Source organism: Tursiops truncatus, chromosome 3 (assembly GCF_011762595.2).
Source record: "Tursiops truncatus isolate mTurTru1 chromosome 3, mTurTru1.mat.Y, whole genome shotgun sequence".
NCBI lineage: Eukaryota > Metazoa > Chordata > Mammalia > Artiodactyla > Delphinidae > Tursiops > Tursiops truncatus.
In genome coordinates this window covers 147,588,357-147,710,252 of record NC_047036.1, presented here as the reverse complement: position 1 = coordinate 147,710,252, position 121,896 = coordinate 147,588,357, and the positions used below count along the sequence as shown (strand labels likewise).

At 51.2% G+C, this 121,896-nt stretch overlaps 2 protein-coding genes, 2 long non-coding RNA genes and 1 pseudogene across 4 annotated transcripts; 2 read left to right on the top strand and 3 right to left on the bottom strand.

Annotated features, from left to right (window-relative positions):
* Positions 1-297: 297 nt before the first annotated feature.
* Positions 298-8,727, bottom strand: RPL26L1 (ribosomal protein L26 like 1). Its single transcript, XM_004314977.4, has 4 exons — positions 8,585-8,727; positions 8,079-8,255; positions 1,370-1,510; positions 298-611 (listed from the first exon to the last, which is right to left on the bottom strand). The coding sequence occupies exons 1-4, from the start codon at positions 8,711-8,713 to the stop codon at positions 483-485; spliced, it is 576 nt and encodes a 191-aa protein (XP_004315025.3). The 5' UTR covers positions 8,714-8,727; the 3' UTR covers positions 298-482.
* Positions 8,728-16,061: 7,334 nt separating this feature from the next.
* Positions 16,062-121,163, bottom strand: ERGIC1 (endoplasmic reticulum-golgi intermediate compartment 1). The gene is made up of 10 exons (XM_033853574.2): positions 120,999-121,163; positions 70,662-70,723; positions 63,291-63,363; positions 53,572-53,666; positions 49,595-49,719; positions 40,033-40,137; positions 35,383-35,443; positions 31,085-31,185; positions 28,447-28,569; positions 16,062-17,605 (listed from the first exon to the last, which is right to left on the bottom strand). The coding sequence occupies exons 1-10, from the start codon at positions 121,016-121,018 to the stop codon at positions 17,498-17,500; spliced, it is 873 nt and encodes a 290-aa protein (XP_033709465.1). The 5' UTR covers positions 121,019-121,163; the 3' UTR covers positions 16,062-17,497.
* Positions 34,693-37,689, top strand: LOC109551860 (uncharacterized). The gene is made up of 3 exons (XR_002178554.3): positions 34,693-34,815; positions 36,690-36,758; positions 37,528-37,689. It is a non-coding gene; the product is annotated as an uncharacterized lncRNA (long non-coding RNA).
* LOC101326704 (serine-threonine kinase receptor-associated protein pseudogene) lies at positions 103,109-109,785 on the top strand (annotated as a pseudogene).
* LOC141278363 (uncharacterized) lies at positions 118,417-120,578 on the bottom strand. The gene is made up of 2 exons (XR_012330969.1): positions 119,881-120,578; positions 118,417-118,574 (listed from the first exon to the last, which is right to left on the bottom strand). It is a non-coding gene; the product is annotated as an uncharacterized lncRNA (long non-coding RNA).
* Positions 121,164-121,896: the final 733 nt, after the last annotated feature.

Below are 121,896 nucleotides of genomic sequence, written 5' to 3'. Positions count from 1 at the left end.
AGCTGGCCAGAGAGCAGACTGGCAGGCTTGAGGGTGAGTGCTGAGCAGCACTGCCCTCTGTGTGTGCCAGTTCACAGCCGGACCTACACTGAGTGGGACAACCTCTGCGTCAGGGACCAGAGCCCTGTCCTGTCTGCCCCGTCGGCGTGAGGGTCCAGGCAGGAGCAGGGCTGTCTTAACCTCACTGCTGCTATATTGTGCTGCCCTGTAGATTAAGCATGTGAAAGACTGGCAGTGGGGAACTGAAAGTAAGATGGATTTTATCTAAAAGGCAATAAATATGTTTTGGAACAAGAAAACGTGTCCAATTTTTATTCATAAAATTATTAATCGAAACAGCAAAAGTAGATATACAGAGCCACATATCAATAACGAAACAGGAAGAAAATGAAATGTTCCAGAGACACCTGGAAAAGTTTCAAAGAAATACACACCAGGCAAAAGAATCTACAGATAAACCGTGGTTGCACAAAAGGTTATATTCATTCCTGCATTTTCTCAATAAGTTCTTCCTTATATTTGCCTTTCTCTTTTCCAACTTGTCGAGATTTGGCTTTGCGTTCAAGAATTTTTTTCCGATCTTTGTCCAGTTTTAGCCTGGTGATAACCACCTGTTAGCATGAGAGAACAAACAGATATTGAATATATATATATATTTTTTTTTTAAGGAGAAAGGACTTATAACCAGCAGATCTTCCCTCGACAACAGTAGCTTGGGTTCCTTCTTCTGCTACCCAATGCCCAGCTCCTAACTCTTGAGGATCTAGAAGACCATTTAGATAATTTAGTGGTACGAAGTGTCATTTAGCTTGTGAAACATTATACTACCCACATGGATGGTTTGTCTATCCACGTCGGCAGTATAATTTGCCCTTGGCTGGCAAAATGCGTTGTTTTAAAAATACCTGCATTCCCACCAGCTGCTGGGCAATACAGAGATCATAAAGATGAGTGAGACCCAACCATTCTGCCCTTAAGGATCTGAAACTCTGGAGGAGAGACCCTACAATATAACGTATAAAATGGGAGGTTAAAGGAGGAACAGCATATTCCACCAGGTGGGTGTGAGGACTGAAGGAAGAGGTGTTCTCTCTTCTCCCTCTGGACACTCTCTAGTGGGAAAGTGATGCCTGGAATGCCTGGAACACTCTTGCTACCAGCTTGCAGACGGGGCCTTCACCAAGGATGACAAAACAGACAGGGAAAGGAACTGGATCCCTCGTGATATCACTAAGCCAGTGAACCAACCAAGCTTCCTCCCAAGGAAGTCCTTACCATGGCCGCCTGTGCAGAAAGTACCAACAGCCAACAACTCTAGTAGGAATGCTATGCTATACGCCCACTACCACTGCGCAGTCCCAGGCCATACCTTGCTTGGGTGAATGCCCACGTGGACAGTTGTGCCATTAGCCTTCTCACGCTGCACCCGCTCGATGTAGATGACATACTTCTTTCTGTACACCTGGACTACCTTGCCAATTTGCTGACCTTTGTAGTGTCCTCGAACCACCTGAGAGAAAATACAAAAGAGAATTCTCCCCATTTCTAATGCTTGAACATCATAGTGAGGAAACTAATTATCAGGAACACACAGGCTAAAAATAGAACTTTTTGTATTCAGTCAAATTTTGAATTTTGATTCAATCAAAATCAGCTGGGTTTTTTTTTTTTTTGGTATAAATCTGCTTTGTATTATTCTAAATCAGGTGGAAATTCTTTGCCTGTATTTTTTTCTTCTCTTACCTGAACAAAACATTCCTTGAACCAAGATGGTCATCACATGACTAGTCCTGAGAGTAAAAAAATATAATCGCTGTACATCTAAAACTAATACATGTTAGGGACTTCCCTGGTGGTCCAGTGGTTAAGAATCCACCTGCCAATGCAGGGGACATGGGTTCGATCCCTGGTCTAGGAAGATCCCACATGCCGTGGAGAACTAACCCTGTGCACCATAACTACTAAGCCCACATGCCACAACTACTGAACTCCCTGCGCTCTAGGGCCCGTGTGCCACAACTACTGAAGCCCATGCGTCTAGAGCCCATGCTCCACAACAAGAGAAGCCACCACAACGAGAAGCCCGTGCACTGCAACGAAGAGTAGCCCCCGCTCGCCGCAACTAGAGAAAGCCCGCACACAGCTATGAAGATCCAGCGCAGCCAAAAATAAATATTAAAAATAAATAAATAAATAAAACTAGTACGTGTTATACATCAATTATAGCTCAATTTTTTACAAAAAGTAAAATAAAAAAATATATAATCACTCTCAAGATCTAAACAGAGAATGGTTAAAGAAATTATACTTAGTAACTGAATCACTTTGCTGTACACCAGAAACTAACACAACGCTGTAAATCAACTATACTTCAATTAAAAAAAAAATTATATTGAGATTCTCAGGCAACCATCTAAAACCCCATGTTTTCAAAAAACAATTTATGACCAAGGAAAATGCTCAAGATATGACCTTTAGAGAAAAAAGAAGAATACAAGGCTATATATATAGTCTGAATCTTATGTGTATATGCTTCATATATGTATATGGCATGTAACATGAGATGAAGATATATCCAAATGTCAATAATGGTTGCCATTAGGAAGGAAGGAGAATTACTGATGACTATTTTTTAATTTATGTTCTTCTAAATTTCAAGATTTCTACAATTAATACAAATATTTTATAGTCAGAAAAAAAACGTTAAATTAAAATCTTGTGGGCTACTTCTGCAACTAAAAATCAGCTCATGCTCCAATTCTATTCAAAAACTAACTAGATTATGGTTTCCCTAAAAATGTAGCCATATAAGCACAGAGGAAATACCACATGTAAAGAATTGGCGAATCTCAATACTCCTAAAATGTCTATCTACATTGTTCAGCTTACTCACCACGGTGATTTTCAGGTTGAAAAGACAACAGCCATGCATGCCTCACTGAAGATCCACCACAGTCTACGTGACCAGAGACCCTCACATGGGAAAAGTAGGTGAAAAAGCCCCTATTAAGTATCATCCTGATTGAAGAAAGGTGTTAATAAAAGGAGTCAAAGGGACACCCGTGATAAAGAGCAGTGGACAAACGCTAGACCCAGCGAGGAGGGAGACAGGATAAGACTCAATCAACTGTGGAAAGTGAGGGAGAAGAGGCGAGGATGACATCCAGAGTCTGGCTGGGCAACTGGATGGATGGATGTGCCTTTCCCGGAGGCATGGAACATGAAAATTCCATACAGAGCGGGAAGGCCAACTGGGCTGGTGACAAAGACCTGCGAGTCATCCGAAGAGATGGCAACTCAAAGCTTGATTTTACTTAGGGAGCTGGTGGTACGGGAATGTAGAAATCTAAGAAAAGCCAACATTTTGGAAGAGCTTACGAAAGAGACTGAAGTGGCCAGGAAGAATGGCAAACCAGGAAGTGTGGTGTTAGAGTAGCCAAGACAAGGTCAAATGCCCTAGGATGGTCAACTGCTAGAAGGATAAAGTAACAGATGACAACAAGCTGGTCACTGGTGGTCATGGCTACAGTGCTTTCGGTGGAGCAGTGGGATGGAAGCCGTTACGATAAGGCAATGAGTTCACCGGAGGTGAGAAGACGAAGGTGAAAAAAGACTGACCCAAGGAGCTTGGATCTGAAGAGGATGAGAGAGAGGACACATGTTCAACGTGGATGTGAAGTTAAGGGATAATTTTCTATTTTTAAAGAGGGGGAAACATGAATATGTTTAAATGCTGATGAGAAGGAACAAGTATGGAGGAAGAAGTAAAGGAAACTGTAGAGAAAGGGGATAATGGATAGAAGGATCTCAAGAGGGCAGAAGAGAGTGGTGGATGTCACATGCAGTGGCAGCAGGATAGCTTACACAGAAGCAGAGATTTCTCTTTCACTGTAACAGGAGAGAATGAAGATGGGAGGGGTGCAACTGCAGGTAAGCCAGAGGGTGTGGAGCCGGGAGTTGTGCAAGATCCTGGACGATAGTTCGAATTTCCTCTGTAAAGCAGGAGGCATAGTCAGCTGCTCAGAGAGAGAGGTAGGTGAGACTTAGAAGATCCCAAGAGAGAAAAGGCAGTTTTAACAAACCTAATTGGGACGATTTTATTCTCCTGCTCAGAGAAGTGCTTACCCAGTATGGCCTTTGGAGTTAAGAGACCTGGATTCCTGGCTCAGACACTCATTTTCTATATTATTCTTTATTACTTTACCTGAGTTTCATTTTCTTCATATCTAAAAAGGAAACCATTCATAAACCCACAGGCATTAAAAAAACGGCAGCTCCTTCTCCCCTGCCCTCCTTCTCCTTTTTTTTTTTTTTACACATTTAAAAAAAATTTATTTATTTAATTTATTTATTTTTGGCTGTGTTGGGTCTTCATTGCTGCGCACCATCTTTCTCTAGTTGCGGCGAGCAGGAGCTACTCTTCGTTGCGGTGCACAGGCTTCCCATTGCAGTGGCCTCTCTTGTTTCAGAGCACGGGCTCTAGGCGCATGGGCTTCAGTAGTTGTGACACGTGGGCTCAGTAGTTGTGGCTCACAGGCTCTAGAGCGCACGCTCAGTAGTTGTGGTACATGGGCTTAGTTGCTCCACGGCATGTGGGATCTTCCCGGACCAGGGCTCGAACCCGTGTCCCCTGTGTTGGCAGGTGGATTCTTAACCACTGTACCACCTGGGAAGCCCCTGCCCTCCTTTTCTTTATCTCATCTTCCAATTCCAACCCGTCAACAGTTTTCATCCATTCAATAAATATTGATTGTGCCCCTGTTGTGTGCCAGGCTCTGCACTGAGGTCAGGTAACAAAAAAGAAGAGTTCTCTGGCCTCACGGAGCTTAGTCTGATGGGTAGTAGGCAGCTGAGAGGTAAACATGCAAATATATAATCCTAACTGGAACAGGGCACATGGGAAGATACTGAGATGATAAAAAATGGTCTACGTCATATTAGGGTGACGCTACATGGTTTTACATCTGCCAAAACTCACCTGTGCATTTCACTGTATGTAAATTATGCCTCAGTTTTTTTAAAAAATGATCTCAAATTGTGTTCACTGCTATGAAAAAAGAATAAAGGATGCTATACTAAAATACTGAGTAAAGTATCTGGGAAGGCTTTTCTGAGGAACTGACATTAATATAAGACCTGCAAAAGGAGGAGTTAGCCAGGTAAAGGGGAGAAGAGCACTCCAGGCAGAGGGAGCATTCTGGACAAAGACGCAGAGAGAGAAAAGATTTAGGTGCATTTAAGGACCTGAAAAGACCAATGTGTTTGAAGTACAGAGCATGTGGGGGATAATAAGATGAGATGAGGTCAGAGAACTAGACCTGGACTGGCTCACGCAGGGCCTTGTCAGAGATTTCGATTTTACCGTCAGCACATCAAGCACCACTGATAGGTTTTAAGCAGGATCTGATTTGCAAACAATGCCACTCTGTGGAGAATGGACTACAGTAACAGTGGAAGCTACAGATGCTTTGAACTAAAATGGAAATACAAAGAAGTGGTCAGATTCAAGAGGTATTTTGGAGGTAAAATCAACAAGACTTAGTGATCGATTAGAAGAGAGGGGTTAGGGAAAGTTAATAATAATTTAAAGGTTTATGATATACCTAAGTGGGGAGATAGAAGTGTCACTTACTGAGGTGTGAAAGATGGGACGAGAATCAGATTTTAGAGGCAGTGGGAATATCAGGATCTCATGCATAAGAAGCTTGAGATGTCTGTGAGATATCCAAATACAGATGTTCAGCAGGCAGTTAGATCGACAGCTCTGTGGTCAGAAAAGTAGTTTGGACTGGGATGTAAAAGAGGAAGGTGTTAGCACAGAACAGACATTTAAAACTTTAGGAATAAATATTACCATCTAGGTAGACCATGTAGGCCAGCCAGTGGAAGACCAGGTGCAGGCCCTGTGACAAACTCCAGCATTTAGGGAGCAGGCAGAGGAGAAATAGCCAGCAAAGGAGTCTGGGAAGTTGCAAGTAAATTGTGAGCCTGAAGTGTCACAGAAGCTAAAAAGAGAAGCTGTTTCAAGAAGTAAGGTGGTGCAACCTATGCCAAATGCTGCTGAAAAAGTCAAGGACAGGGCTTCCCTGGTGGCGCAGTGGTTAAGAATCCGCCTGCCAATGCAGGGGACATGGGTTCGAGCCCTGGTCCGGGAAGATCCCACACGCCGCAGAGCAACTAAGCCCGTGCGCCACAACTGCTGAGCCTGCACTCTAGGGCCCGTGAGCCACAACTACTGAGCTCGCGTGCTACAACTACTGAAGCCCACGCACCGAGAGCCCGTGCTCCACAAGAGAAGCCACAGCAATGAGAAGCCCGTGCACCACAATGAAGAGTAGCCCCCGCTCGCTGCAACTAGAGAAAGCCCACACGCAGCAACAAAGACTCAACGCAGCCAGAAAAAAAACAAAAACAAAAGTCAAGGACAGTGAGACCAAGATGTGACCACTGAATTTAGTCACAAAGAGGTCAGTGGGGACTTCCCTGGTGGCACAGTGGTTAAGAGTCTGCCGCCAATTCAGGGGACACGGGTTCAAGCCCTGGTCCGGGACGATCCCACATGCTGTGGAACAACTAAGCCCATGCGCCACAACTACTGAGCCTGCACTCTACACCCCGCGAGCCGCAACTGGTGAGCCCACGTGCCACAAGTACTGAAGCCCACGCGCCTAGAGCCCATGCCCCACAACAAGAGAAGCCCGTGCACCGCAAGAAAGAGAAAGCCCCACGCAGCAACAAAGACCCAATGCAGCAATAAGTAAATACATACATACATACATAAATAAATAAGAGGTTATTGGTGATCTCAGCCAAGAGCAGTTTCTATAAAGTAAAGAATCCAGATTTTCCAGGTCTCTTGCAAAACTGAAGAATCTGACAACAACTGAACGTAACTGAAGAGTCTTCATTTCCCTAGCGCAGCAATGGGCTGAGGGTATATGACTATCTCCCGTAAAAGAGCCCACTTCCTTTAATTTGCCTAACTAGACCCTAGAGGCATTTGCAATCCCCCCCATTCTAGAACATGCCTGATGGGAAGGATCCAGGAGAGAAGAGGTTGAACCCTACTTCTGAATTATTTTTTTCTACGCTATTCCTTTACAATCTCAGCCTAACTTATCCCCTGCTTCCAGTCTTTTCCTCCTCAAAGCTTCAGAGTCCCAGTGCCTTAGGTGATCCACCAAATCCCTTACTTCATTCTCTAAAACAATGGTTCTCAACTGGGGGAGGGTGGCAGGGATGGATTTTGCTCCCCAGAGACACTGGGCAACACCTGGAAATATTTCTGCTTGTCATAACTGTGAGGAGGTGCTACTGGCATCTAGTGGGGAGAGACCAGGGATGCTGCTAAACATCCTACAGTGCACAGGAGAGCTCAGCACAACAAAGAATTATCCAGCCCAAGAAGTCAATAGTGCTGAGGTTTTAAGAGGGGCCTGTAGGTCCTGTGCACTGTTAGTGTTCTAGGGAACACTGCCTGGTAAGTGCTCAATAAATATTCCCTCAAGGAATGAACATAGCCCCTGTCTATTTTACTCACCCTCACTTCCCCTCTCTACTACACATCCTAATCCTAAGCTCCAGTCACAAAGAACAGAGGGCTTATACTTTCTCACATGGGCCGTACTCTCACAATTTCAGGCCTCTGACTTGCTGCTGCTTCTCCATTCTCCCTGCCAAGTCCAGCACCATCAAATGCCCAGCTTCCACTAAACTCAATGATAACAAGACCCTACTCTTATTGCAAAACATTCCCCTGCAAAGTCTGGTTCAAATAGCCACCCTGGGTAATGCCTGGCAAACTAGCAGCCTCCGCAGACAAAATAAGAAAACAAGAGTTTTGCTTGGTTGGTACAGTATATTTCTCAAATTATTATTATTAAAGAATTGAGTTGGAATGCTCTAAATTAGGCTGGACAGGCGCTCTCTGGTGACTCTGGGCCCCATCTCCGGTCTAACACATCTGCAGGGTCACATTACCTGCCAGTCCTCCACGTCCAAGCACACTCGACGTTCTCAGGCAAAGGCGGCGCCCGAGCGCCACGCAGCTGGGTAACTAGAGCCCGGAGGACACATACCTGGACCTCGTCGTCCTTGCGGATGGGCATGGAGCGAACGTTGTATTTCTGCCGCAGCTCCTTGGAGAGTGGAGACGACATGATCTTCCTGCGCACGTGGGAGGGGGCATTGAAGTGACGTTTGCGGTTTTTGCTGCGGTCCGAGGTCACGAAGGGGTTGAATTTCATGGTGACGGTCTGAAAAGAAAGGCAAGGGAGAGAGAGAAGGGACGCTCAATGGGGTACTGGGGCATTCTCTGCATCCGGGACACTTCTCCCATCCCTGCGCAAGGGCTCTAGGGAGGTGGCCTCGGAAGAAGGCGACTGAAGGAAAACGAAGGATGTGAGGGGTCTGGGTGTTACACAGAGGAAAGCGTGCGTGGGGAGCACACGCTTGACTAAACGGATCTGTGCCGAAGGTGGCACTGGGACCTTGAGGCTAACTGAGGGAGGAGGGCTCGGACTGCACGGTTGGGGGTCACGCAGAGGCACCTCCAGGTAGGCAGGCAGCCCCTGCACTCACCTACCTGGCGACCGCAGGTTTCAGGCCCTGGGCGCGCAAGGCCGGAAGTGAGGCTTCCTTGCCGCGCAAGCGCAGAAAGAAAGCAATGCTCCATTCCTATCGGAACGAAACTGAATAGCGCCTCCTCCGGCATGGGGTGGGATCGCAGTGCCTCGTTTTCGGGGGCCACGGGAGCGCTAGGCGGCTCCGGGAGTCATGCCTGGAACCCGGTGACTTCGTGCCGCTGGGGAGAAGGGGCACTTTTGTAGGGCCTGCAATAAAGGCTTGTTGATGTTCTTTTAATAGGTACATTATCAGTAGTCTCTCTCCTACCCCAAACTTTTTGCCCCTGTTACCCTCCGCAGAGGTCGTCTAGGCGTATGGTAGGGGTGATTTAACATCATGATTTAACATTGCTGTAAATGCAATCGGCTAACTTGCTTCTTCAAAATCACCGAGGAGCCTGTTCAAAATGCAGATTTTTGTGTTCCACCACAGCCCTGCAAAATCAGACAGCGTTAGGTCGGGGTCTGGGGCTCTGAATTTAGAGCAAGCACTTCCCCTCACCAAAGATTTTGAGGCGCACGCATGTTTGAGCGTCATTACAAACCAACCACTTGGCTTTGCAAAACTTCACCCCAGAGCTTCCCTGGTGGCGCAGTGGTTGAGAGTCCGCCTGCCGATGTAGGCTACACGGGTTCGTGCCCCGGTCCAGGAAGATCCTACATGGCGCGGAGTGGCTGGGCCCGTGAGCCATGGCCGCTGAGCCTGCGCGTCCGGAGCCTGTGCTCCGCAACGGGAGAGGCCACAACAGTGAGAGGCCTGCGTACCAAACAAACAAATTTCACCCCAGTCTTCTAGCCCTTTTTAGAAGAGCTGGAGTTGTAGTGAGACCTGAACCCAAGTGCCTCTTCACGTTGCTGGACCTTAGCTCCTTATCTGTGAAATGGGGATGATCTTAAGTAGATGACTCACAGAGTTGTTACGAGGACTAAATGAGTTAATTCGTTTCTTGTGTTTAGAACAGTGTCTGGCGCATAGCGCTCAATTACAGCCACCTATTATTCCTAAAGAGAGCGGAGGCATTGCTCCAGGACAGCCCTAAGGACAGGCCTCACCAGAGTCAGACTTTTGCCATTAACTCCCAATGACGCAAACTGTAAGCTTTCCGTGTTTGATGTAAACACGTGCAATGCGCCATGCTAACTGAAGCTGTGCTCTTTTTCCCCTTTTAACTCCGTTGAGAGTCTTCTTTAAAAGCCGGCTAGGGCAGCCGGGATTCTGCGGACTAGCGCGCCTGCGGGTTTTTAGCTATTGCCCCGCCCCACTCATTCCGGCCCCGCCCACCCCGCCCTGCCCACCTTGTCCCCGCCTCGCCCTGCCTGGTGGTGCCCGAACTCCGCCTCCCGCCTGGGGTAGGCAACCCAGTGTCGCCGGCACCACCCCTCTCGTCAGACTGAGGGTCCCTCGGCGCGGCCTCTGGGAATGAGAGGCTTCCAATCCCGGCTCCGCTGTGCGGGAGACTCTCAGTGATTGGTTGAATGGATTCATTGAATGGATTGACTCATTCAATTCATATGTGTTGAGCGCCTACTTTGTACCAGACGCCAGATAGAAAGATAGAAGAGATGGGACTTCTCTGGCGGTCCAGTGGTTAAGACACCGTGCTTCCACTGCAGGGGACACGAGTTCGATGATCCCTGGTGGGGGAACTAAGTTCCCGCATGCCCGCGGTGGAGCCAAAAAAAAAAAAAAAAAAGAAAGACTTGCCCGACTCAGGCAGGTCCCCTGTTCTCTCCCAGTTTACGGGTGTTCCCTAACATATGGTGATGAAATTATGAAATACCAGCATTTACTCATACTCATGATCAACAATGGCATCTGGCTTGATCTCTAGACTTGCTGGGTGCTGTTTAAGGTTTAATTCCAGATCCCCTGAGGTCAGTGTTGGAGCCCTCTGGCCTTCAGACTCAGGGAGGATGGCTACACCTGGGCTGTCTGCAGAAGCCAGGGTAGCAGCAGTAAGCGGGGTGAAATTTGTTGAGGCAATAGCAACTGAAAGACCACCCATTATAGGCTCCAAGAGTAAGGACGTGGGGGGGAACAGTCATAAGAAAGGAAGATCTTAAATGTCCTCACCACACACACACACACACACACACACACACACACACACAAAAGAAATGGTAATTATGTGAGGTGCTGGAAGTGATAACTAATGCTGTGGTAATCATGAGGCAGTATGTAAGTGTATCAAATCAACACGTTGCACACCTTAAACTTACAGAATATTATAGGTCAGTTATATCTCAATAAATCTGGGGGGGAGAAAGGAAGACACTTCTCATGGGCATGGCAGGGGCAGACGCCATTATGACCGAGTGCACATAGATGGTCATAGAGGGCTTCTCAGAGCAGCCCTCACAGTGTTCATCACACCAAAGCCCCCTGATGAATTCATTCATTCATGCACTCATTCATTCACTTGCTCACTGGCTCCTTCTCTGCTCATTCATTACTTCCCTATCACATTCATTAAGCCATTTACCCACACATTCATCCATTTGCTCATTAATTTATTCACCATTTATTTGATACCTACGTGGAGCCACAGGTACAGGGCTAGATCAAAGAGATCTGGGGAGGAGTGAAGTCCCGTCCCTGCTCCCAAGGAGCACAGGGCCTCACTGGTGAGGGGCAGCCATGTGAGGGTAGATCATTACAACCCAAGATTATCAAGATTGTTCACGCTCAACCAGGGCAGTAAGGCTTTTCTTTACCCCTACCCTCTGCCCCCTGTGGCTCAAAAGAATTAAGACAGCTACAGGGACGTCGCCAGATAAGCTGGTGAGAGAACCTCAGCCAGGGTGTCTGTCGTTCTAATAAGGATTTATTAGAATTGGCTACTATCCTGCTTCATGCCTACCTTGGAAACATGCACAGGGACTGGCGTAGAAGCCCCAGGGCCTAGCACAGTGCCGGGCTCAGAGGATAGGCCAGGAAAATATTTTTATGTCTCCAAGGCAGAGGGTGATGTGGTGGGAAAGTGTGAGAGCCCTGGATTCCGGCTGCCTGGGTTTGGATATCCACCACTTCCCGGCTCTGGAGCTTTTGGATAAGATATTTAGCCTCTTGGTCACTCACTTTCCTCATCTGTGAAATGGGAATGATGAGAGTACCCACCTCATCAGTTTGGTGTCAGGATTCAATGAACCCTCAGCACAACGTCTGGCACAAAGTAAGCACTTAATACATGGTAGAAAGTATTTCTTTAAAAAAGAAAAAGTTTATTTATTTAAGCCACGCTGCGCGGCTTGTGGGATCTCAGTTCCCTGACTAGGGATTGAACCCCGGGCCCTCGGCAAGGAAAGCACGGAGTCTTAACCGCTGGATCACCAGGGAATTCCCAGAAATTATTATTTCTTAAATGAGTGAATAATAATGGCTAGTTGTATTAGGCTGAGCATTTTACTCACACATTGTGCTAACAGCTTTATGAACATTACCTTATTTATTCTGCTAAACAACCCTTTAAATTGTCCCTGTTACAGGTGAGAAAAGAGATTCTGAATGAGATGGGAGCAGAGGCTGAATGTGATCCACCATGAGATATTCAATATGATTATTGTTACCTGGTAGCCAATGAGATAATGAGGAGATCCACTGTTAGTAACATTGGAAGGTGTCCATTATGTGAGGAAAAAAGTAAACTACAAAATAATGTTAACGGCATGATCCGATTTTGTTTACGGAAGAATATCACTAAAACATTAACAATGATGATCCCTGATTAGTGGGATTATGGGTAACTTTAACTTTCCTTTTTAATTTTTCCCTTTTTGCTCTTTTCTGCCTTTCCTTCAGTGGAGCTATGAGCATGTATTATTTGTGTAATTAAAATCATGTTGTAAGGGTTTTAAATTTTTGCTTAAGAAGATCCCCAATGTTCAACTTGGCTTTCTTTTGTAGGCTGTTTTGAATTTATTTTTTATTTTTAAATTTTATTTATTTATTTTTTTGCTGCGTTGGATCTTCATTGCTGTGCGTGGGCTATGTCTAGTTGCGGCGAGCGGGGGCTACTCTTCATTGCGGTGCACGGGCTTCTCATTGCAGTGGCTTCTCTTGTTGCGGAGCACGGGTTCTAGGCACGTGGGCCTCAGTAGTTGCGGCACATGAGCTCAGCAGTTGTGGCTCGCAGGCTCAGTAGTTGTGGCGCATGGGCTTAGTTGCTCCGAGGCATGTGGGATCTTCCCGGACCAGGGATCGAACCCCTGTCCCCTGCATTGACAGGCAGATTCTTAACCAATCCGCCACCAGGGAAGTCCTGCAGGCTGTTTAAAAGGAAGAAAACAGAAAACGACAGTACCCTCACTACTTTCAATTCCCACCCACCCCCCTTTTTTTGGGGGGGTAGGGGGGTCGGTTTAGCCTTTTGACAGAGATGACTGTGGCGAGTAAGCCAGAACCATACAATTCTCCATAACCCTGGAGTCAGGTGGACGTGGGTTTGAATTCCAGCTTCACCGCGTGCTAGCTCTGTGACTAAGTTACTTAAATCTCTGTTTTCTTCTTCCTAAAAACGAGGTAACAGCCACCTTGTAGGATTGCTGTGAGGATTAAAAAAGACAAGACCTGAACAAGCACTCCTTGCCTGGCACGTGGAGAATGCCTAACTCTTGGTAGCTATTACTACCAGAGTTGAGATAAAAATAAGTTATTTTGGTCAGAATAAAGTGCATGACCTCATCACCACAAAACTGACAGAAGACAACTGCTGGGGGGCAGGGCAGGGGAGGGTCTTTGGTGAATGTTCTCCACACAGGCCCCCTCACATTTCTGGACCGCGACATCTACCTGCTGGAGCAGCTAAGGAACCAGCTTCTTAAAAAGGGATCAGGACCGCCAGTGCCCTGGCACATTGAGAAAATGTGTACCTTTGTTTCGGGCAAGAACAAAAAACAAATTTGTGACTTTTAGTTATAAAAACTATACAGCTGCCACTCATGAGCCGCACTGCCACACCCCACTTCTTCCCAAGGTTCACAGCCCCACCTCGAGCCCAAGCAGTGTGAGCTCAGCATGTGAGGGTCGCTCCTCACCGAAGCACCTCTCCGACTTCACCTCTTCTGCAGCTGCAACACCTCCCCAGGAGAAGCCTTTTCTGCCTGAACCACCACAGCCCCCAAACCGTCACCTACACCTCTCTGGGTTTGCACCATGAGCCCTGATTGAGAAATCCTCTTGCACGAAAACACGATAGTCTGTACTTGGTTAGGTAACTGAAAGAACTGGTTCAAGGGAGAAGTCATAAAAATGACACACATATACCTTAAAGGTTTTACATCAACTTAAAACACATTGGTCCGGGACTTCCCTGGTGGTCCAGCGGTCAAGACTGCGCTCCCAGTGTAACAGGGAAGAGCCAATTTTGACACCATGTTGGATGTGTTTCTTTGACTTTAGGCTTTGCTTTTCGTTGCTTTTATTATAATCATACATAATGGCCTGCCTCAGGGAACCCTACCCACCTGTGAATGGCTGCAAGAAAGACGAAACAAACACATCCCCTCCCAGAGGCCGGCCACTCCAGGAGATGTTTTGCAAGACTGATGGCCCTTTTACTTTACTTCCTCCTCACCTCTCCCTCTCTATGTACCTTTTTACTTTACTTCCCTCTCTGATTCTATAAAAGAAACTGGCATCCAGACCCCAGTAAGATGGTTTTTGGGGGGACTCTAGTCCACCATCTTTTCCGTCTGCTGGCTTTCTGAATAAAGTTGCATTCCTTGCCTCAACACGTTGTCTCCCTATTTATTGGCCCGTCGTGCGGCGAGCAGAGCGAGCTTGGACTCGGTAACACCAATGCAGGCGGCCCAGGTTCTATCCCTGGTCAGGGAACTAGATCCCGCATGCAGCAACAAAGATCCCTCGTGCCACAATGAAGACCGGTGCAGACAAATAAATAAATAAATATTAAAAAAAGAAAAAGAAAAAAAAACCCCCAAAAATCCCACATTAGCCCATCTTTGGACCCTGAGCAAGGCTTTTCATTGAGAAACCTCTGCTGGAGTTCTTCATCTTCCTTACATAAACTATGTCCTTACATAAACCAACCGCAGGGCTCCAGGTTTCTCGTTTTCTTTAACATGGAGTGAGAACTTACTTTCAGTGTGAATGCAGAATCCTCAAGGACTCCCCCACCCCAACTCTTTTCAGTTGCCTTATTCACATTGAATTCGTGGGCTTTTTTTTTGGGGGGGGGGTAGGGGCTGAGTATCCCCTGCAGTGGAAGCGCAGAGTCCTAACCACTGGACTGCCAGGGAATTCCCTGAATTCGGTAGCATTTTGAGGAGGGCGTGGCAACTCACCTTTATCAGGTCTCTCCAAAGTATTCAACTTAGTTTTACTAGACTCTTTGACTACCGGTGGGCATATGCTCTCCATCACTAGCTTTGAGTGTCACAGTAATTCAAGTATCGCACAGAACGTTAAAGAGAGAATGGGGAGGGTCAGTGAAGAGTTTCTCGCAGACTGGTTCGCTCTCACATTCATCTCTGACGTGTTTATTATCCACGTCCGTGGTGTTCCAGTGAAGGCCTTGAAGGACTGGGCAAATGTCCATGGAAGTCCCTTTCTCACAGCTGATGGTGGATCTCCCTTATTCTATTTGGGAAAACCTATACGGAACAACTACCATTTTTGAAAATTTACTAGGTACCACTTTCCTGCATACATGAGCTTGTTCTGATCCAGTATAACTTATTTGCACCCATTATAGATTTAATTTCTGCAACAGCACCATGAGGTTAAGGACCTGGCCTGAGGCTACACAACTGGAAAGCGAGCAGATCAAGTTAACACAAGGTTGTAAATCAACTATACTTCAATAAAATAAATTAAAAAGAAAAAAGCAAGTAGCAGATCAGGGGACATTCTGTAGGGATTCAATAAAGGAAGGACTGAATCCAAGGGGTCCTGACTTTCTGATCATGCTAACAGATCTTCTCCGCATTTCCCAGTTTCTCTCCTCTAGAATGAAATTCTCCTCTAGAATGTTCTGACTGTGATCCCAGCCTCCGGGCTACCCAGCCACAATCAAGTCGAAAGCAACACACAGCAATATTTCTGAAAATCAGCCTTTTAATCTATTTGAACCCAATGAGTGGAGAAAGAACTAACATTTTTTTCCCTTGAGATTTTGTTTATATGAATAATGGGTCAGAGGTGTCTCTTCCATAGGAAACTGACATCCCCTATGTCCTCAAGAGTTGTTTTCTTTTTAAAAATGCATAACCATGGGATTTCAATTCACTTGCATGCCATTTCCCCACCCTGCCCTGCCCACCCTCTACAGCCACACGCATTCACACACCCAAGGGGCTCCTTTCTGTAACTGGGGAAGAGAATGCAAAAAAAAAAAAAAAAAAAAAAAAAAAAAAAATCCATGAGTGGCCACAGATACCAGAAATACCCAAATGCAGTTTACACTCACATTCATCAACTCATATGCAAAAGGGGAAGCTTTTCTAATTGGAATCTAGAGTCAAAAATTACAAACGGCAGAGACTTGAACCATCCAGAGATAATTTAAAAAGGCCTTCCACTCCCCTTAATTACACGCCCCTTAATTACAAAAGTATGCAAACAATCTTGATATAAATGGAAAACAGGTGGACGACTCTCTCCCTGGGAAGTGGGGGGCATACCTAAAATTCCCTGGGTGTAATTCATGCCTGGACCATTGCCTCTCCCTTTCAGGACTAAAGGGGAAGGATAGCGGGGGAGCAGTGGGGTAGGGACCCACCCAAGAGCAAGGGAGGAAACAGTGGAGCTGCCCCAGGAACCAGGACCGAGTTAGTGTGTGGCCAGCCAGTGGGGAGCTTGGTGGGGCAAGTGGGCCACATCTGGGTTGCAGAGAGGTCCAAGAGCTATACAGCCTTGGGAGCCCCGAGGGTGGACATGCTAAGATGGGAGAAGGGCTGGTCTGCTTTGCTTCCCCCACCTAAGGCCTTGGGACCGACGGCAAGCCGCCTGGGAGAGGCTGAGACATGATTATCTTAGGGTCGTGGAAAAGGATGCTTCGCATCTGGACATAAGTGCACAAACCATGTCTGGCTCTCCAAGGATGACTTCCCAGTCACAGCCAGCCCCTCCACCAAGCCATGCTGTGGCCACACAGCACGGGGGCTGAGGCACATTGGCAGGGGGTTCAGAGGAACAAGATGAAGAGAGAGAGGAAGGGGAACTCGCCAGGCACCCAGGGACCCGTGGGCAGACTTGAGTCTACACAGCTGCTGCCCAACAACTGGGCATCTGCTTCTGGGGAAGAAAAGAAAGGGGTGGGGGTGAGGGCCTTGAGGCCTGGGCTCTAGGTCGGGCAGGAAGGGATGGAGCAGAAGCAAGGGCTCCATCTACAGGGCCACGTATCAGGGGCTTGCCTGGGAAGTAGCATTCTTTGTTGAAGGCGCCAGGTGGGAGGTACCTTTGGGCAGCCTGGTCCAAAGCCCAGAGCCCAGGTCTGCAGGCTGGCTGCCCAGGGGAGAAAGCAAGTGATTAGTGGGACCAAACAGTGGGGAGATTGTCAAAGCCTGGCTGAGAGCTGGTCAACATAGATTCTGAGCTGCTCGCCCAACGGGGAAAGGACTGCAGTTTTCCCAGGAGTGGTCTCCAGCATTCCCGAACCTTCCCTGCCTGACTCTGGTGTTGGGGCTCCTCAGGGAAAGAAAGGGGCACCCAGACTTCAGGCAGTGTAATTCATCTACAGTTAAACATGGGGAAAAGAGGTAGCTGCGAACCCGTGAGCCACCCCCTCCCTCCCCTCACCCCCACTTCGGGACGCAGACAGATCCTGGGCCAGATAGAGGGCAGGAGGAGACGGGGCGCTGGAGACAGGGCTGGCGGTCTCCCTGGGTCCTCGGCCGTCGGGCCAGGCGGGTCGTCAATGCATCTTGCCCAGCTGGATCTTCTTCCAGGCCTCCGAGGCCGTGAAGATACACGAGTCCAGAATGCCGGCAACAGTGAAGGTCCCGCCGATGATGGCACAGATCTGAAAGGGGTGAGGGGAGGTCAGAGGTCAGCACTGGAGGGAGCACCAGGCCAGACCCCTCCCAAACCACGAGATGATGAGCTCAGCAAGTGCAGACGCTCTGCCCCATGAGGCCCACCACGTGGTAACCAACAGGGGCTGGAACATACTCTGGGCTCAAAAACTCCACTTGTTGGATGATGAATGAAATAATAATAAAAGTAACCATTATCAGCTCCTTTCGTTCCCATATTAACCTTCTGAAAGGAGGGGGACTATTAGACCCATTTCAGAGGTGAGGAAACTGAGGCTTAAACAGGTAACTACGTTCGCATAATAAGTAGCAGAACTGTGACTCGAACTTGGGCATGTCTTTGATTCTGGAGCCCGTGGTCTTAACTTCTACTCTAAATGTATCAGATATTTACAATCCCATTTGCAGATGAAGGAACGGAAGTTTAGAAAGGCAGTGCCACTGGCCCAAGGTCATACAGCTAAGAAGTGGCAAAACCGGGACTTGAACCTGGGTCTGACAGGTCCAGGACAAGTGCTGCCAGTGACTGAGTAACATCTGGGGTGGGCTGAATAGGCAGCGCTGGCCTGGATGGGCTGGAGTGAGAAACAAATCTCCTCTCACCCTCAGAAGCTTGTACTGTATCAGCGGGATGGGTAGTAATCAATCTTACCGATAAATGCAAAATTACAACAAAGGCAAGTGCTACAGAGGAGAGAGGGGCCTATGTTGCTACCGGAAATCTTGTATCGGGGCACAGTTTCTTACGGCCCTATTTACTTTGGGGACCAGATAATTCTTTGTTGTCAGAACTGTCCTGTACTCTGAAGAACCGTGAGCGGTATCCTGGGCCTCCACCCATGAGACGCCAGTACTACCTTCTCTTCCCTGCTGTGACAACTGAAAGGACACATTGTCTCCAAACATTGTCAGATGTCCCCTGGAGGTCAAAACTGCCCGATTAAGAACTGCTGTTGTACGGGGATGGTCATGAATGTCACCTGTATGCCTGTACTTCCTCACTTCCTGCCACATGATAATATAAGAACTACAACAAGAGACAGCACTTACACAGCACCTTTCTGTGCCAGGCACGCTTTGAAATGCTCACGCCTCTCACCTCGCTGAATCCCCAGGCCAACCCTAGGAGGGAGGTACTATTCTTATAACTATATTACAGCCAGGGGACCTGAGGCACAGGGACACTCAGTCACTCGTCCAACGCCATGGTAATTAGTGGCTGAACTGGAGTTCAAAACTCTCAACATGGCCCTTTGCTGCTTCCCAGGCATGAAACAGCCTACCTAACGAATTATTCACTTTGCCTTGAAGTTGTCAGGACTCCACTTGTGATGTGTCAACATAATGCTATGTCTTCCTCAAAATTTTCTGGCCTACCTATGAGCTGCTTTCTGGCACCATCAAAGAACCAAAGTGCATAAAAGGTTTGCAAGGAAACTTTAAATGTACTTTTCCCCTAAAGACACACTTTATGTCGTTTATAAAAACCAATACCACCCACCAGAGGAAGGCACCTCTTCTCTCGTGTACCCATGGGCCCAGAGAGGGAAGTAGTCTGTCCAAGGTCACACAGCAAGTGTGGGGCAGAGCCAAGTCTGTCTGCCCCCAGAGCTCTCACTCTTTCTCCCTTGCCACATTTAAGGGGCACTTAAATGACCACAGGTCTCAGAAGAAGCCAATCTGGGCAGCCCTGGAGGGCCCCTGAGGCCGCCCTGGAGGTCCCATGGGAGGACTCTGGGAGACAGCAGTGCCACACTGGGTCCTCTGGTGCCAAGCGAACAGGCCAGGAGACACAGCAGAGGCAAGAGGGAAGTGTGAATCGAACCGGCGTTTATTTTTAAAATTATATTTCCAAGAGATGAGCTAAGCGGAGGCCTGTGAGGCCCCAGACAGACAGAGCAGGTCTGTACGGATAGGCTGTAAGTAGAGCAGCTGGCATTCCAGTAATAACAGCCCAAGAAACCAGAGCAACCCCCCAGGGAGAGAGGAGGATGGGGGGCGCTGGGGGGATTATTATGAAGTGTTTTCAGTGGGCAAGGCCTCTCCCCGCCGGCCTCAGAGCATGACGCAGGGCTACTTTTCAAGGAGGATGACGGCAGGGGAGCCGGGTTATTTTGGTAGAGTGGATCAGATGATGGGCGATTTTATACCGCAAAACTCTTTTAGAGCTTGGATCAGAGGATAGGAAAATGTGACTTAAGTGCAATGGAGCAAATAATAAAAAAATAAAAAACAACCACACACACACATCCATATTCATCTACGCGCTTTGGAACCTGCGTGTGCCTATGATTCACACACACCTGGCACCCAAACTGAAGCCTCCGTTCACCGGGCAGGCCTGGAACAGAAGGAGACACGACACATTCATTGAGCTACATGAGAAAACACAGAGCTGTGGGGAAACTGAGGCCCTGGGAGCATTCAAGCCGCCAGGCAGCTGACCCTGTCTGAGTTACTTACAGGGTGCCTAAGGCTAAGGGGCTCTTCAGGAAGCTACCGTGTCTACTGACATCACCCAATGCAGCTGTATGTCCTCCATTATTGTACGTCTATTCAAGGTGCTGGTCAATGGAGGAGGGGGAATTCTGGCATATTCAGTGGGGCAGTGGAGGACTCCTCAAAAGCTGAGAGAAATCTAGCAGCCCGCCTGATGCTGCCATGGCCCCATTTTCATTATTTTGCCTTTGGCCTGCCTGACCTGCTCCCATCTGCAGGTGGTGACTGGTGTGAGGTGAAGCAGGGGTCGTGAGGAGAGGGTCCTGGGGTGCTCCTGGATTTTGACAGATGGTAGCCACAGAAACCCCCAGCACCAGGAGGCTGCCACATCTGGACTCATCCCAGAAGGTGGTCAGTTGTGGCCATCCCTTATCCCGAGAAGGTCACGGTTTCTACATTCTGAAACGCAAGGAAATAAATGTAGCCACAAGGTTGCACCAGAGGGTATGCCTGTCTTTGGACTCAGGCTCTACCTTGGTGGTGGCGAGATCACAGGCTTCACCACATTTGGCTGACGGTTGGGGGTGGGGGGCGGGGAATGACCAACCACAGATGTTAGGAGGCTGACAGGGATCTTGAGAAGAGATAAAGAAAGGCCTGGTGCAAGGGAGGATGGTGACTTGGCATCTCCCTGGCCTGGGAGGATAGGGCCCAAGATGAATATAAATGAATAAAAAGGAAAACGAAGCAAATCATGCCCATGACACTTAGCTCCCTTGCATGTTGCTGTGCACGCAGAAGAGCTAGGAGAACCGGGCCTCCACGGTGTGCAGAGGCCAGGAGGCGTGAACCTCCTCAGGGTGCACGGCCAAGGAGGGGTGTGAAGACTGGGGAGCCCACAGTGTCCTTCCTGGCTGTGGCAGCAGAAAGAGCTTGGAAATCAGAAGCCGAGTCGTGGCTGTCGCTTTCTAACTCCGGACTTGGGAGAGCCTTCCCGGGCCTCAGTTATTTGATCTGCAAAATGGGAAAACTGTCCCTACTTTGCCAACTGTCATACTGCAGGCAATGCCTCTGGAGTGCCTAGCACTTAGTACGTGTTTAGTAAATGGTACCTAATCTCATCTTTCAGGTGACTGGAAGGCTCCAACCTTCTTGCTAAGACCTGAGATTTTCTAAACCTCTCTGAGACCCACTCTAAGAAGAACAATGGGTAAAAATATCACTTATTCCCCAGAGCAGGCCTTTGGGTCTCAATTTCCATTCTCTACCTGGCTCCTTAAGCAGAGGACAAGCCATTCATGGAAGGACAGGATGGCAAGGGTGTCCCAGGCACCACAGGCAGATTCTTTTCAGCTGCTCGGGTCCCAAGCCCTCCGAGGGCCCATTCTACAGAGGGAGTAGCTGAGGCCCAGACACGTGGGTTTGTCATAAGAATATCCCTGGGGGCAAAGCACCTCAGGCCAGAGGTTGTTTCCAGTCTTCGGCCAGGCAGGGAGCGACCCCTCACCCCCAGTCCCCTACCCCAACCCTACTGCTTAAAGCTCGCTTTCCCGACTGCCCCGGGGAGAGAGAAGCAGAAGAGACCGACCCACAGCAGGCTCAGGACATGTTCACTGAGTAAAGGAGTGTGTGTGTGCACGAGTGAGAACCGATAAAAGAGTCGGTGAGGGAGTGAGGGAGTGAATGAATGAACGAACGTCCTAGAAAAGGAGTAGAAGAATTCCACGCCCCAGGCAGGGGGCAAAGGTGGCTCACACAAGGGGTGTCAGCCCAGGAGCTGGGGGTGTGGAGGTGACTCAGGATGCTGGGCCCACTTCCATGGCTCCCTGAGCCTCAGTTCCCTAACTTTTACAAACGGGAAGGCTAATCCTCACCCCTCAGGACTGCCCTGGGATTGCCCATGTTACACATACACCCTTAAACGCCTGTTCCCTTGGTCCCTTGCTGCTGCTACGCTCTTGCATCTCCCAGCTTTGAGGCAGGGGGACAACTTCCGGGGGAGAGGGTGGAGGATGGGAGAGCGGGGCTGCTGAGCCAGGAGGGGCCATCACAGCCGGGACCTGCAACCCTACTCTGGTCAGCAGCCCCCGCTCCAGAAATGAAGACAAGGACCATTTGCTATGCGGGCCCCAGTGAGTCGGGGCGAAGCACATTACTTTGCTCTCATCAGAAGTCATCAATAATGCCCCTCTGTTCTTACGGCGAGGCTTCCTCCCTGCGGCTCCCCCAGCTTCCCGACCTTCCACTGTGGGGAGAATGAAGTCAGCTCGTCTACCTTGAAAGGAAGGTGTGTGTGTGCTCCCCTGACATTTTAATCACGGCTCTTGATTCCTTATAATATGGAGAGGACAAGTTCCAACCACACCAGCTGGAGGACTGAATCCCTCTGTTTTCCACCAGGCTCTGGAGTAAACATTCCTGGGGGCGGATACCAGCTCTGCGACCCTGGCCGGGAAAACCAGTTGACCTCTCAGAGCCTCAGTTTCTCTCATCTGTGAAATGGGGTCCACGATGAGGCCCTGTCTAGCTGCCGGATGTACCACCGCTAAGTGCCCGGGCACTGCTCGCTCACTCTACTCGTCCAGGCGGCCTTGCTTGAAAAGTTTGTGCAAAAGGCACAGTGTGAGGAAATAAATAATGAATCGGAGTCCCATCAGATGCCGGTGGCGGCAGACAGGCTGGAGCCTCGGATGAGAACACCGGGGCTGCGGCTGGGCAGAGGTGGAGGCTGTCGCGGAAGGGAAGCTGATGACTGGGCCTGGGAGAGGTGGGGAGGTGGGGAGGTGGAGAGGAGAGGGTGTGGGGGTCTCCAGTCAGTGGTGTCACGCCTGCCAGACTGCCCACTTGCACCCTTTAGTCCAGGAGCCTGGGGGCGGGGGCGGGGGAGAGCGGAGGTCCTTCCCTGCCATTTTTACAGTGGCTGCAGCCGCAAAATACCCACCGCCCCCTCTGAAAAAACCACCTCGGGGCAGCACCTACTATGTGCCAGGCCTGAGATAGCACTTCCTTCCGCCTCCTCATTCATTCTTCGTGAGTAGTAGGGCAAATGGGGTGCGCTCCATTTCACAGGTGAGGAAACAGGCTCAGAGAGGGACCCACTTGTCGAAGGTCACACAGCTACCAAGGAGGCAAGGGTGACGAGCATCCAGGTCTGGGAGGCTGCCAAGGGCCTGCTTTTTCCTGTTCCTCCACCTGCTTCTCTCCCACCTGAAGGCTCCCCTCACTTCCCATCTTTATGCCTGGATGGCTTCTTTATATTTTGTTTTCTCGGCTCTCTTAAGTCTTACGCATCAAATGTCCTAAAGGTAACGGGTCTCCCTCAGGGAAGTTTATGAAGTAAGACGCTGTGTGGCTGTAAAAATAAGTGTCGTTTATAAAATGGAGCCCATGCCTTTCTAATGTTCCTTATTCTTCTCAGAACCTGCCCTAGAAAAGAGTACCAGCAGTTCCTGTTCCAACTGTGATATCGGTGTTCAGACTCAGTTGGAGTGATCAGTCCCTGGTACACAACCTTCTGGAAGAGCTAGCTTTGCTCAAACGTCCGGAAGGACCAGAATGGAAGTGTTTTTTTTACATACACGTTTCCAGGCCTGAATAACAGGGCAGCTAATTTGGGTTCTGTTCTGCTCCTCAGATAATAGAAACTGTCTTGTGGGGAGTGGACCAAGGTGTACACCCTCCATGTGTCTGCTCACTGTTTCACACCCACTTATCTCCTGCCCGGGCTACGCCAGGTCTGGGGAACAGAGGTGACTGAGAGCCAGCCCTCCTTCCTGGAGCTCACAGCCCTGGGAAGAGAGACACACCGAGGAAAGCCCAAGTAGGAGAGAATGGAGGGTCTGAAGCGGCTGATGTATCAGTCCAGCTACCAAGCTGGTCTTTTCCCAACTCACACAGCCTCAGACGTAAAACCTTCTCAGTTTTAAGTTTGTCTTCTTTCAGTTTTTTTTTTTTTTTTTAACCATCCTATGTGCCCCCCACTCCACACACCTGCTGCCTTTTGTCAATGGAAAATCTTCGCAGGTGCCCAAACAGATGAGTGAAAGGTAACCAGATAAGGGCAGGAAAACCTGTGCACCACCAGCCAACCAGTCTTAGACGGACAGTTTGCTTTTTTTATGGTTTGCATGGGCGTGACTGTGATTTTATCACACATGCTCATAATATTGCCTTGTTTCCTGCTATAATATTTCTTCTTGATTCCCAGGACAAGTCACTGTATCAAATGATCCTGGTGTTCTATCAAGGGCTCCATGGCTTCTGGGGGCTCTGTTGTTGGAACATCCTTGAGAGCCTTTGTTTTGGAAAATGAAGGCTCCCAAGCTGGTGATAGGAGGATGCGGCAGAGGCAAGTCTGGGGCTCAAGTCTCAGCCCTGACTTTCTTGGCTGTGAGATCTTGGAAGAGTTTCTTTACCTCTCTGGGCCTCAATTAATTCATATCTAAAACAGGAATGATATCATCTACCTTGGAGGGTTCCTGGGAGGGTTAAAGGAGAGGACTGTAAAATTACCTGGCACCTAGTAGATGCTTAATAAGTGCAGCTATATGATCACTCCTTTAAGCAGCTATCCCTTGTATATTTCTAAGCACCTACATCCAGGCCAAGTCCTGTGCCGGACGCTAGGGACACAGAGGTGAGTCAGGCCTGGAGCTCATCATAATCAGGCCTGGCAACTATGAAATGCAATCTAAACTTTGGGGGATTATGTCACTGGCAAGGAGCACCTCGAGGGCAGGGGTGATGTTTAACTCAGCTATCCCTGTTATCCAAAGGGGCCATGTCATCATCACCAGCTGCTACTTTTTTGCAGACAAAAAATGCCATGGCCATACTGACCCAATTTGGTACTTGGTGACTTCTGGTTGCTCCCCCCAAATAGAATAAAACACACACAAGGAAAGTGATGTGACACCTCCAAAGCCACCCGATCTGTCACCACCACCCACTTGAAGGCCATCTCCAAAAAGGGGCTTCAGCAAGTGGCAGGGGTAGGGGACAAATGTGCATGTGTGGGAGTGGGCACTTTGAAAGGGATCCCTTTCATGTTGTTAAACACCATCTGTTTTATTCTCTCAGTGGTGGAATTTTCTGGAACAGCACAAAGTGGAGGTCTGAGCAAGGTGCCCTGGGTGTCCAGAGAGGAGCCCGGGCAGCCTGCTGGAGGCTTCCAGGAGGAGGGCGTCCCCTCTGTTCAGGCAGGGCATGAAAAAAAGGTCCTTTCCAGACCATAAGAGCCTGGAAGGGGCAACCCCGACTAAGCCAGGTACTTGTTACTTAGAATGCCTCTGCCCTCCACACCCACTCCCCCGCCCCTGGCTGCACCCACCCCTCATTCCAGCCCACCCACAGCTGCCGCCGCAGCCCTGTGGCCGCCACATGACAACATCCTGGCCTAAGCCCCCTCTTCAGCAGCCCCTCTGAGGAGCTATTTGCAGAGGCCCCCAATGCACACAAGTGTTTGATTTCATAAAGAGAGAAAGAGAAGTCACAGCAGGTGCCTCCACTTCCATGCCACCTCCACCCTGCCTGGCGAGGGCTCCCGGGGGTCTTTGTGCTTGTGTGTCTGTGTGCGAGCGTCATCCCCACATCTGCCGCCCTGTGACAGAGGTCTCTGAAGCTCCACAATGACGCCATCTGCCAGGGACAGCCGGCTGGCTCACTCTGGGCTGACCCCATGGTTGTCGTGGCAACCAAAATGGCAGCATGGGGCCTTCAGAAAAACCACCAGGCTAATGATGTCAGGAGGTTCCCAGCAGCACGGCCCCCACTCAGGTAGAGGTGGGCAGGGCTGGGGTGCAGGAGGGGCTGGTGGCCAAAGGGAGGAGGAGAAGGCCTCTGGGTGATGCAGGACGAGCTCCTCCCCTGGGGTTTTTGGGACCTCCAGCTCTCAGAATTCCTTCCCCATTGAAAGAAGCCACATGGCCTTCACAAGACACGCTATGTTGGGCACCCTGGCATGTACTATTCCCTTTGCTAAGACCCTCTCTCCCTCACTCACCAGTCTAAAAAACGTCTCCTCACCCTTCAAGACCCATCTTGGGGTTTCCTTCTCTGAACCTTCCAAACAGAAGGGAGTCTGCCAGTGGGGTACCTGGTGCACAGCTCCATCGGAGCCCCGCTGGATGGGACTGCAGTTCTGTGTGCTCGCCCATCTCCCCCACCAGCCGGGGAGCAGCTTAAGAGCAGGGATTGCATCTAACTTGCTATCCCTGCTGCAAAGCGCAGGGCCTGGCGCATGGTAAAGTTTAGCAAACATTTAGCAAATAAATGAAGTCGCTTCATTTCTCAGCCACTTACCAAGGGATCTCAACACTCAGAGCCTCAGCTGTCTGGAATGCAGGGGAAACAGGAAGGGGGCCATGAAGATCCTTCCTGACCCTACAGTGAGGTGTGGGCACAGGGGTTTCTCTGCCACCATCAAGGCTGCAGACCCCAGGGCCTCTGAGATGCAGACCACGCCCACACAGAGGTACCTCCTTGTGTCTTCGCTTCTGTCCAATTCTGGGTATGCAGTAAGAGTACTGGCTGAGAATCGGCCCCAAGACCCACTTAGTGTGCTACCCTGTGGGGCTTTGGGTAGAATCACTTGCTCACAGATGCCCTGATCTGGAGCCAAAGGGTTAACAGGTATCCCTCCAAAGTGGCTAACCCTATTTACACCAGAGAGTATACACAGGTCCCCTTGCTTTGCATCCCCCCGATCTTTACAGTGGCAGGTCTTTAATTTCTGCCAATCTGATAGGATTGAATTGGGTTGTTTTGAATCTCATTCCTCCAATTTCTAGTAAACTTGGGCGTCTTTCCACTGCCAGTGTGGTCTCTTCTGTCAATGGTCAAGTCCTTACCTATTTTTTTTTGGGTCACTTTTTCTTACTGATTTGTAGAAATTTTTTTTTTTTAAACGTATAAATTCTGAAGCATACTTCTTCCTTATATGTGTGGCAAATATCTTCTCCCAATCTGTGTCTGGTGTTTTAGCTTTATGTTAGGTGCCCTTGGTAGACCAGAAGTTTCAAATTTTTATGGAGTCAGAGAACAGTAAAAGGCCGTTTAGAGGCTCATATAAGCATCAAATTTTGACACCCTTTGTATCCACATGGCTTTCTATAATTTCAGAGCTTCCCTTTCGTGCTTTGAGTCCCACGAGGCCCTGGGAGGTAGGAAAAGTGGGGACTGTTATTCCTATTTCATCAGTTATAAGATGGAGACCTTGCAGTGGACATCTGGCCTTTTGGCCGCCTAGCATCCAGTCTTTCCTCTTCTGGTAACTGGCCTCTGATTTTTCTCTTGGGGAACCCCACCCCCTCGTAATCTTTGTCCTTGCAGTCTGGGTGGGGCTGGCCAACTGGAGCACACCATTCATTCTCCGGGCCACAAGGATAGCATGGGACCTGAGCCAGGCCAATGATAGTGCCATTCTATCCAAAACTTGGTGTAGGATTACTGAGAAAGAGGTACTTTCTACTGGTAAATTTTATGTGAAAATGAAGCCAGTACAGAGGAGAGCAGGATGAAGACAGACCTATTCCAGACATTTGTACCTGGATCTAGCCATACCTGAAGCCCACTTATCCTTCAAGCCAGCTTGAGGTGGGGTCCTGTCTCTTCTATAACAAGAGTCCTAATACAGACCTAGTCAGAGCAGGAAATGAAAGAGCCAAGACTGGACACCAAATTCTGAATCAAAATTAAAAGTATGAAGAGGTAGAAAAGCAGTTTCTAAATCTACGAGGGAGGGAAAAATCACCTCATCTCTTCCACCTTCACTGACTCTGGCTTACCGAATTTCTCCAGGCCTCTTGGTTGGAGCAGGGCACTGTGACCTGGCTGTTCTGACCCCAAGGACATTTTCAATGGGAAGCCAGGATAGTACTTGATAGAAACAGTCAGCATCAAAGAAAACTGACATCAGCTTGAAGCTGCCTCACAGAAGATTGGACTTGGGGGAGACAATGGCAAAAAAGAAAAAAGAGAACAGGCAGGAAGGAAAGAAAGAAAAAAACCTGACAGTATCAGCCCGTAGAGTTAGAAAATAGACATGGAAAAAAAATGAGTGAAATCTTCACTGTAAAACTTACACAGAAAAGGATACGCCCTGCTAAGAATAATTTCCATAAAAATAAAAAACCGGAGAAAATCAGGAACACCTCACTGAGCCATATACAGATGGAACTGCTTAAGGAACGAAGTGACTGAGTGGCATTCCCATCTGGAAAAGAGTTTCTTGATGACATGCCATCAATATTGATGTGCTTCTGACGACATTTCTAAACGTCCTAGAGGTCCCAGCCTTGTGTGGACAGGCTGAGCCCCTAGCCCTGTGGGCTGCATCCTGCTTCTCGGAGAACCGGTTGGGGTGCTCACAGCAGGCACCCTGCCCACTCACCGTGGTGATGAACCTGTACAGAGGCTGCCGTCTCTCCGTGTACTTGACCGTGATGGGGCTTAGGTCATAGCGGAACCAGATGGCGGGGATGATGCGGCCAGTGTGGCTGTAGGCGACGTACTCCTGAGGTGCAAGAGCGGACAGGGGTTGGGGATGTGAGACTCAGGCTCAAACCCTGTCGGGTGGGGGATGGGGGGGATGGGTGGCAGAGGGTCCCCAGAAATCCACAAGAACGGGCTCTTCTCCCTCCCTCCCCCTGCAGAGCCAGGCTCCACGGACCCCTCCTCTCACACCCTTCCCCCTAGTAGCTCTGCCATCAGCATCTGGATGGCCACCATTCACTGGGAGCATTTTGGACCCTTTGGACTGCTTGGAAATGGACTGCTTGACCTTGGAAGCAGCACCAGAATCCAAATAGGAGAGCAGAGCTGTCAAAGGACAAGTGTGAGTGGGCTCAGTTTGATGGAAGGCCTATTTCTCCCTTCAACTCCTGGGCCATGCAGAATCCATTTGTTTACTCAGTGATAGTTCACTGAGCACCTCTCCTGTGTGCTGGCCCCTTGCTGGTTGCTGGGGACCCTGAGGGGAGTACGCCCTGCCCCATCCCCAGAGGGACCCACAGTCTGGAGAAGGAGGCATGTAAAAGTATGTGCAATACTGCAGCACCATGAACGAATGGCCCAATCTCCCCAGGGGTGTCTGGACAGCTTGGCAAGGAGGGGACAGTCCTCATGACTTCCTGAGGGGGGTGTGCGTGTGTGTGAGTGAGATGTGGGGAGTAAGCTTCTTCAAAGAAGGAACACACAGAACTGGAAAGTCAGAGGGCACAGCCCCACCACAAGCCTTCCTCAGAAGGCACCGGCCGGGACTCCAAGGATGCCAAGGGGCTGAATTAACAGTGCATCCACTTCAGGGTGCTGAAAACCTCTCGGTTAGTCTCATTTGTCCTCAGCAACTGGAGACCAGACTTTAGCCCCAACCCCAAATGCTAAGGCCCAAACCCTGCAGCTTCTTTAAGGACAACCCTGAAACTTGCCTCCTCTGCTGGACTGCCACTGGCCCCGATGGGTGCAGCCTCACGCGCTCACAGCGCGGGCCAGGGCTGAGGCCGCAGAGGGAGCTGAGCAAGCTGTCCTGGCTGCTGGGCCTTTGCCAAAGCCTCAAGGGAAGGAGCCTTGGGCAAAACAAGATCAGCTTTCCCCAGGGAGAGCTCATGGGGCAGGGTGACTGTCTGGGCCACAGCCCAGAGCTGAGGGACAGAGGAAAATAATAAAAAACAGCGGCAGTAGGTACCATTTGCCGAAGCCTTCTTTGTGGGTTCGGTGGTTTTAAAAACACTGCCCCATCTGACAGCGACCTTATGAGGTGGGCACCGTCCCCGTTTTACAAATGAGTAAACTGAGGCACAGAGCGGTTATGTGACTTGTCCCAGGTGACAGAGCTAGTGAGTGACCGAGCCAGGTTTGAAACGGAAGTTTTCTCCACAGCCCACACGCTTTCTGTTCACACTGCCTCCACTTTCTCCCATTTGTCAGATGCTGTCAGCACTTGAGGGTTCCAGTGAGATGCCCTCCAAGAAACAGGACCCCTCTGCCTCGGAGAGATACACCAGAGCATCAGTGTAGGTGGAGCAGAGGAGAGGGACCCCAAGTCACCCAAGAGAGAGTAGCTCCCAGCCTGGCAGACTCGGAGGCCCCTGGTTCAGACTGAACAGGTGATGTGATCAAGAGACCAGGTTTTGGAGCTGGAGGAGAAGCTGGTTCTAATCCCCATTCAGCCATGTTATAGCTCCAGGACCACCTCTCAGTGCCTCAGTGGCCAAATCTGTAAAATGGGGACAATAATAGTCCCAATGTCAGAGCTGCCTTGATGACTGAAAAAGATGGTGGAGGTAGAGAGCTTAGCATAATGTGCAGCCCATGGTAAGTAATCCATAAATGATGGCTACTATTCTTACTATTATTATTATTAGAGCCAAACGATATATCATCTTAAGGGGTCTGGGTGGTCCTGGAACAGAAAAAGAAGGAGAGTCCTGGTGTAAAGGGGTCTATTGGGGGTGCCTCAACCCATGGGCTTCAAGCATTCACGTCCCACGGCAGGGTCATCTCTAGGGAGACTGAGGCTGTCTTGGCTTGAAACCACTGTCTGTCACCCCATTCTGCTGGCTCTGACTGTGCTTTGCTTCCCACCAAGGCCTGCCTGCATCTCCGTGAATTTGAGTATTGGGGTCCTGGGACATACCTGTTAACCAACAGCCATCTGGTGTAATTCCAGAGCCTCATGATTCTGGATAACGAGCTTGTGCCCCACGAGCCAGAGCATCCGTTGTGTGCTAACCAATCAGGGTCCCGTGCCTGAATGATCAGGGCCAGATACAGGGCAGTGGAGATGTCTACAAGCCCTAGACCTTTGGGACAGGCCACCTGCCTGCTCTTTCTCCAACAGATCACACCCTATGTCCCGGTTCGATTTCCTCCCCTTGACTCTGAGACTGGCCTCCCATCTTTACCCAGGGTAGATCACCCCTCCAGGAAAGGCCCGTTGAAGGGAATCAGAGGAGATCGCGCCCAGACACTTGTCACCTCGGCTCTCAGCCAGCAGAGGGCGCGATTGCACGCAGCTGCCACCCGTGTACCTTGTTGGCCACTGTGTACTGATAAGAGTACCGCTGCTTGCCACTCTTGTCCTCGTAAACCGTGGGCACGATCTTCAAGATGTAGTCGTGGGAGGCGAGGGCTGCGGGAAGGACACAGCAGCATGAGGCAGGGGGACGGGTACTGCCCGGCCGGCAGCTCATTTCAACCCTAAACCTGCTTGCCATTGCGGGGTGTGGGGAGGTACTCAGTCTGCACAATTTCACCACCAAACAACCCCTCTTCATTTCTCCCTTTGGGCACCAGGAATCGAAAGACCACATTGGTCAGGATCTTTTCTCCTGCACTGTATATAATGTTAAATTCTAGTAACAACCCTAATGTCCATCCACAGGGCAGCTGCTGAGAAGGGGGGTGTGGAAGAGGCCACTCTCCAAGGGGGTATCATTGAGTGAAAAGAACTAAGTTAGGGACCAGGGTGAATAACATGTTTCCATGCATTGGGGGCAGGGAAGACTCACTCCTCTACCTGCGTGAAGAATGTAGAGAAGAATTTTCTGAAAAGATGCCCAAGAAGCTATTAGCGGTTCTAGCCTCTGGTGGGGGGGCGGGACAGGAGGCAGGATTTGATAAAGGTCACATTTTGTTGTGCACCCTCTCGTCCTGTTTGAATACTGTTACTTTTGGAAAAAACTGCGTTCAAGTTTTAAAAAAGAATCCACCAACCAGAAAAACTGCACCTATCTATAATGACTGATTAATTTCTTTCCCCATTTTCAATTAATGGGAGATTAGTTCTTCCTCCACCTGGTCCTGTCATATTCCACTGTAACTCTTACCCCTTCCCCACTAGATGGGGGAGACTGCGGAGGGCAGGGACTGAGCCTTACTCATCTCTGTGTCCCTAGAACCCTGCGCAAGGCCTGGTACGAAGTGGACAGTGGCAAATGCTTATTGAATGAATGAATGGATGGAGGGCTGACTGGACAGAGGCATGAATAGAAGAACAGATGAATCAGCTTCTGATAAGCATGAGGTAACCGGAATCAAACACTAGGCTGATAGAATGCTGGCCCGAAGCTGCTATATAGCATCCCGGGAAAGGTGATATTCCCTTGGGCCTTCTGGGATGCTGGGAGAAGCTCACAGACCCCTCTATTGTTGCCTTCTAGAATCTCGGGTCAGGGACCACGCAGCTAAAACAACACAGAAATGCAAGCTTGTGGGCTCTAATCCTGGTCTCCTGGCTGAGTCAGTCCTGAGTCTTTGGACTCATCTTCTGTGAAAGGGTAGGGGACGTAGATGGTGTTCACAGCCTCTTCCTGCCAACACTGCCTCTTGGTAAGGAAAGGGTGGTGTTTCTTGAACCCTCTTGAGACCTGACTCCTCTAAAAACCTGGGAAAAGTCCTGCAGCCTCAGGGCTAAGCCCATGAAGACCCCAACATCCCTCTGCTCAACCCCACCGGTGCTCAGATTTCAGGAGCACTAGGGCCACCCAGGATTTAAAAGGCAGACACCCGGGCCTCACCCCAAGGGTTCTGTTCAGTGGGTCTGGGGTGGGGCTCAGAATCTGTATTTTAAGCCAGGAGCACAGAGACCACACTTGAAATACGGAGTTCCAAATGCCCACGGCCCCGCGTTAAAAACCTGAAGGAACGAGAGAGTGAACGCCTTATGAAAATCACACCTGTAATAGTTCTGTTCAAATCTGTAAAACACACAGATGATCGTAAAGAAAAAAGATATCACCCACAAAGCCACCCTCCACAGAAAATCGGAGATTCGCATTCTCATGCAGACACTGCTAGACTTCTATTTATACTTATATTTCTATTTCCCTAAACATAAATATAAAATTGGATCGTACTGCACCTTCTTCCGAGAACTGAACACCATGGACACTGTCTCAGGTCTAAGATACAGCGTAAGGTCTACGGCATTGGTTTTATCCATCGCCATATCCCCTCGCACAGTGCACAGCGCCTGGCACACAGCAGGTGCTCAATAGCTGCTTGCTGCCTGAACACCAGCGAGGTTCTGACACATCACGGTCACTGCACTCACCCCCAGCAAGGCCATGCACAGGGTGCTCAACCAGGCCCCTGGGGCCAGACACTGACGCTGTGGCTCATTTTCACTCTTATAAACAATGACCTAAACGACCATTATTTTCCTAAATCCTTGCACACTCTCGTATTTGTTTCCTTAGCTTACTCTCCTCTAAGTAGAATTGATGACTCAAAGGCAATGACCAATTTTAAGGCCTTTGGTACAATAGAGTCACTGCCAGTATCTTCAAACAGAGTGGTCTGTGCTAGGAAGAAAAACAGGCGTGTTGCTAGGCCTGGGGGTTATTGTACAAAAGGCGGTCAGGGAGGGTCTCTCTGAGGTGGTGGCATTTGAGCTGAGACCTGAATGACAAGAAGCAGCTCCCCATGGAGGACCTGGGAGCAGAGGGACAAGCGGCGGGGACGGGGTTGGGGGTGGGTACCAGGCTTGAGAGCTGAGGAAATGAGAGCCCACTCTACCCCGGCTGTCTGGTGCATCTCATGCATCTCTCTTTCCACTGAAGCCAGCCTGAGGTGGCTTTCGTCAGTAGCCCGGGAGCAGGAAAGGTTTTCTGCCCACACCCTCCATCAGCTTGCACACCCTGGGGCCTTCCTAGCTTGATCTTCTTCCAATATCAGGCAGCTGAGAGGTCCAGGCTAATTGCAAGCAGGTGGGGACAGGCCCCTTGGGACAACACGCTGCCCGCACGCAGAACCACGATGAACACTCCACCATACGAAGAATCGTCTCCCTCCAGTATAATCAGACATCTGCGTGAAAACCAGGGGGCGCAGTTACACACTGACACGCTGCGGGAAGCAGCATGAGTGGGTACGGACCCAGCTGGGAAACAATACGGTAAATGTAAAGCAAGTCTTGTAGATATCAGAGGCGTTACTGCAATGGTGAAAAGGTAGAAACCACAGACGTTTTCCGTGAAGAGACAGTGCCTTAAAGCACAGCAGAGCTGCTAGATGGGCAACCGTGCCTCCATTACCAGTGGAAAAACTGTACACGAACTGTGGTTATGATGTAACACCAGGCACAAAACTCAGAAGGTAAGCTGCTTGGAAAAAATGACTTCTGCTCACGGGCAAGGATTCCCAGGGACACGGAGAAATGAGAAGCTTGATTTGTTGGGGCAGGTCATGGAGGGCAGTCCTCTTTTGCTTGGATTATCCCAATTCCATTCCATGCTTAGGCTGGTAGAGAGCACAGGCACACCTCGTTTCATTGCTTCACTTTATTGCCCGTCAAAGACACTGTGTTTTTCTGTTTTTTGTTTTTTTTTTACAAATTGAAGGTTTGTGGTAACCCTGTGTTGTCAGATGACGGTTAGCATTTTTTAGCAATAAAGTATTTTTAAATTAAGGTATTTACATTGTTTTTAAAGACATAATGCTACTGCACACTAAACAGACTTCAGTGTAGTGTAAACATAAATTTCCTATGTACTGGGCAACCAAAAAATTCCTGTGATTTGTTTTATTGCATTATTCACTTCACTGAGGTGGCCAGGAACTGATCCCATAATGTCTCCGAGGTCTGCCTGTGAATGTACTTTAAGAAATGATTAAGGACCTATGGGTGAAAAGATGAGCTCAGGTGAGGAAATAAGAAAAGCCTTGGTAACCTGTCCTACAGAACCCAGTGGGTGGATCCGCTTGAGCAGACAGACCTCCCAGGCCCGTTCTGTGCAAGGCCCCGCGTGCGTCTGCACAGGTGTGTAGGTATGTGTGCTCTTCTGCGGGTCTGTAAAGAGGTGGCACGCTCTTTAATCTGGGCCAAGGTGCCAGGGAGCCCAGCGGGGCGGAGGCTCAGGGAGGGGCCATTCGTGGGTGGGAGGGGCTGAAGCAGGAGGAGGGGGTGGGGTGGGGGGCAGCCCAGGTGGCCAGATCTGGCTGAGCCACCCACAGCCCTGCTCTCACGGTGCCACTTGGAGCCAGGATGAATTCTGGCTCTGTCACCACTCCCTGTGGGATCTAGGGTGATTATCTCAACTGACAGCAATTAGGTGGCAGTAACGATAATAATAACGATAACATCCGGTATTCATGGAGCAGTGATGATGTGCCTAGGACTGCCACGACAAGTCACTTTTCTTCCCTTCTCTGCGAGATGGGGATAATTCCACTTTCTCACAGGCTAGCTGTGGGAATGAAGCATTAACAGCTTGGCTTACGGCGAGGGCTTGGTAAACGTTCCCTCCCTCTCCACCCCGTTCCCTCCCTGCTGCACTGGGAATCTTGGGGCAGAAAGCTGTCCCCAGTGTGGGTATGGGGTACATACGGTTGGAGGTGAGTCTGTCTGCTCCCCCGAGAGCGTTGAAAGCTCCGTGGACGTTCTGGACCTGTGGAGAAGCACAGTGAGGGACCGACCCCAGGATGCTACCACCTCTAGGCTTGGTCCTGGCTGTGGGAGAATGGCCAGGTGCAACCTGGTCTAGGGACCTTACCCGTGTGCAAAACGGGGATCCCGCATGGTCTGTCTCGTAGAGACGTCGTGGGGAGCAAGATACAGATGCGGCAGAGGCCTGACACATGGTAGGCGCTAGTTTGCTTCCCATCTTGAGCGCTTACTGTGAGACACTCAGTCCTGGGTACTTAGCGTCATCTCATTTAATGCCCCTAATGATGGATCATGGGCCCATTTTACAGAAGAGCAAACCAAAGCTTGGAGAAGCACCAAAATTTGTCCAGCATCTCACAACTGGTAAGTGGCTGAACTGAACTCTGAATTCAGGTCTGTCTGACCTCAAGCCTACATGGAGTGGCTCTTTCCATTAAGGCACACAGAAAACTCAAGCAAAGGTAGAGCTGGGTCTCAGCATGCTCCTCCTGAGACCCCCCACAGCCCTCTGAAAGAGGATCCAGGGCTGCTGGCCTCCGACCCTGTCTGCTGTGGGGAACATATAGCAGTTGTGAAGATACTCCTCCTCACGGCAGCCGGCCCAGCTGTGTCCCCCTGGCAGGGGCTGAAGGCCACGTCCCACCTCTCCTCTGAGGACAACGGGAAACCAGGTCAGCCTCAAGGAGAATCTAAAGCAGGACAAAGTATGCCCGATACATGGAGCATGTCATCATGGGCGTGGTTAACAGGGGCTGCTGGGGTAGGCATCCTGGAGGGCTTCCTGGGGGAAGTAACACTGACACCAAGATTTGTAGGAAAGTGGGAAGTTAATCACGCCAGTAGCTCATGCAAACACATGAGTCTGGAGACTGAGAAACAGAGCCCGTGAAGCCCTAGAGAGGAAGGGGGTGAGGAGTGGAAAGGGAAGAGGTCAGAGAGGTAGGAGGGGACAGGCTCCTGCAGCGAGGGCCACTCCAGGAACAGTGGGTGACCTGACCCTGATCCTGGTCTCAGGTCGCTGATGTTGATCGAGCACTTAACACAACTGCACACTCTTAAGAAGCTCAGAGGAAAGCTTGTCCATTGCTGCCTCGGGATTGACTGTCTAAAGACTTGGTTTCTAACCCAAGAGGACAGTGGCTGCAGAGGCAAGAGTGCTAGAATAGTCCCTCACATCGTTGCATGTCAGGGTTTTATCTGACATTCATCTGTACGATTATCTGATTCATGTCTGTCCTCCCCTCTAGACTACACAATACTTCACGTGGGCAGGGACCACGCTCATCCTCACCGATATGTGCGAGACCTGGCACATAGTAGGTGCTCAATAATTACTTGTTGACTGGATGGTGGATGGATAGATTAATCCTCAGCTCAGTGGTCTACATCTTTAAAAAATCCTATTTCCACCATAAGGGCCAAGCGGAAGGCTATTACTGTCCTGTTCTATAGCGGCAGACAGCAATGCAAGGCTGCCCCTCTTCTTCCTCTCTTCTCCTCCTGTCCCCTGGCCTTGGCTGTAGCCCTTTCCTCACCTCCCTACTTGCAGCCTTGCCTCACGGCCGGTCTTCCACATGGCAGGTGGGTGCTCTTTCTATGACACCCACCGGCCTGGGTCAGCCCCCACCTTCCTAAACCTATCGTGGGTCTCTCGCTCCACCTAAAACTCTGCTCCCCCCTCCAGATGGACACTGCTGAGCCCTCTCTGCTGACTCTGATGAGCCTCTGGAATCTCATGTACAGAACATCATTCTGATGTCATGGACACTTGCTGATCCATTTTTTCTGAAAGTGACCTTGAGGGTCTTTTCTATGAAAATGACTGGTTGGATGTGCCACAGAGTGGGTTCTCTAGGACAGGGGTGATATGCAAGCCTTCCCTGTCCTGTGCTTGGCTAGATCCTTCTCACCCTTTAGCGCGTGGCTCAGATGTCACCTTAGATGTCACCTCCTCAGGGAAGCCCTCCCTGACCTCCCAGGCTTGGGGGTACCCCGCCCCCGCCTCCACATCACTGTCCCGAATCCTATGCTTCTCTTGTCCCTTGTAACTACGTTTATTTACATTTAATCTCTTCTTCACTTGAGGGCAAGAATCCTGTATGGTTTATCCACCGCTGTTACCCCAGAGCCTCGCACAGAGCCTGGCGCAGAGCAGAAATTTTGAGGGGGTCTGATGAATCCATGAACCTATGAGGCACAGTCAAAGAAGACCCGGGGCCAGACACACCTGGTTTTCAAGCTATATGACTCTGGGCAAGTTACTGAACTTCTCTGACCCTGTTTCTTCCTCAGGAAAAATAAATGCCACCCAGCATCCTTCAGGGAGTTCTTGTGAGGGTTAAACAGAGGGTCACCTAAACACTGCTCTCTAGGTGAGAAAGTGCAGGCTTCAGTGCAGGCTGAAGAGGTCGAAAGTTCCCATGAGGAAGGAGTGTGGATTCTGGTGGTGCTGCCAGTGAGTTGCACGGCCCTGGGTCGTGACTCCGGTCTCAGTCTCCCCATGTGCACACTGGGGTTCACAGTGCCTGCCTCCCCGGCTGTGTCGAGGATCTGCTGAGCTGGTGGGTTGCAAAGGCAACTGGGGTGCTGCCCAGCGCTCATATAAGGAGGGCCCTGTGGCTTCTCAGCTCCCGTCCCACTGGGGTGGTAAGCATCCCACGTCTGTCTCCCCCATGGCCGTGTGAGCCCCTGTGGGCCGGCAGCATCCTACCCTGCAGGGCCTGGTGCAGAATGAGAGCACAGAGGACAACTACAATGGCCACAGCTCATTTCACTGACTGGTTACTCTGTGCCAGGCAATTGTTCTAAGAGCTTCACGTGCATTACCTCATTTTATCTTCACTACAATTCTATGAGGCAGGTACAATTGTTGTCCCCATTTTACAGATGAGATAACTGAGGCTTAGCAAGACTAAATAATTTCTCCAATATCAGACAACTAGTAAGTGGTGGAGCCAGGATTTGAACCCAGCAAGGCAGGCTGGGGAACGTCCACACAGCAGTCCCTTGGATGGAGAGATGGGAGGTGTGCGTGTGAAGCCTGTGTGAATTCACCTGCAGGAAGTGAGTCCACAGCCCCAGGGCAGGCCATGCTTCACTGAGTGTGTAGACAGCAAGTCTGGCCCAGGGAGACTGGGCCTTCTCTGTTCCCAAACACCGTCTCCCAGAGGAAATTCTCTGGGGCCTCCAGGAAGGCTGGGAAGGCGATGACCGGGTCACTTGGGCTGGGCCAAGGTGCCCCGGGAAGGAAGCATAAGCAACACAAAGGGAGAAAGGAGTGAGAGAGGGCACGGGAGGCAGCCCCCGCGGTGCGGCCCGAAGCCAGACTCTGATTCAGACCCGGGCTCTGCACCAGGCTTTACCCTCTCGGTGCCTCAGTTTCCTCATCTGAAAAATAGAGACAATATATTGTATCTACCTCTGGGGCTGCTGAGAGGGTAAAAGGGGATCGTGCTTGTGAAGTAAGGCACTCAGCACGCACAAAGCGTTCAACCAGCATCAGCGGCACACGGACGTATGCAGCATGTATGGGGGGCGGGGGGCGCGGAGCAGTGCAGGCATGTGTGTGCCTCTGGGTCTGTATGTGAGATGTCCCAGCCGGGTGGGCCTGTGTGTATCTCTGGGTGTGTGTGTGTGTGTCCAGTGGGTGGTCTTAGGGAGCATGTATGATCTCATGTATGTCAGGGCACACTTTCCGGTGTGTGTCTCATGATTGTGTGCGTGAGTCTGAGCAGACGTGTGTGCACACAGTGTCGGAACAGTGTGTATGCGTGTGCCTGTGCGCCTGCGAGGGCCCCGTGCACAGCTCACCGTGCCTGGAGGGAACCCACCCAGCAACCTCAACTAGGAAACAGGATTCTCATCAAGCTAGGCTTGGGGTCAGGAGCTGGGTCGCCATGCCAGCACCACAGCTGGAGCGGTTACTTCCCCTTCTGAGCCTCGATTCCCTCTGTCACGCAGGGTGTGGCACAATTCCCCTTCAGCACTGTGCTGCTGGGGGTGGAGGAGAGAAGGAACCTCACAGCTGCCCTGCCCGCAGCTGGCAGAGATCGGGCGGTCAGCGTCTGCTGCCATGGGGAGGAAACTGTCGGGCCGGGCCCACTGGACGTGGCCCTGTCCATCAAAATCACAACAGGGAGTCTCAGGACACTTCCTTCACGCCTACTCAATGGACATGGGCGCTGACGTTACAGCGGACAGGGCACTGGACTCGAGGCAGACGCCTGCTGGGGGGCCCTGGACAAATGGCTTCTCTGGGCCCAGCTCCAGGTCTGTAAGACGTGGTGCCGTCTCCTGCCTCATGAGGCTGCCCTGGCGCAGAGAAAGCACGAGCACTTAGTACTTGCTCATGAAAGCCAGTCCCCTCCCCCAGGCCCCGGTCTCAAGCCGAGGTTCCAAGTTGAGTGCAACGTTGATGACACGGCAGCCGTATGCTCAGAAGTGAGGCAGAGGGGTTGTTTGATGGAGCAGAGGCTCGAAGGGCATGACCCCTCCGGAGGGAAGCTCTCTATGTCCAGGGAGGACAGAAGGCTCTGGTGATGCAGCCCCTGGACGCCCACCTCCAGCCACCCCATCTGTGCCCCCTCTTACCTGCAGCGTGTCCCCAAAGGAGAGCTTGTGGATGACGTGGGTCATGTCCGGGTTCTGTGGCTGGGCTGTGGCACTGTGTGTGGACACGTGGAAGTTGCCCGGGACCTGGGGGAGAGATGGAAAGTTTAGGAGTTGGGTCGGCTGCCCCAGAGGGTGGGGTGCAGGGCTTCACCCTGGGGTCAGGCAGATCTGGATCCCAGCTTGGCCACTTCCCGGCAGCGGAACTTGGCAGGAGCCTCTGGTTCCTCGTCTGTGGAAAGGGGGTGTCAACAGTGGCTAGCCGAGAGGACTGCTGGGGCTGTGGGTGGGAGGGTGCATGTGAAGGACATAGCTGGGTGCCTGGCTCAAGACCACGGCTCGAAAAGGCAGCTGCCCACCATCAGCTTCCCGGCTGTTTCCCCCCCGGGGGGTCGGGGAATGACCTTTACGCCTGCAGACTAACGAAGCTTCCTTGAACTCCAGGTCAACACGATCACCCGCCCCAATCTGCCCCATCACCCTAGACTGGGGGTTCCTTGAAGGCAAGACCACAGCAGCCCACTTTCCTCCCTGGGTCTCAAGGCTGTGCAGAGCGCAGCCAGCGAGAGTTACTGAATGAATGTCTACTCAGTGAACGGCGCTGATGAGGCCTCCACAGCGTCTCCGGGGGCCTCTCTCCTCCCAGCTGCTCAGACCAACCCTTGGTGTCATCCTGGCCCCGTCTTTCTCTCACACTGACGTCTCACCCATCAGGAAATGCTGTCACCTCCACCCTCGAGACACCCAGCCTCTGAGCCCTCAAGCCTCCACTGCCTCCCTAGACCAGACAAGGCGGCAGCCTCCCCACTGGGCTCCGGGCTCCTGCCCTTGGGGTCCTCAGGCCTTTCCCCAACAGTAGCCAGAGGGGGCCTTTTGAACCCAATGTTTGATCCCGTCACCCCTCTGCCCAGGACCCTCCAAGGCTTCCCTTCTCTTGAGTTGAAGCCACATCCTCACGTCTTCTTCTGCTTACTCCCTCTGGCCACGCTGGCCTCCTGCTGCGACGGCAAACAGTGCCAGTGTGGTCCTCGGGCCTTTGTGCCTGCGCCCCCTTCCTGGAACCCTTTTCCACATGGCTCTCCCTCAGGCCTCTGCTCTGGAGCCTGACTGACCCCCACATCCCCCAAGCCCCTTACGTCGCTAAAGCGCTCAGCATCACCCACCATCTTATCCTCATCTTGTTCTCATCTGTGTCCTCCCACGAGAATATAAGCTCCATGCTGGCAGGGTTTTTGTCTGATTTGATGCTGTATTCCCCAGGCTCTGGCACAGAGCAGGTGCTTAATAAATATGTATGGGATGAATTAAAGAATGAGTAAATGACATGAATCCTTAAAACAGCACTTTTGGCTTTGACACCTGGTAATTCCCATTTTACAGAAAAGGAAACTGAGGCTCAGAGCAGTGAAGAAACTTGCTACGGTCACCTGTCAAAACCGCGGCCATCGGACTTCCCTGGTGGCGCAGTGGTTAAGAATCCTCCTGCCAATGCAGGGGACACGGGTTTGAGCCCTGCTCCGGGAAGATCCCACGTGCCGCGGAGCAACAAAGCCCCCGTGCCACAACTACTGAGCCTGTGCTCTACAGCCTGCGAGCCACAACTACTGAGCCCGTGGGCCACAACTACTGAAGACTGCGCGCCTAGAGCCCGTGCTCCACAGCAAGAGAAGTCACCGCAATGACAAGCCCGCGCACCACAACGAAGACCCAACGCAGCCAAAAATAAATAAAAATAAAATAAATAAATTAAAAAAAAAAAAACCCACAGCCATTGACCTCAGAGGCCCTGGGCTGATGGCCACGTGGAGCCAGCCTTTCAGGAGGTGCAAAGCTTGGGAAATGATCCAGACGAAAGCCTGGCCTTGGATGAGCCCCTGGCCTGCTGTGACACAGACTTGGAACAGAAAATGAGACTGCATGACCTACACTGGACCAGAGGGATGCAAAGACTGTGGGAGCCACGGGGGAGGGCCCCCAACGCAGCTGTGGGTGTTCTCAGGGGAAAGAACACCCTGTGCTAAGGCTCTGGAGATGAGTCTGCATCACTCAGGAATAAGGGGAAAGGCATTTGGGCAGAGGGAACGGCATGAACAAGTATGGAGATCAGAAACTGCCCAGTTGGTGGGCATGTGTAAGAAACTAGAATAGTTTGGTATTACTGAACCCCGAATAAAAGAGAGGCCGGGGGGAGTGGCCACAGCAGGAAACAAAGAGGCATTAAGAGGGAGGTGGGGCTGTTTAGCAAAGGCCCCAAACACCACACTGAAAAACTCAGGGTTTATTTTATTCCAGCTCAACAAAAGTTTAACGAGCTGCACTAGAGGAAGGAATAAGGTTTACGGCTTAGCATCCGCTTATTTTGTAAGCATGCCTGTCTCAAACACAAAGTTGTGGGTTTCCTGCAGGAATATTAATGTCTTCACTAGGGCCTAAGCTTAGGACTGACGTGAGAGGTACCAGGCTAACAGGGCATGGCCCAGGCTCAGTGAGCTCACAGTCAAGTGTGTCATGGGCTCCTTGGAAGAGGGGGCAACCTGCTGGGTCTGGATGGGGTGAACAGAAACAACAGCTCGGCAAGATCTCCCTGGAGGGACAGCACTGCCCGCTTCAGGGGCCCAATTACCCGTGGTAGAGTAGCAGGTGAGGGCCACATGCGGGCTCCAGTCCGTCCTCTCTTCCTAGCTGTGGGACCTTGGGCAAGGTCATTAACCACTCTGCCTCAGTTTCCCCATCAAGAAAATGGGGATAATAACCAAAAAAGGTTATGGGAGGATTAAATGAGGTGAATACAAAGCCGATGGCAGGTGTTATTGGGTTGGGTTTACAGGATGAACATGTTTGAGCCAAGAGACAAGAACCCTCCCAGAAGAGGGAACAAGCATGTACATGGGCAGGGTGTGGGGAAAACCCTACTGTATTCTAAAAATACTTTAAACTTCATTTTTACTTATATAAATAATACCTGGATATATTTTCACTATTAAAAGTCCATGTGATAGGGCTTCCCTGGTGGCGCAGTGGTTGAGAGTCCGCCTGCCGATGCAGGGGACATGGGTTCGTGCCCCGATCCGGGAGGATCCCACATGCCGCGGAGCGGCTGGGCCCGTGAGCCACGGCCGCTGAGCCTGCACGTCCGGAGCCTGTGCTCCGCAACGGGAGAGGCCACAACAGTGAGAGCCCGTGTACCGCAAAAAAAAAAAAAAAAAAAAAAAATCCATGTGATAAAGTCAGAACTAAAGTCCCCATTGCCTACCGCCCCCAGAAGTAAGAAGCAAATAGCATCCGGTGTACATCCTTCAGAGTTGTTCTATGCAGTGACATGGGGCCTCCCATGGACGGGGCCGTGGGCGGAGTTCAGAACTGGGTTTGGAGTCTGGGCCTCACGCTCCCAGAGTTAGGTGAGTCAAGGAGGCTGGCGCCCGCACATCTGCCACCCGCTGCTGCCCCTTGAGGCTGTGACTCAGTGACCCACACCCCCTCAGCACGGAATCCATCACAGGTGGCTGACTCACGCCAGCACACGCTGGGCTGAAGAAAGCAAAGACGACGCTTTTAGAGCTGTGACTTAGGAACCTACGTCATTGTCTCTGACGGGTTTTAAAAACATATAGATGGAGCCAGGCCCCAAACCCTGGCCCATCCTGTCCTCCTCCAGGGGGGCTGGGTGATTGAGCAAGGACTCCGTGCTGCTGGGGGCCTGCTGGGGGCTGCTGGTGCAGCTTGAAACACGTGAACTCTGACATCCGGCTGCTGGCTGACTTCCTGATGGATGGATAAGGGGGCCACAGGGCAAGTGTGAGCCTGATGCTGGGAGATATAGGGGCGGGGGCCAGCTGCTGACCTCACCTGTCATCAGGGCTGGCTTTCTTATCTGAGCACCCCCTACTGAGAGCTCCAGGAAGGCACGAACTCTTAACCTTCCAAGGGTGGGGGGCAGAGGCTGGCCTGAGCTGTGACCGAGATGCTGGCCAGAAGCAGCAACAAGCAGGGGTGCAGGAGACAGAGAAGGGGCCCTGGTGCCACACAGCCTGGGTTCAAATCCTAGCTCCCGGCCCTTTAGCAGGTCACTTAATCCCCTGTGCCTGTTTCCTTAGGACTGTTACAAGGACTAAATGAGTTAATACTGGTAAAGGGTCGGGTGAGAGCCCAATAGGCGGCGGCAGTCAAAAGGTGAGGGCTGGTGGGACCCTTTTCTAGAATCTCAGCTGTCCCCTGACCAGAGAAGACCCACTTCTTGGATGTTATCCATGCACATTTCATGAGCACACTTGTAGCCAAGCGACGGCGGGTGCCAGATGACGAGATCACAGACACCCCACTGACAGGAGATAAGGCCAGCCGGGGAAGGGCACCGAGGCTTGTCCCATCCCTACTGCTGTATGTGCTTTACAGATTTTAATCTGTTCACAGCTTACAACCCGTCAGCGCAGTATCATTATCCCATTTTACAGATGAGGAAACCGAGGCTGAGAGAGGCTAAACTGCCCAGTCATTCAACCAGTGAGCGCTGTAGCCAGGATTCTCAACCATAGGTCCGTCTGACCCCAAACAGCAAGCTCCGGTTCAGCCAGAGCCAGCGGGGGGCCTCACTGGAGCCTGTCTAAGGGAAGCCACCCACAGCCTGAGGCATGTTTGCCAAGCTGAGGAGAGTGTGGCGCTGGGCCATCTCCTGGGTGGTTGTCCTGTCTCTCCTGTGCCCACCCCATACTCGGTGCTGAGTAAACGTGGTCCCTCCTGTTCACCGTCTGAGGTGTTTATATCTGTTTAACCCAGGTGATCATACCCTCCTAGGGGAGGCCCCCCCAGTAGGGAGGCATGCATGTGTCTGTTCATCTTCAACCATCCTTCAACCCCAAAGACAGGCCTTCCCTTATGACCCTATCTCAGTGGGTCTCCTCCTTAATTTCCCACCATAATACCCCCTTCATTGTCTTCCTGGCTGCTTCATCAAATTATATATTGGCTTGTTTGAGTGTTTACCTGTCACCCCGCAATAGATTGTAAGTGCCACTAAGGGCAGGGACATCAGTTGCTTCTCTGGGCACTGCACCCCAGTACCAAGTGTGGAGCCAGGCACACAGCAGACTCTCAAGAGCAGGATGTATGAGTGAATGAGCTGGGGGCATGGGGCAGGGGGCAATGGCCAAAGGAAGTCAGAATGTGATATGGACAAGAGCAACATGAGGATCATGATGGGAGGGGCAGGGGAGGGAGGGCTCCCACTCAGGCACCCATGTCAACGAGACTTGTGGGTGAGCAGCAGCTCTCCAGGCACATAGATGGGGGCAGAGAGAGGGCATCAGAGGCAGAGTGAGAGCCTGGCCCACCAACAATTCACCCACCTCCCTGCATTGTGCCCACACTGGCCTTCCCTCATCTCCAAGGCGTGCCCTCCACTGCAGCCAGCATCCCAAGGGCTTGGCTGTGCAGTGGCCCCTTACTCTCCCACATGGGCTTTCCCTGCAGCACATGGGTCAGTGGTCCACCCCATCCTTGCAGCACCAGCCCTCCTCTTTGATTCATTGTTCTCTTCCAGATTCTGGGGCCCACTCAGCCCTGGTTTCCCCCTACCTATCTGGCTGCTCCTTCTATCTTTCCTCCCCACTTCTAAACACTGGCATGCACCAGAAATCGGTCCTCAAACTGCATCCTTATCAAGACCTTAGGTTCTTACATTTTTGGTGCCGTGGACCCGTTGCCAGTCTGCCGACACCTACGTTGTAAATGCCTTAAAAGTTTCGAATGCATAAAACACATAGGATCACAGAGGAAAGAAACGATGTTTTAAACAGTAATTAAAATAGATCAAACATTTGCACATGCGTCTTTATTAATGCAGCAAATAATAAGACCTGGTCGCGGATCAACAAATTACTGTACTTTCAAAACAGCAGTGAATGTAAACAGCATCTCAGAATGATCTGTGACGATTTTAATGTGATATACATATCGGCAATTTCTATTGGTGACAAGGTCAAGGGTGCTGCTAATGCTACTATGGTCCATTGCCTACGTTCATCATAGAAGAGAACGCTAAATTGGACTTAGAGCTTCGTAAAAATAAACATGTCATTTTCTTCCCCATCCAGGTTCACAGACTCTTTGAATTTGATCTGCATTCCCTGGGGCGTCTGTGGACCCCAGGTTTAGAACGTTCTACACCTCTCCCTAGGTCATCTAGCTTAGACCAATGATCCTCAAACATGAGTGGCATCAGGATCCCCTGCGGGGCTTGTTATAACACAGATTCAGTAGATCCAAAGTGGGGCCTGAGAATCTGCATTCTTTTTTTTTTTTTTTTTTTTTTGCAGTATACAGGCCTCTCACTGTTGTGGCCTCTCCCATTGCGGAGCACAGGCTCCGGACGCGCAGGCTCAGCGGCCATGGCTCACGGGCCCAGCCGCTCTGCGGCATGTGGGATCCTCCCGGACCGGGGCACGAACCCGTGTCCCCTGCATCGGCAGGCGGACTCTCAACCACTGCGCCACCAGAGAAGCCCTAGCATCTGCATTCTTAACAGGTTCCAGGTGATGCTGATACTGCTGGTTTGGGGGCCTCACTTTGTTTGTTTGTTTTTATTGAAGTATAGTGGATTTACAATGTTGTGTTAATCTCTGCTGTACAGCAAAGTGATTCAGTTATACACATATATACATTCTTTTTAAAATATTCTTTTCCATTATGGTTTATCACAGATATTGAATACAGTTAGTTCCCCGTGCTATACAGGAGGACCTTGTTGTTTATCCATTCTATATATAATAGTTTGCGTCTGCTACCCAAACTCCCAATCCATCCCTTCCCCACTCTCCCTCCCCTTTGATTACCACAAGTCTGCTCTCTATGTCTGTGAGCCTGTTTCTGTTTTGTAGATAAGTCTGTGTCATATTTTAGATTCCACATGTAAGTGATACCATATGGTATTGGTCTTTCTCTGTCTGACTTACTTCACTTAGTATAACAATCATCTAGGTCCATCCACGTTGCTGCAATCTGAGGGCCCCACTTTGAATAGCACTGATGGAGACCTATGAAAGCCAACATCATCTGTTTACCGATGGCTCCTACATTTACATCTCCAGCCCAGAGCTCTCTCCTGCACTCCACAAGCACCCCCTCAACTTCCAATTTAACATCTCTAATGGGAATCCTGAATGAAACGTGTCCAAAACTGAAGGTCCGAGTCCCAGCCCCACCTCGCACAGAATCCATGCTTTCCCAAGCTTCCATACTTAGAAAATGGGACTGCCTGGTTATCAAGACAAAAACCGAAGAGGTTTCTCTGATTCCACTCTTGCCCTCACCACCCACAACCAATTGATCAGTAAGTCTTGTTGACTCCACTCCCTAATCCGGACCCTTCTCTCCAATGCCACTGCCACCAGCACTGTCTGTGACCTCTGCTCTCGGTCCTGTCCAGTCTCTCCCCAAACAGACGACAGAGTGATCTTTCTAACGGTTTGCTCTCCAGGAGAACTCTCCCTGATGATGGAAATGTTTCTTATCTGTGCTAACACGGTAGCCACTAGCCACATGTGGCTATGGAGCGCCTGCAGTGTGGCTAGTGAGACTGGGGGCCTGAATTTTACTTAATTTTAATCAACTGAAACGGAGCTGGTGGCTACTGTATCCGATAGTGCAGTTGTAAAGCATAAATCCGACTGCACTGCTTCCCTGCTTAAAACCTTCACACGGCTCCCATCACAAGCACCATAAATCCTACTCACGGGGCACAGCAAAGACCCCGTGTGGTAGCTAATCAGCAAAGAGAGTCCCCATGAACCACACCTCCCAGCACCCGCACCCATGGTGGTCCCCCCCTCCCCCATGGAACCCGGGCCAGCACCTAATTCCCGTTAAGCCATAAAGTTTGGCAGAAGTGATAGTCTCTGCTTTAGCACTTAAGGAGCCCTGAGCTGTCATGGAAGAAAACCACATGGGGAGACCACGTGGAGACAGAGAGACAGGTCCAGGTGTCCCAAGCAACTGGGCCAAGCCTCGCAGCCATCCAGCGGGGACTGCAGGAAGGACAGCTCACTGTCTAAAGGGGTCATTAGCTCCAGATCGTTGTTTCCAGTGAAACTCGGGCCCAGTGCGGCTAGAGCCTCTGACTTTTAAAAGCCAGAAATCTGGACTCCCGGTCTTTTGATATTGGCTCTGATGGATCTGAATACTGTATGGGGCAAATGTGACTGGTTTTGGGGTTGTGTGTGGCCAGTGAGTTTGCAACCTCTGACTGAGATGGCAGGGATTAGAGGAAGGGCATCTGAGCAGAGGCTACGGGAGGCCAGGCAGAAGCCAGTGGCTCAGCCTGGCTGGGACTGGGAAGGGGAGTTGTGGGACATGGGGATAGCTGTGCAACCTTGGCTGAGATACTTAACCTCTCTGGGTCTCAGGTTCCTCATCTGTAAAATGGTGCCACCTCACAGGGTTGTTGAGAGGCTCCACTGTGATAACACATAAAAAGAGCCGAGAAGGGACTTCCCTGTTGGTCCAGTGGTTAAGACTCTGTGCTTCCAATGCAGGGGGCCTGGGTTCGATCCCTGGTCAGGGAACTGGATCCCGCATGCCACAACTAAGAGCCTGCATGCAGCAACTAAAGATCCCACGTGCCACAGCAAAGATCCTGTGTGCGGCAATGAAGATGCCGTGCGCTGCAATTAAGACCCGGCACACAAAAATAAATAAATAAATCTTTTAGAAAAAAGAGCCGAGAGGAGTGCTGGCTGCTGCCGGGATTCCCCAGCTCTCCCAAATGCACCGCGCTCACACCTTTAACTTAGGATCTGAAGTTCCTGGTTCTAGCGGCAAAACAACAGCAATACCTGAATGGTCCTTTGGAGCTGACCAGGTACTTCCAAACCCATCCACTCCCACTCCTCCCCTGCTTCATTCCTCATCACAGCACTTACCACCCACCGAAATGCTTTTCACCTTGCACGCCGTCTGCCTCGCTCCACTAGAACAGAAGCCCCGCCAGTGCAAGAACGCTGCCCACCTAGTCCAGGCATTGCCCAGAGCCAGGAACCCACCCTGGAACACAGCAGGTGCTCCATAAAAGTGTTCTGAATGAATGAATGTGTAACAGCTCATTTAATCATCACATATACTTTGTAAAGTAGAAGGTATCATATTATTATATCATCACATCCTCAGCCTAAAGGTGTGAAAACTGAGGTTAAGACAGGTCTAGTGACCTGGAGGGCATTGCTTGGCCAAGATGGGGTAGGGCTAGGACACACACTCGGGCTCAGGGCTTCCATTCTATCGTCTTCTCACCACCCACTCCTTCTGCGTTGGGGAGAGAAGTAGCTCCTTCCTGAACCAGCCATCTGGGGCTCCAAACCTCAGGGAGCCTAAAACCCACCCCTCCAGAATCTCAGCAGGAACTGTCAGGTGCCTGGATGCTGGCCCTCAGCTTGTCAGGGCTCTGGACACAGGGGAGGGCAAGTGGGCACACAGCTCCACCCTCCAGTTTCCAGGGAGGAAGAGGACCACGGGGATGGGGAACAAGGTGAGAGGGGACCAGGCAACGTCTCTGTACCTTGTTGATGCTGAACTGCCCCTCGAAGCGGCAGCCCACCCCATTGTTCAGCGGGATCTTCATCGAGTTGTCAATGTGCCCCACTTCGTGCCTGCCCATCTCATCCTGGATGTCGAGCCCGACCACTGCAGGAGGCAAGGAGAGAAGAGTCACAAACATCCAGAAAAACGGGACCAGTCCCCTCCTCTCGGGACCCCTCATTCATCCACTTCATGGACAGGCAGGGCCCCCGGCCATCCAGGAGCTCACAGTCTAGGGCCCAGAGCCACAGAGAAAGGGTCAGCCAGCAGAGGAGGAGGAGAAAGTGATGGCTGGACCGAGAGCGAGTGAGCGTTCCTGTCCCCTGCTACTGCCACTGCCAGCTGGAAAGAGTCGGGGAAGGCAGTAGCTAAGTGGGCCAGGGATGGAGGACTGCAGGCTGCAGGGGTGCAGAGCCTGCTAACTGTGAGGCTGCCGGGAGGCAGCAGAGGGTCAGGCTTGGGAGGTGGTCTGAATCCTGGCCCTGCCTTTTATCAGCTTGCCACCTGGACTGAGGCACTTCACCTCTCCATGCCTTGGTTTCCTTCTCTGTAAATGGCGGGGGTGGGGGGAGGGAGGGAGGAGTGGGCGGGGATAACAATTAAAGCTTCCTTGGAGAATCAGGAGGATCAGATAATTAATATGTGTCGAAAATGCTTAGAACAGGGCCTGATGCTCAGTAGGTGGCAAGTACATAATAAATGTCAGCACTTACTACATCTCAGACAGTCTCTGGGTTCCCCGGGCATCATTCAGGCTCAGGCAGTCATTCATTCACACCTTCCTTTACCCAATGCCCGCTCCTCCAGGCCCTGCCCTCCAGGAGTGTGGGCACTTTTCTGGGTTCCTCAGTGCACTAAATGGGAAGCCTGGGGCCTGGAGTCCTGGTCCTGACTCCAATGTGACTCTCCGTCACCTACTGTGACTCAGCTTCCTAATCTGCAAAATGGGCAGGCCCAAGCCAACTGTATTCCCTGAGATGGTCCAAGAGGCAAGTGAGGACCCCTGTAAACTATGGAAATGCAGAGATTTCCCCGATAGGAGCGCTAGAAAGCAGGCTGCGATACAGAGAAAGAGCAGCTGGAAGCAATTTTCAGAGAGCTGACTGTAAAAGGGAAAAATGGGAAGAACCCAGTTTTCCTCAATGGGCATGGAAGTATGCGAGGGCTCATCCACAGAAGGGAGTGTGATGCGCCACTAAAAATGATGCTTCCGGGTCTGTCGTACGTGGGAAATGCTGATGTCGTAATGTTCGGATTTAAAGAAATGCAAGCAGGTCCCCGTTTGACTCAGCAGTTCCACCCCCGGGGAGCCCGTCCTCCAGACGCACACACATCCAGACGTGCGCACAAGGCTCTGGGCAACCTTATTTGAAATTGTGACGACTGGGAGCAACCCAACTGCTTGTCAACGGGGGACTGGTCAATGGTACAGCCCCCTCCGGAATGCTGTGCAGCGGGTACAAGGAATGAGCGAAACCCATATGTGGGGAGGGGCAGTCTGAGCTCTGGGGCTGTCTGGGCTGTCCTGTCTGTCCTATCCTGTGGTTCCTGGCTCTGCCCCCTACACCGTGGCACCTCGAGCAAGTTACCTAACCTTTTCGTGCCTCAGTTGCTTGTTCTATCCTAGGTTTGCGAGGATTAAAAAAATAAAACAGAACTTACTATGGGCTAGACACTCTTCCAAGTGCCTTTTCCATAAGAAGGCACCATCTGAACATCCCTGTGGGGAAGATAATATTATCAGACCCATCCTATACCGGGGGACACTGACGCACAGAGAGGTTAAGTAACTTGCCTGAGACCTCACAGCTAAGAAGCAGTGGTGCTTGGATTGAAACCCACAGAGTCTGGATCCAGAGCCCACACCCTTTGGCTACTCTGCTAGAGCACCTCTCATCTTAAGGCACAAACACGGCCAAAGGATTCTGGACAGGGCCCGCCCCTGAGTAAGAGCTGAATAAATGGCAGCTGTAGTTATTATTTTACTAATATTATGAGTAATAGAAGAACAGCTCCAAGATATAAATGGAAAAAACAAGAAATCCCAGAAAGGTTCCCTGTAGTTGGGTCTCAATTATGTAAAAAGAAAAAAAAACAAACCACCAATCACGACATATGTTTGCAGACAGACAGACAGAGATACACAGGGGTGAGTGAAAGGGTCCCAACTGCTAACAGGGGCTTCCTCTGCGGTGGTTGACATGTGGGAAGCACGTCCTTCTTTTACTTTTTTCTTTATATATTTCTGTATTTTGAACATGTATCTTTTTTAAAAATAAAAAAATGTATCCCTGTATTAGTTGTTTACCAGAAAAAGATTATTTTTAAAAGCAGGATATGAGAATGCACAGGCAGCATGATCTCAGCCATGTTTAGAAATGCAGGGAACGGAAGGCCAACCGGATGGGACAGCATCAAATGTCAACTGATGTTGTCAGCCGGGGTGGAATTATGGGTGACTTCTCTCTCTGCTGCTCTGGATTTTCCAAAGGTATAATAGTGAGCACGCATTTTCTTTTTCCTATAATAAAAATTCGAAGTTCTTTTAAAGAAAAGCCTAAGTGCGGGGCTCTAGTGGGAGCCGCTGGGGTGGGCAGGGCCCGGTGGATCAGCACAGCCAGCAGCTTCAGGTCGCCCACCCCTCCTGGGCCACCACCTGGAGCAGGGACCGAGCCTGGAACCACATCCTTTCCTGCCCCTGCCCCCCTGGTCCCAGTCCTCTGGCCTAAGAATTTCTTTGCTCCAGAGACACAACCAACTCCTGAATGAGAAGCTGCCAGACAAATTATTTTTCTGAGAGAAAGAGAAAAAATAAAAATAAAACCAACCCATTTCAACAGGTTTCCTGGCTCGGGGCCCACTGTGCATTCAAAACTGTGATGTAATTCTCACCAAAAGCAATAACAGAACTGAATCTTTCCCTATCTCTGCCACAGACCCGCCCAATGTTCTGCCTTTCAGGAGGAAGGGAGGGAGTAGGAGGAGAAGGGCCTGCATGGGGTCCGTGCCAGGCTGGGGCAGAGGGACAGCTGGAAACCCAGCCTGCTTGTTAACAAATCCAGGGACCAGCTCATTAGATTCTCCCAACAACCTCAAGCAAGAGAGGGCACTATGCCCATTTCACAGTTGAGGAAACTGAGGCTCGGAGGGGTCACCTCAGCCAGGGTCACACAGTTTTAGTAAACAAAGGAGCCAGAATCTGACTCTAAACCAGACTCCCAATAGGTTTTGTTTTACACAGGTAATTCATTCTGGTTGAAACACAACAAGTAAAACAAAACAAAACAGAACACACAGACACACAATGGAGCGTGAAGTCAAAAAGGATGTTTCCCACGGCTGCTAACAGCTCAGAACTGCATCCTTCTCCTGGCGACTGCTCCTGGCTGGCTGGAGGCCCCCTTGCCTTGGGATGCATCCCCCCACACCACCCTGTACCCATCAGCCGAGGATATGGATACTAACAGCCCAGCCCCCTTGCTACCACGCGAGACAGACTACGATGTCATTCACACCCCACGGCTCCCTGTGGGATCAGGCCGCAATTAGACGTCAGCTGAACACGCACCTCTGCCTGTCTTCTCACCTCCCTCATGCCCTTACAGGTTCCTCCTGGGAGCCCTCTCTCAATAAGCCACTTGCAGAAAATCTGCGTTTTACTTCTTGGGAGCGTGACCTCAGAGACACCACGCCCCACCCCACCCCCACCCCGCAACATGGCTACTCTCCAGAGATAAACCGTTGGCAGTGTCTTGTGTTTTCTTATTCCAAAAAACATCCAAGTGCGTGCACACTTGATTACGTCCTGCCCCACAAAAGTGGGGAGAGTTTCCTGCTGCCCGTTGTTTGCAGCCTGCCATCCACTTAACTTGTCCCGGTCATCTCGCCATTTCTGCACACACAGCACTGTCTAGAGGAAGTGTCTTGCCGGAGCAGAGGGCTGCTGGGAATACTCACATTCACAGTGCAAATTGGGTAGACTGATGTTCAGGCTGACGTCAATTTTGCCCCCGCTGTCCTTGTCCGGGTCATCGACGTACAACTCGTTCACACTGAAGGAGACAAGTACAGAAGCCTTGTTGAGATGGGGACACCCATCCCGGCTGCAGGGGACAGCCAGGGACACTTCACTTGGTGACCACTGCTCAGACAACCCAGACTCCCATCTGGGGGAAGCCTGGACCTGCTCAGGCACGGCGGGGGGGGGGGGGCGGGGGCGGGGGGGGGGGGCAGGGCTCCCATCTCCGTGGCGCTCTCCAAATGTGGGCCTTACCGCTTAGAAGGAGGGGAGGAGGACTGGACGGGATGGCGGCAAGAGCACGGAGTCAGACGGATTCACTTTCCAATCCTGACTCTGCCACTTTTCTATGGAACTCAGGCAGATACCTTCACCTCTGTGAACCCTTCTGTTAAACAGGGATACCACCACCCACTGTTAATGGGGTGTTTTGAACACTCACATGAGAATTGAGACCGTTCTAGGGATCAGGGCCTGGTACCAACAGGCACACGGTTCCTGACTCCCTCCTCTCTTGAGCTCCCCCCACTCAGCCCCCGACCCTCCCAACCCCCCAGCCGGCTGGGAAGTCGCCGATTCTCTGGGTACTCATCCTCACCCAGGCTCTCACAAAGCCCTAGACACAGCTAGACTCACACACGTATTACTTTCCTGTGGCTGCTGGAATGAATTATCACCAAGTTAATGGCTTCAAACAACACACGCTTATTCTCTTATACTTCTGAAGGTCCGACGTCTGAGATGGGTCTGCAGGGCTGAACTCCTGGGGAGAATCGGTTTTCTTGCCCTTTCCAGCTTCTAGAGGCCTCGGCTCATAGCCCCTTCCTCCATCTTCCAAGCCAGCCGCAGGGCATCTTCTCTCCTCTCTGACCTCCTAACTCCCTCTTGTAAGGACTCTTGTGATTCCATCCTGCCCAGCTGGATAACCCAGGATCATCCCCCACCTCAAGACCCTTGACATAATCACATGTGTAAAGTTCCCTTTACCATGTAAGGTAACATACCTGCAGCCCTCAGGGACAGGGACGTGGGCATCTAGGTGGGGCGGGGGGGGCACAGTGTGGGCAGGTGGCCTGGACAGCTAGGCCACCCTGCTGTTGGGGACAATGGCTCCACACTGGGATCTGTCAGCAATATGCTAAGTATTCAACAAATACTTTTTGAGCGCTTACTACCTGTCAGGCACTAGAGACAGCGAGGAACCAGACAGACACGGTCTCTGCCTTCATTGAGCTTAGAGAGACCACTCAGCTCCTAAACAAGCACCTTATCCCAACTTTGATGGAAAGCTGTGGGGTGCCGTGAGAGGGACTCATGGGGTGATGGACCCCTGGGGAGAGTGGGCTGGGACGCCGTCTCTGGGAGTTGAGGTCTGAAGGATGAGTAGGCTGTCCTGGCAAAGAGGGAGGGAGAGTCATCGGGACAGCACTGCAGAGGTCTGGCAGCAGGAAGGGCATGGGTCGTTGGGGTAATTGGACAAAGGTCACCACGGCTGCAGCACAGAGCAAAGGGAAGTGGGTGCGATGCAGTCGGAGAAGGGCGGGGGCCAGGTTAGGTGGGCCAGAGGCCATCAGACTGGATCCTAAGCACAGCAGCACGGTCAGGCTGGCACTTTGACAGGATCCCTCTGGAGGCTCAGGACCAACCAGAGGGCCCTGTGCACTAGGGAGACCTGGGAGGCTGCTGCAGTGGTGCAGGTCAGAGATGGCGGCCTGGACCCAGAGTGGTGGGGATGGAGAGGAGGGAGGGATGCAGGTACGGTGTACGGAGCAGCCAGGACTCGCTGATGGACAGGGCACAGGGGCGGGTCGAGGGAGGCATGCAAGCAGACGGCCATGTTTCCTTCTGGAACTGGGCTGGGAGCCCCTGGAAGAGAAGCAGGACTATTGGGGAGGGAAAGGTACCGAGTCCCGTACGGCCGTGCCGAGCTCAAGGTGACTTGGAGACACTGCCGAGGAGCTGCTGAGTGGACACCAGATGGCTGTGGCTGAAGCTCACTTCCGATTCCCAGGTAAACTCCCCGCGGGGAGAGGGCACCGATTCTAAAGGCCAGCCTAACGGGCAGCTACGGGGCAGTGCTTGAGGTGGCCGGGCTGTGGTTATTTTAAACATGAATCAGGCCCCGTGGGTCCTGTCCACAGGCTGTAAAATAAAGGATGGTCAGCTCTGAACAACTGGTCTCTAAGAGAGCCTTGTAAGTGGCCACTTCTTTGTGAAAGAATGGGTCAGGCCAGGGCAAGGGTCCTTCATCTTTACTAAGACCCTGTCTTCGTGCCCCTGGCTTCTAGTGTGATACAGCTGATGCTCAATTAACAAGAAACGGTAGGCTCAGAAAGATACCTAGAGCTTGTTTCCTTGTGGGGGTCACAAGGATGTTCCCAGAGACAAGAGAGCAACAGACTCGGTTTAGCCTTCAGACTGCTGGGCCTCCAGGCCATTAAGCCAGGAGAGGCCCCAGTCAGGCCTATATGCGTTCACCGTATCCCTTCTGCTCCTGTGAAATGTCCTGATCCCTATTTTATTTAGTTATTTATCTTGGCTGTGCCACGCGACATGCGGGATCTTAGTTCCCTGACCAGGGATCAAACCCGTGCCCCCTGCAGTGGAAGCGTGGAGTCCTAACCACTGGACCACAAGGGAATTCCGCTGACCCCCATTTTAGAACCAGGAAACTGAGGCTCAGAGAAGGTGAGTTCCATCCCCAAGGTCACACAGCAAGAGCTGGCCAAGATGGAACCCCAGCTCAGGTCTGCCTTCCACCAGGCCCTCTAGGGCTCATGCTGCCTCCCTTCCCTCTCGTCCTCAGCATCCAGGGTCAAAGGAGAAACTGAGCAGAGCCCTTGTCCTCTGAGGCCACAGGGTGTGAGAGAGGAGACAGGGGCCTGGGCTTGGCAGGCTCATAGCGTTGGCCCACGTCAGAGATCAGGAAGAACAAATGAGCCAGTGGCAGAGGAGCTCTGGGGACCACAGGAGGTTATGCTGGAGGAAAATCAACTTCTTCACAGCCAAATGGTCTTTCTTAAGACTTCAGTGCCCAATTTCTACCCCTGCCTTAATTCGCAGCTCTGTAGGCTTGCTGAGTAATGAGATCACTGAGTGATTAACAGAACATCACGAAGGGAGCGCCCCCAGCTTCCCTTCCCAGCTGAGTGAGACTCTTCCTTGAAGCTACTCACCTTTCCTACCTGGGAGGCTGGGCCCTTGCACATCACTGAGGGATTGTGGGATGATGTCATCCCCTGGCAATCCTCTGGAGGTGACCTCAACACAGAGCGAGGTGAATCCCAGGTGTGGCACCAAGGTGAGCTCACCTTCGAGGCCCCAGGAGGCCTCTCCCAGCCCACGGGGCCCAGGCTCCCAGGGACTGAAGTGCTGCCCCAGACAAAGGGGCCGAAGTGCTGGGGAGGAGATGGAAAACTCACCGGCCTGCAGAGCTTGGGGCCAGTCTGGTTACGTAAGGCCAGGACTGGCTGCTCCCAGGCACCTTCCGGAAGGGCTCCGGGCCGCAGGATCAACACGGTTCAATCACCTGTGCCGCCTGCCCAGTGAGGTCAATACAGCCGCCTTCCACGTCCAAGGAAAATGTTCCAGGGCCCCTGGGCTCCTGCCACCCCATGCCAGCGCTGCAGGCCTGCCCCTCAGCTCCACTCGCAGGTGCCTGCCAAGGCTAGTTAACGTTACTGGCTGAACTGATTTTAAAAGGCAAACAGAGGCTAGACATCAGCCCACCTGGAGGGAAAATCAATGCTTTCTGTGGATTCACCACTGCTGTGTGGGGGCTCTTGTGGGCCTGACTCCTCCCGTCACCAGCATGTGTGATGAGAACCCGTGGGGCAGTGGCAGACAGATGTGGGCTCACCTCCTGGCTCTGCTATCATCTGTGTCTGAGGGCCTAGCCCAGAGCACAGGCCCCTCTGGGTAAAGAGAATAAGGCGGCGTGTTGGATTTCCATGCTCTCAGGGTTCGAATCCTAGCTCTGCTACCTACTGGCTGGCTGACCTTCTACAAGGGGCTTTGCCTTCTTCACCAGCCTCAATTTCCCCAGATGTGAACTAGGGACAACCATAGACATAATCTTAGAAAACAGTATGTGCCCAATGAATGTTCACTACTTTCATTGTTATTATTAACATCACAATGTTTACCGAGTTGATAATCACAGGCACAGCGACAGGATCCACTTCACAGCACTGTGGTGAGGATGAAACATGTGTGCAAGGCCCCTGGTATATTCTAAGGCCCACACAAAAGCTTGCCTTGCTTATAACTAATCAAAGATGTCCCGGTTCTGAGCACCCAGCTGGTGCCAGGCGCTGTGCCGGGGCCTTTCACATGTATCAGTACTATCTCATTTAAACAGCAAGCCAGCGTTTAATAGGAGTTACTGTTCTCTTTTCACAAGGATGAAACTGGGCTCGGAGGAAGGAAGATAAAAGATTGACCAAGATCACACAGCCAGGAAGAGGCAGAGGCAGGACTGGACGCTGGAGCCACTGCTGCCCAGAACCATGCTTTTTCCACCACATTCCACTGGGTGGGGCAGGATCAATGAAAGACCGAGAGGCAGGTGGCCCCCAAGCAGACCTGCGATGCAGGGGCCACCATCTTTCTGATAATCTGCAGATGCCCACCCCACACCACCCATGGCCCAAGTACCTACAGGACAGGAGGTGCTAAGGGCTCCACTCCCTTTGTGTCCCTCAAGCCTCCCTCTGTCATCTCTACCCACCACACCTCAGGAGCTGCAGCATCCGCCTCCTTCCCACCCGCAGCTCTGCCCCGGACGAGGGCTCCCTGAGCGGCAGCAGAGAGCTCGTGCTCACAACCTCTGTTCGGGGCGGGGGGGCGGGGGCACATTCCAGGTGGGGGACGCCAGACTGCGTCGGACTCCATGGGGGTCAGTAAGCAGTGGCCATGTAGGGAGAGAGGAAGAAAGGGACCAGGGAGGTTTGGGTGGGGGGAGAGTAGGTGGAATGTTAACGGAGGGCCTTGAAATTCTAGGCTGAGGCGTGAGTCCAATGACATCTACAGAAAACAATTTTATTTGCTTTTAGAAGAGCACTTGAATACTTCGGATTCCTGCCCAAAGTCGCTGACCTCCATGCTTAATAATTTGATCTAATGGAAACTTACCCAGCAGTGAGGCCCGCAGTAAAGGGCTTGGGGTGGGAGTGGGAGGGGAGGGATGAGGTTACGCAAGCAAGCTCTCCGGGACCTTGAGTTTTCAATCCGGACCGTTCCAGGTGGAAGTTAGTGTACCTATTACCTACCAGGCAGATGTCCCCAAAGCATCTCTTTGCAGCCACCTAGTCCTGCCCCCACCCCTTTCTCCAAAGCCATCACCCTGGGACCCTCAGCCCCTCTGCCTTGGGTCACTGCCCAGCCCCCTCACCAGGCCTTGGACTCCGGGGTCACCCCGCCCCAAACCCATCTTTGCAAGAGGTGATCTTCCCGAGGCACGAACCCCATCCCATCACTCGATGCTCAGAAGCCTTCAGGCCTCCCATTGCTCTTCCACGTGATGACCGTGGCTCCCTACCCGGCCCTGGCTCACAATCCAGGCCTCAGAGTGGGTAAGCTGGGCTCCTAGGGAGCCGTCGAGCTCCTCCTCCTGGCTAAGTTACCGGCCTACCCACTCTGGGCCTCCTACTAGAGCGTGTGAGGACACAGTTCAAGGTAACGTCCAAGTTCCAACTCGGTGGGCAATGGCTTCCTGCCTGTGAGGCCACCTCCCCCCAGAAGGGCGCATCCGAGTCTCCCAGTGAACTATTCTGACCAAAACGTGGCAGCTGCCGTGTCCGCGGGGCTCCAAAATGCTCTGGGCAGAAAAGGACGGGATACAGGGGTCTGGGTACCAATTCTAGGCTTTGGCATCAGACAGGCCTGGGTGTATTGTTTTTTTTTTTCCCTCCTGGCCACTCCCCACAGCATGTGGGATCTTAGTTCCCTGACCAGAGATCGAACCTGTGCCCCATGCAGTGGAAGTGCAGTGTGCTAACCACTGGACCGCCAGGGAAGCCCCAGGCCTGGGTTTGACTCTCGCTCTAACCACTTACTAACTGCACTGTGCTTTTAGCTTCCTGGTGCCTCAGTTTCCCCAGCTATAAAGTGAGACTAAGGTCAGCAGCAGTCCTTGGCTCACGGGGTTTTGTGGCCTTGAAGTAAGATGAGCATTGTAAAAGGCTAGCTTAGGTGGCTGGCATGGGGTTGCCTATTGCAGATCACAGCTGAAAAGTCTGAGTTGTATTAAGCTAGAAATGATCGATGGAGAGTTCCAGTTACTACATTTTCTTATTATAAATCCTCATCGTGTTAATAATTAAGAGCAGCCAGAGCCTGGGGAGTCACAGACTGGAATGTTCCGTGGCCACGTTCTCTGAGGAGCAGGATGCCGCTCCCTTACAAACACAGAGCCTCAGAGCACCCTGGGGGGCCACTTTCCCAAGTATAATTAATGTCCAGGTTGAAGTCCCATCACCCAAACAGGTTTCCCTCCCCGTCGGGCCGGGCCAGAATAGCCTCTTATGTCACTGGTAACCACAGGCCAGCGTTAGAGCAATGCTGATCCAACCAGAGGTGACCTCATTTCCTTGGGTTACAATCTCACGGCGGGGGTGGGGAGGCCAACCCACTGTGGTCACAAAACTGCCAGGGAGGGCCAGCCACCCAGAAAAGGAAGAGAATTGTGACCTGCGGTCCTTCCCGGATCAGCAGGGCTTCCCGGGGGTCGGAGAAGCTTCTGACAGAGGAAGGACCCCAGGGTGCAATCCTCTGTCCTCTGGATTTTCCTGTGGAGCCCTGGCCCGCGAAGACGCCCTTTGGGCAACTCTTGCACCTTGGTCACAAGGCCGCAGAGAGAAAGGAGGCATTAGGGTCACCGCATCATCATGGATGGAGCCTCTGGCCCGGACAGGTCTCTCTTCTCACCCCCACTGCTCTGCCTCTCCCCAGCCCTCTCACTGCCGGTGGGGAAGTGCTTATTAGCCCAGGGCCAGACACAAGGCAAACACTGAATGAATGGCCCCTCTTCCTCTCCGGGGGTGTGGTGGGACCAGCATGTTCAGAATGCCCCCAGGAGCCAGGAAGTCCTGGAGAGGGAAAGGGGACAGAGCAGTGGGAACACACTGTGCTCTTGAGAAAGAAGTGAGTCCTGCCCTGGTAAACGGAGTGAGCTGTCCCGGCTTGCTCAAGTGCCCTGCACACAGCAGCGGGGTGTGTTGCAGTCCAAGAGTGACTGCTGCAGTCACCTCCTGTTGTAGTCACCTCCTGCTGCAGTCACCAGCTCTGACGTCCAAATTCACCTGTCGGGGGTGCTGCCCCGCACTCTGCCTCATTATCGGCTAAGCTGATGATTGGCTGAATGAACTGCCTCTCGGAATGTCAGCTGGAGGTGAGGGAGGTCCCTTCTTAACTCAAGGGGGAGACAAAAAAACTAACACTCACAGAGTACTCATTACATGCCAGGTGCTGAGTGGCCTTACAACCTTTCTCCCGTGAGACAGGGAAGAAATATGAAATGAGTAAATGCCTGAAGGGATATGCATCTTAAAGTATATCAGGCACTATGCTGAGCACCTTTGAAGGTAAATAATCTTGTTAAAGCCTCACAAAATAGCCCATACCTTCTCTAGCTCCTATCCTGCTTTGTTTTTGCTTCCGAGCCCTTATCACTAATTGATACATTCCGTTGCGTTTGCTTGTGGACCATCTGTGTCCACCGCCTGCATTTTTGGCTTCTCTGAGCATGGAGTCACATGGTAGTGAATCGGACAGACCTGATGCCTGACCTCTGAGGGCTCAGGACCAAGGATGATCGCCATTAATCCATGGCAGTGTACAGAGCCTGGCCTGACTCAGGTCCACCTGCTCCATATTCTCCTCTCCCTGCCTGCCTCCTTTGCTCTAGCCACACCAGCTCTCTGTCTTCACATACACCAGGTAATTCCTGCCTCAGGGCCTTTGCACTTGCTCGTGTCCCTGCCTGGAATAGGTAAAGCCTTGCACCTGGCACCTGGGATACGGTCAGGGCTCCCTCCTTGTTGCTGTCACCTGGGTACCGCTTCTCACCTGGCTCAGAACACGAGAGGCCTGCACAGAAGCCCCCCTCCCAGGGAATGGGGCGTGACCTGGAGAGACCAGCAGGTGCCCGGCACACAGTAGGTCCTTCATAATGCCAGCAGGTCTCAATTTCCGGCTGCTCTCCCTGCTTCCACCTCCAAATCATAATGGGATGACCCGTGAAATATCCAGTGGCCCAAACGTGCACACCTGACTGGGACAGAGTCCAGGGGGAACAGAGTTCCTTGTCTGACCCCGGCCTGGTCAAGGAGCTATATCTTGGGAGGCAGACAAGCTTCCCCAGACCAGGAAGGAAGCCTTGCCTCTGATGTACCCTCTCTTGTTTGGCCAGAAATTCTGGGACCCAGAGAGGTTTGGCAACTTGCCACCTGTCACAGAGCAGGTGGTAACTGAGCAAGGACCTGGCCCTGGATCTCCCAAGGCCTTGTCCAGTGCTCTTTCCAACACTCCATGAGGCTCCTGGGGCTTTGATGCCATCAGGGTTAAAAACAGGATCAGACAGACAGGGAAGACAAACTCTCCCACGTCGGAGGAGGGCGGAAGCTATATTCAGAAACGAGTTGGGGCGGTGGGGGGGGGGTGGGCGGTGGGCAAGTCAGTGGACAAGTCCCCTCACCTCTCTGAGCCTCAGTTTCCTCATCTATAAAGAGGGGACAACTACCTCCCAGGGCTGTTTGAGGATTATGGCGGTAATGGTTACAGAGCAACAAGGACCATCTTGGGCTGAGCAGCTATGTTTTCAGTTTCCTATTGTCTTGTGGCTGACAGGGAGGCACAGGAAACCAAGAAATTCCATGAGTGCAAAAGAAAATTCCAGTGTTGGACAGGGGAGTGGGTGGCCAGAGCCCAGCCCCGTGATGACTTTCTGGGTTATAAACGTGGAAATGCAGAGGCTTGGAAGCCAGAGGTGAAGGCAGGAAGCTTCTGGGTCTAATTCATCTCAGAGGGGCATCTGATGAGGCTGTGACTGAATAATTCCAATGGCATTCGGTGTTACACAGGCCCCAGAGCATTTACTAGGTTATCTGAACAACAGATGATTCTAGGAACTGGGGTTGGATTCACAGTGCGTCAACCCGCTGCCAGGAAGCCCATGCTGACTCCTCACCCAGTGTGGGCCTAGCACAGGGAAGGGGGCTTGGTTGAGGGGGGCCAGGCTCCGATGTCAGAACCCCGCCCCCTCCACCGCCTCGGGTAGAAAGCTGCCCCCATTTTCCTCTGACTTCTTCCAGCTTTAACATCAAACGACCCTGTGATGACTCAGAGGGAGAAAAGCCCACTGGCCAAACACAGAGACGGCAAACATCAGCAAATGATTTCTGTTCATCTGCGGACCCGGGAGGTGCCTCCCTGACCCCAGAAGGGAACCAGAGTTTTCTCTTCAGCTTTAACAAAGCAATGTTGGTTTCCGCTCTGGCTTTAAAACCCTTTTCAGAAACAGAGGAGTGACAGATGCCACAGGCTTGGAAACAGGAGGTAGAAGGTTCGGAGGTTTCTCTCCTTTGTAAAGCCCCTCTCTCTTCCCATCTGGGGTCCCCAGAAGCTCTGGAATGCCTCACCAGTGGGCGATGTAACTTACATTTCTGTCGTTATGAATCCGGTGAGCTCCGAGAGGAAAAGGAAGAGGATGAAGAGGCAGCAGCAGATAGAGACTGGAAGAAACAACACAGACACCCAGTTAAGGGTGGTGGGCACTGATGGAGGGAAGCCAGCCCCCAGACCCTGCCCTCAGAGAAAAGCTGCTTACAGGGAGGGGGAGAGAGGCCCACAGACCCTCCCCAAAACCCCTTCTTACTCTTGGCCTCAATGTGAAGCAGCCCCCCTGTCAGAAAGGTAGACCGCCTTTGGGACTGATCTGACCCTCCCGTGTGGACCTCCCCAGCCCCCCATGCCCGCAGATAGGCAGATCCTCCAAGGGGCCAGCCCGCCTTCCCTCCGTAACAGCATTCTCATGCAGAAGTCGGTCAGAAAGTAAGGGCTGCAAATCGGCGGCCCACAGACGTGTTCTGTCTGGCTCGACTGATGCATATTTTAAAATTTGGAGCTGACGTTGAACAATCCAGAGATTTCACATCAAAGTCCAGATTTCTGGCTGCTCCAGAACACTCGAGCCCTTGTTCCCACAGGGGCTCTGAGCTCACCAGTTTGTTACAGGCCCCACCACCCCCTCCTGCCACCCAGATTTCAAGGCTGAGGCAGAGTGTTGGTTGCCCTCCATCACCACCCGCTGCGGTCCCATCAACATTGTGCCCGTGTCCCTAGCAGAGGCGAGAACGTGAGGATACACAGTGCTGTGCTTCAAAAGAAGGGACAACTCTCGGTGAGAGTGAAGAGTTGGGGTCCTACAAGTCTGAAGTGCAGAGAGAGCAGAATGGAGCTCCAGGGTCGGCCCACATCACCTGGATTTATCTCGCCTGTCTGGCCCTTGATGAGGTTGGATTTTGTGACCCTGGACTTGCTCCTTGGGGCAGGACATAACAAGTGCCCCAGGGGCTGGCCCTCAACTCATCTCCAGATACCCCCCCCACATCTAACCACCCAGCGACCTCGAGCCACGTGCTGTTCCCTAAATATATGCTATGGCTCCTCTGTCTGGAATGTCCTTCCCCATCTTCCCTCCTCTTCCTTGGTCATCCTCTCTGCCTGGTGAACTCCTACTCATCCTCGCAGGTTGAGGCCCAACTCAAATGTCCCTTCTGGTGAGAAGCTCCCCCAACCCTCAGAGGTTGAGCTGGTCACTCTTTTCTCTGTGTTCCCAGCCTCTATCTGAACACCTTCCAAATGTTATCTGTGGCTCTCCCGTTCACTAGACTGACAGATACCCTGGAAGGCAAAAACTCCACAGCTCCAGTGCCTGGCCTGGGGCTGGGCACACAGGAGGTAATAACAGGTTTTGTGTAAGGCAGGGAGCCAGCCCCCAGAATACAGAATAAGGGCTGAGTGTGCCTCACCTGGGTTTATCATAGAGGCATGTCGTGGGCAATGGCTCACACAGTGTGGTCCCACTACTCACGTGCTGTGTCCCTGGGTAAATTAAATTAACCTCTCTCTGCCTCAGTTTCCGCATCTGTAAAATGGCACCAGTAGTAGCACTTGCCTCATGGGGCTGCTTGAGAATTTCCGCAACACAGAAACTGGACTTGAAATAGTGCCTGGCAGGTAATAATGGCTCAAGCACTAGCTCATTACTAGGATTTTCATCAGGGAGACTTTGGAGGGTGTGGTGATTTGGGGAAGGTGATTTGGCAAGTGGGTTGACCCTCAGTTTCCCGCAAAGAAAAGTTCCCAGTACCACCTGCTGATGCGGCCACATTCTTGACAGTCTGTACCTGGTTGGCCGAGCCATCCTGACTGATGCTGAAACCAGGTTATTTGTCATCATCACCATCCTTATTATTATCATCATCTATCTATGGCAAAATGTACAGTCAAAGATACGTTCTGGGCTCCCCTGGTGGCAGAGTGGTTAAGAATCCGCCTGCCAACGCAGGGGACACGGGTTCGAGCCCTGGTCCGGGAAGATCCCACATGCCGTGGAGCAACTAAGCCCGTGCGCCACAACTACTGAAGCCCGTGCGCCGCAACGAAGAGTAGCCCCCGCTCGCTGCAACTAGAGAAAGCCCGTGTGCAGCAACAAAGACCCAACTCAGCCAAAAATAAATAAATAAAATAAATAAATTTATTAAAAAAGATACATTCAGAGAGGCAAGAAGGCAGAGCACAAGTGTTTGTGGGGCACCTACCACATGCCCTGCTGTGGGAGTGTTAACAGATACCTGTCACTGCACACTCCCATGTGAAAGAGGGTATGAGCCCGTGTGGAGGGTGTAGAAATGGAGGCTCAGAGTGAGGAAGAGAGTGGCCCAGGGACACACTGGGTGGCAGGTGGGGGCGGGGGTGGGGAGGGCTGGAACCTGAGCGGTCTAGAGCCAATGCCCTAAGAAAAGGAACCCCGAGACTCCAAGTGAAGGGCGAGGCAGGGACATCCCCAGAGTCCCCACCAAGCCTCCAAAACCACACCCAGACATGGGGCATACAAGAATGACTCCCCAGTTCTTCCAAACTTTGAAAAAGCTGTATAGGGCAGAGTTTAAGGGTTTTACTTTTTCTTGGAAGACGTAATACATGTAAGTGATAAGAAAAATCATCAAGCTGTATAAAAAGGCAAACTGTGTGAGTCTCTTTCTCACTCCCGACCCACAGCCCCCTGCCCAGAGGTACCACCCCTACAGTCTGTGTCCTGACACGGGCATACGAGTTTTTCCTCTAATCAAACAGCATAATGTACACATGCTTTCTCTCTTTTTTTAAAATTAAATTAAATTTATTTTTTTTGCTTATGTTGGGTCTTCGTGGCTGCACATGGGCTTCTCATTGCAGTGGCTTCTCTTTTTGTGGAGCATGGGCTCTAGGCGCATGGGCTTCAGCAGTTGCGGCACGTGGGCTCAGCAGTTGCGGCACGCGGGCTCTAGGGCACACGGGCTTCGGTAGTTGTGGCTCACGGGCTCCGCAGTTGTGGCTCGTGGGCTCTAGAGCGCAGGCTCAGTACTTGTGGCGCACGGGCTTAGTTGCTCTGCGCCAATGTGGGATCTTCCAGGACCAGGGATCGAACCCATGTCTCCTGCATTGGCAGGCGGATTCTTAACCACTGTGCCACTAGGGAAGTCCCTGTACACATGCTTTCAACTGTGCTTTGCTCACTCAGCAATCTATGTCTAAGCAGGTCCCACATCAGTTTATACAGAGTGGCCATGTGGCTTGTTTGTTTTCATGGCATAGAAATTAATTTCAAATGTCTTCTCCAGCTGTTGAACAAATCCACTGCAGAAGACCAGCTGGCAATCCGAATTTCCCAGGCTCACATCCTTCCCCTTCTCACCTGCAAACTGCAGCTGTGATGCCTCTTGATAAAGAATCCTGCCAGGTGGGCAAAGCACCCTTCTCACTTGAAATCTCACACCTTTTCTGACCCACGTTTCAGAGCCATTTCCACCCTTCCCACCCCACCTTCAAGCCCCAGCAACCCACAGGTTGCTGTAATGATGAACAGGCCCAAACTCGGGAGGTGTTTTTGAAGGCCAATGATGACTTAGGCCAGTCCAGGTTTTCTAGCTGCCTTCCTTGCTCCAAGCCTGCAAATGGGCCCCAAACTTCTGACTCTATGCAGATCAGAGGTGGGGGTATAGGGATGGGAAGGCCTCTTTCTGAAACCTGCGTGTGTTGTCCCAGGCTCGGACCTCGCAGCTGGATAAGTGCGGGGTCTGCTCAGCTGAATCCGACTGTCCGGCAGCCCATGCTGTGTGTCTGCTTCCCCTACCTTGTCCCCAGACTGGAAAGACAGAGACAATGTCTCAGCACCCCTGGGGCCTCAGGGTCTAGCGTAGTGCCTGGCTCAGAGAAGGTATGAAATAAATATTTGTTGAGTGAGTGAATGAATGAATAAAAACCATGAGGGCAGGTAGGAAGTATTTCCACCAGAAAAGCCTTCTGATACTGTAGAGTTTTTCAATCCATGTTTGGGCAAGATGCTCAGGCTCTGGGACTCCAGATTTCTTCTGAAACGGACTCAGGCACTGGACAGTAGGAATGTGACACCAGGAGGATGCTCGCTAGTGGGAGATCCAGTGCAGCCAGCAAAGGGGGCACCGGACCCAAGACCCAGACACCAGCAAGTCAAGCAATCTGTGTAAGGCCACATAAGCACTTCAGTGGAGAAGGCAAAATTCAAACCTCGACTTGTGAGTCTCCAGTGCCCTTGCTGGTTCCTTCAGTTATTAATAGCACTTACCGTGACGTCATGAAATGGTGTGTTTCTGTATCTGCCTGCCTGCTCAGCCATGCACTCTTCAAGGACAAAGACCGAAGCCCATTCATCAAGTTGGTCCCAGGACATGGCACACGGCCTGGCCCCAGACCTGGCTGATAAATATTTGTTCACTAAATGGTAGCTAAGGGCTGGCTTCCCGTGCTCACGCCTTTCCTCTTGTGCAAGGGAACTTGCCCTCTCACACACTGTGCTGGAGACTGCAAATCAAACCACGTCCCCGGAGGGCCACTTGGCAGTACCTTCTACATTTCACAATGCACATGCCCTTTGACCCGGTAATTCCTCTTCTAGGAAAGTTACCTTACAGAAATAACCATACAAGGATACAAACACATATGGACAAGGATGTCTATAATAGCGATAAGCTGGAATCAGAACGCCCATCCTCGGGAGGCTGGTTGCATAAACCGTGGGTCGGCCAGATAATGGAAAGCAGCACATGGTGGCCGTTTACGTGCTGGTGTGAAAGGTGTGCAGGATGTGTCAGTTAAAAAAGGGCAGGAAGGACGGTGTGCCCAGTACGCTCCTGTCTGCGCTTAAAATGACGACACAAGTATTTCAAAGACTGAATACGTTTTTTTTAAAATTCTAGAGGGATACAGACCTGATTGTTAAACATACTCGATAAGGGAGAGAACTGCAGAGCCTGCAAAGAAGTGGCCTGAGCTGTTGGTGGTAGGAAGGGGACAGGAAGCCTCATTGGAATTTTTGTGACCAGGTTCATAAACTAATTGAACGGGTAGATGAACAAGCCCTCTTCCTCTTATGTACCCCGAGTACCTTTTCCGTGGGGATCAATGCACAAAGTGTCACAGCTCCTGCGGTCACGGACCCTCATGGGCTGTGGGCTCCAAGAGGACAGTGATAAGAAGAGGTGCACGGTCCAGCCGCACTGAGAGTTTGGCACGTACCCCATACTTGACAGGCGTGATCACACTTAACCCCCAGATCAGAAAACTGAGTCTCAGAAAGGTGAAGTGACTTGCTCAGGGTCACCCAGCTGCTAAATGGGAGAATGAACCCAGCTCGGCCAGATCCGAAGCGAGCAGGACACGAATCCTGCTGCCTGGCTGCTCTGTTCTCTTCTCCGGGGATGTGGACAGCCAGACTCAAGAAGGCACCTGCAGCTTGGACGACCTAAGCTAGAGGCAGAGCCAGCCGGGGTGCAGGGATCCCCAAGGTCATCCCCTGACCTGATAATGGCCTGCCCTGGGAAGCAGCAGTGGACTCCAAAATGACTGCCCGGCCCCAGGGCCCTGCTCAGGGGACAGTCCACGGGGAGGGTCCCCCTCCCACACCAAGCACTGGAGAGGCCCACCTCTTGCAAGCTGTGAAACTTCAGACAAGTCACTTCACCTCTCTGAGCCCATTTTCTCATCTGGAAAATGTGGGTAGAGCCTTCCTGCTTGCAAAGTGCTTGCGGTTTGTTTTTATATCTTTTAAAATAAACTTTATTGTGGAATAATAATAGACGCAAAGATAGTACAGAGCGTTCCCATCCGCCCTTCGCCCAGCTTCCCCTTATGTTAACATCTTACATAACCCTGGTATGTTTGTCAAGATGAAGAAATTAACATTGTCCAATACTGTTAACTATGTTACAGACTTATTAGATCACTCATTTCTCCGCCAGTGCCTGTCTTCTGTTCCGGGACCAGACCTGGTATCCCATTTTACATTTAGTCATCGTGCCCTTAGTCTCGAAACTGTGACGGTTCCTCAGTCTTTTCTTGGTTTTCAAGACCTTGCCACTTTCAAAGAGTCTTGGCCAGGTGTCCTGTAGAGGGTCCCCCAGGCTGGGGCTGTCTGCTGCATTCCCATGATTAGACTGGGTTGTGGTTTTGGGGGAAGATCCCACGGAGGTGAGGTGCCCTTCCCATCAAATCCCATGGCAGGCAGCGGGCACGCGACAGCTACGTCGACCTCTTCCTCACTGGTTCCTCACTTTGTCACCTGGTGACGGGGCAGGCTCTGAATGTCTCCACCATAGTTATGACTTCCTTTCCATTCTCTCCTCTTCAATAGTGAGTCACTAGCTCACACTCCAGGAGAGGAGAGCTGAGCTGTACCTCTCAGAGGGGGATATAGTCATAAATATTATTTGGAGTTCCTCTATAAGGAAGGTTCAGCCCTTCCCTCCCATTTATTTAGATCAGTATGGACTCCTGGACCTTTTTCTTAATTCTTTGGGTAACGAGCCAATAATGCCATTATTTATTGTGCTACTCAGATTGCCCTGTGTTGGTCTTTGCCCTCTTTCAGGCTGGCTCCTGTGGCCTGCTGACACACCTCCACCCCTTGCTTTTCCTCCGGGCATTTTTTTGCTTTCTGGCACGAGGTGTCCCAGGCTTATTTTGTACACTTCCTGTCCCAGCCCTGCAATCAGTCATTTCTCCCAGGAGCCCTGGGTCCTTTTAAGTAGAAGACTGGTATTCAGAAACCAAAATCTGAGTGAGAGGATTATTTTTTTAAATGGATAGAAACATCCTTATGTTAAAAACTCAAATAGTCTAAAAGGTGTGAAGAGAAAAGTCAGTCTCCCTCCAACCCATGAGCCGTTTCCCCTCCCAAGGACAGCTACTCTTTTTTTTTTTTTTTAATTCATTTATTTTTGGCTTCGTTGCTGACGTGGGCTTTCTCTAGTTGCGGCGAGCGGGGGCTGTTCTTCGTTGCGGTGCGCGGGCTTCTCATTGCGGTGGCTTCTCTTGTTGCAGAGCACAGGCTCTTGGCCCGCGGGCTTCAGTAGTTGTGGCGCACGGGCTTAGTTGCTCCGCGGCATGTGGGATCTTCCCAGACCAGGGATCAAACCCGTGTCCCCTGCACTGGCAGGCGGATTCTTAACCACTGCGCCACCAGGGAGGTCCCTGGGGCAGCTACTCTTGATGATTGATTTCTGGTGTCTCCTTTCAGAAACAGGTGATGCTATACCTTACAGTGTTACAGTGAGGACAGAGAAGAGCTGAGGGACTAGAGGCAGGGCCCAGCAAGATGCCCATCATCTCTTCCCTCCTCCTGTCTCTCTGTCTTCCCTCCCTGGCCCAGCATTTCTGCAGAGGGCGGGCAGGCACAGGTACGGACAGTGGGGAGAGGGTCGGGAGCAACGGAGAGAAGGAGGCTACTCACTAATGGCCCCGGTGTACGTCGGCTGTGTGAGGTCCTTGGGCACCTTCCTGTAGATGTCAAACCTGTGGAGAGCAAAGGGGACGGGGTGAGGTGGGCGCAAAGGGCAGGTGTCAGGCAGCGGGGGAAATGGTGCTGGCTGGTGTGCCCAGCAGCCGCCATTCTTCCCCGAACCATTTCCTCCAAGAGGCCTGAAGGACGTCCCCTGCCCCCCATGGGATCCTGGCTCCCACACCTCCTTTGTCGCACTGCCTCACTACTTATCACCCCCTGAGACAGATGGCCTGGACCCCTCATCTGATTCTGGTTCTTGGTTGGTCTTGCCCCCAAGAGAATGTAAGCTCCATGAGGGCAGGGACCTTGTTAAGTGTTGTGCCCTGCCGTGTCCCCAGACCCTTGCTTGGGCCTGGGGCACAAGAGGCCCCTAGTAAGCACTGGGGCAATGAACTGAACCTGGGCGTTGGCTTTGTCTGACGCTGAAGGGAATGGGCAAGCGCAGTGTTTCCTGAGTTCTCTGACGGCGCTGCATTCTTGCCTGGAGTCACCTCTCCGCCCCCTCTTCCATTTCCTGTCTCTACCTCCTCTTGTTTCCACTCCCCCCTTCCCCAGCTTCTGCAGCCTTCTTCTTGGAGATTTTCCGGAACTCCAAGGCAGTAGGTTAACAGAAAATCCTGCCTGGGGCTGACATCGGCTCGTGACAGCCCTGGCTCCAGCTCACGTGGGTTTCTGCCCAGACACAGAGCAGACGCCTTTTTTTCATATGGATCCCACCAGAGCAGACTGGTGGGGTGGTGGTGGAAGAACTGAGGGCTTTGGAGTCAGGCAGACGTGGGTGTAATTCTGGCCAGTTGTTTTAAGGGGTAAGGCCCCTAGAATCAGACTGCCCTGGGTTCAAATCTTGGCTGGTCTTCTTCCTTGCTGTGTGATGTCAGGCAAACGACGTCCCCTCTCTGAGCCTCAGTTTCCTTTTCTGTACTACTACGAGACCCCGCCAGGCCCCTGAGTAGGGGAAAGAAACGTCAGCGGAGGAGCTGACACAGAGCGTTCCCAGGCACTTGGCTTCTTCCCCTTCACTTGACGAGCAAGCAGCTCTAAGTCCACAGCCCTTTCCCAGCTCTCTGGTGAAGAGGCTGGCAGCTCCGCCCTCCAGGGGTGATGGGCTGGTGGATGGTTCCTCTTGGGTGATTGGGAAAAAAGGTTAGTGCCGTGCTAACCCCAATGCAATGACATGGAAATCTTGCATAAGATCTGATACTTGACTCCTGTTGCGTTCACTCTAATGACACGTGAAAGGTGCTTGGTTCCTCAAGACCTCAGAGGAGAGAACATTCCTATAGGCTGCAGAGCTAAAAGCTATCACTTTCTCTCCCACCTGCTCAGCCACCAGTCTCCCGTGCTTAGGGCCCGAAGGGCACTAAGCACTGGGGCTGGGAGTGTGGTCAGGAGGGGTGGGGGCCTCATGTGACTCAACTCTCCATCCCTACTCACCTCCCTTATTCTGAAAATGCTGCCCACTTTACCTGTGGGAGGCATATTAGAGGAGAGAGTATGTACTGGGGAGTTAGCCTGCCTGGGCTTAAATGTGACCCCACCACTGTGTGACCTTGGAAGTGTCCGTGAACCTCTCTGTGCCTCAGTTCCTCTGTCTGCAAAGTGGGGGCAACAACAGTAACTATCTCACTGCATAGGGATTAGAACCAAATGACTTAGTGCACATAAAGCACTTAGAACCATGCCTGGCTCCCAAAAGTACTACATCAGTATCTGCTGTTACTATGATTAATGTTTATTCGGCTGACATTTATGAGCACCTACTACGTGCTAGCCCTCTTTCAGGTACTAGAGACATGGAGGTAAAATCAGCCCTCAGCTCTGTGTACCTGCAGTTTAGCAGCAAAGACAAAGAGGGGACCAAAAAGGAGAACGTGGTGCTGCCCCACCATGGGGTATGCTGGAGGTGCCAGATGAACCTGGAAAGGGCACCTGGGGTCATCTTGAAGCTTCCAAAAAGAGCTGATGTCTGAGCAGGAGGATGGGAGAAAGGGTAGGTGCAGGCAGAGACTGGTCCAGGTAGTAAGAACAGCAAAAGCAGAGACGAAGAAGAGGATGGAGCCTGACGTGCTGGAAGGCTAAGTTTACCTGCCTGTGGTGCTAGGACGGGAATGGAGGGAGTGGATGCTGGAGAGGCAAGAGGGGCTGACAAGCCAGCTTCCTGGTCCAGTTAATACCTGGTTACTACCCTGGGCCCACAGCCAGAAACTGGGCCTCATGGTTTAATAAATATATGAGCCACCGTTTCAAAACTGGGAGTTTTATGGGAAGTCAAAGGCTGTCCAGGGTAAGGAGCGGGGAGTGGCCTAGAGCAGAGTGTCCGAACCTGACAAGGGTGAGAGAGGGAGAGATGGGAGATGGTTGCATACAGGGGGGCTGATCAAATATATAAATACAGTGAGGATAATGGGGGCCGGGTGCCTCACTGTTAGGGAAGGGAGGTATACATAGAGAAGTAGAATAAACCCCATGGTGTTAGAGTGGAAATGAAGGTATTGCTGTGAATTCATGGTTTTCAGCATACACAAATAGAGAAATACCCATGTGTGCAGACACATCACGTATACATTTATTTCCTAGCTCGTTCTATAGAGAGGGTGCAGGAACAGTGACAGCCAGACAGCAGCGAGCACATTTGGACCTCAAACCTTGGCTTCTAAATATCATTCTTTACTCAAAGGAATCAGCTCCTTGGAGAAATGGCTGATTCCAGGGCTGGGTAGGGAAAATGCAAGATGAGCTTGGAGTATCTTCTTATGTCAGAAAGCAAGAAAGAATGATGGGACATATCAAAAGGACAAGAAGTCAGCTTAAAGGGGCTCCCGCTGGCCAAAGAAGGGGCAATATAAGCATTAAAATCAACAATCACAGTAATAGATTATGACCCGTTAGATAAAATAGGAAGCCAAAGATCTACATAGATGTAAATAAACAAATAAGTAAATCAAGTCTGATGAGGAATGGGATACTTCCATACCTTCTAAGTAGCCCCCCCGCAAATCTTTATTAATCATAAAGGGAAAAAGGTAACTTTACAGAGGAGAAACTTGACAGACATCACCGTAATCGAGTGACCAAAGGGAGTGTCACCAGTAAGGAGACACATCATATGCCTCCTGATATGAAGTACTGGGGAGGGTACCCCATCACTCCTGTGGGGAACTTGCTCAAGCGTACAACCTCAGATGAATTATGAGAAAACATCAAACAAATCCAAACTGAGTGTCATGCTACAAAATGACTGGCCAGCATTTGTCAAAAGTATCAAGGACACGAAGGCCAAGTAAAGACTAAGGAACTGTCAGAGATTGGAGGAGACTAAAGAAATGTGACCACTAAACCCCGCAGGCTGTCCTGGATCAGAGAAAGGACATCAGTGGGACCACTGATGGGATTCGAATAAGATCTGTAGAGTAGTTAATAGTACTGTAGAATGTTCTTTTCCTGGTTTTGAAAATGGTTTGGTTATATAAGATGTTATATAATGTTATATAACGTTTAAGGAAGCCTGGGTAAAGGGCACATGGGAAGTCTTTGTATTATTTTCGCAATTTTTTGGCAAGTCTTCAATTATTTCAAAATGAAAAGTTAAGATCTTTTTTTAATTTAATGAAAAAACTTTTAAAGCTTAAGCGGGAGATTTCATGTAAAAATCCCACCCAGCTTGCTTTCTTTGTGCATGTTTGGTCCCTTTAGGCATCAGAATTCGAGATGCTGGCTTAACAAATGTTGGTCCGGTGTGCTGGGTGTCAGGCAGAGCGTGTCTTTGTCAACAGAGGGAGGGGAGATGAAGGCTGAGCGAACAAAGGTCTAAGAGAGGAGGCAAGACTTGGACAAAACTATAGGAGGCAATGGCAATCAAAGAAGGTAGGTGCTCCGGAAAGAGTGAATGACGCAAACCAAAATCACTGCCATCCCACGTGGGGTGTGTTCCCACGTATATTTGTATTTAAGTCTCATCTCACAGTAACTCTGCCAGATACTGATATCCCATTTTTCCAGGAAGAAAACTAAGGCTGAGCCATAAGCAACTTGCTCAAAGTCAGCAAGTCAATTTAGCAGAGCTGGGATTCATACCCAAGTCTGGGTCCATAGACCATTGTCCTTCCGCTGCCCTGTACTTATGGGAATCAGTTTAGAGCTCATTTATTGGTAAACTGAAGTCTCAAGGTTTTGCTTATTTGCTTTTCTGAAGATGCTGCCCCAGAGCAGATGGGGCCCTCTTGGAAAACAGGGACCAGCGCAAAACACATTATTTCATTCAATAGGTATTTACTAAGTACCTACCAGCAGTGCTCTAGACGGTGGGAAAATGAAAGTGCTCAAGGTAGACGTGGTCCCTGCCCTCATGAAACTGTCGGTCTAGCAATGCTGTTGGCTCCTTGAGAAGGGCCACCTACACAGAATGTTCTCTGATGATGATTCCATTCCCATGCCGCAAATCCAAGCTGGGGAGTGGTGGTAGGGTAAAGGGGTAGCTGAAAAGGACCCTGGGTTCAGAGTTGACCACAAGCCAAGTGAGTCAGCAGTGAATGTCACTAAGAAAATGGGCCACCGGGAGGCTGGTGAGAACCCAGGCATGTGACAGATCAGGAAGTCAGCCGTCGTCTCTGGCTCCCATTAGTCAGTCCCTCACTGCGGTGATGTGGTGATGCGATTAGATGTGGCCACCCACTGTCAGGAGAATGTAGAGGAAAGGGTAAGGAGAAAGGGGGAGAGGGGAAAGGATGCTTAGTGTACATCTAGTGTGCGCTGGACTCATGCTAGGCCCTGGACCGACATGTTCTCATCTAATTCTCTCAGCCAACTTGTGAGTTGGGGATTGTTATCCCATTTTACAGAGGAGGCTCAGAGGCTGCTGACTTGGCTAAGCTCTCACGCCTATGAAGTGTCACAGCAGGGATCTGAATCCAGGCCCAGTTTACATTCTTGTTGCTTTTCCCAACGATGTGGGGATAAACCAGGACCATTTGGGTGGAAAATACTTCTTAGGAAGAAAGATTAAAGAATTGGAATTGCTTGGCCTTAAATAGAGAAAGCTAAAGGATAGATTCTTTATGTTTGTCAAAAAAATGTTCTTTCCCTGTCCTCCCCCTAGAGTGTGAGTTTCTCACGGGAAGAACCTGGGCCTCCTTGCTGCCCAGCCTTGCCCAATCCAGGCCCTTGGGGAACTGATCTGAACGAATGGGTCAATGGATAAACCTATACAAAGATAAGGTCCACTGGCTGGCCCCATAAACAAGATTAAGGTGAAATGGATGGTGGGGAAGCTGAGTGATGGGTCCTCAGAGGTTCCTTGTACTGTATTTAGACATGTTCACTTACAAAAAAGGCAAAATAGGCTTAAATGAAAGCAAGAAAACAATCAGCTGGACTAAGAAAGACTGAGCTAGATGCCAGAAGAATGGGAGCAGTGCCCAGAGCCAGGTGGACCATAGGTTTGTCACCTGTTGGAACAGGACCCAAATGCGGAGACCCCAGGGGACCTCCTGCCTTCACCACGCTCTGCTGTTGGGTCTAGAAGGCGTTCTGAGATCACTGTGTCCAACCCATTCATTTTACAGAAGAGAAAACAGAAGCCCCAAGAAGGAGTGACTCACCCAATTCAAGGTATAATTAAACTCAGAGTATTTAAAACAAAAACGAGCCAATAAAAAGCTTGTGAAATCCTTGTTATCTCATGCTCTTGAAATGTCATATGCTACTGACTTTCAACCAGGTGCAATCTGGGCCCCCCAGGGGAGTGTGGCGATGTCTGGAGATATTTTTGGCTGTCACCCGGGGGAGTGGGTGGTACCCAGCAGGTAGAAAGCCAGGGAAGCTAATGCATCCTCCAATCCTACAAGGCACAGCCCCCTACAACAAAGGATACCAGCCCCAAATGTCCATGGCACTAAAGTTGAGAAACCCTGCTGTAGGCAGAGAAAACCTTCCCATGCGGGAAGCTCATTTTCCCACTGAGCCTATGTTCTCTCCACAGAGACGCCTCCAGTTGCCTCTGCTCCGTCTGGGTGAAGTCATGGCCGTGGCCTTGATCGCCCCTGCGGTCTTTCCCTGTCCTTTTCCGCTCTGTGCCTGAGAAGGCACACTTGGAGAGACCTGGGCAAAGGAACTCCCAGGGAAGAAATAAAGTCCCCCTGAATTTGTGACTTCTTATAAAGGTGCAGTAAGTACGAGTGTCACCATCTGAATCAAAAAGGTGCTCAACCCGTGCCTCTAACTTCATTGTAACTTAGGATCAGACAAATTCCTTAGGATAAAATATATGTCAACATCAGAACTAGAAGTCGATGAGAATATAGGATATACTTAACAGAAATTCACTGTACAGGCCACATCTAAGCCTACAGAGCGAGGGACGGCTGCATAACCTCACCCAAAATAAACACGCATAAGTCTTCTCTTGCTCCCAAGCAAGGAAACTGCTGCTGGAAATCTGACTAATGGATTTCTTCTGTAATTTCTTTTCATAGCAGAATGCCTCAACTCTTGCTATTTTAACTTTTGCTGCTTGGGACCTCACTTCTCCCCTGCTCTTGAAGACAAATCTCAGATCGCCCTGTGGTTCGCCATGTGTGGGCGGCCACCAGGCAGGCGCTCGTGATGTCACTGTTTCCACGGCCTAATGAAATTAGACGCCATTTAGGAGCAAGTCATTGGAAGTGGTGGGTCACTCATCCCAAAAATAGTCAGTGAGGCTTTAGTTGGTTCTTTGGCCTGCTCACCCCTGCCCACCAGCCTGTCAGAGCCCTCGGTGTCAAGCCGAGGGAGCTGGGTGAAAAATGTGCTTGTTGGTTCACTTACTCATCTCTTCCACCTTACTGAGAACCACTGGTGTGTGTGCACATGCACGTGTGTTGAAGGGCACACAGAGGTTAACAAATGGACGCACCAGAGCCTAACGCGGCTGGGAGAGAACCGTGCAAGCACCAGTTCTAATCAGCCCCAGAATCACTCTCACCGCCCCCGAATCCTGTCCTTGACATTCAAACTACGACTGTGAGCTCACACACCACTCCTCCCTCTGTCAGAAGGATGGGGAAAACATCTGTCTGTTTCCAGCCCAGATGGAGGAGCTTAGAGGGGGGAATAATGATAACAATAGCAATCACAGCTACACTGCTACTGTCCCCATTGTGAGGGATCACGGTGCACCCGGCCTTGGACTTGGACTGTCCATTCATTAGCTCACATCCTCTGTACAGCCCTGTTCAGTGGATACCAGCATCCTCCCCATCTCACTTGCCCAAGATTCTGGGCCAGGATTTGAACTGCTGCAGTCTGGCCTCAGGACCTCTGCTGTGTCCACTGTACCCATGCCTGTCTGGGACAGGGAGACAGGCTTGGGAGCAGGAGGCGTAGAGGCCTGTATCTGCAGGAGGGCTGGGTGATGATGCTCTGTGTACACAGTACTAACACGCACACAATTCGCTCTCCAGCCCATCCCCTGTGGCTCTCTCCCTGAATCTTGGTGCCCTCGTGAAGGTCACTCGTCTACAGGGTGACCTCCCAGCTTCCATCGCCTCCACCTGTGACCTCTCCTGTCTCAGAATACCCTCTCTGACCACAAAGCCCTGGCCAAAGGGAAAGAGGAGTACATTTGACTGCTGAGCTTCCAGAAGGCCCCTCTCAAGGCAGCCTTCCCCACCTTCCTGGGCGCTGTGGACGTATACATTCCCGGCACAGCTCCGAGACGGCTGCAGGGTCTTCCGCTCTTGCTGGGCTGGGACCGTCAGGTTTGTTCTTGAATCCACTGTGGGTCGTGCGGGGCTGGGCCCATTAACGGTATTCAGTAAATTCCAGGTGAAAATATAAAATGACGTAGGCACAGGGCTATTACTCACCGCTGCACCAGCTGTAACAGCAAACAACTGGAGGCCATCCAAATGTCCATCCAGGGGGACCAGTTAATAAACTACAGACCATCCATAAGGTGGAGGAGGATGCAGCTATAAAGAGGAATGAGGAAGGTCTCTATAGAGTAAGAGAAAAAAGCAAACTGTGGAACACTGTGTTCTGTTAAATTTTGTGTGTGTGTGTTTGGGGTGCAGAGCAGCTGGAGGTAGCGATAAAAATAAATTTCCAACCTTGTTTATATCTTTAAAAAGAAACAATAGAAGGTGTAACCAAAAGCTAACACAAATGGTTACTTCTATTCTTCTTAGGAGATGCATAAAAATATTAAATATTTAGGGATACATTTGACAAAAGAAGTGCAAGACCCATACACAGAACACAATAAAACATTGCTGAGGGAAATTAAAGAAGACCTAAGTAAACCGAGAAATACACTGCGTTAATGGGTCAGAAGACTCGATATGGTTAAGATGGCATTGATCTGTAGATTCAACTCAATTCCAACCAAAACTCCAGCAGGCGTTTTTTGTAGGATTTGGCAAGCTGACTCTAAGATTCATACGGAAATGCACAGGACTTAGAAGAACCAAAACAACGTTGAAAAAGAACGAAGTTGGATCTGACTTCAAGACTTCCTATAAACCTTACAGAAGAAAACATAGGAGAAAATCTTAGTGCTCTTAGGTTAGGCAAAGACTTTAGATAAGACACCAAAAGCGTGATCCATAAAAGAAAAAATCATAAATAAGGCCTCATCAAGATGAAAAGCTTCCGTTCTTCAAAAGGCATTGTTAAAAGAATGAAAAGACAAGCCACATACTAGGAAAAATAGATGTGAATCACATGTCTGTTAAAGGATTTCTATTCAGTATAAAGAACTCACAACTCAGGAATAAGATTTGAACAGGCATTTCCCCAAAGATTCCCTGATGGTGAATAACCACATGAAATGAGGCTAATATCAGAGTCATTGGGGAAATGCAAATTAAAACCACAGAGGTACTATTAGAATGGCTGAAATTATAAAGACTGGTCACACCAGGTGTTGGTGAGGATGTGGAGCAACTGGAACGCTCAGGCGTTGCTGGCGGAATGTAAAGTAGTATAACCACTATGGAGTAGAGTTTAGCGGTTTCTGAAAATGTTCAATACACGCTTACCATGTGATCCAGCCATTCTATGCCTAGGCATTTACCCAAGAGAAATGGAAGTATTTTCCCCTACAGAGACATGTATATGAATATTCATGGAAGCTTAATTTGTAATAGTCACAAACTAGAAACAACCCAAATATCCATCAATGGGCAAATGGACAGATGGCATATCCACAAAACAGAATATTACTCAGCACTGAAAAAGAATGAAGTGTTGACAGGAGCAACATGGATGATTCTCAAAATAATTACGCTGAATGAAAGCCAATACAGTATGATTCCAACTATATACAATTCTAGAAAGTATAAACTAATCTAGAGTGACAGCAGATCATTGGTTGCCCAGGGAGGGAAGAGGGGAGAGACTTGAGGAAACTCAGGGGGGTGATAAATATGTTCATTATCTTGTGATGGTGGTTTCATGGGTGTATACATATGTCAAATTTCTCAAACTGTACACTTTTAAGTATGTGAAGTTTATTGTATGTCAATTATACCTCAATAAAACTGTTGGAAAAAAACTTTTTCATGATAGCCACGAATGAAACACATCAAATACATTAAGCAACCTATGAGTTCATAATGATACTTCATAAAACAAAACCCCCCAAAAAGCCTCATTGGATACCTTTGAAGATACTAAGCCATTATTCTGAGAATTGGTAAATAAAGAGAAAGCATTTATTCTGATTTTTTTTGATATACACAATGTATATCTAGGTAACCAAATAGTTGATGAGGACAAAGTCCTATTTTACAGAATAATTTCAAAGAATAATGTGGAAGGACAAATAGAATTAGGAAAATCATCATTGTGCCTTCTCTGAGGAAATACTGGATTTAGGCATTTACCAGCAAGGATGGGAAGTTTCATAACAGATGCATCAGGCTGCTGCCACCTGAACCCAGGGACTGGTCTTAGCATCTCAAAGGGAAGACAGCAAGCTATTCCGTACCCCTCTCAGTGTGATGCAGCAGGAGGTACACAGCACACTTCTTAATGACGGGCCTAGAATAGCCTCACATTTCACCTTCCATCTGATCCTTAACCCACAGCAGCTGGATGCCAGGCCCCGCTCACCCACTCTTTCTTCGTGCTCTAGCTAAGATCACCCAAGAGTCCCTAAGGGTCTGATGCCATTGGCTCTCCTCAGTACTGCCTCTGCACCCATCCTGCTGACTGTCCCTTCCTTCCCAGATCTCTCTCTTCTCTTGGCTGCCTGAAGTACCACGGCATCCTCACCCTTCAGCATCTTCTGTGTCTGTTCCTCTTCCTCCTCCTGCCCCTGATATCTTGGTATACCCCCAAGGGTCTGTGTTCTCTTTTAACTCCCACCCCCAACTTATCTATGCCTCAATTTACTGTGCCGAGTTCCAGAGAGACAGGAGAAGGTCAACAAGACAGAATTAGTCCCTGTCCTCGTGGCGCTCACACAGTAATGCCCCAGGAGCATCCTCATTCCTAAAGGCATCATGCCTGCCCTTCACACTTGACAGGTGCAGAACAAAACTCAACAGCACCTCACACAAAACCTGTTCCCAGAACAATGAGGCAGGAGAAACCACAGGGATCACGGAATCCAAATGTGCACATCTGTAGACAGTTACAGTGAAACACGGCAAGGGCAGCAACAGCTTGTGTTAGAGATAAGGATCTCTGACTCTTTCCAAGTCACCGCCTGTGTCCTCCTGGGGTTCCCAAATGTCTGAGAAGTGATGAGATGTGCTGTTCTTGGCCACCATGATGAGCAAGAAAGTAAACTAGCTGATCAGGAAGATAACTACCCATCCAGGCGATTCTCAGAAAGTGTTTTAGATGGGCTATCGGTAAAAAGATGGAGGCCTCACTGGACTGGACAACGCCCTTGCCTGTTGCCTGGACCCAGGCTCATGGGGGAGAACGAAGCCCACACACAGCAGGGAGGGGGCACTAGTCTTACTATTTTTTTTTTTTTTTTTAGTCTTACTATTTACATTTAGTTGCATTAGCTCTAAATTCTTATGCAATCTGTTCCTTGAACAGTCAAGCAAGCATGCTCTCATCTCAGGCCCTTTGCCCTTGCATTCTCTGTATCTGGAATGATTTCCCCTCAGATCTCTTCCTGTCTTGCTCTTTCACTTCTTTTAGGTCTACGTTCAAATGTCACCTCCTCAAAGACCTGTCTTGGCTACCAGCTAAAACACACCACTCTCCATCTCCTTACTCTGCTGCCTTTTCCTTCACAGCACTTGCGATCACTACCTTGTGTTACGTGTGTTTGTGCACTGTTCCACTCCATCACTAGAATATAAGTTACAGGAGAGCAGGGGCCTGCCTGCCGTTGAGTTCCACTGTATGCCCAGAGCCTAGAGAAGTGCCTGGCACACAGTAGGTCTACAGAAATACTTTGGAATGGACGAAGGAGGCAGTGTTTCTCGAAGTCTGGCCCATGGACCACTGCCTCAGAATCCACCAGGAAGCTGGTTAAGTGTGCAGATTCCAGGGCTCCGCTGCAGAATGAACTAAACCAGCATGGGGGTTTCGCATTGCCAAAAAAGTGCAGTTCAGGAGATGTCAAGGCATGCAAAGACTGCTACGGTATAAGTCAAGTGTTTATTTCCAACTTCAAATTTATTTCCTAAGACTTTCTGCTTGTACCCACCTGAGTTACTACAGGTCAACAGAGGGACAGGCAAGGCGACTGGTATTTCCCGGGCTCCTACCCTATGGGCCAAGCACTACTCAAGTCCCTTGACCTACTTTCTCCCACTGAATCCCTTCCCCCTCACCCACGAGGTACCATCAACAAATGTAGAAACCAAGACTCAGAGAGGCTTAGCCACTTGCCTAAGCTCACACAGCCAGCAAGAGGCAGGGTCAGGATTGGAACCCAGGTCAGCCTCACCCAGAGGCTGCGCACTGACTCTCTGCGGCCTCTGCAAAGCTCCATACCAGCCCCTGGGGCCCTTGGCTGTCCGTGCTGACCTCCCTTGCCCATGCAGAGCCTGGCACCGACAGCAGGCTGGGGGTGCTTGGTGAGCGAGGGAAGGAGGAAGGGTCCCATGGAGCTATGGAACTGTGGTGCAGTGCCACTGAGGCCCCAGCAGAGCACAGCTGAATGGGGGTCCCCTCACCCCTACTGCCCCACCCCACCCTGCAACAGCCCAATGAGCTCATGCTCCCCCAGAAACAGGAAAGGCCTGGTGTTGGAGCCCGAGGCCGTCAGGCTGCCAGGGCTTGGCTGGGAGTCAGGCTTCCCACTCGTCAAGGCCACAGGGAGGGAGGGCTGGTGGTGGGGGGGCACAGCCAGGGCCCCCAACGTGTTTCCAAATCACTGGAAACAGGACGCAGCCGCTGGCCCCACACCAGGACACAACAACATCCCGAGATCAGATGCTATAAATGGAAATGTATTCTTAGAGGGGCAGGACCTGAGCAGGGTTTTTCAGAAGTGACCCATCATTGGATAAAAATACAGACGGCATTTAAATGTTGAGCGGCGGAGCTATTCCGGGGATTAGATTCTCACGCCCCTGGCTCCCCGCCAGGGCACGGCCTTCAGCAGACATTTAAAAGGAAGAAACGATTGGTGCCGGTGTTTTAAGTTTAGGAGGAGAGAACTGGGGGAAAAGACAGCTGTGCCGAGATACCTGTGGAAGGGGCTCCCTTCAAGGGACCCCAAATGTCCTTTGACCTCCACCTGCCCACAGGATTCAGTTTTACTCTGCCATGAGACCACCTTTTGGACTACATGTCAGCTACCTCGAAAAGTGAAGGCTGAGTTTTGGCTAGGCCTGGGGTTAGAAGCCTAGGACAGGATTAAGATTTTAAGAGATTTGCAGGCAAGGAAAGTATAATAGAGAAAAAGCTGGAGGTGGCCCTGGTGTTACGAGGAGGGCAAGGACAGAATTTACTGAGCACCTCCCAGGAGCCAGCCTCTTGACTCACGTCATCTCATCAAATTCTCAAATCGGTTCGAGATACCAAAATGAGGTTCACCCCTATTTTTAAAGGAAAAGGAACTGGGGCTCACAAAAGACTGTGTAGAGGGGGTGAGTCTCAGGCTGAGACCCTGAGTGCAGGAAGACAAGCAGAAATGAGGCTGGGGAAAAGGGGTGGAAGGACGTCCCACGTGGAGCGACAACTCCGGCCAAGTTTCATGGCTCCGGAAGCCCAAGGTCACTCAATCAGCAAGTGGCAAAGCTGAGGTCTGCGTCCTCGTCCGTCTGGACATGAAATTACTGTGCCACCCTAGGGAGCAGCTGTGTGCCTTAGGAAACAAGGTGGTTCACAAGTTAAAAGGTGAGATGTTCAGACAGTCCCATGCAAAAAGGCACAAGGAAAGGAATCAAAGGGTTCTCCTTGTTGGCCTGGGGGAGAGTTTAGTTGGTGACCGTTTGCCTTTGGGCACGTCTTGGTACTTTTCAGTTGTTCTATAATAAACAGGTTATAAATGGAAAAATAAAGACAGCTAGGGTCTTAGGAGACCTGTCGTGGGCTCCCCAGCCCCTGTCTCTCTATTATCTGCCTCTTCACCCCATGACCCCAACATTTTGTTGCAGAAAGGCCCGTTCTGTGCCAGCTCTGTGCCTTGGCATGCACTGTGCCCTCTGTCTGCAGCACCCCTCTCTCTCCTTCTCTGCCAGCTCATTCATTCTCTCTGTCATTACTGAGTGCTCACTATGGACCACGCACTGTTCTAGGTGGTCAGACACAAAGCTCTCTGCCTTCACCTAGCTTACACCACAGTGGGGGAGACAAACAATAAATGAACTAATATATGTCAGTGCTATGAAGAAAAATAAACCAGGCTAAGAGAATAGAATATAATGTGGGTACTGCTTTAGGTGGGGTGTGAGGGGTGTCAGAGAAGGTTCATCTGACCAGATGACATGCAAAACACATATCTCATTTAAGTGAGACAGCAGCCACCTGGATGTCCAGGGAAGAGAGCTCCAGGTTGAAGGGATGGTAAGTGCAAAGGCCCTGAGACAAGGAGCATATTTGGCAGGTTCCTCCAACAGCAAGGAGGCTGATACAGCTGCACTGGGAGGTGAGGTCAGAGGCCCCAGGTAGTTCTTTAAAACTTAGCTCACACACCCCTTCCTCTGCGACGCCACCTCCAATCAGCATGAGGCTGGCTGAGGCACCCTGTTCTGGGCTGCCATGGCCCCTGAGCTTCCCTCTGTCATCATCTGACACATGGTGTACTGTCATTATATATGTGTTGCACATTATATATGTACAATCATGAATGAACAGCACATCCCACTATGTCTCACTAATACTATTGGTGTCTACCATCAACAGATGAATGGATAAAGACGATGTGGTATATATACATATACACACACATATATATATATGCACGCATACATATACACAATGGACTACTACTCAGCCATGAAGAATGAAATTCTGCCATTCACAACAACATGGACGGACTTGGAAGGTGTTACGCTAAGTGATATAAGTCAGACAGAGAAAGGCAAATACTGTATGTTATCACTTAAATGTGGAGTCTGAAAAATACAACAAACTAGTGAATACAAAAACAAAACAAAACAAAACCTGTGTTACTTTACCATTTGTTTTCCTTCTATCTGTCCTTTGTATCATAGCATTATAGTCATTAAAAAAAGAAAACTACTACTGGTGTCTTCCCCTCAAAGTTGTGAACTCTCCAAGGGCAGGCACTGGTATTATACAGTGTGGGGTCCCCATCACCCGGCACTTAAGTGGGGAGCATCATTTTTAAGCAACAAGAGATCCGCGAAGTCACAGAAGACTGGTGGTCTTTCCGGGCCAAGAGCTCACCTGAGACGTGCAGGTGAGTCCCCTCAGGGAGCTCCAGCAATGAGACGTCACAGATGAGACCTATGTGAGGCAGGAAGTGGGTGACTGAGAGCGGGAGGGAAGGGGGCCTCCTCCCTACCTCCCCATTTCCTCCATCTGCCTCAACCTGTGCTTTCCTCACGAGCACATAGCTTATCGGAGCCCTCGTTTTCAGGAGAGCCCACATGGGAAGATAAAAACTTAAAACCACTTCACCAGGGGGTGATGATTCACAGACAGAAAACATCCCTCCCTTTGAAAATGATTCCAGGAAACAGCAAGCATCCCAAATGCATCAATGGGCCCAGACACTGCTCCCCTAGCTGCTCACATCACCAAATGAGAGGCAACCAGGCACTGTGTGTCTCTGAAGGAAGTACACGCTCCCCAGTAGAAAATACCTGCTGAGGCTAGGCAGGTACTGAGACGAGAGAAGTGGGCCGGTGGGGCCTGCAGCAATCGGAGGGTCCACAGCTTATCTAAAGAGGGTAGAAAGCCCCCCAGCTTGGCCCATGGCTGGAACAAGGAGCCCCGGGGCGGCCAGATCAGGGAAAACCAGAAACCTGGGGCTTATGGGAAATTACCAATTTAAAAATGATGGCAACCAGGGTTTTTTTGTTTTTGTTTTTTGAATAAAACAATATGCGAATCAAAGAAAACACTTCTGTGGCTCATATTTGGCCCGAAGACTATCAGTTTGTGAACTTGGCTTCAAATCTTGAAGTATTTTTGCATCAGAATAGATGGCAGGACTGAAAAAATAGGAGAGGGCAAGGAGACCTAAGCACTGTAAAACCAGAAGGGAACTTTGAGATCATGGAGTTCCTGTGTGGTCAAGAAGGTTTGTCTCAGGGATCAATTCTAGTGGCTGCCCAGCTGCTAAGGCTGGGACTGGGCTCAGTGTGTGCGTGCTGGGATGGATTAGCAATGTCTGCCAAGGACATGGGACTGGGGGCACCAGTGACGCTCTTCCTGGGTAGTCAGCAAGGCTGATTTAGTCCAGACCCATGTTAAAGGCAGAAAAACTGAGGCTCAGGAAGCAACACTGAATTGCCTCACGTCATAAGTGAGAACTACCTGTGAGTCGCACCTGGGGCTCTTCCCATGACACCCAGGTGCCCCTAAATCAACCAAAGACTTATCTTAGAAAGACGTCATCTCTGAACCAATAATGCACGTCAATAAGGAAATTTGACTTTAACAGTGATTCATTTTATCCACAGCTCTGTAGGGACAGAACCTTAGCTAAACAGCAAGGGGGTCTGAGTCCTGACAAAGCCATCTGAGGATACTGCCCACGGCACGCACACTGTCCCAACTGAGGGCCTTGAGCTGGCTGAGGGGCCTGGCACCAGAGGGAGCCTGGGTGCACCTGAGCGCCGAGGCCTGCCTTGAGCTGGGCCTCCTCCCTCGCACTCAGTGTGAGTCAGGGCTCTCGACTTCAGCGTGCTGGCTGCAAAATTTTCAGTTTTACTTGGCTCTTGAGCAAAACGTACTTTTCCAAAGGACATCGATTCAACTGAGCTTGAGTTTTGCAATGCCCTGGCAGAGGCGAGGCCAGCCTCCCTGAGCACACGCTGTCCCAGGCAATGAAGACCAAAGAATATGGTCATCACCTCCCTCACCCACTCCTTCCTCCTCCCCAAGTGGGAGGATCAGTCCCTCCCCTGGCAGAGCCCCCTGGCGTGCCTGCCGTCCCACAGGTAACCCAGCCAGGGAAGCCCTCCCACTCTGCGGAGCCGTGCCTCCCCCCCATTCGCATCATTGCCAGGGCTGGTGAAGAACACAGGTCAGGGGGTGAGGCTGGTAGTGGCTCAAACATCAGCAAGTACATCGTGTACCTCTTTGTTTTTTAAAAACTAGACCATCGTTTATAGCGGTTTTAGGTTCGCAGCAAAATGGAGCAGAAGGTACAGAGATTTTCCCTTACATCCCCTGCCCCCCCAAGACACACACGTAGCCTCCCCCACTATTAACACCCAGCACCAGAGTGGGGCATCTGTTACAACGGATGGACCTGCACTGAAACGTCATTATCACCCAAAGTCCATAGTTTACAACAGGGTTCACTCTTGGTGTTGTACACTCTATGGGTTTTAACAAATGGAAAATGACACGCATTCACCATCATAGTATCATACAGAGCAGTTTCACTGCCCTAAAAATCCTCTTGCTCTGCCTATTCATCCCTCCCCCACCTCCTACCACCCCAGGCAACCACTGTTCTTTTTATTGTCTCTATAGTTATGCCTTTTCCAGAATGTCATAGAGTTGGAATTATATAGTATGTAGCCTTTTCAGCTTGGCTTCTTCCTCTCAGTAATACGCATTTAAGTATCCCCCATCTATGTCCTTTCATGGCTTGCTAGCTCATTTCTTTCTAGTACTGAATAATATTCCAGTGTCTGGATGAACAACAGTGTACCCGGTTTTTCAAGCCCTGAGGCGTGGATCTGCAAAGCCAGGGGCTCTACTGCCTCATGGATTAGCTGTGTGCCTTTGGAAGAAATTTTCTCTGAACCTCCAGTGTTTTTCACCTGTAAAATGGGAATAAAAGTACTGACGACTTCACTGGAGTGTGGGTTATATGTGGAAGAGCATGGAAGGCACGGACGACGGGTCACAGCAGGGAGCAAGCACACGACAGATGTCAGCTGCAATTATCATCACTGCCAATTATCATCACGATGGTGTGGCTGTCACTGCCATTCGTGGGCTTACTCTTGCCTTCTCTCTGCAGAGCAGTACGAGGGGGAAAGTGGAGACAACCCGGGCTTTGGGCTCACACAGGTTGGCGTTCTAATGCTGACCCTGCTTAGGCAACCAGCTAGACCTCTCTGAACCTCTATGGATTACATCCCCCTTCTACTGGGATTTTGAGAAACAAATGCGATCACTAACTGGAATGCAGAAAGAGCCCTTAGCACCCAAAAAGCGATCACAAAAGGTTAGTTCAAAGCTATTTGGGAGAGGTCCTTGGCATTTCCTGTGAACAGCCCCATTGAGTGCATGAGGCAGAGAAGGTAAACAGTGGAGCGGGTGTATTAGAGAACGGAGATGAAAGCCTGCTGGTTAGTACCAGGGCCAGGAGGAATGTCTTCAAAGCAGAGTGAGTACGGAGAGAGGCAAGTGCTGTCCTGCCCAGCCAGGACCCAGTGGAAGTCAGCAAGGAATGGGGGCAGTAACACCTCTGCAGCCTAGCTGGCTGGCAGTCTTCCTGGTGTCAAATGACAGCAGAGAGCTGAAATTCAGAGGCAGTGGCCAAGGCCAGTCAGCATTGTTCCTGCGGCTTCCGAGGGGCAGAACTAAGGACACAGCGGAAAGTTATGGGGCAGCATCCATCAAAGAGCTCACTTGTGCCCACCAGCGAGTTCCATGCCTCTGCTGGGCCTGAACCAGGACTCCTGTGCTCTCCCATGAAATGACCTTGGCCTCTTGTCTACAGAGGGCCCACCCACCTGGAAGCCCATCGCCCCACCCCCATACCCAGAACGGTCTGTGATGCGGCACACCTGGCACACCTGAACGTGCAGTGTCAGCAACCCTGGGAGGGAGGAACGATCACAATCCCCACGTTCCAGATGGGGAAGATAAGGGTGGCACTCCCAGGGAGCACTGGAGCTGGGACTCAGACCCTTGGCTTTCGGATTCCCCACAGCCCGGAGGCAAGCCTGGCGTTTGCAGAAAACACCTCATGAATGGTTTCCCAGCTCTGCTTCTGCCCATTCATCCCTTCACTCAGCATCGATTCCGCAAATATCACTAGCATCTGCTCTGTTCCAGATGCTGAGCTAGGCCCTTGAGATACAATGCGAACCAAACAAAGGCAGCCCCTGCCTGCCTGGAGCCAGAGCCTAACAAGCTCTGTTACCAATGTGCAGTTACAGAAGGGGATGAGTGCCAGAAAGGGAAGGCCATGGGCCTCCCTGCTCTATTAGACTTGAGGCTGGAGGGTGTATGGTCACAGAGGGTCTGGAACCGGCCTTTCTGGGTGTGAGGCCACGTTCATCGCTCGCTAGCTGTGGCCTTGGGAATTTACTCCATCTCCCTGTGCCTCAGTTTCCCAGTCTGTCAAACAGTGCTGCCTCCTTGGGTAGCTCTGAGGGGGTCCATGTGTTAGTACGGGGAAAGTAGTTATTTAGCGCAGTGCCCGGCCCCACGAGTCAGTGCTCACCGCTTTCCCCACTACTACGAGGCTGCAGGGTGTGAGGTAGAAAGGACCACAAGCATTTTCTTCTTCTCAAAGGAGAACCTCATTCTGCCCCCTCAAATCCCTCCAAGGGCTGCTGCGGCAGAGGGGGCACCAGTGGATCCAGGAGATCAAGTCAGAAAGAGGGGCACGCTGAGGTCCCCATGGGTCCAGGATGAGACGGAAGGTAGGGGATCCGGAGACCCAGGGTTACAGGTGCTTCCCGTGGTGAGGAGTACCCAGCCCACTCCTCCGCCTGCCCCTGGGATCTCTGTCCCCACTCTGCTCTCTTCCTGCCTCTCCCCGACTGGCCTTTCCTTCTGGACTCCGCTCCAACTCTCTTGACCTCAAGAGCACGGAGCTGAGATTCTGATTTCCAGAAAGACTTGGAACATTTTAAAAATATTTTTTTATCTGGGCTCAGCAATGCAAAAAAAAAAAAAGCATGTGCGCACATGCGCACACACACCCAGCATCCAGAAAGACCCACTAAGAATTTTCAGACACAGGTAGTAAAGACGTACCGATATGTGCATGAAGGATCAACCCCATTTTGGGGAGAGCAGTTATTCTGGGATGGAGGTGGGGATGCATCGAAGATGGAAGCAGGGGAAGAGGAATATGGGGGCTTAAGGTGTGTTTCTTAAAATGGGGGGAAGGTGTGGATTAGTCTCTGTGCTATTTGATATGCCTAAAATAGTGTGGGAACATTTTTTAAAAAGCTTAGAAGTACCGAAAAGAAGTCAGATGCTACAAAACGAGAAGGCATGAATGACTGACACACGCGACACGGGTGAATCCCATAGATGTTACACTGCATGAAAGAAGGCCGACACACACATACAGGAGGATGCTGTTTATGTGACCTTGAAGGCTGGACAAAACTAATCAACGGTGAGGAAAGCCAGGAGAAGGGTTCCCTCTTGGTTGGGGTACTGACCAGGATGGGGCACAAGGGAGTCTTCCCAGGGGCTGGGAATGTTCCTCGGTCTTAACCTGGGGGTGGTGGCATGGGTGTATGAATGTAAAAAGCCATTGAGCTGTCCACTTTATGGCGAGCTATACCTCAATTTTAAAATTAATTTAAAATTTAAGAAGAAAGAACATCAAATCATTGGCCAGGTTTGGGAACCCCTTGCGCTGGCTTAGAGTAAAATTAAAGAGATGGTTTTAGAGTATCTTTCTATACTAACTTGATGTTTGATTCTGTCATTTATGCATTTATCCCTACCTCCTCTGGGGACAATCTTGATCAAGGTACAAAGGCAGATACACAGGGGAGGTGTTCGCAAGCCCAAAGGACATGAGCAACCAGGTGGCAATCCTGGTTCTGCCCTTACACGCTCTGTGACCTGGGCTAAATGATGTCCCTCTCTGAGACTCAGTAGTCTGATGAGCAAACATAGTCAGGATTAACCAAGATGGTGTTCAGCACTGTGCCGGGCACATACTAGGTACTCAAAAGAGTGGGACCTCTTACTATGGTTCATGCTGTCATCCTCTAGAGCAGTGTTTTACCAACTGCAAGTTATGACTAGGGAGTTGAGAAATCAACTTAGTGAGCTGTAACCAGCATTTTAAAAAATGCTACAATAGAATAAAAAATAGCTGTTTGCATTGCCTGTATAAAGGAAGGAATGCTATGTTGAGTGTTTACATGTTGTCCGCTGGGTTGCAATATAAAATGTATTTCTTACAAAGGGTAGATGTCAAAATGATTAAGAGCCCTGTTCTATTGAACCCCACGCAGCTCTGTGACACAGCAGATACCACCTCAACATGATAAAGCCTGGTTCTTGGAATTAAGTAGGAACAATAATATAGTATGAGAATAATTCTTGTATCTCCTAGAAAGTCAGATGTTGGCTTTCTTTCTTTTTTTTTTTTAAAGCCAACATGTTCTGAAGTTGAGGGCAGAGCAGGGACAGCTGGCCAGAGGAAGTGGCTTCAGATCTGGGCTCACAAAGTCAGATCTGAATCCCTGGGGCTAGAAGAAAGGGGTGGGCCAGGCAGACGGAGGGCTCAAGGCTGCCCAGGCTGACGGTATGGCCAGGTGGGCCCCAGGGCCCTTGGTCTCCTGCCCCTCAGGGAGGGCTAGATGGCTCTGGAGGAGCCCGCATGAGATGGTTTTAGGTGGAACCAGGGAAGGGCAGCAATTAACGTGAATCACCCAGTGAGGGAGTTCCTCCCACTCTACTTCTCCATCAATTCTCTTGAATGAGTCTAGAAGAAAGTCTCATTTTGGTTCCAGAGGGTCTTTTAACACCTAATAATCTCACCTTTTAATAAACCGAAGAGCAGGTTTCAGGCTCAGAACCTTCTACCAGCAGGTTCTTACCTAAGCTCGAATTTTCTTTGAAAGTCATTGCTTTGAATTTTATGGATACTTTGGGTTCACGGCAAATGACATTGGTTTTACCTTTTCTTTTTAACTCACCTATTTGAATCTTTAAAGTGGGTCCATATAAATAAAACAGAAAGCTTATAATAGTATGGGTAGAGGTAGATACGGCAAAAGTGTGAAAGTGGCCTGGGAATGGTATAAATTTGGCAGACGCTGCTAAGGACTTCCCGAATCTGTGGCTGCTGAATCCTACCGTGCCTTCGTACAGCCTGACATCAATGGGCGTCACTAAAGGACATACCCTCTGCTGATTAAGCGGTGACAGAACTCAGGAGAGAAGAACCAGAGCCCCTTAAGGAAGGGCAAAGTCAAGGTCAGACAGCCAACCAGCTGCGGAAAATCCTTCAAGGAAACGGGATTTTTCAATTGAAAGGTGCCTACCTCCGTGCCTTAGAACTCCCGTCACCATCACCGGGCCTTTCTGCAAACACATACTCACTTGCGCAGTTTGAATGCCATAATGAAGTCTCCATTAGATTTTTCCTGCCGTACTTCTTTATCTTCCCCCTTTATCTAGTGCCATCCTTCTAAACCTTTTATTTCATGATAATCTGAGTCTTACAGAACAGTTGCACAGATAGCACACCCTTCAGCCAGTGTCCCCTCATGTCCACATCTTACAGAACCAGAGAAAACCACAGAAAAATTCTCGAAACTAGGATAACCTCGGTACAATATCATTAAGGAAAAGACAAACCTGATTAGGATCTCACCAGTTTTTCCAGTAAGGTCCTTTTTCTGGTCTAGGATCCAATCCGGGGTCCTCCTTAGTCTCTAATCTGTGACAGTCCCGCATCTTTCCTTGTCTGTCGTGACTGTGACATTTTTGAAGAGTGTTTGTCAGTTACTTCGTAGAATACCTCTCAAACCAGGCTTGTCTGATGTCTTCCGGTGATTTCAGTCAGGTTGTGCATCTCTGGGAAGAATCCCACAGTGCTGTGCCCTCCTTAGAGCCCCACATCGGGGACATGATGCCATATGTCTTATCACCTGTGCTGTTAGCCTTGATCACTTGGCTAAGATTCGATCTGCCAGGATTCTCCTGACACTTACTATTTTCCCACTTTGTAATGACTAAATATTTCGGGGGAGACACTCTGAGACTATACAAATATCTTGTTTCTGCTTCAACTTTTGCCCACTAATTTTGGCATCCAAAATTAGTGGATTTTAACCGAAATAATTATTACTGTGGAGTTTTAATGGTGACTTCCAAATTCTATCATTCTTTCCACATTTATTAACTGGAATTACCTGTGCCCTATCTCCTTTTTAATGGTCTTTAAAAAAAAAAAAAAAAAAAGATCTTGGCAGGAATTTACAAACTTGCCAGTGGGCAAACCTGATCTTGCAAAAAGCCATCTCTTTCTACGTTTCCACTGAAAAAAATAATCCACTGCATCCCAGGCCTTTTTCCTTCTCATTTTTTCTCTTTTTTTCTTTCTTTCCTTCTCCTCATCCTGCCCCACTCATCACCCTGATTTTCAGAGCTGGTGAGCACCAGGCTGCTCTGGCAATGTCAAAAAACCCAGCTATGCAACGTCCACGGAGTCTCTACTAGGCTGGAAATTCACACCTGGGCCTCAGCACGTGCTTCATTGACAATCCTAAGTGCCTGCTATGTGCCAGGCCTGTACGAGGCACCTTAACCTAAACACCCTCTAATCTTTACACCAACTTCAGTAGATCAGCGAGCGGCTTCCCATTTTACAGATGAGGAAACTGAGGCTCATTCGTTTAGCTAGCAAACGTTTAGTGTCCACAAGCACCAGGCACCACTGATAGTGTTGGGGAAACGAGAGTGAACAAGACAGGCAAGGCCTACGAACTGAAGAACTTGTGTTCTCGTGGAGGGGACAGAGCTAAAAAGGGAGTTGGGACTGTCCTGAAGTGTGCTAAGAGCTACAACGGAGCTCACAGGGTGACTTGAGGGCGTGCGACGGGGGCGCTTCAGGCTGAGTGATCAGGGCAGGACCTCTGAGCAGAGACCTGAGGGGAGGGAAGGAGCTGACCATGCCAAGAGCCCGGGAAGGGCATCCAAGCAGTGGGGGCAACATGGGAGCATGGTCAACTTGGTCAAGGAGCAGCCATGCCCACATGGCTGGAGCACAGGCAGCGGAGAAGGCCCAGGATGAGGTCAGCGACACTGGGGGAGGACGCATCACGCAGGGCCCTACAGGCCAGGGAAAGGACTCCAGATTATTCTCCGCAGTGGATTTGCAGCAGTGTGCTGAGTGCCCAGGAGGGCGGACTGCGTTTCACCCAGAGTGACCCCGGCGGTCAGCGACAGAGCCAGGCTCCGGCCGCGGCTGGCCTGGCCTCCGTCTGCCCCAGCCAGGCCCTTCCTCCTCCACACAGCACTGGCCCCGGCCCTCAGGCAGGGCTTCAAACACTGTGGAACTCAGGGTCTGGCTCTGGAATATGTTTTTGTGCTCACTGAGACACACGGGCGCGGCCAACGCCCTGGCTCCTTCCTCACACGAGATCACTCTGGGTCTCCTGCTTGGGGAGGACCTGAGCCCCGGTCCATCCCCCTGCCCTGACCGGGGGACCCACACTCGGCACCAGCTCCCACTCAGGCTGTCCTCGATTCTGCCACGCGAGCCTCAGAGCAGTCTGTTTCTCTCGCAGTTCTGTGATGTGCACGCTCTGTTCCCACTGCTTTATCTAGCAAGTTCACGGTCACGCAGCTTGGCGCAGTGAAGGGCCCAGACTGAGGAGCCAGGGAGCCTGGGTTCAAATCCCGCCTCTGCCACTAGCCAGGTGACCCTGGGCAAGTTAGCTCCCGATACGTATTATGTTATTCATAATAACAGAGCCTATACCCACCTCACAGAGGTGGTCACGAGGATTAAATCAGTTGATAGATGCAAGAAGGCGGCGCAGGTGCCCTGAGAACGCTGCCTCAGGGTTAGCTATTCCATCATCAGCATCAAGGCCCAGGCAGGTCGGCCCACCTCCCGCATTGGAGTACCAAGCCCGCTGCCTCACGTAGCCATGAGCTCCCTGAGGACGGGGGCAAGTCTGCTTCACCCGTCCCTCCCCTCCCTGGCACGCAGGGGCCTGGTCCTGAATAAATGCTGTTTGTTGAAAGAATGAATAAGTAATGGACAAACACGTAGGAGAATGGGATGGGTAAACGTGTCAAAAGTTAAGATTAAAAGCTTGTAATTACCCAGGACAAATACTTTCAACAAGCACCTCTGGCCGAGCCGGGGGATTAAGACAAGGCCTGTAGGCACAGCACCGCTGAAAGGCAAGAAACACCGCAGGAAAAAAAGCCACAGAGACAACCCGGCCGACAAATAGTCAAGAACCCCAAAGAAATGACTTTGGAGTGAGGGGAGCCTGGCTCCCAAATCCCAGAACCACCGCCTACTGGCCGTGCTGTGGTCTTCGCGAGGCCACTGTGTCCAGCTGCCTGTCCTGCTCAAGGACACCTGACAGAGGCGGAGGGCGAGGGCTGGAATCTCGTCCGCACTCAGCTGGAGGAGGTACGAGGGCTCCACTGGGCTCACAGGGGCCCCACCCGAGGGGCTTTTAACGTGATTCCCCACAGAGGTGGGCAGAGAGGTGACCAGCTGCCCCTGGAGACCTGCATCAGCGCCCTGAGCCTCTGTTCCGACCTGCAAAGCTCAGCCCGCACTCAGAGCCCAGCTGCGCCTCACCTCCGTGACACTTGTTAACTTCCACGCTTTTTATGCCCAGTGCCTAAAACAATGCCTGGCACACAGGAGGAGCTCGGTGCATCTGCTGAACGCACGATTGAATGAACGGGCTAAGGTACCACCCCATCCTTTCCCTACAGGCGGCCTGATGGATGCGGTGGGCTCAGACACTGGTAGCAGGACCATTAACCCTAGTCAACTCTTACACCCCTCAGTCTGGAAGAAAACAGAAAGGGGGAGAGAGGGCGAGGCTAACTTTGGGCTGGAATGCAGCCCTTTTCAGTCAGCTGGGAATAGCGATAAGGAGGTGGCCATGGGAACCATGGGAATTGGGAGGGGGGGAGGGACGGGCCCCATTCACACAGCGCGTGGAGGTTAAGGTTATGGCCCTGGCGGAATGCGGGCTGGGTGTGGGGCTGGGTCTGGAAGCAAAGTTCCTGAATGACTGGCTAGTCAAGCCGGGGCCTTGGTTCCCTCTTGGGAACCTGTACAGCCAAGAGCAGTGTTTCATCAAAACAGGAAAAATCATAGAGGAAAAATGCTCATGTAAGGGGACTGGTATTTACAGGGAACAGCCCTGCCTCGACCCAAAGCCTGAAAGGATAAACTGGGGGTGGGGGGGACACAGAAAGGGGCATGCAGGGCAGCAGAACCATCCCAGGTAAGGCCACCGGCTGCCCACCCAGGTCTGGGGGATCCCGGGAAGCTGCGAAGGGGAGCCTGGGCTAGGTAGGTGGCAGAAGGCAACGTGAGCCTCAAAAGTCACAGCCTCAGAGAGGCTTCTGGCCCCAGGCTCTCTCTGGCCACAGAACCTCCTGACCTGGTATTACCCGTCCAAAGTGCTTCAGAAAGACGGATGTGCTCTCCCTGCTGTTACCTACAGGACAGGGAAGTGGGGACTCTGGCCCCAAACACCTGGCAGGCAGGAGCCTCAGGATCTTGGGCAGATCCCTCACCAACACTCAACCCTGTTTTCTTTCTTTGGACAACAGGACACTCCCACCCTTGTCCGTAGGGCGCTGGGAAGGTCAGCTGAGAGTATGAACTTGGATCTGCTGGGTACACATTAGGTTTTTTCGGGGTTCCTCTGAGCAGCCCGCATCACCATCATCACGATCACATGACAGGCAGTGATTCGGCAAAGGCTCCTGGGCCCCACCCCAAGCTCCCAGGACATATGATCCCGCCATCTGTGGCTTTCTTCTGTACCAACACAAGGATTCTCGTCTTGCTAAGTGCAAGCCATGAGTCGCTCCTCTAGTGTGTGAGTAAAGGACCCGGCGTGTGCAGTAGTGCGTCATCACCCTCACCTGCACACTGAAGGAGGTTCTTAACTGCTCTGCTCTTCCCCTTCAGTTCAGAGTGAACTCTTCATGAAGATCTGCTTAAAACGCTTCAAGGGCCAAAGGCTTCTTAGGATAAAGGTCATCTTCCTAATCGTGCCCTATGAGTCCCTCACGGCCTGGCCCAGCTGAGTCCTCCAGCCTGGGCTCTCCCCGGCTCTGTCCTGCAGCCACTTCCACATGGACAATGCTACCTCCCTACCTCAGGGCCTTTGCCCATGCTGTTCCCTCCACCTGGGCCTCCCTCCCTAATGAACCCCAAGTACCTTTCAGACAGCCACTGAAACATCATTGCCGTGAGGTTTCCCTTGACCTCTAGAAGAATCCCCTGTGTTTTCCCCTCACAGACCTCATATCAACTGATAAGTACAAATTTAATTGGATGTTTGATTTAATCGCTGAAAATGAAGACTCTGCGACAGGAGGACCTATATGCCTCTCGTTCACCACTGGCCCCCCCAGGTGCCTAGCACAACGAACAGCATAAATATTTGTACGTAATGAGTGAGTAAATGGATGAATGAATGAATGACTGAACAAACAGCCCAGGGAATGAAAAGTGAAAAGGGAAGTAAAGCAAAGAGCAGGCGGAGAGACGCAGATTCTACTACCCACACTCTAGGAGCTACGGAGGAAGGTGGAAGACAAGAACGTGGGGAGGGAACTGAGTCATACATGAGGGCTGCCTGGGGTCCTGGGGGTTGGTGACCAGGTGACCATGATGGAGTACTTGCTGACAATGGAGTACCACAGACACTATTTCATCTTGCCTCACACAGTGCCTGGGCGGGGGTGGGGGGTGGGGGTACTAGCCCATTGTTGCAGATGACAAAACTGAGACCCAAGGGGATGAAGGACCTGTCTGGGATCCCACAGCTGGGAGGGGGTGGGGTCAGGGCTGTGACTGCTCGTTGCCACACACCATTGTCTAGACTCTAGTCTAGTTCTAGACTCAAGGGGGAAAGTCTCTTATGCCAGGCGTCCCTGCAAGAAAGTGAAACAAATTTATAAGCATCTCCCTGAAACTGCTGGAGCAGAGATGCTTATGCTTTTAGCAGGTAAGGATGGTAAGAAGGAATGAACGGGACTGTCCAGGCCATCAGCTGAGAACTTAGCCCAGCCAAGTCCAATGCCAAGCGTCTCATCTGCATTAGTCCATTTAATCCTCAGAACGGCCCTAGCAAGCAGGCACTATCATTAGGACCATTGTACAGATGAGGAAACTGAAGCTGAAAGAAGTTCCTGTTATTCCTAATCTGAGATGCTTAACACAGCAGATATTCTCTTTAGTGTATTATTCTAGTGAACTTCAACATACATCAACATGTTCCTCAGGTCCACTAGTGGCCTTGGGAGCCCAATGTTATGTTCCAAAATGCTTTTAAATTCCCCACCTGTGAAATTCCTGCTGTGGGGTTTTCAGGGGCCCCAACCCTTGGCTACAATTCCCACGGCAGCCCGTCTGTCTACAATGCGCTTTAGGCATTTCGTGTGCATGGATTCAGCCTCAGGTTGGTATCCACGGTCTGACAGTCTTGTCTTCAGTCTCCTTGAGGGTATGAATAAGGACCAGTCACCCCATCAGGGAGAACACTCCCCCACTGTCTTGGGAAACATACTGACCCAAGCCAAGGGGCTTTTAGTTCCCCTTTGTCCATGCCCCAGGGAGTTTTTACATTCACTTGATCCCCTTCTCCTTCCTAAGCACCGTCCCTGCTCATGAACCTGCTATGGCTCCCCACTGCCTGATGCAGCACATGCAGACCCCAGGCCAGGCTCCTCTGGGTGGTCTACAAACCAAGCCTACCTCACCTGCCCGTGGTATCCCCTGTCCTTTCCCACACGGCTATCCCTTCCTCCCAATCTCATCGGGCTGCAGAACCCCTCGGGTAGAATGCCATCCCTTCCCCGATCCCAAGCCGACTCCTCTCGAGTGTCCCTCCTCCAGGAAGCCGCCCCCCCCCCCCACACTCCCTGTTTGTGCACATCCTGCCTTTTGCCTTCTTTTCTACTCAGGTGCCGTTGCCTACGTGGCATTGACTCTTCTCCGGCCTGTATGAACTGACCTCACCTTTCTAAGAGGATTCTTCGCTTCCTGAGAGGGAGACTCAAGTCCACCCGCCTGGACTTGGCATTCCAGCCTTGCCACAGCTTCTCCAGCCTGGCTGCTAACCCAGCCTCATTCTCAGCTCAGCTTCTCACTGAGAAGACATGCTGCCCACCCCCTGGGGACACGGGGACAGGGGAGGGGGGAGGGGGGTCACTGATAAGGCACCTGTCTTTTCTCTGGCCTCAAGTGCTGTCAAGTTCCCTCCTGCCAACAGGCCACGAACTAAGTCGCCGGCCCACTGTCCTTTTTGTAAATTGAAAAGGATATGACTTGCAATTTAATAAGTGACATTTGATTAGTTGAAGGTCAACATTTCTAAAACATCAAGTCCATGTGGAAAATGTGAATCAAAGAGGCCTCTTGGCAGAAAGACTGGACACCAAAAGAGCCAGCGGCTGCTGGCCCGGTCCCCGCTGGGCTGCACCCAGGCCCATCTCTGCAGCGCAGATTTGCAGGCTGCCCACGGCACAAACAGAACCCAGCTCCCCACTCAAACTTGTCCCCACTGTGCTGAGGGTCAAGGGCACACTCTTCACGGTGCCCCCGATGCATTCTCCAGCCAGTTCGCCAAGTGCTGACAGTTCACTCCTGCCTCTGCCTTTGGATGGGCCTGGACCCCTTGCCCTGGCACCTGCCCAGCTCTGCTCATCACAAGGCCTCGAGGTGGCACTAGGGGAGGTCCTCTCAGAACTCCGCACCAAGGTAGATCAGAATATCCCCAAAGATCCCTGGACATTCTTGCTCAGATAACTCTTGATGGTTTAACTATCTTCCCTGTTGGAATGGAAGCTCCTTGAGAGTGGGTACCATGTCCGTGGGGTTCAGCTCCACACACCAGCACCAGCACAACGCGTGGCACACAGGAGGTGCTCAACGGATAAGTTACATGAATGAATGAGCAAATGAGCAAGGAGGGCGCTGGATGGACTGAGACCATCTCAGCAGACACACTTTAGGGAGAACTTCTGGCGCGGCCAAGACACCAGTGGAGGCGTGAGGGGGAACGGAAGAGGCCGTGTTGCCTGGATCAAGCCCAGGAGTGGGAGGCAGGTGGGTGTGCTTCCTCTCTCACCCCCGCGGCCCTCCTGGAAGGTAGCGTGACCGTCCCTACCCGGAGATGTTTCCTGGTGTTCTGAGAAAGGCCACGCGGGGGAGGTGGTGGTGGGGTGCGGTGACCTCTAACACCCCACCCCACTGCTGCCCCCACCCGAGGCAGCCACCTCCACACCTGCCCCGCCCCTGTGGGAGTTCCAAAGTCCAGCCTGCCCCCTCAGTCACTTCACCTCTAAAATGGGGGCAGAGCAACCCTGATCCCAGCATCCTAAGACTCCTACCTCGAAGGAGGTGAGAAGACCCTGCTGTAAATTACTCACAGGTATCTTTTTTGTTTGTTGAATTGCTTTTGTAACAAATCCCATGTGGAACAATAGCAACAAATCAATACTCCCCAAATCCTGAGAATGTTACACTGACCGACCAGCCTACCGCCTGTGACATTTTCACAACCATCCTCTAGGGTGGGTACTACTTACTCTCCCCATCTCACAGCTGAGGAAGTACATGATTTGGCTGACTGAGCAAACAGCAGGGCCAGAGCACAAAACTGGAGTCCCTACTTGGGTTCCCCCCTCTCCTGATCATTACAACTCCCCAGAGAGGTTGCTTAAAAATACAGAGGCCGGGGTTTCCCTGGTGGCACAGTGGTTAAGAATCTGCCTGCCCGTGCAGGGGACAGGGGTTCGAGTCCTGGCCCGGGAAGATCCCACATGCCGCGGAGCAACTAAGCCCATGTACCACAACTACTGAAGAGCCCGCAAGCCACAACTACTGAGCCCGCGAGCCACAACTACTGAGCCCGCATGCCACAACCAAAGCCTACGTGCCCAGAGCCCGTGCTCCGCAACAACAGAAGCCACGCAATGAGAAGCCCGCGCACCGCACCAAAGAGTAGCCCCCGCTCGCCGCAGCCAGAGGAAGCTGTGCACAGCAACAAAGAACCAAAGCAGCCAAAAATAAATAAATTAAATAAATAAACTTATTTTTTAAAAAATACAGAGGCCGGGGCCCTGATTCCCCATATCACGATCTCTCGGTGGGGCCGTGGGAATCATCTGGACAAGCGAATTGCCCCCAGCCAGCTGGGCAGACTGTGACTCCCTGGGCCTCAATTTTCCCATCTGTGAAAGGGGTGACTCCTCCCCCAAAGAGCCGCTGTGGGTGATCAAGGGAGGGAAATGCTGGGTACGTGTGCTAAAAACAGCCAAGAGGTATCAAGCAGAAGGTCCCACTGAGGAAGACGCTCTACTTTGGGTAGCCTGACCAGCCCTTCCACTTCCAGAGCCCTTGGGGCTAGAAAGGGACTCTAAGGCCAGCATGCACTGCCGTGGCGGCTGTAGCTGTGACTCTCCTAGCTGCTTCCACCTGGGTTGTAGCAGACTCAGGAGTGGCTCACACGTCATGGAGACAGCTGGGCCCAGGGCACATTCCTACCCATTGTGTCTTCTGTGCAATATCTTTCAGGCAACAACAGCACATGGCCAACCAGTTCAGCCTGTGGGAGGGTGGACATCACGTCCGCATCCCACGTCTCCACACTAGGGAGTGACACCAGCTGACAAACAGGTGGTTCTCCCCAGGGGTCCGCACCCTTGGTCAAGTCCACGTGCCCTCTCTCCTCCGGGCTGTTACCACCAGCATGCTCAGGCAGTGGTAACACCACCACCCTGCGGCAGGGTCAGAGGCCCAAGTGGTGGCCTGTATCAAGGTTCAAGCACAGAAATACCTGTGCCAACTACATAATCGTCACAGCCACACGTACCGGTCACTTGCCACGGTGGGTGCCGTGCTGAGCCATTTAGCCGAGTTATCTCTTTGAAGTTCTACTGTCCCCCGGGAGGAGGGTACCGTCACCATCCCCGCTGATGATGTGGGTAAAGTGCTAGCAAATCAACTCTGCAAGTAGTAGGGCTGCGGTTCAACTCCAGGGAGACTGCTCATTCACTGTTCAACACGTTTTTCAGTGTGCCCGTCACTGTCCTAGGCCCCGGGGACCCCACCGTGACAAAGGCAGAGCAAGGCACTGAGAGCCTGGTGGGAGACTCAGAGGTCAAGCTCTCAACCCTGGTCTCCACTGTCTCCCAAAGGCCACTGGCTCTTTCCAAAGGGAGACCTCCCTGACTGGCTCCCTGGGGTCCACTGTTGGCATGAGGCCTGTAGGAGGTGGACTGGGTTAGATGACACTGGTCTGCAGGAAGCAGGTCCTGCCAGCTGACCCACACACACGTGGCACCTGGGCAGGCTGCGCCAGTGTTCTGAAAGATTAAAAGCCATTTCTGAGTCACTATTCCTTCCTTGTGGGGTGGTCTCAAGAGAATCTTCAATCATTAGGCTCAAAGTGGAGGCAAGAGAAATACAATACTGCCCCCTCCCCTCAACGAGAACAATACACCTGATTCTGATTCTCTGCCAGTTTCCTTTTGGCCAGTGAAGCCTGGGAGCCCCATTCTTCTAGAGGCACTGGAAATCCAGATTTTTATGTGAAATCTCCGAATTGGAAATGCTGGCATTTAACTTTAAATTTATTTTTAGATGTGAGGACCAAATCATCACATCTGTGATTGGGCAGAATTTGACCCCCAATGCTGCCAGTTTAAACTCTCTGTTTTAGATCAAGTATGACAGGAAGTTTCATAAATGGGGGAAGGAAGTAGAGGCGTCGTGTCACTGAATTAGGACCTACGGTGAGCCAGTAGCTGTGGGAGGTGCTCTCGACTCCAGGAAGTAATCCTGTGAGGTCAGGGTTTATGTCCCCATAAGGTAGGCTCAGAGAGGTGAAGTGAGCTGCCCAAGGACACACAGCGAGGGGGGGCAGAAGCACCAGGACTGGGACCCAGATGTGCCAGGCTTCAAAGCCCGGCTATCCCAGGTCTGCCTGGGACCTCACAACAATGGCTCTAGAACAAGCTAAGTCCCGGGCAGCTGACTCTTCATGTTCCAGTGAGTGTGAGGCAGGCAGAGGTCCAAGTTGGGTGACACGTCTGTGTGGCCCCACCGTGAGGGGCCTGACCCGGGGAGGGACGGGTGGGGACGGGGCAGGGAGGAGGCGGGTGAGTGAACCCTCTCATTCCTCCTTTGACTCAGGGTTAACTCAGCTCTGACAAACCACCTGGCTTTGAGAGCGCCCCAGTTTCGAAGCTCGGCCAACCAAAGCCAAGTCGGGGAAAACTGGGCAGGACAGAGAGTGGAACCGGCCTTGCCACCTGGCCTGCAGGGTGAATCTGGGTGGGGCTCCCAGCTCCAAAGGGCAGGGGCTGGCTCCACCCATCTCCATGCCCTCCCAGCTCCCGTGTTTACAGAGTCTGATCAGCCCGGAACCTGAACACATACCAGCCTTCTCATCTGTAAAATGGGGTAAGTAAAAGCCCTCGCTTCCTGGGTTTGTTGTGACAACTGAATAAAATGATAGATTTACAGTGCGTAGCACTGTGCCTGATGCCCAGGAGATGCTCAGTAAGTGTTTACTCCTATCACCACCCTCTCCAACTGTCCAGCGTCTGTGGCTTCTCACGTCCCTCCTTCCAGAAACATCTGACTGCAGAGAATGGGTCAGGGCTAGTTCTCTGTACCAAGAACAGAGGGCTCAAAACCCACAGCCATGTCACCAGGAACAATCTGAGGACCTAACATTCACCAGGAGGCAAACACTTCCGTGGGAAACTAGAAAAAGTATGAGATCCAAGTGCAGAAAAGCTGCGCTCCTGGGGCCCCTCTGAACTTCAGGGTTCTCATCTGCAGAGAAAACGAGCATCCCCAGACCACACTCATCTTCCAAGAGCTTTCTAAACTCTTAAGCCCCATGTGACGCTTTTATGATAATCATTATTAAGTTAATTAAGATTTGTGGTACCCAACCCCAGAGCTACACTTAAGTCATAATGGGGAACCCCTCTTCAGGGTTTCCCAGCTTACCTGTTCCTAAGAATCACTGAGGACACTTTGAAAGATGCAGACTCCCAGGCCCATCTGGACCGGACTTGAGGGTGGGGGGCAGGACAGGACCCAGGTGATTAGGGAAACCTGCCAGTTCTAGAGAGAACAGGATTACTCAACTGAAATTGAAATCTGGGCACCTTCAATCTCCACAGTCAGGTGATCTAACAGAAAAGTATCATTTTCTGGGGGTTGGACAGTCTTGACTTCAGGGGCTGGCTGTTACTTTGATGGCTGTGTGACTCTGGGCCAAGCCCTCAACCTCTCTGAGCCTGTTTTCTCAAAATGGGAACAATTAGGCCTAGGCCCCTGGCTGGGGTGAGTGTGGAATATCAGGTGTCTGCTCCCTCCCAGCTTCCCCACCTCAGATTCTGGGGGCTAAAGTGCCACTTCCAGCAAGCGGAGCTAGCAGGGGTGAGGGGAGCCTGGTAGCCTCCCATCAGGACAGGCAGCTGGCCACCCATTCCCACTTTGGGCAGGGCCTGAGTAATGCCAGATTTCCCAATTCCTCAGGACACATTCGGTAGGGAACATTTCCCATTCCCACTGTTAGAGAAATAAATCTTTTCTGATGCACTTATACTCTTAGAAGAAAACTAGAAACATTTTTCTAAACACAAAGAGATATGGCAACAAAGCATCCAATCCCAGCAGATCTGGACCACTCTGCCAGGTCTCCGGGGTCTCATCTTGTCTGAGTTCTGAGCTGTGGGAGGTGTGAGGTTGGTGGAGCATGGGCCCCACAGTCCACAGATTTAGATCTGATTTAGATCTGATTCTCTCCTTCCTTCATTTGATAAATATTTTCTGAGCACCCGCTGTGTGCAGACCCTGGGCTCAGTACCAGGACCCAGTGACGCGCAGAGATTTGGTCCCTGCCCTCAAGAGCTTAGACTCCATCGAGACAGACAGATATCAGGTGACAAACGGCACACACAGATCACTGCAATTGTGCTAAGTGATCTGAAGGACATGTCCAGGTGCGATAAAAAGATACACACAGGGAAGGGATGGGGGGGGGGGGTGACCCAAATTAGATAAAGTACGCTGTCTGGGAAGATCTTTTTGGAGGAAGGGCACGAGCTGCCCAAGCTAATCCAGCGAGCTCTTTCTCCGCAAACTCATTATCACCTGTCTCCTTTGCCTTCCTCCTCGGCACTCACCAATCTGGACACTAACCATCTGTGCAATTATTTGTTCACTGTCATCCTGCCCACCTTCCCCACTACCCTGGAGATGCTACGACAGTAAAGACAATGTCAGTCTTGTTGTCCCTGGAATCCTCCCCAGTTAACCTTTGAGTGAGTGCATGAATGGATGAATGAATGAACCCTGCTTCCCTGGGCCTTGATCTCTTCGTCCCCACAAACGGGAGTAACAATACCTTTGGCCATGTTGCTGGGAGATCCGGGGCACACTGCCTGTATTCAATGAGTGGGGCTTGGCACTGGCATAACTTGGAATGAGTGGGACATTGTGGGAAGGGATTTAGGAGCGGGAGAGGAAGCCGGACTCCTCTACCCTGTGAGCAAACCGCTCGTGGAGTCCACTTGAGTCAGGACTGCAAAACAACTTCAGAAAGACGGGCCAGGACATACGGGGAGCCCTCCCCTTAACAGCAGGCAGGTAAGTAGTTCCCCAGGGAGAGGATCCACTGATGCAGTCCCCACACAAATCTTGGGTCACCCACTGGGCCAGTGAGTGGGTGACAAGTACCCAAGCATGCCCAGGGTCAGCTTCTGATTTCCTGGCTCCTTGAAGCAGGCCTGGGAGACAGGCATTCCTGTGCCAGCACAGTTACGTGTACCAGGCAGGTGATGGGTGAGAGGGGCAGAGAGATGAGAGAGCAGCATGAATACACATGACCCCTGCCCACGTGGTCTAACCTACGGCGGTAAGCCTTCCCCGACCAAAGATGGCAGGGACAGTGGAAAGGCCATGAGTCCTGCAGGGGAGCCGGGGGTCATGCCCTGCTATGGGTCTCAGTTTCCCATTCCCATTGGTTAAGTGACACCATTAATTCCCCTCATAGATCAAGGTGGAAACTATAAAGTCCTGAGTGCTACGAGGTGACAGGTGATTTCATCTACCTCTCTCTGCACCAAGTTTTGGATTTGCCTGTGCACAAATTGTGTGCTGACTGTCCCCTAAGCCAGCATTTCCCAAAGTGTGGCACCTATGCCACCAGTGTGACCTGGGTGATTTCAGGCCATGTGGGGACCTGGTGGTTAAATGGCTTCAGACTTCACAGTGAGAAGGCCATTCCCTGTTCAGCTCTCATTTGAGTGTCCTGAGAACCTCAAAGAGAACGTCTCGAGGTGGTGCTATCCGGCTGTCATCCTATCGTTTCTCTAGCACTTGCTAACATCCCTTTTTTAACAGACCCAGCTACTGTAGCACGCACCAGCTAGCTAGGACGGAACAGGCTTGCAATTATTTGTATCTATTTGTGGCAGGTGATACTGCTTTTCCATTTTCAAAGACGTTATAAAGTTACCTTTTATAAACAAACACGTTAAATTCAAAAACTGAGTAGTTTCCATAAAAGTTATTGAGTAAATAACACATGTTGTTTAAGAACACACCCCCAAACTAGGGAGATGGTACCAGAATGGTGGGAGATTGAATACACTGACTGCAGTTACCACCTCTGCCAGTGACACATGTATCAAGGCCCGTCCTTTCTTCTTCCTCCTGGGTCCACGGCCCAGTCAGATCTCCTGACCCTCCCTGGAGTTGGGTGAGGCCAGTTCCCCGGGTCAAGGCAGAAGTGACAGCACCACCTCCAGACCCTCCACGGCCTCCCTTTCTCTCCCCGCACTGCCGGGCCTCAGAAAGAATCCAACCTCCTCTTGAGGAAGAACCACAAGACGGAGGGCAGGGTACCTGCGAGGGGCATAGCATCCCCACCACGTTGGGAATGAACTTCCGTTGCATTAAATCACTGAGATTTTCAGGTTGTTTATAGGAATTAGCTGACTTAGGCTAATACAAAGGGGCCATCTCTAGTCCAGCTTCTATATACCAGCCTGATATCCTGGTGCTTTTCTCTGTAAAGAATAGTAACTGAGCACCTAACAGATGCCAGGCATAATCTGAAGGGCTTTACAGAGATGAGCTCAATTAGTCCTCATGACGGCGCTGGGAACCAGGCACTACTGAGTAGTGGGCTTATTATCTTTCAGTGAGGCGACTGAAACCCAGAGGGCATCTTGCCCAAAGTCACACATCTGGGAAGTGGTGAAGCCGAGACGTGAACCCAGGACTGTTGGAGATGCACAAAGCCGTTACTTTGCCACAGTGCGACGCAGCCTCTGCTGAGCACGTCACCCGGGAACTGCTGTGCCCTGACTATGTGCCAGTCCCTGGGCTGGGTCCTGCAGGAGACGGCACAAGTGACACTGCCATGGCCTGGAGCCCGGCAAGCCAGGCGGGAAGGGAGCAAGGGAGCCGCATGGCACGGAGCCGGATGGAGACAGGAGAGCACAGTCAGGGAGGGTTTCGGGAAAATCTCAGCGCACCACCACTCCCCAAGAACAGGGAGGGCTCACAGAGGTGGATAAGGCTTAAGGCTGGCCCAGGAGGGTGGGTGCGATCTCAGCCTGCAGAGACGAGTAGAGAGATGCGTCTCATCCGAGCCAACAGCCACCTCCTGGATCCACAGGAATTAGCCGGGGCCAGGCCTACCACCCTGTCTAGTAAGGGGACTAAAAGACCGTGGGATGAGTCTTCAACACGCTTCCCTGGATGGTGCGGGTCACGGCTGCCAGTTCTCCGGTTCTCCCCCTCCCCCCCTTTCCCTCCCTTGACAGCAGTGGATCGGTTGTCTGTTGCAGACTCCCTAACCCCATCCCTAACCCCTTTCTGACCTCGGGGCCACCGGACTGGCCTTTTCGCGTTTCCGGCCCAACCCCAGAGTCAGGGCAGGGGGCGGGCGGGGGGGGGGGGGGGGCACCTCGAGGAGTCGGTGCCAAGAGGAGAGAAAAGACCAGACCACCTTCGGCTCCCCTCCCCTCCCCCCGCCGGATCGCAAGGCTCGCAGCCGCCGTGGCAATGAGGCCACTCACCTGCGCGGGCCACACGTCACACGCAGCCTGTGGTGGATTTGGCCTTCAGTGGCATCACGCCTTACGGCTTTTGCCTAATCGGTGCTTGCAAAGATGATAAACCTATGCTACGCCAGGGAGATACAGGAGACTGGACTGGAACATTTTTGGGTCATGAGGGTGCTCTTTGGGATGTAACATTAAATAAGGACGCCACCACAGCAGCTACAGCAGCTGCAGTTTTCACAGCCAAAGTGTGGGATGCTGTCTCAGGAGATGAATGGATGACCCTGGCTCATAAACACATTGTCAAGACTGGATTTTACGCAGGATACTAATTACTTGTTAACCGGGGGACAGGATAAACTGTTATGCGTATATGACTTGAACAAACCTGAGGCAGAACCTAAGGAAATCAGTGGTCATACCTCTGGTATTAAAAAGGCTCTATGGTGCAGCGAGGATAAACAGATCCTTTCGGCTGATGACAAAACTGTTCGCCTTTGGGATCATGCTACTATGACAGAAATGAGATCTCTAAATTTTAATATGTCTGTTTGCAGTATGGAATATATTCCTGAGGGAGAGATCTTGGTAATAACTTATGGACGATCGACTGCTTTTCACAGTGCAGTAAGTTCGGACCCAATTAAATCTTTTGAAGCTCCTGCAACCATCAATTCTGCATCTCTTCATCCTGAGAAAGAATTTCTTGTTGCAGGGGGTGAAGATTTTACACTTTGTAAGTATGATTCTAATAGTGGAGAAGAATTAGAATCCTACAAAGGACACTTGGGTCCCATTCACTGTGTGAGGTTTAGTCCTGATGGACAACTCGATGCTAGTGGTTCTGAAGACGGAACACTGAGACTATGGCAGACTGTGGTAGGAAAAACATACGGCCTTTGGAAATACGTGCTTCCTGAAGAAGACAGTGGTGAGCTGGCAGAGCCGAGGATCAGTTTTCCAGAGACAGCGGAAGAGGAGCTAGAAGAAATTGCTTCAGAGAATTCTGATGCCATCTATAGTGCAACTCCTGAAGTTAAGGCCTGAGCATCAGGCAGATGTACACAACTTATGGACTAAAACAAGCAGAGAAAAGCATCAGCCTCCAGAGTTACTCTCTGCTTAAGGTAAACATGAGCAGTACACAATGAGGAATATGAATTAGCTCCAGTGCTGGAACTAACCAACTTGTAGCACGATGGTCTGTTGTCTTTTTAATGAATATGTGCCAACCAACACCCAACTTCTCTTATTACAGTTGGATTTCTTGTAGCTGTTTATGTTATTATGAGAGCGAAAATATACTGACCTATTTTTCTGACTTTTCCCTTAAAGCAGAAAGCCATTTTTTTTTTTTTTGCTTTAGTTATAAAGAAGAGGGGGGATACATGATAAAGTAACTGGTTTGATCTCTCATTGTACACTGCTTCCGAACATCTAATTGTTTCTAGTTGTCTAAATAAAATGCCTAAAAATAAAGCTTCCCTGGGCTGGATGAAGTACTCCTAGTTCTTTCAAGGCTACTCTTATGGCTCCTACAGCCCTCTCTATTGGCTCTTCTTTCAGAGGGCATGGGGTGTAATGGAAAGACTGCGGCGTCGGGGGCCAGACCACTGCACACCCCGATACCTCCTACCCCCTCAGAAGTGATACGGGTGCCCAGTGCGGTGCGGCCTGCACCAGCGGAGCAGAAAGAGTCACTGCTAACGGTGAACACGTGAACCTGCACGAGGGATTCTAGACACTGGTGGTCCGCTTCCCTACAGGAGGGCCAGCTGACAGTGAAGATGGGCAGGAGAAGGACCGCTGATCAATACGGCGGGGGCAGCCTGGCAAATGCTGCCTGATCCAGCTGAAGGGCAGTGCCACCAGTGACATCATGTGGATGCCAGGTACCCCTGACAGGATGTGCTGAGAAGGGCACTCCACCCACGACCCAGTCTAATCGCGAGCAAACATCAGACAAACCCAGAGTGCGGGACGTTCTACCGGACATTTGGACAGTGCTCTTCAAGACTGCCAAGGCCATGAAGAACAAGAAAGACTGAGGGCGGGAGGAATTGGGAGACGGGGATTCACACATATCCACTATTGATACTATGTATAAAATAGACAACCGATGGGAACATACTGTATAGCACAGGGAACTCTACTTAATGCACTGTGGTGACCTAAATGGGAAGGAAATCCAAAAGGGAGGGGATATACGTATATGTATGCCTGATTCATCTTGCTATACAGTAGGAGCTAACACAGCACTGTAAAGCAACTATACTCCAATAAAAATTAACTTAAAAAATAAAATTTTAAAAAGAAAAAAAAAAAAGACTGGGGACTTCCCTGGTGGCACAGTGGTTAAGAATCTGCCTGCCAATGTAGGGGACACAGGTTCAATCGCTGGTCCGGGAAGATCCCACATGCCGCGGAGCAACTAAGCCCGTGCGCCACAACTACTGAGCCTGCGCTCTAGAGCCTGCGAGCCACAACTACTGGAGCCTGCGCTCCACAACAAGAGAAGCCACTGCAACGAGAAGCCCGCGCACCGCAAAGAAGAGTAGTCCCCGCTCGCTGCAACTAGAGAAAGCCCGCACGCAGCAACGAAGACCCAACGCAGACAAGAATTAAAAAATTAAAAAAAAAAAAAAGACCGAGGAACTGTCCCCAACCAGAGCCTGGGGAGACGTGACCACTGAATGCAATGTTGGATCTTGGATTGGATCCTGGAGCAATAAAAGGACATTAGTGGAACAAAACTTTTTAAATTTTATATTATTTTGAGACTTTGCTTCTTTGGGGCACACTGGTCACCCCATCTGGCTGTGAGAGCTCTCTACAGCCTGTGGGCTGGCAGTGTGCTGATCTTTTCAAGTTTCTTTCCCTACCCAATCCCCCACTTTCTGGTGAGGTTTCAGTGAGGTCTGTGAGGTGCGTATCCTGCAGCTTCATTGGCTTAAAATGTGCTCTCCTTTGGTGTGATTTCTTTGGGGGCCGATTGGGAGAAAGAAAAACCAACAGTGTAACTGTTTTGATACTGGAAATTGATGTGTCCTTTTGAAATAGAGAACCAGTCCCTCAAAAAAACAAAAAACAGGACACTAGTGGAAAACAGGTGAAATCCAAAATAAAGTCTGGGGAACACGGGATTGGAGGTATCTGTACCATCTTTACAACTTTTCTGTAACTCTATTCCAAAATAAAAAAGTGTCTCTAATTTAAAGGAAAGAGAGACGCCAAATATCAGAACTAAAACATAAGTTCCGTGAGGTTGGGGGGACAGGAACTGTCTGTCTGGCTCAGTGCTATATCCCCAGCTTCGAGAACAGTGCCTGGCACACAGTAGGCCTTCAAGAAATATGCTCAACGAACAAATGACTCCATCACCCCAGCCTGTTCCTGGCCTGTTGACTGGGGCTCCAGAGACCAGCCAGAGAAAGGACAGGATGGCCAGCCCCACCTGCTCCCCACAGGAAGGGCTGCACCCCTCTCCCCACCTCCCCAGCAGGGGCTCAGCGGTAATCTCCTGCCCACAGATGTACAGTGTCACCTAGATACTGGAAATTGTCACCTAGGCCCAGCCCCCTTCTCAGGCAACCCAGAGCCCCCTTCCCCGCCAAGGTTTCCATGGCAATAAATTGTAAACACAACTAAGTAGACAGCAGCTTACATCGGGGGTATCCACGGAGTGCCCCTCCAAAATCGAGGTGATTATGCTCCCCTCTGGGACACGCAAGTGTGGTTAAGAAAACCAGCTCTGGCATCACAGAGTGTTCCACTTGCCTGTGGTTTGTGTGACCTTGGCCAAGTCCTTTCCCCTCTGTGTCCAGCATCCTCATCAGGTAAAGGGAATGACACCTGGTTCCTACGTGATGTGAGGATGAACTGAATCCAAGAAAGGCCTTCGGACTGGCCCTTGATAAATGGGCACTGTTGGGGGCACTGTGGTCACAGCACAGCCCTGGGAGGTCACCTGAGACACCCTGAGGGCTGAAGGTTTTAAGGGATCTGGAGAAGGGAGTGCCACTCGAACTGAGCTTTGGCCAGCCCCGGGACTGCTGAGGAGGAAAGACAGGTCCAGAGGCAGAGCTGGCAGTGCCACCCTAGTACCAACCAGAGGAGGGAAGCCATGGCTGCCAGGCCTGGAAGAATCGTGCCCCGAGGATGCCTCTGCCCAAACCTGGGGGTCCCTCGACTCCTCTGCCCCCGGCTCCGAGCCCAGACCCACCAGACCACCTCCCGAGAGTCCAGGGGCACCGCCCCAAGTCCTGTCCACCTGGCGAGTGTGTGCTCGTTCACTGGTACGTGTGACACACAGGCTGCATGCCGCCAGCCACAGGCCATCATCAGCCCTCAGAAGGCTTTGGTTTGGCCCAGCACAACGTTCAACAGCAATAAAACTGGAAGCAGTTACTAATCATTTTCACACAATTTATCAGACTTTCATCATTTCCTAAAAAATTGGGTAATCTGTAGGGCAACAAGCCACCGACAGCTGCCCCTTCCCAATGGAGCGTCACTCTCTGATGGGCCCAGCTGGCACACCCAACTGTCCCCAACCCCATGATACCTGCCCAAGGCCTGGGGACATCTGGGTATGTGACCATTTGACCGTTTTCTCTCCCACCAGAGATTAATGCCTTGGGGTCTGGGGTCACCGTGTGGGTGCCACTTAGAGAGGGGAGCCCAGCTCTGGGCTGAATCGCCCCAGGTGTTCTCACGGGAGCGCATCACTGGTCCTGCAAACCCAAGGGGCCCCGGCTTTACCATGTCCACCCCCCAGATGCCCCTCTGCTCAGGTCTAGCAGAGCTCGGCGAGGAGCACGGGGACAATGCTGCCAAGGAAGGCCACAACGAGTGAAACGGCCCCACATTCCACACGAGCTCATCCCATCCTCAAAAAAATCCTGCAAGGGATGTATGAGCACCCCACTTTGCAGATGAGGAAAATGGAAGCTTACAGGTCAAGGCAGCCCTCGGAGGAATTTGCAGTGTAGAAGGACATTCTGAAAGGGTGGCCCACGACCTAGCACTTTCCCCTGAAGATTTGGAGACACTTGCTCCACACCATGAAGGTACCCTTGGACTCAGCAAAACATCAAAACAAGTCAAATATCATCAGATTTCTTCCAAAGTAGTCAAGGGACATTCTAGTTAAATTCTACATGTCAGTGGCTCCTGATGTGACAGCAAGAGAGAAAATGATAGTGGAGACCTGGTGGACAGTCATAAAAATCGACAATGTCAAGGTACCCGCGAGGCAGAAGAGCACCATGGTGAAGTACCCTGGCTCTCGAATCACAGACCCAAGTTCAAGTCCCGGTCCTGTACTTCCTCAGCTGTGTACCCTGGGCCAGTTCACTTCCCAGCTCTGAACCTTGGCTTCCTGATTTTTTTTTTTTTTTTTTTTGCGGTACAGGGGCCTCTCCCATTGCGGAGCACAGGCTCCAGACGCGCAGGCTCAGCGGCCATGGGTTACAGGCCCAGCCGCTCCGCGGCATGTGGGATCTTCCCAGACCAGGGCATGAACCAGCGTCCCCCGCATCGGCAGGCAGACTCCCAACCACTGCGCCACCAGGGAAGCCCGGCTTCCTGTTTTAAAACTGAATTAATAAAGGAAACAATCAGCAGAGTGAAAAGGCAACCTTTTCACTGGGAGAAAGTATTTGCGAACCATGTATCTGGAAAGTGGTTAATATCCAAAATACATAAGAAACTCCTTCAACTTCATAGCAAAACACACACACACACACAAAACACACAACAACAACAACAACCCCACAACCAAATAACCTGATTAAAACTGGGCAGAGAACTTGAATAGACAGTTCCCCAAAATAAGACAATCAAATGGCAACAGGTATATGCAAAGATGCTCAACATCACTAATCATCAGGGAAAGGCATATCAAAACCACAACAAGGGCTTCCCTGGTGGTGCAGTGGTTGAGAGTCCGCCTGCCGATGCAGGGGACATGGGTCCGTGCCCCGGTCCGGGAGGATCCCACATGCCACGGAGCGGCTGGGCCCGTGAGCCATGGCCGCTGAGCCTGCGCGTCCGGAGCCTGTGCTCCGCAACGGGAGAGGCCACAACAGTGAGAGGCCCGCGTACCGCAAAAAAAAAAAAACAAAAACCAGCAAAAAAATCTGTCAAGAGGGTAGATCTCATCTTAAGTGTTCTTAGCACAATTTTAAAAAATTGAATTAATAGTATGACTATAAAGTGATAACATTACAGTTTCTTGGAGGGATGAAACTTCTGTATCCAGACTGCGGGGGTGGTTACACGATGTAAAGTCTTGACTTCCACAGAAGAATACACCAAAAAAGGCCACTTTTATTGTATGTTAATTAAAAAGGTAAAATAAATAAATAAATAGTCATCTAAAAAAAAAAAAGAAGCTAAAATATAGAAAAATAAATGACTAATAATCGTATCTCTCTCGTGGAGCCAGTGTGACTTTCAAGTCCAATAACATGCCCAGCACAGAGTGTAACACATCACCAGCTGAGAAACCATCAGGCATTACTAGTAAGATTCGGCTTGCCTCCTTTCCTCCTCCAGAGCAATTCGAGCCCCAGATGGCAACTCGAGAGAGAAAAGCATCACCAGCACCCAATGTTCAGGGACCTGTGACTAAAGTTTGGTAACAGCCGGGTCTCTCATCTCAAATAGGGTTTCCACCTTTTGGATAAACAGAACATTCAGTCCCTTTCAAACGGATCTTGCTTCCTGTCCAGCTGTGCTGCCCAGCAGACTCCAGAAGGAAGCATTCAAGGGGAGGATTTTACTGTCAGGTGTGTGTGCTGGTCCCCCAGGGACCCCTAGATGCACCAGCTATGTGACCCAGCATCTCTGGGGGTCAATTTCCCTGGATGTAAAATAGGAATAATGCCCACTCAGAGGATGAGAAGATTTGTAAAGCGCCTTACGTATCCCCGAGTTCTTGGTAGTACAGGGAACCCTGAGTTCCTCCTGCCTCTCCCAAGGGTCAAGACTTTTAAAAACCAATACATGCTAGTGTTGGCAGGTTTTTTTCCCATTCTGTACTTTTCCTGCATAGACACCAATGTAATTAAGTTAACAGACCTAAATGTTAAAGTTGACAACAGACAATTAGGCTAATTACCACTTTCTTAAAGGAACAATTACAGCTGTTTCCCAAATGATATTCTGAGAAATGGTACTGGCCGCCCCATGAAGAACAAGGGTGGCTTAGATAGTAAGTTTGGCAAAAGCCGGGCTAAGTGACTCAGGTTCCTTTTGTGCAGGACTTCTCAGAGCCTTTAGAAAGTTATGCACGTGCTGTGGATCTCCAAATGGGGGACTCATTATGGAGCGGCACAGTCTGGGAGATGCTGAGTTAGTCAATCTTACTGTACATTCAAATCACCAGGGGATCTTGCATTTCCAACAAGCTCCCAGGTGACGCTGAAGCTGCTGGTGTGGGAACCACACTTTGAAAAGCAAGGATATCCATGGGAAGGTGACGCCACCACCACTGCCCTGCCTTAGTGACAGCTTTACTAGTGAAGAACAGTCCCAGAGGGAATGTGCTTGCAGGGGGGGACAGATGGGACCAGACTCTACTCCCCAACCTCCCCTCCAAAGACCCACTCTGGCATCTGGCTGCCCCTGTGCTCTCGGCCTGATAAATACGGGTTCTCTGGATCTAGAGAGGTCTTCTCAATCTTAGCTGTACACTTGGAATCACGTGAGGACCTTTATAAAATACTGATGCCCGAGTCCCCCACCCGCAGATCCTGATTACTGGGTCTGGAGCACCACCTGAGTTTGGGGATTTTTAAAACTCCTCCAGTGATTCTAACATACAGCAGAGCTGATGTTCACTGATACAGAGGTGGTGGGTAAGCCTCACCCCAAATGCCCTCCTCACACCCTGCCTGCCTCTCCAGTGCCTGATGAAAACCGCCCAGGAGCAACTCCAAAATAAAAAATGAAAGGATTACCAGATGGGAAACAGAACTTAACGAGGCCACAGCTGGCTGAAGCCCAGTCTCAAGATAGTATGGTATCAGGAATGAATCCAAACCGCCTCAGGAGGAGAGATTTTTCCATCCCCTTCCACATCCAGACGAGAAGCTAAACATATGCTCTACACTCGAAAGCCCCAGTGGCCGGAGTGGGAAAACCTGGACCCTCCAGAATGAGATGCTCTAAATTGGGGTGAGACCATAGTGAGGGTTCTTTAAAGACAATTTCAGAATCAGGTGTCAGACCGCATGAGTCTAGTTAAAAAATAAATAAATAAAAATATAAAGGCTGATGACTTTAAGCTTCTTAATGAGCACTACTGGGAAAGGATTAGAGATGAGAAGGCCAAGGAATCCAATTAGAGGGGGTTTCAGTTCTCTCTGAACTCGGTGAATGGAAGGGCAAAGCTTTAGAGATGAGCCTATAGGATACAAGTGGGGCTCCGGAGCACAAGAACAGCATTCCAACCCCAGTGCCTTCTGCTGACCCATCACGTCCCTTAACTCTGCTGCACTTCCACTGGCTCATCTGCAGAGTGGGATAACAACAGTGTCTGCCTTGCAGGGTTGGTGTGGGATTAAATGAGCACAGGTAAGACCCTTACCACAGTGTCAGGCACTAGTAAGTGCTCAATAAATGTGAAATGCTGGCTTGATTTTCAAATTTTTCCTCCAGTCTGTTCTTTATTTCCCTTTGGCCCTGATTTTTAAGTCTATTTATATTTTTTTAAAACTTGTTGTAAAGTACGTGTTTCCGTCAACTTCCCCAAGATCTTTCTGGAATGAGGTAAGGTAGAAATACAGGCACTCACGTAAGCCACTGTACTATCTGCTGAGTTCTGATTATGTGCTCAGAGCCCGCACTGGTGGTCGGGGATGACCCTGGCACAGGGAGTGAGGGGGGCTGCAGGGAACCCCCCGGGCAAGGCCGCATAGGGAGCTAAGGAAATCATACTTGATCAGAGCAATGGGCCCCACTTGACGGTTGAAACCAGAATGTGAAAAAAATCAGGTCAACTTTGGAAAGCTCCCCTGGGGTTCTAAGATCTGGGGTCTCTTGGAGATGAGAGACCACTTGGAAGGCCAGACTGAGAGGCGATGGAGGCTGAACCAAGGCGTCGCAGCAGGGCCGGCATCACAGGCGTGTGAACTGTGCAGTCGCACAGGGTCCTGTGCTCAGAGCGCTGCGTCTAGGCTTAGTCTAATGCTCTGCTGTCACCGTCCTGACATTCGTAATACTTTTCCAACAAGGGGTTCTGCGTTTTCATTTTGCACTGGGCCCCGCAAATTATGCAGCCGGCTGTACCCTGCAGGGACACCTCACTTGCCCCTACATCTGCCCTACGAGGTGACGCAATGAAGATTGCCATCTTCTCCTTAAAATGAAGGAACTGAGGCTCGGAGAAGGTAAGTCAACTGTCCCAGGGCCCAGATGGTCAGTGACAGGACAGCAGCACACCCCCGGTCTTGGGGTTTCAACTCAGAGGCTGCGTCGCGGGGAGCCGGCCATCTCTGCGTGCCTGAAAGCCGCGCTCAGGCTCTCCTGGGCCTGGGCTGCAGGAAATGCCCCTACCTTCCCCCCACCCCCACCCCCGGCCTGAGCCAGAGACAGCAGGTGTTCTGGCCCTTGCCAGCCGGAACTGGGTCCGGGCAGGGCCAACGCCCACGGAACCGAGTCACAAGGCCGGTTCCACCACTGCAAGGTCCAGGGATTAATGAAACAATGCACCAGGAGCAAAACAAACACAAGTCATCTTGGAAGGCCTTGGGTCCCTCCTCTGTAGTCAGCCTATTCCCCACCCCCAACTACAACTGAGAGAAGAGCCCATTCAAGGAAGGAAGGGGGAAAATTAACCACCCATAGCTGAAAAGGTTCCCAGTAAAGGAAGAACTGGCACATCAAATCACAGCATGCCCTTGCCTTCCCTGACAGACTCTGAGAGACATATCCTGGGGGCGAGTGTGGTCCTGGCACTATTCTAGGCCCTGGAGTTACAACAGTGAATGAAACAGATAAAGATCTTTGCCCTAGGGAGCTCATGTTTTCATGGGAGGAAAAAAGAGAATAAGCATAAAATAATTAAGTGAATTATACAGTGTTAGGCAATACAGGTGCTTCGATGAAATAACACAAATAATGAAAAGAGTGGCCAATATTTATTGGGTGCATACTCTGTATCTAAATGCTTTACACACACTGGCTCAGTTAATCTTCTCGACAACGGGTACTGTTCTCATCCCCATTTCACAGACAGGAAAGCACACAGGAGGTAAGGTGCACGAGGTCCCACAGGCACTAGGAAAACAAGGAGTTCTGGTAAGAAAGAGCAAGAGGTTCCTTTTTCCCCCTTCCTGATAGTGCTCTGTATTAAGGAGAGCAAAACGATCAGGAAGCCTGGTCTTCTCCCTGGCTTCGAACTGGGAGAGGGGGGGTTCAACCAGAGCATGCCCCTCTCCATGTCCCCATGGTTTTTAAGAGATCGGACAAGGCTGTGGGACCCGCCAAGACCTCCCTTTTCTCCCACAGCGAAGGCTTTGCAGCTAACAGTGCCCAGATCGAATCCCAGCTCCACCAGCTCACCACTACCTGGCCCTGAGCAAACGAGTCACACGTCACCCAGCTCTGCAGTGGGGCACGTGGCGGAGGGCTGAGCACGGAGCAGACGCTCGGTAAATGTTTGATCAATGAACACTGAAGTGTGCGTACAGTGGACCCTTCCTTAGAACCTGAGACCTGGAATGAACACATCTTAAGGAGGCTCGTCCTCCAAGGTGTGAACGGGAAGTGTTGAATCCATTCTCACTGCTCTGTGGTGGCACAAGCCTTCAAGGAAACTGATTAAAACACCTCATTAAGCTGGGGCCCCAATGGTACCTGGACACTCCAAACCTCCAACTCAAGGGGCACCAGGTCAGGAGCTGTGCGTGACCTGGGACCCTGGCCCACCCTTCAATCTAGGTCCCATGAGGTCCAGGGCAAGACCCTCAGCCCTCAACTTCCTCCTCCTACAATGGGAGATTAGGTGCAGGGTGAATGAATTCTATGCCCGAAAGCAGTGACTTCCCCAATAAGGTCAAAATCACTGGAACCTACTGAATCACAAAGGGATGCGGGATGAGGGCAGGAATTATCAGCCTGGGTAAGGGGAGGCTTTATGGAACCAGGAATCAATGTGCCAGCTACAGCTCTCTCATGTCCTGAATGTTAACCGTCGGTACGAGGACGGCCCCTGAATTCCATCACAGGGGTTTTCCTTGTATGAAAATGCCCTGGGTCTGCAAACATTTGTCTGAGACCCTGGTGCCAGCCCCAGGGCTGCATGGAAGGGGCAGGCTGTTTGTGGGATGGCAATGGTGCCCAGGGCAGGCTGAGTACCACGTCAGCCAGTGCAAGAGTTCCAAGGCCAATGTTCTCTCCATGCTTAAACTCCAACATGTCCACATGCCATGGGGGTCACTGCCAGGCTTTTCTTCCCAGGAAGGCTGTCGCTTTACCCTGACTTCATTCACACCTGTAGGGAGGGAAGGAGCTGGCAGGGACCGGAACCCCTATTTTGTGGATGAGGAAGTGGCCTCATGCAGAGGCTGCTTGGTCCACTAACCTCCCACTTCTGAGCTCTGTACCCCTCCAGGCTCTGAATTAAGCTCTTCTCACGCATTCAGCCCTCGCAGGTGGGACTTTATTTTTAGCCCCAATTTGCAGGTGGTGACACAGAGATACTGAGAGGGCTCAGACACTTGCCCAAGTCATCAAGCCGTGCAGCTAAGGGGAGGTCTGAACCCAAAGCCTTCGCCCCTAACTTCTAGAATATACCAAGCTGTTCAGTGGAGGAGGCAGAGCCAGGATTCTGATCCAGCTCCTCCCCACTAAAGCCCAGCTATTTTTCTGGCTATACACCACAGTGTGGCTGCCTCAGGCCAGGGCATCCCCTGGGGCTCCATACCTCAAGGGAAAGTCTGGATGTAGACCCCCACCCTTCCAGAAGGCCTAGCCCAACACAACGTGGACCATGAGGCGGCTGGACCCCACAAAGGGCCCATTGTGGTGACTGTAGAAAGCCAAGGGCAGATCAGGCTAGGCTCTCTGCAGAGTCCTGCCCACAGCTCCCTTACCTCCTCCCCTCCCCCATGGAGCCCCCACACCCAGAACACAGGACCAGGACTGGCTGAGGTACAGGCCTCCGGTTCGGCCCAGTTAGGGAGAGTCTGAGCCTATGGAAACCTGAAACCCTCCAGCAGCTGTCTGGCGGGATGGGTCTGCACACCCCTGCGGATCCCTGGGGGCTCATCCGAGGTGCCCTGAACGCACCTGTCAGCTGGGGTGGGGTTCACGAAAGGAGGCTCTGTAGAGAAGACGAAGGGGATGGCTTGTTTGCTCCTATCTAGGGGAGGGAGGAAACCTGTTTCCCAGCATGGGGGGAAGGGGATGCGAGTTTGCGAGGTGTCGAGGCAGCCTGGGGAGGGGGCTCCGCGGAGGGAAGGGGCGGAGCGGCCCGAGAGGTGGGCGGCCTCGCTTCCCGCTGCACGAGGAGGCCCTCCGAGGCTCCAGCTGGCTTTGTGTGCGGCAGGGGGGCCAGCCCGGCGTCCCCGAGGGCCTGCCGAGGCGTGCACAGGGCGAAGGGCCGCTTTTGCGTTCCAGGCGGGAGGGGTCCGCGGCGTGCCCAAGCATCCTCCGCGGCCGCGGAGGGGGCTCCCCGGTGGCCGGGGTAGCCATACTCACCTCCTGAAGTCAAAGGGCATCGTGCCGCCGCCGCCGCTGCCGCCGGGGGTGGGAGCCCTGCAGGCCAGGTGGGCCGCGGCGCCGCGTGGGTCCCAGCCCGCTGCCAACGCCTCCGCCGGCCGCCCCGCCCCCGCCGGCCACCCCCAGCCCTCTACACTCGCCGCTGCCTCCGGCCGCCGGGAAGTGACGCTCCGCGCAGCCCATTGGGCGCCGCCACCGCCCCCGGCCGCCCCTTCCGCCGCCCTGTTAAAGGGGCCCGGGGGCCTGAGGGCCTGGGGGCCTGAGGGGCTGGGGGCTGGGAGGGGGAGGGGCTGGCCTTGGTGGGCGCGCGATGGGGGTCGAGGCTTGGAGAGGAAGGGAGCACCCAAAGACTCCCGCGTTCATTCCTTCCAAGCCCCCGCACTGTGTTTTCCATCACTTTCTCTCTGTGTGACCTTGAGCAAATCCCTCTGCCTCTCCGAGCCTCCTCCGTTGTTTTGCGTTTGTAAAACAGTTTCCTTGGGTTGTGAAAATTAAATGGAATGGTCCAAATGTGGGCTACACACAGCGTCTAACTCTGAGTAAAGGGCCTGATACTCTGAAAGAAAGGAGGAAAGCAGGCAGGCCTAGATTTGTAGAGGGGACCCACCACGTCCCTGCTGTGCCTCTCTGGGGAAGATGCTTGGCTCCTCTGAGCCCACACCCCTTTCCACGGCTGCACAAAGAGGATGATGACACTTACTGGAGGAGCTTTTTCCTGGGGATCAAATGAGAAAGTTGGGAGACTGCTTAGTGTGATGCCTGGCACCTAGTAAGGGCTCGTCACCTGAAGCTATTGTGGTTGGCCTGGTAGCTCTACCTCTCTGCTTGCATCTTCCATTTGTGGTTCATTCTGATGGTATTCACCGGGCCGGCTCCG

Coding starts and splice junctions, on each gene's coding strand:
- RPL26L1 (XM_004314977.4), bottom strand. CDS start 8,713: ATGCCGGAGGAGGCGCTATTCAGTTTCGTTCCGATAGGAATGGAGCAT. Junction 1,511..8,078: donor GCAAGGACGACGAGGTCCAG/GTATGTGTCCTC, acceptor ATTTTCTCTCAG/GTGGTTCGAGGACACTACAA. Junction 612..1,369: donor TGGGCATTCACCCAAGCAAG/GTATGGCCTGGG, acceptor TCATGCTAACAG/GTGGTTATCACCAGGCTAAA.
- ERGIC1 (XM_033853574.2), bottom strand. CDS start 121,018: ATGCCCTTTGACTTCAGGAG. Junction 35,444..40,032: donor CCTTTGGGGACACGCTGCAG/GTAAGAGGGGGC, acceptor GCTTCTCCACAG/GTCCAGAACGTCCACGGAGC. Junction 31,186..35,382: donor AGACAGACTCACCTCCAACC/GTATGTACCCCA, acceptor TCCTTCCCGCAG/CCCTCGCCTCCCACGACTAC.